The sequence below is a fragment of the Poeciliopsis prolifica genome, unplaced genomic scaffold (genome assembly GCF_027474105.1).
Source record: "Poeciliopsis prolifica strain line A6 unplaced genomic scaffold, Auburn_PproV2 SCAFFOLD185, whole genome shotgun sequence".
Taxonomy (NCBI): Eukaryota; Metazoa; Chordata; class Actinopteri; order Cyprinodontiformes; family Poeciliidae; genus Poeciliopsis; species Poeciliopsis prolifica.
In genome coordinates, this window is record NW_026562560.1 from 137,501 (window position 1) to 254,914 (window position 117,414).

Consider the following 117,414-nt stretch of genomic DNA (forward strand, 5'->3'; position numbering starts at 1 on the left):
ACTGCAAAAACATCAAATATTACCAAATATTTTGGTGCAAATGTCTCAGTACACTTGAAATGAAACAAAACTAATTTATAAATAACTTTTTTGCATGACATACGATCTTGTTTTGAGTCAATAATTAATTAATATTCATGAAAAAATTCTAGTTCAATTGGAAAATTATTTCACTTATAAGATGTGAAAAATGTCAGAATTTAATTTGGTTTATTTTCATTTTTCTCTGTTCTCTGATGGTTTTTTTTTAACAAGATCTTCACAGAAGGTGAATTCAAATGCATGCCACACTTTTCAGCTTTCTCTGTAGAAATATTTTAAAAATTGCATCCTTGTTCTTCCTCTGGTCTGCGCTACTTCACTGCAGGCTGCAGATCCTGCTCTTCTTCTCATCATAAATTACAGGATCACCTCCCGGTTTTCCTGGTGATAATGGGACATGGGATTCTTCAGCAGCTCATTACACTCTAAGAGGCTGTTGTCTTCAGCTGTGCTGCAGGAAGGGTTCAGGGTAATCATGTAGAAACCCTGAAGGGTCACACAGTCCTGGTGAAGTCAGAGAAACCGACTGAGAGCAGAGCGGCTCTCCGGTTCCGCTCCGTTTGCTCTGAAGACTGAAGATCGTGTCAAGATAGTCTGAGTCTTTATGGAGCAGGAGAAACAGAAGACAAGGGGATGAAAGGGAAGCTTGGGTTAAAGGATAATACACAAGATTAGAGTAAAATAAATGTCTGGGGACAAAAAAGAGCCGTTTACTTTGGGGAGAAGACTCAACAAAAGTGCTAAAAATAAGTTTCAAGACAGAAACTTGTAATCGTTCTCACTCATCAAGGATTTTCTTGAGAAAAGTTGCTGAAATTGCATGTTTTCTTTTGTCAATATGATGAAGGATGTCTGTAATTACGCCTTGTTGCTTCTGTGTCTGTGATGCCAACCCCCCAGAGAGATCCAAGGACCAGCCTGCCACCAGAGGGACGTCAGAGAGGAGGCAGAGTGTTTAAATGCCTGCAGCTGGAAGGACACCATGTCAGCGTTGTTCACCTGGGCCTGCCTGCTGCAGCTGCTGCAGCTGCTGCAGCTGCTGCAGCTGCTGCTTCTGCTGCTGTGGACCGGCTCGGCCGCGCAGGACAAAACCCCCGGTAAGACACACAGCGCCTCTTTGTCCCGCAGGCCGGGTCCGTCCGGCTGCAGGGAAACGTAAGGAAAAGCTTTCTGAGCAGAACCCGATACTCTGCAGAACAACAACAACACAACCATTCAGGTCTCCAGCCACACAGAAAAATCCCTTTTTAGTCGGGTCAAACTCTGGCACCGGGCTGGAAAAACGATCCCGGTGCTGCAGCCTGCGAATATTAATGTGGACAGAAATTTAAAACATGGGAGGAGAAACAGGACAATGTGAAGGAATCTCTGCTTATATCTTTATCTCAGATTTTGGTCGTAATTTATATAAAAAAACAAGATTTGAGGAGAAAATATATTCCTTCTGTCAAACCAAATACTTTTCAGTCGTTGCGTCCTGAAAAAACAAACTTTTATCATGTTTAACTAGATTTTCCTGGTTTCTAGTGCAAATACCTCAGTACACTTTAAATAAAATAAAATATAACTTTTCAGCAAGATATAGAAGCTTATTTTAAGTCAATAAGTATTATTTCAGATGGCAGATTGTTTCACTTATGACATGGAAATGTCTTATAGTGAAATAATCTGCCAAGTTTCATCACTAGGAAGGAATTATCGTCTCCATCTTGTGGAAAACTTCCCTGTAAGTTGGATGGATTTTGTGATGTTGTGCTTTTGCAGAGCAGTGAGGCTGGAAGTAACTCATTTCTGTGGCGTTTAAAGGATAAACGTGGCAGAAGTGTCTGGGTCGCGTTAGCTGGTTTCCACAGCTAACAGAACCAGGATGCTGACTCACCAACAGCTCACTGGGAAACATCCTGGAACTCAAACAAATCATCTCCTCAAATATTTCCCTCTCTAAATGCACACGATTTGGTTTTTCAGCTTTAATAAACCTGCTACGTGTTTTTCCTGGCAGCTGCTGCCTCTGGTCCTGGAAAATGAAGTAAAACTGTTCAGCTCCCGTCTTCATTCGAACCCAACGTACGTGCATAACAGCACGTCTGAACCACACCGGGACTGGCTCGCGTTTTAATTGTTCCTTTGCCAGTATCGTATACCAGCTTGTTTCTCCGTCCATAAAAACCAACAGCCACCTTGATCTCATACGTCTGCGGCGGGATCAGATGGCAGATCTTTGTTTCAGGCTTTCACTGCAGCAAAGCTGAAAGCTCAGGAGACTTTACAGAGCCGGTCAGTGTCTTCCTATTTCTGCACCGGATGCAAGAAGCAGATCGCAATAATTACAGAAACCGAGAGGAGTGCAACACATTACACTGCAGAAACATCAAGTCGTTTAAAGTATTTTGGTCTAATTTCTGGTCCAAATATCTTATCACTAACTTATGTGTAACTTTTCAGCACAAGATATTAAGAAACACTCCCACTGAAACTAGTACATTTAACATAAATATTAAGGAATTATTGACTTAAAACAAACTCATATGTCTTGCTGAAAAGTTACTTATAAGTTAGTTTTTTTATTTCAACTGTCTGAGATATTTGTACCAGAAACTAAACAAAGGTTCTTGATAATATTTTGAGTTTTTCAATGTAAAGAGAAAAATCAGAAGCTGTCATTATTATTTTAGTATTTTTTTATTAATTCAGAGTAAGTTGAACCTGTCCTGTGTAGATGAGGTTTAATAAACCCAACTTCTCTGAAACATCTGGAAGAAAACAGATCCCTGTTCTTCTGTGTCTAGGATTAAAAAGTTTCATTTTCGAATGTTAACCCTGTTAAATCGGCGGCGTTTCGGAGCCGTGTTTGGCTGCCAAACTCTTTTACGCCGATTTAAAGTTGAAGGCGTTTAACAGCGCCGCGTCACAGGTGGTGCTGACAGCTGCTCTGCAGGTCCAAATGAGCTGTGGGTCAGAAACGCTGGCAGCTGCAGCTGGGGAAGGCGGAGAACAGGAGAGGAGGGAAACGAGCCGCTCCTGTGTGAACACGCTCTGCAGCCAGGCTGGAGGAAAACCAGGATCTGCAGCTGAGGCCCAGATTTCAAATGAGTCTGCGCTACTGTGTGAACATACAGGAAATAAACATCAGAGCAGAGATTATTAAAAACCTGAAAGGCCTCTTATTCTGCATCTGACCTCATCTCTGTCTGACTCACAAAGTGAGTAGCACTAAAGATATGCTGGTGCAAAGATACCGTAGAGTTAAGAGAGTTTCAAAACGTTGCAGTTCTCCTGTCTTCATAACTTCAGATTATAAACCCAGCAGACACAACAGGGACAGATTATTTCTCTCTGAAGGAAAAACCAGGTGAGGAGTCAGAGAGGAATCAGGTTCAGGATGTTTATAAGTTTATTAGAGCTTTTTAGAGTTTGGAGCTTTTTAAAAATGTGTTTTTATTTTATTTTTGTTAAAACTGTCACAGTTTATGAGAGATAATCTGTGATCAGATCAATCTCTGCCTTCTAGTGATTTCACAGCAAAAACACAAAATGTACCCAGGATTTTAAAACTAGTTTCTAGTTCAATATCTAAATCAATAATTTCCTATATTGATAAAAAAGTATCAGTTACGAGGATATTATAAAGTATAATATAGGAACAGTGTTTTGTTTTGTTTCTGATGATATTTGCTGCAGAAACAGACAGAAATCCTCTGTAACACTTTGTGCTTGAACCACGCCTCCAGCCAAACTGGTCCGATGTGTCGCTTGTTTTCTTTTAAACTGAACTCAACCTGCACATGATCAAGAAATACTTAGCTTTATTAAATAAAGGATGCATTAAGTCAGACCCAAATCAGGCCAATTATTCAACTTTCCCTCAGAGAAAAGCCAACAACAAGTCTGTGGGTTTTTAATGAACCATTTAAGTCGTGTTTGCCTCAAACGCTCCACAGTGGTGGAAATTACCAAACCTGCAGACACAAGTTCAGACCAGTGAGCAACATGTTGATCCTTTAAACCTCACACATGCATCAAGGCCTGTCAGTTTAACGCTGTTTGAGGTTTGTCTTCAGATGCTAAATGCTGGGAGAGGAAGAGAAGCTTCCTGATGAGAGCCGTCCTGCTGCGGTTTCTCAATCTGCAGCCAGAGAGAGCTGGAGGGAAAGACATTCACTCCCTTCAGCTTCCACACTTCAAAACTAAACCTGTGTTTTAAATCTAGTGCCTGTACTGGACCTGTATCCTGCTAAACACGGCCCGGCTCATATTAAACTACAATAATTACAGTTAAAGGTCGTAACACATCTGGTTTGTCTTTAATTGATGAATTTGGGGATTTATTTGAATTGAAAGTTAAATTCATATCTGATAATTCAGTGTCAGTTTTTCATGGACTGTTAGTTTAAATTTCCAAGAATAAATGATTAAATCCCAGTTGTTTAGTAATAATGATTTTCATTGAGTCAGAAAGCTGGCAGTTTTAGCCGATGGAGACGATGTTCTTCCACCGTCTCCATGTTTTAGAGACTGTGTTGTTTTTGCTCAATAAAATGTGGTTCCATAAAGATATGGATGTTTCCTGAGAGGTTTGTTTGGTGCTGATATTCGTGGAATATGACATGATCAACATAACAAACCCACATTCCAACCGTTTCCAGGTAGACGAAGGTTGGACTGGTTTCCAGAAGGCAGAACTTCCTGATTCCTGGAAATCCCTCCTGAAGGATTTCAGATCCATGGATGGTTTCTGCTTCCTCATCAACTATTGGGCAATCATGTCAGTGTTGGCACCATTAGTTCTCCTTTTTTTGGTCATTATGAAACCAAATCCTTCTAGATCTATTTATTATAAATACTGAAAATATAGAGCCACAAAATCCAAAACTAGATCATCAGCTGAGTTTATGATCACATATGAAGAGCTGTTGATCCATAGGTCATAAATACTGTTTATAGCTGTGATGGCTCTAAATCACCATCTTTATCTGTCTGTAAACATTCAGAGACTTAAGAAACATTTCGGTTGTTTTCAGACCTGATAGTTCTGGAGACCCGGTTCCATTGGAGGCCAGAACTGGATCATTTGTTTCCAGGTTCTCTTCCTCTCTGCTCTGAGTCAGACCAGCCTGTTCCCCTCCGGGCCTGGGGGGCGCTGCATTAACAACCACTGAAGGAAACGACATAAAAACCTCTGAAGACACTGAAAGCAACTTCCTTCTTCTGACACAAACATAAACGTGGCATCAGATTTAGAGGCTGAGGATTTCTCTTTAGTCTTTGGTAAAAGACAACGAGCCATTTCTCCTGTTAGCATGAGGCTAGCTCATTTGTTTTGGTTGTATTTACCCAGAATGCCCTGTGCTATAGTCCACTTCCTGCTTCTGGAGCAGACTCTGGTCCGCTTGGCGTTCACATATACATTCGAACTGCACCAGAGTTTGTTTTATTAGTTTGATTAGCATTCACATCTCCCCACATGAACTGGACTTTCCAGATAAATGGGCTGAAGTTTGATTAAAGCGGATTAAGGTTTGGAGGAAAACCTGGCACTTTGGGAAGAAGGAACGTATGTGGAGTGATTTCTGCTCTCTGTTGCCTGTAATCTCACCTCAGAAGGATTAATATGCAGCTGCAGCAGCCAGGAGGCAGCGTCACGGTTGGATGATTGATTTGTCATCCCGACGTGAAGCAGAGCTTCTCAAGCCGGGAATATTTGACCGGACAGAAAGCGGCTCCGGTGGCTCTGCTGTGGTACGCAGAGCTCCGCCGGCTCGGCCCGGTCCACTTATTTCAGAGCAAAGTTTTTCTGAGTGATCTCATCCTGGAGGAAAAGGCCACGTGCCCAGGGGCATTCTGGGTAACCCACAGCAATAAAAACGACACATCAGGGGAAATCTTCATAAAAAACCTACAAATAACAACACAAACCAGTCTTTATATGGCAAGACATTACTGACAATAATTAACACAAAATAATTATGAGAAAAGAGATCAAAATCACAACAAATCATGAGAGGCGGAGTGATATTTTTAAAACGTTTCCATCACTGGGTTGAGTAAATGTTTACTTATGGCAAGCCCTTTTAACATATAATAGTAACAAAAAGTATATTTTTAAACTAAATATCAATGTATCAGTTCTTCCTGGTGTAAAAACTCCATATTTCAGAAATCCTGAATATAATTAATTTAAGGACCATTTAAAGATTTTGAGATTTTTTTTAATTTTATTTTTACATCTTCAGAATTAATGTCTTCTTCTTATAATTTGTTTCTCGTTTTGGTCGTTAACATTGACTATTTGAACTGAATTTAATTTGTGTTTGTTCTATTAAAAGCTGGTTCTGGATTAGAGTTTAGTGTTTATGTGGTCCAACGTTGCCATCTGGTGGCCGGAAGACTTAAAAACCAAAATGAAGATTTTTATTCTTTCTTCAAAGACAGCATTAGATCTGAAGCAGCCTGACTTCTGTCCTCATGTCAGTGGATTGCAGAAGTAAATCAGATTTTATAATGCGGCGCATTAAATCGTGTTGCATTGTCCTTTTAACGTGAAGTTACTTATCTTTACCATGTTGTGTTCCAGATGTTGCGGTGATCTGCTCTAACTCGGAGGACTGCGTGCTGCCTTGCTACTTCCAGCCCGGCCAGAACGAGATGGTGCAGTGGTTCCGACAGGGGGCGCTGGTCTACAGGTTCGACAGAAACGGCAGTAAGGAGGCGTTCACGCTGCCGGAGGTGGCCGATCGGGTCTTCGTCTCTGCGCAGCAGATTTCCAACGGGAACGCCACCCTGACCCTGAGGCGCAGCGCCCCGCAGGACAGAGGCCTGTACAGCTGCCAGGTCCAGACCTCAGGAGGTCAACACACCGCCAAGGTCATCGTCAAGGTCGAAGGTCAGCCACAGGAAGAAATGATAAGATATTTCTGCTGGGTGAATCCAGGATGCGGCTTGTTTGGGTCTAATTTTAATTAAACATGCTTTTAAGATGTTGATGACATTTTCTCTGCTCAGGATTTACTTTATATTTCTTAACATCGTGTTTAAAACCTCATAGTTCTCATCCAGGTTTCCCACAAAAACACAACATTATCAAGTTTTATTAAGTTCTAGTGCAAATATCTTACTGCACCTGAAATAAGACAAAAATAACTTAGAAGTAACTTTTTGCAGTGCAAACCCAATTTAAGTGATAATAAATCTTAATACCTAAATGTAAAGAAACAGATTATATAGAGAGTAAATAGTAACTGTGTATTTTGCCCTGATCATGGATCTATTTAGTCTATTCAGTCTGTTCCCCAGTCGGTGGTTTCAGGGCTGCAGAGCAACAATGTTCCAGTAACTTTAGAGTCTAAAGTTAGCTGGATGACAATGACAAACTATCAGACTATATCAGGCCCTGACCTTTAGCGCCTATCAGCTGAGCTCTGATGGCCGCCGTGTTTGTGCTGCAGCTCCGATCCGAGGCCTGTTCCTGGAGCATTCCCGGCTCAGCGGCTACGAGGAGATCAAATGCTCGGTGCCGGATGTTTTCCGGCTCCGCGCGTGACCTGGGCGACGGAACCGCCCACCTTCGAAGACCTGCGGCCCGTCACGCGCAAGCATGTCAAAGAGAACGGCTTGTTCTCTGTGGACAGCCGGCTGACGAAGCTGAAGGGCCGACCCGACCTCATCTACATCTGCAAAATGTCCACTTCCTACAGCCGGTCGACGTGGACCGCGTCGCTCCGGGAGAAAGGTACAGAGCATAAACAAGATATTTGCTCCATGTTCACATGAAAAGTACACAAAACACAAGTCAGTCTATCTAAACTCTGTTATTTAGTCATTTAAAATCAGGTTCTCCTCGTTCACCAGTTTGTTATGGTGTCCCACAAGGTTCTGTCCTCGGTCTGCTTTTCTTCTGTTTCTTTTTAAAAGTTTCAGGAAACATAACAGCCGGTATGATGTTATGCTGATGACACAAAGCTTTATTAAAGCTTTAGGCTAGAAAACTCTGATCTGTTTCTGACAGACTTTAAGTCGACAATCATATTATTTTTTTCAGCCAATCAGATCTTGGTTCCAAGAAGCCTCTGTATTCGGCCTGGTCGGGGAAAATGGCAGACCTGATACTTTGACTGAAACATTACCTTGTGTCTTACAGAAATAACAGGAACTGAGGGACGAGACCTGACCATTCGCTGCTTGGCTCCCACGTACCTGAAGAACCCGTCCCTTTACTGGACCTTCTCCAGAGGAGACAACTCCACCTCATCCTCAGCTACGACAGCCAGTCGGACCGCAAGGTCTCTGCGCCGTCCTGGGACGGCCACCTGGACCTGGACGTCTACAAAGCCAAGTTCGGAGACGGCTCTCTGCGTCTGATGGAGCCCAGACATCCGGAGCACAGCGGCAGCTACGCCTGCGAGCTCCGAGAAGTTCAGCGACACGTCGAACGCATCCGCGTCACCATCAGCGGCCCTCACGGTAAAACCGCTGCGTCCGATACAGACTAAGACATGAGTCCAGAACAAACTGTTAGGAACTTTGTGTTTATTTCAGATGGAAATATTCTTTTAAACATTTTAAATAACTCTTTTTTTTAACAATAATCTGAAATTTATCGTACCAGCAGGTTAGCTGCAAAAAATATGGACAGAAAAAAGTTTTAAACAATTAGAGAAAATAAGGCAAACCCTCTCAACATTAATATAAATCACATTAAAACTCGAATCAATGATCCATTTATTACTATAAACTGCTAATGTTGTTCATATCCCATGGTTAAGTAATGACCTCACCCTGACCCCAACCTGACAGTCAGAGAAACTAAAGCTGCTGTTCCAGGTGTGGATGGGGATCGAACCATGATCTGGTTAACGAGACCAACGCCGTACCGCTTGGCCACCGCACCCTGACTGCGATACGCAGATCAGGTTGTTCACTCATAAAGAAATGAAGAAAATGTAGAACTTTCACGGATAGAAATGCATCAACATTATCTAAAAGTTTCATTTTATGAATAAATATTTAAATAGTTTGATTCAGAATGTTGAGATGAGAGAAAACTATTTCTATTTAAATTATTTGTTCTCTGTCAGGAATCAGCTCTGAAAGTTTACTATAAAACTATTAAACTCTTTAGAGCTTAATAGTTGCTCTTAGCTGAAAGAAAAACCTGAAAAGTGTGGCCTGCTCGTGTATTTAGCCCCCATTAGTGAACATGTTGCCAGATTGGATGAAGAGCTTCTGAAAACAAAAATGATGCAGTTTACATCACATTCTATATTGGATTCATCTCTGGACTTTGACTAGGCCATTTTATCACACCCATATGCTTTAATATAAAGCATCCTGCTGTAGATTTGTATGTTTTGAGGGTTTTTTTAGAATAGAAATGATTCTGTGGACATTTTCCAGGATTCATCTCCATCATCTTCCCTCTCTTCTGGCCAGCGTTCCTGCTGCGCCGTTGCAGCTGTTTCCGTTTTAATTAATTGGGATGCTGCTGTCTGACCTTCTGAGCAGCTTTCTCCCTGACTGTCTGCTCTGATCCTGGATGGGCTGAAAATAAAAACCATGTATTGTACGGTTCTGTCCCAGCCGGGCTGTGCGTTGTGTTTCTGAGCGTTGCTGCTTCTGTTGCGTAGCAGCAGGCAGCGCGCCGCGGTGGAGAAGCCGTCCTACTGGTGGATCCTGGGTGTGGTGGCTGCTGGCCTGGTTCTGGTTCTGGTGGGATTACTGGCCTTCCTGAAGCTCAGAGGTGAGACGGCAAATTAACTGAAAAACTCCAGAATATTCGCACAGTTCTGAGGAAAAGCCAGTTTTGGTCTCGGCAGACCTGTAATTTCAGTAAAAGCAGCTTTTCTGTCTGGAAATGCAGGAAATGCGACGGCGACAGTTTCTGCAGAAATTCACTGCAAATATTCAGTTCTGCTCTGAAAACTTTCATTCATACAGAAATTAAAACGACTGAATGATGTAAACATACAGATAAAAAAATTAAAAGAAGATCATTTTATTTTATTTCTTCTTTTAAACTTTGATTTTCTTCATCAGTTGTATTTTAACTTTGGATTTTTTTATAAAACGTTTGTTTTTTAAATTCTTCACATTATTTCTAACTTGATTTTAGTTCAATTATTCAGATTTAACTGGATGTGTGTGTGTGTGTGTGTGTGCGTGTGTGTGTGTGTGTGTGTGTGTGTGTGTGTGTGTGTGTGTGTCCTTGACTTCCAGGAAGAGACAAGAAGCCCAGAGCTCATTCTGATGAAGAGACGGAGCTGAACAGGGTCAAAGGTCAGTATCCATAAACACAACTGAATGCGTATTTAAAAACCTCCACCAGGAGGCGCCAGAGGACACCTGCTGTAATCAGTCCCTGTTGCTCTCTGATATTTAATGGAGAATTATGGAGAAATTATGATTAAAATGTAGATTTTTATACTTTTATAAAATCTACATTCACATAATCTTATTTTCATGTCATCATTCATTTTAGAAAACAATTGTATTTTGATGCAAACATGAATAAATAGATTATTTTCAGTCATTGTTTTTTGATAAAGTCAGATTTAAACAGAATTATTTAGGTTTTATGAAAATATATAAACCAGGAATAAATATTTTGGTTTATAATATGTAATAAATACATTTATTATATAAAAAAATGCATTAATATATTAATGTTCTAAAATAAAGGCTTTAATCAGAATTTTATAAAGATTTCTTCTGCAAAACCACAAAATCTTATCAAGTATTTTTGGTTTGGTTTCTTATAAATAACTTTTCAGAAACAAATAGGAGTTTGTTTTAATCAATAAGTTCTGGTTCCACTGGCAGATTATTGCAGGTGTCTGAAGTTAAACAATATGTCAGAGGAACTAGTCTTTAATTTGATTTTTAAAAATGAATTATTAACTTAAATTGCTCCAGTGACTTGCTGAAAAGTTACTTCTAAATTAATTTTTTATCATTTTTAGTGTCTTAAGAAACTGAGAAACTGTTGTTCTTGAAAATGGAAAAAAACCCAAAAACCAATTGAAAACTGAAGTGATGTTTTTTAATGAGTTTGTTTTGTTTCAGACGGAGAATCGCCCCAGTGACCGGCTCATCGGACTGAACACTGAACTGAAACATTCGCCTTATTTTACACTTTTCTCTGGATTCAGAAGACGACGAGCTGCAGACGCTCAAACTGGACCATGAAGTCCCAAATAGCTGCTTTTTTTATCACACAGAATCTTTGAATGAACTTCCTGGATTTATTTTTCTCTGCTCTGCATCCAGAGTCTGAACGTTGCTGCAGGGAGTCCTGACGAACCAGGAGCGCGAAAAACGGCGTTTTGGAGCTTAAACTGGGGTTCTGTGGAGAAAAAATGAGTCGTCAGTATCATACACGCAAAAACACAAAATCTCATGAAGCCTTTTGGTTCAGTTTCTAGTGAAAGATGAAACCTCAGCATCACAGGCCCTCCGCCGTGCTGACAGGAGGCACAGGGAGCATCTGCTGATTAAAAAGTCATGAGTTGAAGTTTATCGATCATCCATTTGCTGCGGTTTTCTCATTTTGTCTCTGTACCTCATCCTCACTGCGCTGCAGCAGCAGAAACTCAGGTCCTGTTTGCTCTGGTTTTAAACTAACGATCCTCTGAAAGACGTTTCCTCAGAAATGCCTTTGTGTGTTTTTATTTTGATGCCTTTGGGGCAAAATGAGGTTAGAAATGCCCCTCAGCACTGATCTCCTGAAAAAACAATTAAATAAAATCACTTTGTTTGCATTGGTTTTCAGGAAAATAAATGGAAAATAATGGAGATTAAACTTTTATAGTTTTCTAAGGTGAAAACAAGAGAAGTTGTTTCCTGATTTATCATGTTTGACTGTAGGAGCAGTTTCTGAGCTCTGGATGAATATTGAGGACAGATCACTGGTTTTTACTGGTTTTCACTGGTTTTCACTGGTTTTCACTGGTTTTTACTGGTTTTCACTGGTTTTTACTGGTTTTTACTGGTTTTCACTGGTTTTTACTGGTTTTTACTGGTTTTCACTGGTTTTCACTGGTTTTTACTGGTTTTCACTGGTTTTCACTGGTTTTTACTGGTTTTCACTGGTTTTCACTGGTTTTTACTGGTTTTCACTGGTTTTTACTGGTTTTCACTGGTTTTCACTGGTTTTTACTGGTTTTCACAGGTTTTCACTGGTTTTTTAAATTTCATTTTTACTGTTTTTACATTTCTCTGCACCGCTGCTCCTGACATGTTCATAAAAACCCACTTCACTGCCTTTTGAATGTGTCATGAATAAGTTTCTATTAAAAAACAAACAGAATCAGTTTTATTGTGACTTCATTGGTTTTTATGATCAGATTCTTTAAATCTGGGCGTAAAATGAGTTCATAATGCAGAATCACCTGAGTTTCATTATTATCACTCCTGGTTTTATCATTTTGAGTCATATGGTCAAGATTCATGGTTTAATGATTTTCCAGTTTTATGGTTTTTCTTTGGACTGACAGTCATTGTCCGTCATTTGCTGCTAAATCTGCTGGTTTAATATTGACCTTTAACCTCCCTTCAATCTCTGTTGATTATTGTTTTATGAACTCCAGGCTGGTGAACTGTGCTATTATAGATGAAAGTTGTCATACAGAAAACTTTCACAAAAATGCAGAATAAATAGAAACAACTGATTTATTCACAAGATCTTCAACTGTCAGCTTAGAAAACAGCAAAATCTTGAGTTGGGCTGGTGACGTTCAACTGAAGTAAAGACAAAGAAACTAATAAGTTTAGAGGATTGTGAATCAGACCAGTAAAAGTGAACTCTGGTTCAGCAGCAGTGGAGTGTTTATGCTGAAGTCCTGCCTGCTCAGTTAATCTCTAGTTCAGACAGACGAGGTCACAGAGACGAAACAACATGTTTTCCTTCACTTTCTTTCTGATTTTTGGGCTTTTAAAATTGTGGACATTTGCATCAAAAGGTGAGCGTCACTTTTACTCGCTTTCATTTCTTAATATTATATTTTATCCTCATGTTGTTATGAAAGATTTCACCTTGAAAAGGAGGCAAAGCAAAGTAATAAGTAATTGGTTATTATTTATTAATAAACCAATAATAACAAAAACTAAATCTGTTTTTGTTCACCCCAAGGATGTTTAGACAAAATGCGTTTAGCCTTCAGATGAAACTGTAGAGAAGCAGAAAGTTATTTAAAAATAGCTTCAGAAGCTGGTGAGACCAGAAATATCCACGCATCTAATCTCTGTAAATGTATCACAGCTGCCAGGAACAAGGAGGTTAAAGAAAAACTAAAATGTTAAACTAGTTTTGTTGTATCAAAGATGGAGGTTCAGTTTCTGTTTTTGCTTGTCAAGCTGGATGAGTAACATTCTGATCTATGAACAAAAAATTCCTTTAAATCTGACGTCAATAGTCTGTCTGTCAATCTTTACTTTTGTTTTCCTGCATATTGACTCTGAATGTGTTCAATAACATCCATGAGACAAACCAATAACTTTTGCAGAAGGGATGCATCTTGAAGTTCAGGTTTGTGATTCTGTAAGTTTGAACTTTGGCACTGAGAGCACTGAGCTGGATGTCACAGCAGGAACCACAACAGGTTGTGAAAAGGTTCTCAGTGTTTCTCTAATACACTGAATGTCTAAATACCATTTGCAGAATCACAATGGAGAATTGTTCTACCAGTTCTGCACAGTTAGAGATTAAAACTTACAATGTTTCTTTACAAAATAACTGCAGTTCAGTCAGACTGAACAAAGTACATTTGGAAACATTTCAAGTATCAGCACACATAATTGATGTATCGAAACCAGAGGTCACAAGCTGCAGCCGGGGGCGTGCCGCGGTGGTGCAGTGGGTTAGCACGCCCTACGTTTGGAGGCCCCAGTCCTTGACGCGGACGTCGCGGGTTCGACTCCCGGTGACCTTTGCAGCATGTCTTCTGCCTACTGTGGAAAATACGAGCCATGACATCTTTATGTCATGTATAATGAATCTTTACCGAATCTTCTGCTCTAGTTTAGCATCTTTTCAGTTAAATATTGATGTTTCAGTCAAACCTTTGGGTGAACTAACTACATTTATCCGACTGTCTGATGTTGCTCAGCCTTAAAAAGGTTGATGTTTTAAGATCCACTGTTTTCTCCTTCGTGTCTTTCAGACACTGAGGTCTCCTGCCAGTTTGGAACCGATTGCATCCTGACTTGCTCGTTTTTAAGTGGCGATCAGGTTGTCATCCATTGGATCCTTAATCCTGGTAGCACCAAAGTACAAGTACACACCTACTACTACAACAAGGATCAGCTGGGAAATCAGGACCAGCGATTTAAAGGCCGGACTTCGCTGTACCCTGAGCAGTTCTCTAGGGGCAACGCCTCGCTGCGGCTGAGCGACGTGAACGTTCAGGACGAAGGCAGATATCAGTGCTACACCAGCACCATCAGCGGAATCAAGGAGACTTACATCCAGTTAAAGGTTTACGGTACGAAAACATTCAAACACTGGCTTCCCTCGAACACTCAGCTGCATTTAAACATCTTTCCTAATGCAGACTGGCTGATTCACAGTCTGAAGTCCTTCATCATGTTAATCTCTGACACACCTTAAAAGCTGCATGTCTACATTGCTGACATAGTCAGGAGGTGCAGTTTAAGACCTTTAAAGGTGATCTATTATACTTCCTTTAACAGTTTAAGGCAAGTTTGTGGCCAAGAAATGCACAACTCATTCTAAGATAATTAGAGTTTAGTTTGGTTCTGCTTTCAGAATGAGCTGTTTCAGGGCGTCTGTCTCTTAAATCCATCTTAACCTTTACAATCATGATGTAAAAATGGCCCCAAATAGATGCTCTATTACACAAATGTACATCTTTGAAAAGCAGAGGTGGAGCCTCCTGCACAACCAGCAAGAATGCAGCAAGTGGTATCTGGATGGCAAATCAACAACAAAACACTTGTTTGTCCAGCAGCCATTGTGCAGCGCAGACAGCAGAAGAACCAGCTGACCAAATGTGCTGTTTTGCCACTTGTGTTGCTTGGTAACGGGCTGGGTTCAGCTGGGGTTGCTAAGTAACGCTGCAGTGCCTACTGAATGTGACCTAATAATCTGGAGAGTTTTGAAAGGGCTCATTTTCCAGACACTAAGAAACATTAACTTATTGCTAAAGAAGAGCTGGGCTGTTTCAGAGGCAGTAGAGCCTCAATGGAATCATAAAAACATGCAAAATGTGATATTTTTTAATTATAGGTCCCATTTAAAATGAGACTGAAAAAGAAAAGAAAGGAGGCAGATGAAATTCAGAGTCCAGTAGAGCACTCATAAACTCTTTGAACCATCAGTACAAAGAAAAACTTTTAGCTATTATGTTTTTATAGAAACAGACAGGAGCATCTTAAAGGGTTTAGTTCAATGATTTTATTTTCCTTTAGGAGTCATAGTTACATTTCCAAGTAGGAAAAAACCCCAAAAGGTCAATTTTATGTCAGAAATTACAGAGAAAACATGGCGGTTTCTCACTAAGCTCTCATTCAAAATCCAACATGGCTGCTGCGTGTCTGAAACATAAACTGTTTGTTTCTCATTAAATCATCCAGATATTCCAACATGTCTGTAATTAAACATGTTTCTTTGCTTCATGTCTCTTAGAGTTGATACTGACATCAGAACATACAAGCATTATTTCAACACCTGTTCCTGTGAGTCGATTTAAAACTGCTGACGTTCAGAGCTTTGGCGTTTTTCTGTCAGAAACTGGTGAAGTTTGAAACTTTGTGTTTTGAAATCAGTTTGGATTTTAGATAAAACGTTTTTGTTCTCATGGTCGAGACGTCGGCCTGCACCTGGATGGATCCGCTGCCAGAAGAGGCTGATAAGGTTTTTGTTCAAGGCTGTGAACTTTAGAGCTGATACTGTGGAAAGTTACAACGTTAAATAAACTGTGAAGCTTTAATAAAGCAATGAGACTGGAATAATAAACCAAATAAAACACATTCATAATTCAGAATGAAAGCAGGAAACAACATGAAAAATTTTATCTGACGATTGAAACATGGAGAATGTAAAATTACAACTTTTTAATTTCGCAAAGTTAATTTTTAACATCAGACATCATTTGATTAATGAAGAAAATTCCTCCTGTATCAAATCCTTAGTTGCTAATAAACAAAAAAAAAAAAAAAAGAAAAGATTAAGCTTAAGTGGTTAAAATATATTTCAAGAATAAAACAGAAAGTAATTATTTCCTGAAACTATGACCAAAGTCCTCAGTAATGTCAGATCACCTGAAATATTTCAGAGATTCTTTCACTTCCAGTTTGGTGATGGTGTTCCTCAGGGCTCCATCTCAGGAAAACTACTTTGGATCTATAATGCTGACATTAAAGATAAAAAATAAAAACTGTAGTTATGTCTTTTTTTGTCAATTTGTTTAGTTTCTGGGTAAATAATTATAAATAATCTCCAGACAATAGAAAACATCAAAATAAGTCATAAACTGTCAGTAAATCAATATAAACCACAGAAAAGTATATTGGATGCAACTCAAACTGTCTCTTAATTGGTTCCCCTGGGAACCAAGTTTGGTCTAAATTAGATTTTTCCTTCCAGACGCCAAACTATTTATTTCCTCTGACTGGAAAACATGACTGGAAACATCCTGAGAGCCACGAGGAATCATACAGACTGGAAAACATTTATTTACAAACCAGGAACTAAAGACTGGAAAAGGAGCCATGATGAAATCATCAAACCAGAACACAGAAAATTTGAGTTCAACTCCATTAAATACAAGAACTGAATATGTTGATATCAATATCCAATAGAAACTAAATAATATCTGAAGCTGCATCACATCACAGGTTCATGTTTCTATGAATAGACCTGGAACGTTTTACTCAGGTTTAAATGTTTGGTTTCAGCTCCGATTCAGGAAGTCACCATCAGGAAGTTGGAGAATCATCTCCTCTGCCGTTCAGACGGGATCTACCCTGAACCCAAACTCACCTGGACCATCGGCTCCGAGTACAACCCACCGGAAAAACCCAGAATATCCAGAACCGAGTCTCAGCTTTACGACATCAGCAGCTCGATACCCTATGACCTGAACGCCCATCAAGATGCTGCGACCTGCAGCATCAGCATCACAGCGACAGGCCAGAAGAAGAAAGCCACTGTGATGCAGGAGGGTGGGTGGGAACGTTCCCCTCTGCTGTTCATGTTGCTGCTCAGTTTACGCCTCGAGTTGTTCAATCTTGTCTTCATTTACTTTCAGCTCAAAGAAACGTTTTAGCCTCAGAGTCAACAGTTGAGTGTCGAGGTCTGGACGCCGATCCGGATCGGGTCGTCTGGAGATTCAACCAGGACGATGTGATTGTGACATGGAGCCGCGGCAAAGCTTTTCAGGCTTCAGCGGACTGGCAGAGGCACGTGAAGCAGGTTTCACCACAAGGAGCCCTCACACTGACGGACCTCCTGCCCAAACATGAGGGAACTTACACCTGTGAGTCCAGAAACGCCCTGGAAATGGCCACAGCAACCACAGCGCTGCATTTAGTAGAAGGTAAGATCCAGAAACATCCAGATTACTGATCCTCATCTCTGGTTTATCATGAGAAATAACAAGAAGAAAAGATTTTAAATCCGTTTTCTGTGGTTTGTTCAGAGACCAGAAAACATCATTTGGTTCCTTTTATTATTTATTATTTGCTTTATTTAACCAGTTAAACCCCATGTGACATAAAAAGTCTCTGTATGATGAAAAATGATTGTAAAATTTGCAAATGTTTCTCTCTGTCATGTTTTTCTTCTCTATTGTAGATGGAAACACTTCAGTCATAGTTGGAGCAGTGATTGCAGTAATCATCATATCAATTATTGGAGCAGCTATTTATGCCTGGAAAAATAAGGTAGGATTATTTGTCATATTTTCTGTATCTATTATTGTTTATGTTTCTTATTTATGACATAAAATAGATTAAATTACATGTTAACTCGTTTGTTCTGACTTAGCATTTAACCAGACTTTGATGCAGATATTAAAGTCATTTATTATTCACTGTTCTCCAGTCAGGGGTTGCAGATTTGCAACAACTTAAACAGTCTTTTCAAGTAATTTGAGCCTGAGAGGGTTAAATGTTTTCTCCAAAAAGTTCATAAAGACTAACTGAGGAATTTTGTTTTGCTTCCAGAAGCTTTGCTTTAAGAAATACCTCCCTGCTTCCCAACATGATGACAAAGACCGGAGCCCGGATCCGTGACGAGTCTCTGAGAGAACAGGACCGGTTCTTCTGGTTTGGACTCAGAGTCGATCCAGAATGATTTTTCTGGCCTCATATTGAGAAACATTGAACAATCTCACCTCCACAGTATCAGACGTCAAGGCAGCAATAATGTTTTTAAAAGACAAACTGCAACTGAAGGTCTTGTGAAGTTTTTCTTTGGACTCTGGCTGCCGATGCAGAACATGACAGGCTGGCAGAACCTGGAAGAGACTCTGAGACGAAGCTCTGTGGTGCTGTGACTGGATTTAATACAGTTAGGGCCAGAAATATTTGGACAGTGACACAGGTTTTGTTATTTTAGCTGTTGACAAAAATATGTTCAGAAATAGAATTTATATATAGTATGGGCTGAAAGTGCACACTCCCAGCTGCAATATGAGAGTTTCCACATCCAAATCGGAGAAAGGGTTTAGGAATCATAGCTCTGTAATGCAGAGCCTCCTCTTTTCAAGGGACCAAAAGTAATTGGACAATGGACTCCAAAGGCTGCAAGTAACTCAAAAGGCCTTTCCCTCGTTAACCTGTAATCAAGTAAGTAGTTAAAAGGTCTGGGGTTGTTTCCAGGTGTGTGGTTTTGCATTTGGAAGCTGTTGCTGTGACCAGACAACATGCCGTCAAAGGAGCTCTCAATTGAGGTGAAGCAGAACATCCTGAGGCTGAAAAAAAGGAAAAAATCCATCAGAGAGATAGCAGACATGCTTGGAGTAGCAAAATCAACAGTCTGGTACATTCTGAGGAAAAAGGAATTGACTGGTGAGCTTGGGAACTCAAAAAGGCCTGGGCGTCCACGGAAGACAACAGTGGTGGATGATCGCCGCATACTTTCTTTGGTGAAGAAGGACCAGTTCACAACATCAACTGAGGTCCAGAACACTCTCAGGGAAGTAGGTGTATCTGTCTCTAAGTCAACAGTAAAGAGAAGACTCCATGAAAGCAAATACAAAGGGTTCACATGTAGATGCAAACCATTCATCAATTCCAAAAATAGACAGGCCAGAGTTAAATTTGCCCAAAAACACCTCAAGAAGCCAGCCCAGTTCTGGAAAAGTATTCTATGGACAGATGAGACAAAGATCAACCTGTACCAGAATGATGGGAAAAAAAAAGTTTGGAGAAGAAAGGGAACGGCACATGATCCAAGGCACACCACATCCTCTGTAAAACATGGTGGAGGCAACGTGACGGCATGGGCATGCATGGCTTTCAATGGCACTGGGTCACTTGTGTTTATTGATGACATAACAGCAGACAAGAGTAGCCGGATGAATTCTGAAGTGTACCGGGATATACTGTCAGCCCAGATTCAGCCAAATGCTGCAAAGTTGATCGGACGGCGCTTCACAGTACAGATGGATAATGACCCCAAGCATACAGCCAAAGCTACCCAGGAGTTCACGAGAGCAAAAAGGTGGAATATTCTGCAATGGCCAAGTCAATCACCAGATCTTAACCCAATTGAGCATGCATTTCACTTGCTCAAATCCAGACTTCAGACGGAAAGACCCACTAACAAGCAAGACCTGAAGGCTGCGGCTGTAAAGGCCTGGCAAAGCATTAAGAAGGAGGAAACCCAGCGTTTGGTGATGTCCATGGGTTCCAGACTTAAGGCAGTGATTGCCTCCAAAGGATTTGCAACAAAATATTGAGAAAAAACTTTTTTGTTTGGGTTATGTTTATATGTCCAATTACTTTTGAGCTCCTAAAATGTGGAGTGTTTGTAAACAAATGTGTACAATTCCTACATTTTCTATCACATATTTTTGTTCAACCCTTTAAATTAAACGTTACAATCTGCACTTGAATTCTGTTGTAGAGGTTTCATTTCAAATCCAATGCGGTGGCATGCAGAGCCCAACTCACAAATATTGTGTTACTGTCCAAATATTTCTGGCCCTAACTGTATGTTTAAATCACTTTTTGCACTGTAAATAATGAAGGATTGTGTTAAGTTATCTACCTCATTTTTAAAAACATGATGAAGAATAAACATTATTTTCTGTCTTTACACTGGGAGAACAAAATCCAAGAATGTATAAAGATATCAGTTTAAAAGCTGCAGTTGCTCTTTGTAAATCGACATAATTGGTCAGATTAGCTCTTTGTGAAGTTAAAAACGGATCCGTCTGATATGAAAGGATGAAAATATCTACAGCAGTTCAGCAGCTGTGATGCAATATTTACTACTTAACCAGAAACGTGCAATAATTTCATGTTTTACAGAAAAACTGATAATGAAGATAATTTGACTGACTGTTAAATGTTTTTGTCTCTGTATGTTTTATTATTTTATGTCTTTATACACTTTGAGTTTTTCTGTTTACTTTAAATCTCTGAATTGCTAAAAGTTTCAGCTTTAAAGTTTAATTCTGTTTTCCTTCTGCAGATATTTGATTTAGTTGCTTTTTAAATATTATTAATATTTCCGACGAGCCTCTGATCATGACCCTAATCTCTATGGATTCAGCTCCGGACTCCAGCTGGACCGCACCAGAACTTTAAGGGTCCGACCATCAAGGTGAACAGGTGGATCAAAGATTAGGATTAAGATTATCTCAATCCTAAATAATTTGGGGTTTACTTGCATGATGTTGCTTTAATTATAGAGTTTTAAATGATCTTCCGCATCACATGGCAATTTATTTATTTTATCTGGAAGCTGAAGGTTTTAAACAATAAATAATGAAAAGCTGCAGCTTGTTTTACCCAAAGTTACTTGGTTGTGCTATAAAAATCACCTGTAAAATATGTAACACTGCCCCTTTAAGAGCAGCTATAACCTGCTCTTAAAGGGGCAAGACATGGTCTTTTGCTTTAACTCTGTGGTTTAAATAAATACAGACATGGAAATGTTTCACTTCAGTATATTTTTGCACATATTACATTTCAATTTTAATTATATAATCACCTTATATTAATAATAACCACACCTTAAAACACTATTTAAAATCTTCATAAAATTCCAGCTTTATGGACTCTGCAAAGATCTGGAGCAACCAAAAACACTGCTGCCTGGAGAGGTCAAAGGTCACGCCTCAGTAATATTCTCATTGTCAAGTTAAATCAGTTAATCCAGAACTTTCCAGAAGTTTTTAATGTGTTTGAAAACTGATAAGTTCTAGTTTAAAAGTAAAGTTTTACATCTGTTGATATGCTGCTGATCAGATTCATCTGCAGAAAAGAAAAGATGAAGGAAAGAAAAAGAAAAGATGAAGGAAAGAAAAAGAAAAGATGAAGGAAAGAAAAAGAAAAGATGAAAGAAAGAAAAAGAAAAGATGAAGGAAAGAAAAAGAAAAGATGAAGAAAAGAAAAAAGAAAAGATGAAAGAAAGAAAAAGAAAAGATGAAGGAAAGAAAAAGAAAACATGTCACTGAGTTGTTGCGTCTCTGGAGGAACCCAGGAGATCTGGACACTCAGCCTCACACAGCCGTCAGATATCAGCTGACCTCTAAAAATACCCACAGCTGCTAGAGTCAGTCTAACGTGACTCTAAACTGACTCACCCTACATTCACACATCCAGACGACTGATCAAACTTTGTGGATCGTCACTCACTGCCTGACCTTAAATCAGACTAAACCTGCTCAGTTTTAGGTCCATTAAATTCAGAAAAAAATATTTCTGTTTCCTCAATTACAGAAAAATTAGAGATAATTTTCTACAGAAGTTGTAATCTATTGTATTTTATGAAAAGTGACAGAGGTGGGCGGAGCCTTTGACCCACAGGTCAGGAGGTCATGACCCGAAGGCCCAAATATTGACGCTCGGCTCACTGAGGTGTCAGAAGTGAGTTTTTTACAGGAAGGTGTGAATCCAACGTGTTGAAAAAGCAAAACATTTCAGAATATGCAGGTCAGAGTTCACACCGATTAGAGTGGTTGACCTTTGCCCCCACGAACAACAAGCTGCAACATTTGAGTGAAATGTTGGGCAAATATAAAAAAATGACAAAAATCTGACAAAGAAACTGAAGGTTGGACTTTCATGAACATCATGGATCTCAGAACTGCATTCAGTTCAACATTTAATGTTTGAACTGATTATGATTATTTTGGCTTTTCTCATATTTCCATAAATACACATTAAGTCTTGATTCAGTGAGCAACAGAAACAGATCAGTCCTGCTGCTTCCATTCAAAGCATAAAGCTGGAATCGTTTCTTTAGACAGTTTTAAACCAGCCTTCCTGATTTGGATCAAATGTTCTTCCTGCTGCTGCAGAGGCTGAAGCTGCTAACAGTTTTTTTTCTCTTGTTTGTTTCTGAACAACAACATGTCAGCCGGTTCCTGGTTCCAGTTTGGTGAGATGTTTTCAGACTCGTCACGCCTTTCCTTCGCCATCAGCTCAGCGTCGGCTGATATCCGGCCGGACGATGACGGAGCTGAAGGGTGTCGTGTTTTGGGGCGTTGTGTCGTTTTTCTGGACTTTCTGTAAAGGAGGTGAGAAAAATTTACAGATTATTCAGATTAACTTTAATCCAGTGTCACCTGGTTTTATTGGGATTTTGGATTCAAAGCAGAGCAGGAAACAGACAGAAAGCAGGAAACAGAGCAGCTCAAATAATTTTACTGATATTATAATCATTACCTCTGACTGTGAGACTCGTCGTAACGTCTAAGACAATTATTTTTAAATAAAATTGAAATGTATCACAAGTTAAACCTGAATAATATGCATGCTTGGTGTTATTTAACATAAATTAAAAATTTCTACTGTTACAAACTGAACCAACAAACTGAACCAATCTGAAAATATTCCTTCAAAATCCCAAACACAAAGGAATTAAAATGATCACAGTGCTTTGATAAAAAACCCAGATTAATATGGATTATGTCAAACTGGGCCCAAACAGCAGCTGGTTGTTGAGAAACAAATAAATAATAAAAGAATCAATTTGAGGATTATTACAGGAATGTTATTTTTATTTTCTTATAAAATTGTCAAAGTGGAAACAGCAGGAATGTTAAAACAAACAAACAAACAAAACAAAACCTGCAAAAGGAAATAAACCGGGTATGAAAACAGACGAGGTGCTGCCATCTAGTGTTTAATTATTGAATTACATTTGCCATTGCTGTTCTGCCTGGGAGGAAAAAACTGAAAACATAAAATCTGACCAAAATGTCAGGCTGTTTAGTTCCCGATACAAATATCTTGAACAAGACAAAATTAACTGACAGTAACTTGTTTTATGTCAGTAATTCTTTAACATTGATTTTTATAAAAAAAATATTTCACTACTAACTTTGTAAAAATGTTTTGTTACAAGAGGAACTAATAGTTTTTCATCAATATTAAGAATCTATTGACTTTTAAAAAAGGTTTTTTGTTAGTTTTGTTTTGTTTCAATAAGTTGTTTGCACTCAAAACGACCAAAATATTTGTTACGATTTTATATTCTTGCAGTGATAAATCACTTTTTCTTTTTACTTTCAGATACTGGTTGTACATTTTTCTGTATAAAACTAGAAAAGCAGGAAGTTCAGGATTTCATTGACATATAAAATGCATTTCCAGGGATGAACATGTTACTGTAAATGTTTTCTGCCTCTGTTCAGACAGAAGCGTCTCCTGTGTGTTCAGTGAGGTTTGCATCCTGCCATGCAGCTTCCAGCCGGCCGACGCTCTGGCGGTCCACTGGACTCAGCTGGCAGCAGCAGAATCCGTCGTTCATTCTTACTATGACGGCAGAGACCAAGTCCAGCACCAGAACCAGAACTTCAGAGGTCGGACGTCTCTGTTTGCAGACTGGGTCGCCTCAGGAAACGCCTCAGGAAACGCCTCAGGAAACGCCTCAGGAAACGCGTCTCTGCTGCTGAGCGCAGTGAAGGTCCAGGATCAGGGCCGATATGTGTGCAACTGCAGCAGCTCAGCAGGAACCAGGCTGCAGTTCATCAGAGTGTCTGTGGACGGTGGGAGGATTTCAGCATCTACATGGAAACATAAGAACCAGACGAAGATCGTCTCAGATCTTCATCTGAAGATCGTCTCAGATCTTCATCTGAAGATCGTCCCAGATCTTCATCTGAAGATCGTCTCAGATCTTCATCTGAAGATCGTCTCAGATCTTCATCTGAAGATCGTCTCAGATCTTCATCTGAAGATCGTCTCAGATCTTCATCTGAAGATCATCATCAGATCTTCATCTGGTCTAAAAACTTGGAATAAACGTGACTTTTCAGTAACATGAGTTTGATTAAAGTCAATAATTCCTTCAGATTGAGATTAAAGTCCTGGTTAGAGCTGGCAGATTATTTCACTTGTAACATGGAGAAAATGTCTCTTTATAAGTGGAATAATCCACCAGTGGAAACTGATTTTCACTCTTTTATTGACATAAAACAAACTCCCACATCTCGCTGTACTAAATTAGTTTTTCTGAAATTTTTGCTGTAGAAAATAAAAACATTCTTTGGTGTTTTTGGAACAAAATGTTTCTGCAGCTCCGGTGAAAACGGTCAACGTCCAACAAGCAGGGAACCGGATCATCTGCAGCTCGGACGGGATCTACCCAGAACCGGACCTCACCTGGTCCACCGAGCCGCCGTCCGAATTGGTCCTGCAGAGCTCGACTCTGCTGCAGCGGACCGAGCAGCAGCTGTTCAACATCAGCAGCTTCCTGCATGTTCCGGACAACGACACGGACCTGACCTACGTCTGCACCGTGGGAACCCGCAGGAACCGCCGGACCAGCAGGCTGGAGAACCCGGGAACAGCAGGTGATTCTTTTAAAGTGCTTGAAAAGCTGAAATGAAACCCAGACGTGTCGACGGGAACCTGCTGTGTGTTCAGGTCGGGTTCAGGGCGCCGGGATCGTAGCTGGAGTCATTTTGGTGTCCATTTCAACGATGGTGGTTCCGTTCTTTGTGGAAAAATGTATCAAGGTAAGCTGGACGTGAAGTGAATAAATACATCATTATAAACAATATTTATATGTTTAAATGTCTCTTGAGAGCAAATAAAGTCTTTTAGAAGTTAAATTATTCATTTGTCTGAACAAAGTAAAGCTGGTTCTGATGATGTTTCTGTTTCCCTTCAGTCCAGGAAGTCCAAACCGTCCCAGCAGCAGAATATTTCCATAGAAGAAGAACCAGAGAACCGACCAATCAGCAGCCAGCGGTAAACCAGCTGCACTGGGAACTGTGTGTGTTTCCCAGTACTTTGGTTCTGGACTGAAGGTTCTTGTTTCTCCTCTCAGGATCCTGGAGGAAACTCAGAGTCTCCACCCACAGGAAAACCAAACGGCTTCACTTCACCTGGGTGGAGCTGAAAACGAGCTGACCTCCCTGGGATCATGGACCCGAAGGTCTGAGCCAGAAGGACACACCCACCAGAACCAGAACCAGAACCAGAACCAGGACCAGAACCAGAACCAGAACCAGGACCAGAGTGGTCCATCTGAACCAGAACTCTGAGGCCTAAATGAACTTTCTGACCTGCTGCTATCAGAACCAGCAGAATTATGTTTATAATTTGCTGTAAAATCGTTGAACTGATGTAAAGATGAGGCACTTTATGCTGTTGCACTTATTTCTTCTGAATTTATGTATTTTAGGTTTTTAACATTAAATGTTAAAAATTCAGAAACAACCAGAAAAAACCTCATGAACTTCCTGGTTCATCGTGAAAAACCTTTCACTGCAGATCCAAAATGGATCAAAGATAAAAACCTGAAGTAATTTATTGTGATGAATAGATTTTATTTTTCTTGTATTAAATTCTGAGTCTGTTTTCTAAAAACAGACTCAGAAAAAGTGATGGTGATAATTACAGTAACTCTGAGCTGCAGTCAAATAAAAAGTGAAACTAATAACCAGGGTGGGAGGATCAGTTTCTCTAATCTGATCCGTTTCCATGAAGTCATAATCCCAGCAGGTTGGTGGAAGGCAGGCAGGCAGGTAGGCAGCATGAACTGGGACCAGTAGGGACCAGTAGCAGGGACCAGTAGCAGGGACCAGTAGGGACCAGTAGCTGGGACCAGTAGCAGGGACCAGTAGGGACCAGTAGCTGGGACCAGTAGGGACCAGTAGCAGGGACCAGTAGCAGGGACCAGTAGCAGGGACCAGTAGGGACCAGTAGCTGGGACCAGTAGGGACCAGTAGCAGGGACCAGCAGGGACCAGTAGGGACCAGTAGCAGGGACCAGTAGGGACCAGTAGCAGGGACCAGTAGCAGGGACCAGCAGGGACCAGTAGGGACCAGTAGCAGGGACCAGTAGGGACCAGTAGCAGGGACCAGTAGGGACCAGTAGCAGGGACCAGTAGGGACCAGTAGCTGGGACCAGTAGGGACCAGTAGCTGGGACCAGTAGGGACCAGTAGCAGGGACCAGTAGGGACCAGTAGCAGGGACCAGTAGCAGGGACCAGTAGCAGGGACCAGTAGGGACCAGTAGCTGGGACCAGTAGGGACCAGTAGCAGGGACCAGTAGCAGGGACCAGTAGGGACCAGTAGCTGGGACCAGTAGGGACCAGTAGGGACCAGCAGGGACCAGTAGGGACCAGTAGCAGGGACCAGTAGGGACCAGTAGCTGGGACCAGTAGGGACCAGTAGCAGGGACCAGTAGCAGGGACCAGTAGCAGGGACCAGTAGGGACCAGTAGCTGGGACCAGTAGGGACCAGTAGCAGGGACCAGTAGCAGGGACCAGTAGCTGGGACCAGTAGCTGGGACCAGTAGCAGGGACCAGTAGCAGGGACCAGTAGCTGGGACCAGTAGCAGGGACCAGTAGCTGGGACCAGTAGGGACCAGTAGGGACCAGTAGCAGGACCAGTAGCAGGGACCAGTAGGGACCAGTAGCTGGGACCAGTAGGGACCAGTAGGGACCAGTAGCAGGGACCAGTAGCTGGGACCAGTAGCTGGGACCAGTAGCAGGGACCAGTAGCAGGGACCAGTAGCAGGGACCAGTAGCAGGGACCAGTAGCAGGGACCAGTAGGGACCAGTAGCAGGGACCAGTAGGGACCAGTAGCAGGGACCAGTAGGGACCAGTAGCTGGGACCAGTAGCAGGGACCAGTAGCAGGGACCAGTAGCAGGGACCAGTAGGGACCAGTAGCAGGGACCAGTAGCAGGGACCAGTAGCAGGGACCAGTAGGGACCAGTAGCAGGGACCAGTAGCAGGGACCAGTAGCAGGGACCAGTAGGGACCAGTAGCTGGGACCAGTAGCTGCCCAGTTGGGCCATGGGCAGCATCAGGAGCTTCCTGGTTCTGCTGGTTCTGAGCGGCCAGTGGATCTGTTCAAAAGCAGGTGAGGAAACATCGTCATGTTTTTTCAAACTGCAGCTTCAGTCTGGAAACTTCAACTCATCTGACATTTTAAGTTTTCAGACAAATTATGAATTTCAGACATTTTTCAGTTTAATGTTTATAAACAATATTTATCTTCAAACTGTCAGTTTTCTGATGAGAAAGCCATGATAAAAAATAATCTACTGGTTTCTAATCATTTTTATAAAAAAAACAAAACACTGAACATACAGAGTGGAAAATCTGTGAATTTATTTTTGTCATGTAAAGGAAATAAAAACATGATATCAACCAGCAGCTGTTCAGTCGTTTCACTTTGACTTACAGGTTAGTTTCTCTTTTGTTTTTCTAAAATCTGAAGAGCAAAACAACAAACATGTATTTAGAAAATAAATGATTAAAGGACAGAAGGATAGATCCAAGTTATAGCAAATAATAATTAAACAGATAATCAATCCGTCAATAATTATATCTGATTATAAACCAAACTGCAAACTAACAAACAATTCATAAAACTAAAGAATTGGTGTTTATCAACAATGAGCTCAGATTTATTATTTAACAGCCACATTTTTCCAGATGAGCAAACAGCGGCGGCGGCTCCAGCGGCGGCGGCTCCAGCGGCGGCGGCTCTGATGTCATCATCACCTGGAGCCGCCTGACCCCCGGAGACGACGCCGTCCACTGTTACTATGACAATCAGGACCAACTGGGCCACCAGAACCAGAACTTCAGAGGCAGAACGTCTCTGTTCCTGGATCAGATCTCCAGAGGAAACGCCTCCCTGCTGCTGAGAGGGGTCAAAGTTCAGGACGAGGGAACCTACAGGTGCAACACCAGCAAAACCAGTGGAAATAAACTGTTTTTTATTCACCTGAGAGTAGAAGGTGGGATTTAAAACAATTTAATTATTATGTTGATATTTTGGATGTTCTGAAGAGATCGGTGTTCTGCTGCAGCTCCAGGTTCTGACATCAGAATCCAACAGGATGGAAACAGAACCACCTGCAGCTCAGAGGGGATCTACCCTCAACCTGAACTCACCTGGTCCACTGAGCCTCCATCCAACACGGCTCTGCAGAGCAGAACCACAGTCCATCAGACTGAGGAGAAGCTTTATGACATCAGCAGCTCTCTGATTGATCCAGACGGTTCTGATCGGATCTACAGCTGCACCATCAGAACCAGGAGCAACCAGAGGAGAGCAACACTTCATAAACTCAGTAAGAACCAGAACCAGAACCAGATGGTTCTGTTCAGTTCTAAATGTCTCATCCATCAGTCTGATCCAGATGAACCTCAACATAAAATGATCAGCAAACGATTCTGCTGGCTTTTTATTTAGAGGCAATTTTATTATTATTATTATTATTATTATTATTACTACTACTACTACAACTACTACTACTACTACTAATAATAATAATAATAATAATAATAATAATAATAAAGTTGGTTGATTTTTCAGGAAATCCTCCGTTTGCTGAGCAGATCTGGCAGATTATGGAGATAATCCTGATGGCTGTGATTGGATTATCACCTGTAATCTGCACAGTGATAGAAGGTAAAATAATATTCACGTTTTAATTAATTATGCTGAATGATATTGGACAATGTGAGACAATGTAAACAACATAATGGTAACAGATTAATAAAGAGTTCTTTGTGTAAATATTTATTTGACAGTATTAATATTTTCCTCCTGTGAGATTAAATAAAGACATCAGGTTATGATTCAGTCGTCTGTTTATACTGGAGGGAAATTAAATTCATCTGAATATAATTTCATTGTTTTCAGCAGAGATGAAGCTGCAGCTTCTTGATGATGTCAGCAGAATTTCCTAAAACATTTTCAGCCGCATTAATAAAACATCTGCTGCAACATTTCTGACATAGAAAGAAAGAAAATTACTGAAAATAATCTGTATTCTAATGAAATATTAGCTGCACTCAGCAATACAGGAATAAAGTCAAACATTTTGTTAATGTCATTATCTAAGAACATTTTTCCTGTTTTCTAGAAATTATGAGTCGCCGTTGGAAGAATAAATCAAACTAATGGTGAGTCGATTCCTTTTCAAGTAAAATGCAACTTATTGACATTTTTATCATCATAAAGTGATAAATTATGAGCAGCAGGAGGATTAATTATTTAATGGAGATCCTGCAGCTGTTTACATTTTAAAACTTCATTTTGTTAAAAACACTGAATGGTTTCTATGTCTGAACTCAAACTCAGATATTAATCATTAAGTTATGAGCTCATTTCCTGTCTAGTAAAATGCTGATTCATGGTTTATAAACACTGACTTGCAAAATAATTACTGCTCATATAAAAGTGCATTAATAGTAGCTTCATTTATCAGGCTAACATTTAGCTTTTAAATAATTGTTATTTTTTTTAACTCTTTCTTTTCTTTGCGCTGCAGGAGAATCAGAGGAACTTCAGGACAAACCAGTTCAGGTTCCCAGTGTCCCAGTCCAGACCAGCAGGATGGTGGACTTTTTTTACTTTAAATATTTGATGTCAAATTATAAAAAAGGAAAAAGAAAAAATCAGGGATTTGGAAGAATCTGAAAAATCTTAAGATGAATCTCAGAAATAGAAAATTTTTCAGGAAAAATTATTTTATTATTATTTCCTTGAAAATCTTTATTCAGCTCAACTTTACTTTTTACAAGCTGAACAAATTTCTTTCTCAAAAGAATCACCTAAAAGTGAAAAATCTTTTGTATGTGACGTAATTAATGTGTCAAAATAATTTTCTTAATCTGCTGGTCGATTTAGTTTTTCTCTTAATTTAAACCAGTTTTCATTTTTGCCTAAATATTTCATTTCTTGTCAAAGCTTCTTTAAAATAAGCTGGAAGTATAAATTGTAAGATATATTTTTTCCACATAAAATAGTATTTCAATAAAAAATTAAAACAATGTTTTACTGTTAAATTATATATGATTCCAGGTGAATGAACTTTTATTTTATTAAACATAATAAAACCAAAACAAGCGTTTGTCCCTTTATTCTGATCCGGAAGCTTCAGGAATGTTTTTGGGGTTTTTTTTGTTAATTATATGGTTTCAGTATTTTGTGCCACTAAATTCATTTTTGCTGCTTTGATGAGATGAAAACATTTTTTAATTTCTGTAAAATAAATTGTTTTCTTTCTGATTCTTGTATAAATGCAGAATTTCAGTGATCAATTTATTCATACTTTTTTGATTTCTTTTAAATTGTTGTCTGCACAATAATTAATTATCTATTTTTTCTTGTGTTTCAGTTCAGTATTTTATTATTCATCTCTTTAAGACCAACAATAAAACTTTTCTATGTAAATCCAAAAACTGTCATTTTTTTGCAAACTGATGAATAAAACTCAATTTAAGCTGCTGCAAATAATTTCTGTGATGCTTTTGTTACTATTTTTTGTGACATGTCAAACTTCACACTTGACAAAAAGAAAAAAAAAGTATTTACTTTCTTCATAACTGTGAAATATTTATACCAGGGGTCCAAACTTTTTCAGTCCCTGGAATAATTTTGTGGCCCCAGTTCATGACTGCAAATAGATTAATGGATAAATTTATATTTTCTTAAATGGAAAATATTCCTTAATTAAAAAAAACAAAAGTAGATAGGACTGCAAAGATCCAATGACCTTTGACTCCTTTAAATAATTTCTGCTAACTGACTAATATATAGCTTTCATCAGTCTCTCCTCAGTTGCTACTAGTGACTAAACTACCTGCATCAACCCACAGCTTCATCTCGTTTTTATTTTGAAAACCAACATATAAAATGAAGTGATAACTTGTCCAGTGTAATAATGAGAGACTTTATTAAGTGAGGTGACAGAAACACCAACAGCTCAAAGACAATTTAATCTGCATCATAGCATCACCTGATTTTGGTCTCTGTCTCTTTAAGAAGCTTGTAGCTTTTCCAATGCTGCACTGTCAGCACATCGTTTAGCATGTAATTATTCTGAAATTGAAAATATTCAGTTCACTTCACATAATGTGCCAGTTATCCATGAAGTCAGTTTCCATCTGCAGTTTCTTAATGTACAACAAATATAAATATGATACAGAAAAATAACAAACTTCTTTCATAACAACAGATAACAAATAATAAAAAGTGCATATTTAATTATCTTTGAAATATTATGATAATATTACAATATACATTACTGTGCTCTATTATTTACTGAAGTACAAGGCTGTCAGTTTCAGTTTGAACAGCAGGTGTCACTAGTGAGGAACAAACAAAGCCAAATGAACCTGTGAACAAAACAATAAACTTCATTTCTTCATGAACTTCATTTGTCAGCAAGAGGAAAAACATGAAACTGCTGTGAGGAAATGAAACATGGTGAACTCAGAGGGTCAGCTGTACAGAGAGGATCAATGAAAGTGATCAGCTGATTGGCCGTGGGGAAACCTGGGCTGCACAGAACCGCATCACAGAACCGCCCAGGTACCAGAAAGGAGTTTACCTCTCCCACTTATAAACCAGCCAGGCTGGTTGGTGTTCAGCAGTGGAAAGAGTGAAACAGAAAATATGCGACTCTTGACTTAAGCAGGATCATTTTTGGTATATTGTTTTTGTAATCACCTGCGTTATGGTTGAGATTTTGATCTTTCTGGTTTTTTCTGATCCAAACATTAATTTGTACAAACGAAGGTAAGTCAAATATTTCCTGCATTCTCAGTTTGATTTGATCGTTTCCTCAACAACAGTTTTAGGTTTTTAATAGCAAACATAGAACATAAAAATATTATATTTAAGGTTTGAGGTGTGTAATAATTATTTAGTTAAGTTTATTTACACAAACAATTTGACTTTGCTCTCTTGTTCTGATGTTAAATATAATAATTTATTGGGGGGAGTTTGAGTTTTATTTACTAAAGTGTTTATTTGAAAAGTTAGAAATTGATTAGCTTTTCATAGTTTACAGAATAAAATGTGTAAATGATGCCTGAGTTTTATTAAAACTAAAATTATTCTAAAGGTTGTGAATGCAGCTTCACTCTTCAGTTGTTTCTGTTGGCAGTTCTAGTGTCTCCAAGATCATCCAAAAACATTAAGGGTAAAACATTAAAGGTAAAACATTAAGGGTAAAACATTAAAGGTAAAACATTAAAGGTAAAACATTAAAGGTAAAACATTAAGGGTAAATACATCATTTACAAGAGTTATGTGAGAAATTAAACAAGAACAAGCATCAGATAAAATCTGCAAGAATTTCCAAACCACTTCAAGAACAGAAAGACGTTTTAAAACCTGTGAAGGACGAACAGTTCTTTGTTTTTGTGCTGATAATGTCTCAGCGTTAAAATGAAAGAACAGCTTTGTTCTGTCTGCAGTGAAAGAGAAACCAAAACCTGGAACAGCTCATATAGCCATGTTAACATATTTAAATGTCTTTCACATTTCCTTGTTTTGAATGCAAATGTACAACATTTGTATAAACATGTATAAATATCTGGTTTCATTCTGTTTCTTCCTCAGATCCCACAGTGACCTGTGTTTTCAGACAGAGCGGCATTTTTACCTTGTAATGTTGATCCCAGTTCTGATACTGTCATCCACTGGAATTACATAACATCAGGACATAATGTCCATTCCTACTATGATGGTCAGGACCAGTTGGGTCGCCAGGACCAGCAGTTCAAAGGTCGGACGTCTCTGTTTCATGATCGGATCTCCAGAGGAAACGGTTCCTTAAAACTGACAGGAGTGAAGATCCAGGATGAAGGAAGATTCTGCTACAGCAGCACAGAGAGAGGAAGCAAGAAAATATTCATTCAACTAAAGGTTGAAGGTAGACCTGCTTTACTGTGGTCATTTTAAATTAATGTCATTTCTTTACTGTTCTTGATGTGTTATTTGCTTGCTTTGCAGCTTTAATAACAGAAGTTATTAAGAGCCGAAAGAAAACGGGATCATCTGCAGCTCAGAGGGGATCTACCCTCAACCTGAACTCACCTGGTCCACTGAGCCTCCATCTGAACTGGATCTTCATAACACAACCACAATCAATCAGACTGAAGATCAGCTTTACAACATCAGCAGCTCTCTGTTGGTCTCTGACAGTCATTATGATCAGACGTACAGCTGCACCGGCGCTCAGAAGCTTTATGACATCAGCAGCTCTCTGATGGACCACGACCCTAATTTGACCTACTACTGCACCGTTAAAACTCAAACGAACCAAAAGACAGGTGTGGTCAAACCTGGTAAGAACAAGTTAAATTAAAAAAAAGAGACTTCTCCATTTTGGACTTATGCTTAATAAAATTGCTAAAGTTAAATATTTCCCTGTAATTCTTGAATACATAACAAATAGTTAAATGTTTTCCTCACCTACCTGCATCTCTTGACAAACTCTGCTTCTTCCTTCACAGATATTTCAACAAAGATCTCTAGAACGGTGATTGGGTTCCACTAGCATTAATGATCACAGTGGTGGTTGTGGCAGTTTTAACAATAAAAGGTAAATGACTTTTGTGATTTTCTTCATGTCAATTTCCTGATTTTTATTTTTTTTTTAATGTTTTCAAACTTTTCTTAGGCTGCAAAAAAACCAACACAAAGACACCAAACAAGCCTGAAACTCATGGGTCAGTACAGAATATAGACTAAATGTATGTAAATAGTTTCTGCACTCTATGATTATAACTATACTATAATAAGCATAAAAATTATTGCATCGTTTCCAGTTTTGTTTTATATTTTGTTCAAGAGAATAATAACATAGATTATTGCTCTAATTTGAAATGATTTTGATTTCTGTTGCAGGAACTCCTTGACATCTGAGGACTGTCTGAAAGAATCAAACTCTGCTGCTATAGAAGAAAAGAATCAAGATTCTGTGACGTCCACTGCACAACTTTTATCTCTTTGACTTTCCCAAAACGTCTTTCATACCAGGCAAGTTTCCACGAGGACAACAATGTCCTCAAGAAGTTACTATCTTAAGATGTTAAAATACTTTTCCAAAGCCTATTTCTTCCATTAAATTGATAATAATTATATATGAGCAGGGAAACTAATAGAAAGAAAACACTTTTTCAACAAAGCACATCTCTAAATTATAGCTGTTTAAATAAGATCACAGTCTGAGTTATTAAGTTAACAAGTTACATTCACTAAAATTGCATTATTTTGTTTTTCTGTTTATACAAAAAGAAGAGTTGACAAGTTTACATGTATTTTTACAGCAGGAAGAACTAATTAGGTTTTACAGTGGAGATGAGCTATGTGTATTATTATGTCATTCCAACTTGCTCAAATGCATTGACTTAGCTGAGTTCTGTAAACTTAAAATGAACTAAATTGCACATATTTGCTTACATTTTTTTCTTATTAAGTTCTTTTTGTATTTTCATAACATATTGTCTGTACAGGAAATGTCTCACAGCTGCTGCCTCTGCAGCTACGTTCCGGGCGAGAGGCGGGGTTTACCCTGGACAGGTCACCGATCTGTCGCAGGGCAACACAGAGACAGACAACACACACACACACACACACACACACACACACACACACCAAGGGAGAATTTAGAGAAACCAATTAACAGTCATGTTTTTGGACTGATGGCGGAAGCTGGAGTACCTGGAGAAAATTCACTCATGCACAGGGAGAACATGAAAGAGCCGGGCCGGGAATCGAACCCAGAACCTGCAAGGCAGCAGTGCTGCCAACTGTGCCACTGTGCGTATAAATATAAATGTATATTAGTTTATAATATAATAAATGGCAATGTGTCATTTAGAATAGAATATGACACACTTTATTGATCCCCAAAGGGAAATGATATATAAATGAGAGCAGAGAAAATTAGATTTAAGTTACTCAGACTTGGGCTTTGTACATCCTAATGGCTACAGACAGAAATGATGTCTTTATTGATCTGTTATCAGTATGAAGGGTGTTTTAAAAATAAACTTGTTTATTGATTGATTTTCTGTGGGTCTCTGGCTGAAGGTGTTCTGGTTCTGACGGCCAGAATGTCATGAAGTTGAGACTCATTGTCCTCTTTTAGGTCACTGAATGACTTCCTATGAGGAATATAAACCTCATTAAAAGCCTCATTCTTGATCAGCTGACTACATGGATGAAGCTCTGAAATCTTTCACCTTAAACATCTTAAATCTGATTTTCATGACAATTAAAAAAGTGGTTTAATTAGTTGCTGCTGCAGGGAGGACAGTGCAAATATTGTCCTAAAGAATAAAATGCATAAAAACTGAAGTTATGTTGTTTGATTTAAGTATTGCAAACCTAAAATAACTTGATCAATTTTGCTTAGCTGCACCAACACTGAACTGCCACCTTAAGTAACTTCTAGCTCAAAATTGCTTTTACTTCCAGTCACTGCTGGTCTACTGGTGTCAGAAAACTGATGGCTTATGGGTAATATTTGGTGTTTTAAAATATCCAGTGAAACACAGAAAAGACAACAAGAATGTTTTTTGTTGGATGGACAAACTTACAGATGCTATGTGAAAATGGATCTTCTGGAAAAAAAAATCTTGTATCTTGAACAAAAGTTTAACCTCATTACTAAATAAATATTTGTAAAGATACTAACTTGAATTTTTTTGTTGATTTCACAGATTCAAAATCTTTTTTCCAGTGTTGCTCATAATCAGCAGACATCTTGCTCATTAATCTTAACGATTATTTCTGTCGTTTCTCACTGGCTACATGAAGAAGTAAAGATGATTTTTCTCTATACTATTCTGAACTTACAGAGGTTTGAACGCCTGAACTCTGGAGGATAAATTCACTTTTTATGATTAGAAATCAGTTCATCAAGCAAGTTTAAAAAGTGCTTTAAAATCACCTTTCATTTTATTTAAGAGCCTCATCTTTACTGTATTTTGTACAGAGGGAATTATAAGTGTTGCCTTATCAACAAGGCAACACTTATGATTAAATCATCTTAATCCCCTTTAAGATGATTTAATTCAAAGTATAAACATTATAAATTAAACACTTAAGAAAGGGATTGTTTTGTTCATATATACATTTATTTACCTCAATAGACATATTTATATGATGTCATAATGTATATCATGTACACTCTAAAAAGAAATTAGTTGAACCAACTTAACTTAATTGATTTTTTGGTAACAAGTAATTCAATTAAGTTTATCCAACTCAATTTATTAAGTTTTTAAACGGAATTTATTAAATTGGTTTATCTTGACAAATGTAAGTCAGTCAGAGTAGACATGGTCCGTGTTTCAAGACGGGTCGGGTGGGTAGCCGACATCGCCACAGACGGACGGAAGGATTGACGGACGGAGCAAAGGTCATAAAGCTGGAATCTCCAGAAACCAAAGGCTAAGTCTCCAACCTGCTTTCACAGGTTGCAGTTCTGAGTCCAAAGCATTAAATACAAGCAGAGTCAAATTAGCAGCATAGCTAATTTTATTTATTTTATTATAGAGATCAAAACTCAGATTCCAGCAGTGGATCACTAACATTTGCACTTTTATTTTATCTGTTTGCAGTTCAACAGGAAAAGCACATGAGCATCACATTCACATGGACAGGAATGATTCCATTATTAACTTGTGACTGTAGATCATTGATTTAGGGTTAATCATTGTAAATTCATTGATCAGATAATACACATTGAGTCCAGATTATATGAAGCTACAATATGGATGTTTCCTCTGTGCCTTTACTTTCCTTTAACAACGTCCATATCTTTTCCTTCTTCACCAGTTTAACAATCAGGCTTTAAATTGGAACAGAATATGGAGAGTTTCAGTCTCTTGATGACAAAGATATTGTTGGTACAACAGTCATAATGGCTCTCAATGACAAATGTTGGCCTTTATGGTTGACCTGCACCAACAGAAATGCTTTCAGTTCTGGGAAAGAAAATCTGCTCTGACTGGTTTTTGTTCAAACTTTCTGTTCACCATAAATAGAAAGACATCCTGCTGTCTCCTGTTTCTCTCTAGTTCTGGTTCAGGTTCTGATTCCAGTTCTGGTCCTGGTTCTGGTTATGGCAGCTGCACCATCAGAACCGCAGCAACAAATCCACCAAGTTCCTGATATAAATTATTTTCGTCAGAACTCAGTATTTATCTGTCGTGTTTGGATCAGGTGGATGTTTCCTTGTTTCTCAGTCTCTGTTTCTGTTTCAGGGAACGAAAGTGAAGGAACCATCATGTTGGTTTTGTTCTGTTCTGCGTTTCGCTCAAGAAATACTGAAAATAATGATACGACCCACTGGATGTGAAGTTGTGATCATTTTTCATTCTGAAGAAAATTCAATAAAAACTAAAGATCTGTGTAGAGACAGCAGCAAGGATAACTAGTTCCCTCTTTCTCCTCAGGACAAAAAAAGTGCCTTTCTGAAATCTTTTAATATTTTTCTCAGTTTTTACTCTGTTTAGTGAATGGCTCATTGTAGCATTTCTGAATTTAAAACCTGCAGTAACTGAACTTCAGATTATTATTTCCTGCTTTAACATGTTTAAAATGTAACTTTTAGAAAAAATGAGAAAAATATCATTTAAAACTTCACAGCTGTAGTTGCCATATTTGATATAATGGTCTTTTATTTTAATTTCAAGACAAGTTACCTCTATGTATTAAACATTTCATTTAATAAAGATGGGAAACATCTGAGGTTTTGATCCTACAGGCAGCAGAAAGGCATTTTTACACATGACAGGATTTTTGCTCTCATTTGAATAACTATGTTACATCTTTAGCCTTAAACCAGACTATAGTGACTATAAACATGAAATAATTCATTAAAATCTAACTGAACTGATTATTGACCAAGTTTATTTGTCCTAATCCATAATAATCTCAAAACATGGATTATATTGGGACTCCAACGCTGCCATCTAGTGGCCATTGTGGTGACATGATTGTGTTTTACAGGGTTTGCTTTGAAAATACTTTTATGTCACATTTTTATTGGTTGTTTCCATGGAGACTGTGCCTACAGTCTAACACATGGTGGTGGCAGAATCATGCTGAGGTGGATGTTTTCCTCAGCAGCAACAGCGAAGCTGTTCAGACTTGATGGACAGATGGATGGAGACACATGAGGAGGAAGAAAGTGCAGAAGGTTTGATCATCAGAGAAAAACCCTAACATGGCGTCCATCTGTCCATTTCTTCCACCGTTAAACATCGGGGTCAAGAGGGCAGCTGGAGCCAACCGCCTGCTGCCAACGGGCGAGAGGCAGGGGTCACCAGGACAGGTCAACCAGGACAGGTCAACCAGGAGAGGTCAACCAGGACAGGTCAACCAGGACAGGTCAACCAGGACAGGTCAACCTGGACAGGTCATATTGGACAGGTGAACCTGGACAGGTTGTACTGGACGGTTCATACTGGACAGGTCATACTGGACAGGTCATACTGGACAGGTCAACCTGGACAGGTCATATTGGACAGGTCATACTGGACAGGTGAACCTGGACAGGTGAACCTGGACAGGTCATATTGGACAGGTGAACCTGGACAGGTTATACTGGACGGGTCATACTGGACAGGTCAACCTGGACAGGTTATACTGGACAGGTGAACCTGGACAGGTCATATTGGACAGGTCAACCTGGACAGGTTATACTGGACGGGTCATACTGGACAGGTCATACTGGACAGGTGAACCTGGACAGGTCATCTGTCCATTGCAAACCTAAACATTTCAGCAAAACATCAACATGATGCAGAAATAAAACTCTTCCTCCACAGTGACATGGTGGTGGCAGCATCATGCTCTGGGATGTTTGTTCACCATGAAAGCTGCTCAAAATAAAAATGGAGCCAAATGATAAAAGATGTGAAGAGATGGTGAAGCAGCCAGTGGTTCTGTCTGCTGGTTGGATAAACATCAAGGTAAGTAGTTCTGCTGGTTCTGTTCAGAGGGAAACAGCTGAACAAATAAACACAGAACCAAATATTTCAGCTCCTGACACAGGAAGTGAAACTATTAGCAGCTGCTGACGCCGTCAGAAAAGAATGAAACCCAACCAGCTTTTTAGGTGGGGCTGTTTCTATAGAAACATAAAACAGAAACAGTCTCAACCAAGGCATAAATGGAGAGTAGTAGGAGAAAATAGCAGAAACATAAAAATGGCCTCTGCATCTATCTAACATCATTCATAAATATAAGTTTCCTTTAGGCGTCATTGAGATTCCTCTCGGCTCCACAACATCATAATGATGTCATTTAATCTTCAGTTCTGGATTTTATGTTCATAGTTAATATTTTACATGTTAATCTAGTTTTTTATAAACTTTTCGGACTTTGAACAAACAATAAAACATTTTCTGTCTTTGTCAAAATGTTTCTTTTCTCTTGGACATCAAGAAGAAACAAACAGAAAGTTTTATCATGATAATGAAGAGCTGCAGGTAAATTTTTAGGACGTTCAGCAAAACTGGAATGTAACTGGAATGTAACCTGTCAGGTTGTGATCCTACAACATTCAGCCACTGTTACACCCACTTCAGATCAGATCATCAGATCAGTAAGCAACTGATCATCAACAACATGGCCGAGACGTTTTACGTTAAATTATTCCAGTTTATATTTTTCTTCTGTCTGTTTCTGGATCAGGTGAGATAAACTTTTACTTTTCTTTGTTCCTCTCATGTCAACATGGAGACGGTTTGTTGCGATTTTCTTCTGGTTTTCAATCTAACGACTGAACAGAAACCAGGAAATAAATACTGATGATATTTCACAACATAAATATCATTTTTTAGGTGACCGAAAATATTACCGTGACATAATGAGATTACCGAAGGATCAATTTCTCACCATCACTTTCCATATTCAGACTGTAGATATTCAAAAAAGAAAATATTTGCTTTATAAAATAAACCTGATTTATTCCAGAATCGACTAAATTAATACACAGTTTCATTAGCTGGAAAATCAGACCCTTTTATTGGGTCTGTCTTCATTTAGCTGCTCATATTAAGGGTAAATGAATTTCTAGCATTTTCTGCTCTGCAGTTTCAATTAAACTATGTATTAAAAATATAAAAAACTGACAAAACCTTCACACTGCATAGAATCAGAATAAAAATCTTCACTTCCTGTAAACTCAGGTGTGACCATTTAATTTTTTCACTTTTTACTAAATTCAGTTTTTTTCTTTTGACTTCCTATATTTTTAATTAACACTGAAATGTGATGTTTTATTCACAGTTATTTATATCTAATTTTATAACCGGATAAAGTCGAAAACATTCATACATTAAAACATTTAAACTGACAGATGGATCATTTTCTCTATACTTTCACTTTAAACACAAAAAGGCCAAATATATTTATTTTGCCTTAAAGTCCTGAAGTGAAAACTCTGCAGATTCAGGAAGATCCACTAGGAAATGTGGCGTTAACTAATTCAGATCGTCAAAATAAAAGCTTAAAGTCGGAGCTCTTGAGTGAAATCTGACCAACATGATTGAAGGTATTTTTTTCTGTCTAAGGAGCTGAAGCTCCATCCTGCTAAACTCATCGCTCTACAAGGAGAACGTAGTTTAATGTTTTACCTTTAAAATTAAATTCTGTGATTTGATTATTTAAATCTTTTGAAATTATTCCAGTTTGTAGTTTTTGAAATTATTTCTCTGAATTAATGTTTCTTTATAATTCACAATATGGTGGATTGATGATTTGTTTTGTTCATTTTTTGCCTCAAATTCAATGCAAGTTTTTTTTATTGAACAAATATAAAACAATTCAATGTATTTCATGTGTGGAGGCTAAATCTTATATTTCATCTTCCTGATTTTTCTGGAAATCTTTGGTTTTCATTTGGACTCAAATCACAAGTGATTCACTTTCTTCACATTGTCCTGCATTTAGACCAAAGCAAATCAACAAAACTCAAAACCATAAATCAGTTCACCTCTTAGCAACACCCAACAGAATCACCTTTGACCTTTGGTAACCCATCCCACTTCCGACAAACGCCCCCTAGAGGAGAAAACAGGAAGACCAGATAAATGGTTCCTGCTTGTTTCTTTTAAATAAGAATAAAACAGATTAATGTTCACAAACAATATGCATTATGTTTAACTTTTCAACAGTTTTACTTTTTAAACAAATGAACCAATTATGTTCCATCCTTTCTGAAATAAACTAATTATCTTTCTTATCACAAAACACAACTGTGTATTTTTTATACCTGCTTTCTCTGGTATCAGACAGGAAGCACAGTCTGCCCAAAACACGAAGAAGAAACAAGCCGCTCTTCAAAATAAAAGCCCTAATGACCACAAGGTGTCACTATTGGACCAGAACCACCAGGAGCATTTTAACCCTTTAGTAGCCATTTACAGTATGAACAGCCTGAGAATCTGGACTGACTGAACGAGAAGAATCTCAGTTATTTCATGTTTATGAAGCTGATTTAATCTAAACCTGACATCTGAACCAAAGTTAAAATAATTCCTTCCTGTTGCAGATCCAGAGGTTTCCTGTGTTTTCAGGCAGAGCTGCATGTTACCCTGCAGGATCCAGCTTGGTTCTGATCCACTCATCCACTGGTACCAAGTGTCAGCTGGAGATCTTCTGGTTCACTCCTACTATAATGGCAGAGATCAGCTGGGTCACCAGAACCAGAACTTTCAGAACCGGACCTCCCTGTTCCTGGATCAGATCTCTGGAGGAAACGCCTCCCTGCTGCTGAAGGAGGTGAAGATTCAGGATGAGGGGAGATATAAATGTTACACCAGCACCACCAGCACAGGTTATAAAGAATCATTTATAAACCTGAAGGCTGAAGGTAAAACTGAATTAATATCCATTTGTTTCCAGCTGCTTTTCTCTGCTGTTGCAGGTTTTGATGCATTTTCTTCGATTTTCAGCTCCAGGTTCTGACATCAGAATCCATCAGGATGGAAACAGAATCACCTGCAGCTCAGAGGGATCTACCCTCAACCTGAACTCACCTGGTCCACTGAGCCTCCATCCAACACGACTCTGCAGAACAGAACCACAGTCCATCAGACTGAGGAGAAGCTTTATGACATCAGCAGCTCTCTGATTGATCCAGACGGTTCTGATCGGATCTACAGCTGCACCATCAGAACCAGGAGCAACCAGAGGAGAGCAACTTATAAAAAAACAGGTGAGAAAACTGTGGAGAACTGATAATGTTTATTTTATTATCAATATTTTCAGAAGATTAAGTCTTTATTATTCAAAACCACTTTTTCATATGCAAAAGTGAAGACTTTACTTTACTTGTTATATAATAAATATCATTATTTATTAATCTGTGAAACAGTTTAATAACCTCATTGTGCTGCTGCAGTATAACTAAATCACACAGGAACATTAAACTTTTCCATTTGTTTTTATGCAGGAACTTTACATCAAGAAGAACAAGAAGAAATACGCTGGTGGCTGATTGGTCTGATTGCAGCAGTGGCAGGACTAATCATAGGAGGGATTGTCGGGTTTGTGCATAAAAGGTAAAACTACATGTTTATCTATGTTCTCTTTTAAATTTGAATGTTTGTCACTTTACTGACAGAGAAACCAGGATTTTCATCAACATTACTGATTTTGCCATCGAGTGAAAATCATATTTTTATCAAGTTTTATTCATTTTCTCCCCAAAATTTTCTGCAACAACAAGAAAAGTTTTATTTTCTGTTGTAACAAAACCAGGAGAAAAAAAACTAACATAATTTAACCTCCTTTAAATTCACAAAGCAAATAAAATGTAAAAACAAATATTTAATTTGTCTTTTAGAAATATGACTTTGTTCTACAGAAAACAAGTGAATATAAACTAAACTGAATCTGATGGTGAATTTTGTTGCAGGGAGACGGAGATGGATCATTTAAACAGTAACACAAATGGACCTGCCAGTGAACAAGAATCTAGAAAACAGGAAAATAAAAAAGATTCTGACTCTAATGAACCCAAAGAGATGGAGCCATTGAAAAAACAGGACTGAGTCCAGATGTGCTGCAGCTGTGATGGGGAGGAGCCTAACGGAAGAAAAGCAGAGAAAAATGACTGGAAACCAGAAAACAAGACAAACAGGAGGCAGAAAAACCAGAAAACAAGAAAATGATCCAAAACATAAAGAATCAACTGAACTGAAAATGACAGAACTGAAGATCAAGCAGAGAGTTAATAAAACTTTCATTAAGATTTTCATTTACTTTGAAGGAAAAGAGACAAAAGCTGCAGGTTAAGATCATTATTTCATGTTGAGGTGCTTCATGTTTTTCTGCCTTCAATATGAATTAGTTGAAGTGTTAAACTGCTTCAATAACTCAGAAGTTTTTTACTTGCACAGTATATTTATAACTTTAGTTGTCTTTTAAAATGGGAATTATGACACATAAATAGGATTAAAAAGAAACAAAAAGGTTAAATGTTAAATGTTTTTGATGAAGGAAATGTTTGATAAAATGTGGTTTGCTGCATAAAGATGATGCTGAACTGGATTATGGGAAACCTTTTTTCTGAACATTTATTGGAGCTAAACATAATAATAGATTCTTATTATTATGCTACTTCTGGTTTATGGTGTTTTTCTAATTTACACGTTGCTTTGAAATTAAATGAGCCACAAAGACGAAGTTATAATTTGAAATTACATTTGTAAATATGCAACTGTTGTTTCATTATGAATGAATTTATGTTGATTTATTGTTGCACTTTTACATCCATCTGTTAAATTTCCTGTTTTTTAAACATATTGTTGTTTAATGTGTTAGATTTAATAAATAAATTCACATTGAATTGAATATATCTGAGATAATAACGTTTTATTGGCATTAATGACGTGTGAACAGGCTGGACGGCAGCCTGTGAGGACCAAAACTGTCCTTCATTTATCTTTGGTAGTTTTAAATGTGTCCACTAGGGGCCGCTGTCTTCACCTCCAACTGTAAATTTATATTTCAGTTTTTTCTTGTTGGTTTGATCGCTGATTGCCATGGAAACGGAGTCAGATTGTAAATCAGCTGAAAAACCAACAACTTTATAAAATCTGTGGGAAACAGGATCAGATGAAAATTAACCAAACATTCATCAAATAGTTCAAAACATTAAATTCATCTAGAAATTATTAAACATGTCCGACTTTATTAACTCGACTTCCTGCTTTAACTACAACATGCAACTTTCATCTAAAAAATAAATATGAAAAAAGTCTTTTAGATATTTGTTAAATCTGTCAGTATGAAACAGATAATCTGCCTCATTTATGAAACTCCAGGATGTTTTATTCCAGATTAGATTATAATTTTTCACCTGATATTTAATTCCTGAATGTTCTTCGTCTCTTTAGACAGGATCTCAGCTCCTAAAGGGTTTAATGTTTAAATGTTTGATGATGGGATGAAATTCTCCAAACATGCAGCCAGAACCTCTGATCCGGATCAAACGGGTTCTGGAGGCTGACAGATTATAATCCTCCTCTAGGAGAATCAGCTAACCTCCACATGACATGATCTGTCATTTAATCTGTCAAACTTTCCCCCGATCCGTCAGTTTGAATTAATCTCCAGATGCTAATCGGATCAGGACAAGGCGACCCATTTGGTTCACCAGAACTCCTCAGTTATCAGGTTTTCAGTTCTGAGCAGAACATTTGAGATTCATATGATCCATGTGATCAATGTGATCCATGTGATCCATATGATCCATGTGATCCATATGATCCATATGATCCATATGATCCATGTGATCCATATGATCCATATGATCCATATGATCAATATGATCCATGTGATACATGTGATCCATATGATCCATGTGATCCATGTGATCCATGTGATTCATATGATCCATGTGATCCATATGATCCATGTGATCCATATGATCCATATGATCCATGTGATCCATGTGATCCATATGATCCATGTGATCCATGTGATCCATATGATCCATATGATCCATATGATCCATGTGATCCATGTGATCCATATGATCCATGTGATCCATGTGATCCATATGATCCATATGATCCATATGATCCATGTGATCCATGTGATCCATGTGATCCATGTGATCCATGTGATCCATATGATCCATATGATCCATGTGATCCATGTGATCCATGTGATCCATATGATCCATGTGATCCATGTGATCCATGTGATCCATGTGATCCATGTGATCCATGTGATCCATGTGATCCATGTGATCCATATGATCCATGTGATCCATGTGATCCATGTGATCCATGTGATCCATATGATCCATGTGATCCATGTGATCCATGTGATCATGTGATCCATGTGATCCATGTGATCCATGTGATCCATGTGATCCATGTGATCCATATGATCCATATGATCCATATGATCCATGTGATCCATGTGATCTATATGATCCATCATATGGATCATATGATTAACTCGTGTTTAGTTGTTCAAGTTCGTTGATTCTTTGACTGACGATCTGAACTTCCTGTTGGCTTGAGGGCGAATTGCAGGGAATTCATACAATGTGGCGCCTCCACATTCTGCATGTGGGTTAATTAATGCATTAAGCTCCTCTGAGGAACTCCTGATCAGTGAACGGCTGAACGACGACATGGCGGAGACGTCTCTCCTCCTGGTTCTGGTTTCTCTGCTCTGTGTTTCTGCAGCAGGTGAGTCGAAATGTTCAGCTTCCTGTTCAACATGAAGACGGTTTGTTGTGTTTTTATTAGCAAACAGCAGGAAACTTAAACACTGACTGAGGAAACAACCCAGAGTTTAAAACGTCTCTGCCTGGAAACTCTGCATAAATTTTGAACTAAATTACTGTTATTTATTTATAATTGTCAAATGAATATTTTAGAAGATGAAGTTGTTTTGTTGGTTTTGTTAGCTGAGCTTTAATCTGATTCCTTCAGCCCGATGGAGAGAAAAGGTTTAAAGCTGTTCTGATGCGCTCGCTGTTTACTCTGATTTATTTGTTCTTTGCCTCAAGTTGATATTAAAACGTTGAACTTCAGGATTTTTTTCTTTAGAGGAGTGGCCTAGTTAAAGCAACCACTGATTGAAGGACTCTGTGGCTCCGCAGTGTTCATTTTTGTTCAATGATTTGATGAAAGTTTAACTTACTAATGTAATGAAGTTGAAAAAGTTTCTGACCTAAAGTTTCTGTTTCCTGTTGCAGATCTGGACGTTTCCTGTGTGTTCAGACAGAGCTGCCTGCTGCCCTGTCACTTCCTGTTCGACTCTGATCTGGTGATCCACTGGTCCACCGCGTCATCAGCTGGAGACTCTGTGCTTCACTCCTACTATGACGGCCAGGACCAGCTGGGTCAGCAGAACCAGAACTTTAAGGGCCGGACGTCGCTGTTCCCGGGATCTCCAGAGGAAACGCTTCGCTGCTGCTGAAGGAGGTGAAGATTCAGGATGAGGGAGATATGAATGCAACACCAGCACCAGCGCAGGAAACACTGGAACATTTATAAACCTGGAAATAGACGGTAGAAATACTTTATTAAATACATTTCATGTTTTCCAGCTGCTTTTCTCTGGAGTTTTTCTGTTTTTGATGCATTTTCTTCTATTTGCAGCTCCAGTTTCTGACATCAGAATCCATCAGGATGGAACCAGAACCACCTGCAGCTCAGAGGGGATCTACCCTCAACCTGAACTCACCTGGTCCACTGAGCCTCCATCCAACACGGCTCTGCAGAACAGAACCACAGTCCATCAGACTGAGGAGAAGCTTTATGACATCAGCAGCTCTCTGACGGGTCCAGACGGTTCTGATTGGATCTACAGCTGCACCATCAGAACCAGGAGCAACAACAGGATGGAAACTCTGAAAAAAGAAGGTGATGAAACCGTGGAAAATAACTAAATAGAAACTATTTATCTATGTAGCAACTAGTTAAAAAAGCAGTTTTATCTTCTATTACTGCAGATCAAGAAACAACCCAAAAGATAAAAGTTTTATTTCAGATTCATTAATCACGTTTCGTCCTGATCAGTGAAACTAACATCATTTCTCTGAGCTGCTGCAGAACGGCTGTGAAGTTCAAACTGCTGGAAGCTTTTTTTGTTCTTTATGAATTAAAGTGAGTTATAAATGATGCAGACACTCAGTGCTTCTCCTCTTCCTCTGCAGAATCAGCAGGTTTAACCTGGAAGGTGATTCTCGGTCTGCTTGCACCAGCAGGAGCAGCGGCGGTCGCTTTTCTGAAGAAAAAGTAAAACTATTCACTTCTGTTGATGCTTCTTCATATTGTTTTCTATAAGAAACAATTCATGCATTAATTTCCTGTCCTTGTGTCATTGTTGCAGGTGCAACAAGAAGAAAGACAAAAAGAAGGAAGAGGAAAAGGACAAAGAGAAGAAGGAGAAGGACTCAGAAAAAGGAGAATCAGAATCGTTTGGAGATTTTAGAGAAGAGAGAAAGTAAGTAAAGCCTCAAAAACTCAAACAGCAGATTCAACATTTTCTTTAGATGCTTAAACTGAATGTTTTATTATCACTTAAATTAAGAAAGTAAGATGAGAAAAAAGATTGTAGTTTTATTTGATTTTGGAATAATAACTTTTTTCTAAAACTAAACTGTCTCTGATGGATTTCTAGAGAAATAGAGAACATGAAGAAAGAAATGAAAGGAGAAATTGATAACATAAAGATGAGCCTGACCTCACAGCACCCAGAGAGTCTACATAGAAAAACTGCAGCCATTTCAGATGAGCTGCAGCTGTGAGGGGGCGGAGCCTAAAGATGAGCTGCAGCTGAGAGGGGGCGGAGCCTAAAGATGAGCTGCAGCTGCGAGGGGGCGGAGCCTAAAGATGAGCTGCAGCTGCGAGGGGGCGGAGCCTAAAGATGAGCTGCAGCTGAGAGGGGGCGGAGCCTAAAGATGAGCTGCAGCTGCGAGGGGGCGGAGCCTAAAGATGAGCTGCAGCTGAGAGGGGGCGGAGCCTAAAGATGAGCTGCAGCTGCGAGGGGGCGGAGCCTAAAGATGAGCTGCAGCTGCGAGGGGGCGGAGCCTAAAGGAAGCGGAAATGACAAATCCACAGAAAACCCAACAACGATCCAGAACATAAAGAATCCATTATTATATGTTAAAGTGCTTTATTTGTTCTTATTAAACTCGCTAATTACTTTAGAGGAATTATTTTTAGTTGCATATTTAGAAACTTTTTTATAATTAATCCTTGCAGATCAGCTATAAATCTGGAATCATGCTAATATTGATCAGAGATAGAAAGATTATTTTATGTTTAAGAGAATAAAATGAAACATTAATCTCAGTTTTGTCTCTGTCAGACAACAGTTTGATGATTTCTTTATGAACCAAATACTTTTTATTTCATGTTCCTTTATTTTATGCAAAGAAACTAAAATTATTTGTTTTACTCAACAACTTTCTAGATGTAGACATTGTGCAGTAGTAATTGTCAACATTTATGTCAAATATTTTACTTTTCTTCAATCAGTTTATGAATTTAATTTGCACAAATAAAAGAAGTTGTTTTGAAATAAAATGATGACATTATAATGTGTAAATATTCTCCTTGTGTTTCACTGAGCAGATGTTTGTGTGGATTTATTATTGCTGAGTCTAAATCCATGTCTGAGGGAAAAATGTCTTATTTCTGGGGAGATGAAGTGTGAACATGCGGAGCAGGACGGAGCCTGAAAGGTCCAAACGGTTCCCTGTCTGTTCCCTCAGCTTCTAACAAACACATCTACTGCATGTAGCTCTGCACCCCAAACAGATCCTTCAGTTTTGTTTGGATGAACCTGAAATGTAAATGTTGCTTCTCGTCTGGTTGCCCTAAAATAATTGATATCTGGTCTCATTCTGTCACAACATAGTGACAGTTTTAAACAATTATGTAAGAATAAACAAACAAAGAAACTCCTGACAGATCCAGGAAAATAAAACTTCAGACTCTCTACAGGTTTTCCTTCAGGTTTGAACTTGATGCTGTGAGTCGTGTTCAGGCTTGTAGATTTGATCTGCTCTGAAGAAATATTTCAGGATCTGCAGGAACTTTTTCTTTTCTTTTCTTCTTTGTTCACTTGAAACCGTCGGTTCAGTTCCACGTGTTGCTGCTCAGTCCGGTAAAATGAAGATGATAAAAATAATGCAGTCTCTAACTCTCCTGGTTTTCATGAGTTTCTGGAAAATAGGTGAGTTTTTTGTAGCTTTTCTCTGTGTTTTCTTCTTTTTTAATATATTAGCACCTTTGTGTTATTAGGCTTTAATAAAATGAGATGTTGATTTCTACCGCCAGTTCCTGCCATTTTACAGCAGCAGCTCTGCGTCGCTCTGAACCGGTTAATGAGACCAACATTAATAAGACCATCTGATTTGGTCCAAAGCTAAACTGCTATCTGCATGCAGCCATTATTTTTCTCCAAATTGTCTTTTCTTCTGTTTAAAGTCAAAGTTCATTAGTTTTCTGTGAACAGTTCAGTTGTAGCAGATCATCAGATCTGGTACAACCGTTCAGTGCATGAGCTGATATGTTTGTAGGCAGCCAAAGGTTTCACCCAGGAAATCATGAATCGCTTTCATAAGCTCAGCTTTCCACTTGTAATGAGGATAATTAAAGGTGCATTAACACTTCCTCTACAAACTAGTAAATGGTTTATAGAGGGAATCTGTCACAACAGATCTGATGAAACAATAATAAATAACAATAAATGATGAATAATGAACATTCCTGAATATAACTTTGTTCTGTGTAGGAGTTTCTGAGGCTTTTGATATTCAGCTGTTCATTTCTGCTAAATGTGTGAAAATAAAAGCCTCCACTGCAGTTAAGCACACGTCACATTTAGTTTAACACATCATAAAAAGTCATGGAGCTGAAATTTGGGACATTTTGCCTTCAAATGAGCTTGGAAACAAAATGGGGGAGGATGGGTTTGAACACGTTACTGTGAGGACAGAGCATCAAACCGGCTGGTTGAACAGCAACATGTGAGCACAGAAATAAAACTACGACCGTTTTTGAACCGCAGGAAAGTATAATATTTAATTACAGTTAATTAAATGTCCACCGCATTGTTGTTCAACTCATGCTGATCATTACACCAACTTGCATGGATTAATTTCTCTGCTCTGACCCTGGATCTGTTTCTGTGCAGGTCTACTGACAGATGCAGAGGTTTCCTGTGTCGTCAAGCAGAGCTGCGTCTTCCCCTGCAGCTTCCAGAGCGACAGTGAACCCGTCATCCACTGGACTCAGCTGCAATCCTCAGAGCTCACAGTTCACTCTTATTATAGCAACCAGGACCAGCTAGACCTCCAGAACCAGAACTTCAGAGGCAGAACGTCTCTGTTTCAGGATCATATCTCCAGAGGAAACGCTTCCCTGCTGCTGAGAGAGGTCAAAGTTCAGGATCAGGGAAGATACAACTGCTTCATCAGCACCATTAAAGGACATCAAGATTCAATAATAAGACTGAGTGTGGACGGTAAGAGCAACGGATCAATAAATAAAATAGAAACCTTGGAGGTTTGTTCATGTGCTGAACTTCTCCGATTATCTTTCCACAGCTTCAGGTTCTGACATCAGAATCCATCAGGAAGGAAACAGAACCACCTGCAGCTCAGAGGGGATCTACCCTCAACCTGAACTCACCTGGTCCACTGAGCCTCCATCCAACACGGCTCTGCAGAACAGAACCACAGTCCATCAGACTGAGGAGAAGCTTTATGACATCAGCAGCTCTCTGACGGGTCCAGACGGTTCTGATCGGATCTACAGCTGCACCATCAGAACCAGGAGCAACCAGAGGAGAGCAACGTTCAGGAAACTATGTGAGTATTTGGTTCCACTGAGACTTTCCTCTGCTTCATGTTGGTTTTTTCTTTCTTTTCACTGGAGAAGCCAGAAGTTTGAGTCACAGAATCTGGGATCATTTTTCTGTTTCCTTTTTCATCATCAGAGCTGAACAGTGGAAACAAACCCTGAGCTGGGAGCAGAAACTTCAACATGTTTTTACTCAAGAACAAGTTCAACTCAGCCAAGAAATGAGTCTTACTGAATAAAAGCAGTTAATTCCCATCTGTGGTTTTCAGCATCAGTTACGGTGACGACAGATGAAACGACGCTTCCCTGCTTGGGCCTGAACGGTTCAGTCTGTAGTTTGGAGATTCGACCATCAGATGGTTCTGAATCAGACGGGAAGGAACCGGTCCGTGTCAGAGGTGGAGGAAACATGTGAGGGACGTTTCAGAGCTTGGAGACCTCAGTCTGCAGGGACTCGATCCCGATCTGGAGGGAAAGTACAGCTGTGAGACCAGCGACGGACATGACCCCACGGTAACCCAGATCACTGTGAAGAGAGACGGTAAGAGGAACATCAAAAATACACAAATATGAGGAAACTAAAATATATCCAGGCAGAGTTTCATTCTCATGAGTTTTTTCCTTTCAGATAAATCATCCTGGATAATTTGGTTGGTGATTGGAATCATTTTTGTGATAGTGATGTTTCTGTTGTGTTTCTACTGGAAAAGAAGAAAAAGTAAAACTCAGTCAGCAACAAATAATGAGTGATTATTGTACTGATGGTTTCCTCCAAACACATTTCAGCGCTGCTGTAATTCAAAACCAGAAGGATTTTTCTCATAAAGGCCAAACTATCAGCTTGATTTGGTTATTTTTATTTATGTTTATTTTATTTCAGACAGTCACTGTTGGCCTCATCAGTCTGATAGAGAAACAGATTTATAATTAGAATCTGTTTTATTAAAAATAATCTTTACCTATAAATACATTCATGTGAAAAATTAGGACATCATCTTAAATATTTAGTCTCTCCAAAGATAAAAACATCTTTTATTTTAAAATATGTTTAACCATTTTATTGTTTTACTGCGTCTCAACAACAAACAAATGACATTTGTGTAATTTGTTTAAATATACGGTCAATTAAATAGTATTTGTCACCAGTCAATCTTTCATAGATATAAAAGATGTTCAGCTGGTGCATCATTCAGTATAAAATCCCAAAAGACAAAAATCACTGACTGAATTTTTCCTTCTTACATTTTATTTATTCTTCTTTAGTTAAACATCTTGTCCACATATTTTAACTTTGTTCCATTAAATCATTTTTGGGGTTTTTGGAGGTTAAAGTGTGATTGAACTGGAAACATTTCAAAACTAATTTCAACATTTCACTCCCAATGACTGCAAATATTTATTTTATTTAACTTTAAATATGTTTGTACATAAATGTACAGTTGAATAGAGTCTAATATGTAAGGATGAAGCCAATAATTGCAACATTATGACTCCCTTAAAATGCAGTGATGAAGGAAACTGATCAAAATAAATGTCACCATCTTATTTTCAGTGGATTAAAGTGAAACCATTAAATCCCAACAGCTGAGTTTACTGCAGCTCAGTGAAGATAAATAATCCCTTAATGTAAAATCTAATGAAGACAAACTGACTGATGAGGCCATTAGTGTTTTAATGTTTACATGTATAACCTGAATGTTTGCAGCACTTTAAGTCATGATGTTGTGTTTTCTGCAGTTTAATGTTTCTGATCTAATCTGTTGTTGCTACATGACTTGAATAAAAATGTTTATCTTCTGTTTTTGCTGTTGCCTTTAACCTCATTTATTCATCTGATGAATCCTCCTGACATGTAAATATCTGTAGCAAAATATTCCCCAATGTAACAAGTTTTATCACTTCATTCTAAACAGAAACACAAATCATCCTCATGTATTTTGGTGATCAATGTTACGCTGTTGGAAAAATAAAGGAGGCATTTAAAATGAATGTTTCTTTATTTAAAAAACAAAGTATTTATACAATAACAAATGATTATGTAGAAATCTTTCAACAGAAATGAACATCATGCATTAATAAAGATCTGAGAAAGTTTAGCTGGAAGGATATAAATGATATGTTTAGCTGCGCCCCCTGCTGGGCAGATGTTACACACACAGTAAAATCTTAGGAAAAAATCTGAAATATATGCAAATGTGACAAATAATTAAAAGACATGAACATAAATTAACAAATATGAGAAACAACAAAAGAACACGAAGAAATAATCATTTTGCTAAACTACATCAAAGCTCACAAATCATCTATTTATGTAATAAAATTCATTTTCTATAGAAATAAACATTTTATTGGTTAATTTCTGAGAAACTGGTAGAATATAAAGAACATGTTTAGCTGCGCCCCCTGCTGGGCAGAAGATGCAACCAGAGTAAAATCTTCACATTTAGATTAAACAGAAATATGTACAAATGTGAGGAAAAACTAAATATAGAGAACTAATAATGTAAAACTACATAAAGCTTGTAAATCATAAAAGCTCATAAATCATCAATAGATGTAATAAAAAACTAATTTTCTATAGAAATAAACATTTTATTGATAAAGATCTGAGAAAGTTTAGCTGGAAGAATATAAAGAATATGTTTAGCTGCGCCCCCTGCTGGGCAGAAGATGAAATCATCCTAAAAATAAAAACAGAAATATCTCCAAATATGAGAATCATCTCAAGAACATGAAGCTGATCATTTAGTGGAACCATCACAGCTCATCAATCATCTTGAGGGTAAAATGGGAGAATGGCATTAAAACAAAACCACTCTCTGAATGTGAATGAAAGCTTTAAAGCTGCAGAGCTTCACTTTCCTCCATCTTCTTCTTGTAGAACATTATGAATCCAGCTGCTGCTGCTGCAATCACAACACAAACCACCGTCCGTCTGATGAGTTCAGGAACCACCAGATTCTCTGGAACCAAAGAAGTTCAGGAGTTTAGCTTAAAGACTCATTTATAGTTTACAATGTCAGATTGTGAGCATCTAATGAAGCTGAAATCCTGAGTCCTGTTACCTCCAGTCCTCCTCAGATAGAGCTGAGTTATCATCGTCTCCTCATCATCACTGAGCTCACAGCTGTAAACTCCCTCCTGATCTGAGGTCACATTCTGTAAGGTGAGGCTGCCGGACGCTGAAACATCCCTCACATGTTTCCTCCACTCCTCTGAGATGTTGTAGATGTTTCTGTCAGTCTTGGTCAGGATGATCTGACGCTGGTTGAACCTCCAGACCAAACTGGACGCAGAAATGTTGAAGGAAGTGCAGCTGATTGGAACCTCAGCACCTGAGAAAGCAAAGTTTATGAGTTCAGTTTCAGCAACAAGCAGTTCAAACTGCTTCACATTATGAAACAGTAACCAGTGATGAAATAAGCAATAACATTTAGTCAGAAGGCATCACAATCATCAATGATATTGAAATATACTGATCAATGTTCCAGTTATTGCTTTAAATATTAATGAACAATCTGATGTGTAACGACTGAAGATGTTTCTCATTGTGTTTCTTTTGGGTCTTTATGATGTGAAGCACTTTGAAAAGCCTTGTTGCTGAAGCTGCTATACAAATAAACTTTGACTGGTTGATTTAAAGGAACTCCGTGTTTTTGGCTCTTTTACACTTTTCTGGAAGTTTCTTCCAGATTTGTGGAGCATAGAAGCTGAATGCTGCTTTTCCTGGTTCGGATGCAGAACCAGAACCAGAACCAGAACCAGAACCTGAGACGTCTGGAAGGTTGATGCAACACGATCAATTTCCTGATTGATATTTAGTCACTGCTGCAGTGATCAATAAGACTAAACACAAGGATGAGAAGGAAGATTTGAAATATATCAATATATGGAATAAAAGACGATATTTAGAGTTAAGCTTCTAAATATACTCGGCCTGTTAGATGTTGTATTTTAATAAGAATTTGTAAATGTTGATGAAATAAATCAGCTAATGAACAAAGAAAGAATAATTCTTTAACATCAAATATTCTGCAGGAAACTCAGAAATAAAAGTTTCTGCAAAGCAAAAAGACTGGAAATATTAATACAATTATGATATAAATCAGCTGCATTTTATTAATAAGGTTTGATTCTGTCTTTAAATTATATTGAAATGTTTTTAATGTGTTTAAAAAGTGATTTAATAAAATAAATCAATCAGCTGCATTTTGCAGACATTCAGTTTGTGATGCACTTGATGTAAAGCTTCACTCTATGGAAACTATCATGGCATAAAGAAGCTTTTTAGAGAAAATTAGTTATTTGCATTTTTCATTATGAAGATTCAAGTAAAAGTCAAATTAAATGTAAAAAGAAACAAAAACAGCAAAGATTTTAAATATCTGAACTTTCTCTTCATCTGCTGACCTGGTTCAGCTAAAGTTGCTCTCCTCTGGTTGCTCCTGGTTCTGATGGTGCAGCTGTAGATCCAATCAGAAACCGTCTGGATCAATCAGAGAGCTGCTGATGTCATAAAGCTTCTCCTCAGTCTCATGGACTGTGGTTCTGTTCTGCAGAGCCGTGTTGGATGGAGGCTCAGTGGACCAGGTGAGTTCAGGTTGAGGGTAGATCCCCTCTGAGCTGCAGGTGGTTCTGTTTCCATCCTGATGGATTCTGATGTCAGAACCTGGAGCTGCAGCAGAAACATGAAATAAATGAACAATTTGTCAGAAGAACAAAATATAAATGTAACTTTTATAATCTTATTTCTATAAAGTTTTTATTTTAAATAAAGTGACCTACCTTCTACTGCAAGGAAAACAAAATGTTTATGATAGACACCATTAATCACTGCAGTGCACACATATGTTCCCTCATCATCAACCTTCACTCCTCTCAGCAGCAGGTCGCCGTTTCCTCTGGAGATCTGATCCTCAAACAGAGACGCTCTGGATCTGAAGCTCTCAGAGTAACTGGAGCCATGATGGTCATAGGAGACAATCAGAGATGATGTTTCATCTAGAGACCATTCCATCTTGGTGGTCCCGTTCTCAAACCGACATGGTAAAATACAGTCCTGGTTGATAACACAGGACATTCTGGTTCCAATCCCTGCAATAAATAAATAAAAGCAGAAGAAAGTTGAGTGTAAAGGTGTTGAGGAGGAAACCCAGATCCCTCTGAAGGATCATAGAAAACCTGCCTGGAAACAAGATCTCAGCAAATAGTCTCCATGATCCAGATGATGTTCAGTGAACCAAAAGTTCTGGTTCTGATAGGAAACAGGGAGGAATCGCTCTGATGCAGAACCTTTGAGCAGAATTTTGTTTGCTGGTATTTTGATTATTTATCTTTAGTGATGAGATTCAAACTTTTATATCTTTTTCTGCAAATCAATGAAGAAACAAATTATTGCTTAACAGTTTAAACTCTGAACTAAATGTAAATCCTGAACCTGAGTTTTGTTCATTCAATTCATTCCTAATATCTATAACTGATCTATAATCAGAATATTTATTAATCTAGAGCTTCATTTGCCTGCAGTGAAGCAACTTTTGATTGACTTTATATTTTACTAATATGTTTTCCGTTTTCATTTATTTAAATCATTTTAATTTGTGCTGCCTGTTGCTTTACTGATTCGTTTCTGTAGCGTTTATTTGTTTGAGGCTGGAAGCGCCCCCTGGTGGCTCCGCTGGTTCCCCATCAGTTGCCAACATTTTTATGAATAAATGTTAATAATTATAAACTTTAAGCATCTGGTTTCTGATGCTCAACCTGGAGATTGTTTCCATTTTATTCCTAGTTTAACTGTGTGGATAATAATAATAAATAATAATAATAATAATAATAATAATAATAATAATAATAATAATAATAATAATAATAATAATAATAATAATAATAATAATAGCACAGCTAGCATGTAGCATTTTCTTTCTTTATTTCTGCATCTTCATAGGAATAAAACTTATAAACCTGCTTTGATCTTTTCCATTATTCTTGACAAACGTTTCCACAAAGTCAGCCTTAAAGTGACCAGATCATTGTCCAGAATGTCAAAGTGTTTTTCCTCACAATACGTTTCACTGTTTACCATCAGTTATAATGTTGGAACAAATACTTTTCATTTACAGGTGGATGCATTTTAAATTAGGCTTCCTCTCATTTTGTCCTGCTGATGGTAAAATGGGGTTTAGAAAGGCATTAAAATAAAATCCCTCTGAATGTGAATCAAACCTCATGAAACCTCTGGATGTTTCATGAGGTTTCAAGAAAAAGTCAAATCAAATGTAAGGAAGAAACTAAAAAACCAGCTTATTAAATGATATCAGAACTTTCTGTACATCTGCTGACCTGGATCAATTAGAACTGCTATCCTCTGGCTCTTCCTGGTTCTGATGTCGCAGGAGTAAAACAGATCTACATCTTCATCTGGACCCGTCAGAGAGCTGCTGATGTCATAAAGCTTCTCCTCAGTCTGATGGACTGTGGTTCTGTTCTGCAGAGTCATGATGGACCAGGTGAGTTCAGGTTGAGGGTAGATTCCCTCTGAGCTGCAGGTGATTCTGTTTCCTTCCTGATAGATTCTGATTGAAGAGACTGGAGCTGAAAATAAGAGAATAAAAAATGAACAATTTCACATCAGAAACATCCCACAACAACAAAATACAAACTATCCAAATCTTCTTTGAATGAAAGGTTTTCAAATGAAGATGTCCTACCTTCTATCTCAAGGACAACAGAACGTCTATAATAGATGCCAGTTGTAAAAACATGACACTCATATGTTCCCTCATCATCAACCTTCACTCCTCTCAGCAGCAGGTCGCCGTTTCCTCTGGAGATCTGATCCTCAAACAGAGACGCTCTGGATCTGAAGCTCTCAGAGGTTCTGATGTTACCCTGGTCATAACTTACAATCCCTGATTTTGGTATTTCACGCTCCCATGTCATGTTGGCAACCCGATTCCTGAACCGACATGGTAAAATGCAGTCCTGGTTGATAACACAGGACATGCTGGTTCCAGACTCTGCAACAATAAAAGCAGAAGAAAGTTGAGTGTAAAGGTGTTGAGGAGGAAACCCAGATCCCTCTGAAGGATCACAGAAAACCTGCCTGGAAACAAGATCTCAGCAAATAGTCTCCATGATCCAGATGATGTTCAGTGAACCAAAAGTTCTGGTTCTGATAGGAAACATGGAGGCATTGTGTAGCAATGTGGCCATTTTCAGTTATTGTCCTGGTTTCTACATTTGCTGATATATTTATTTTGGGTTTATGTTGAGTTGCATGTGTGCTGATTCCTTTTGCGGCTGCTGTCTCTGGAGACGTCCACTTCACTTCACACAGCTGTTGCCCCTCAGCTGCAATGGGGGCAACCCAGAAATGGGGCAATAAAAGGAGCAGCTGAGCGAGAGGCCGGGTAGAATGAGAGACGCAGCAGCAGCTTACAGAGCAGCAGGTCTGGCAGAACGCAAAGCAGGGAGAGAAACACGCATCCGATCCGAGGGACGTGGAGCCGGAACCAGTGGATCACAAACAGCTGGATCCAGAAACCTCTGGATGTTTCATTTTCTAATCTGCATTACAGTAATACTGTAATGATTACAGTAATACTGTAATGTTTACAGTAATACTGTAGTGCTTACAGTAATACTGTAATGTTTACAGTAATACTGTAATGCTTACAGTAATACTGTAATGTTTACAGTATTACTGTAATGCTTACAGTAATACTGTAGTGCTTACAGTAATACTGTAATGTTTACAGTAAAACTGTAATGGTTACAGTAATACTGTAAACATTACAGTATTACTGTAAGCATTACAGTAATAATGTAAACATTAAAGTAATACTGTAATGCTTACAGTATTACTGTAATGTTTACAGTATTACTGTAATGCTTACAGTAATACTGTAATGTTTACAGTAATACTGTAGTGCTTACAGTAATACTGTAATGCTTACAGTAATACTGTAGTGCTTACAGTATTACTGTAAACATTACAGTAATACTGTAATGTTTACAGTAATACTGTAATGCTTACAGTAATACTGTAGTGCTTACAGTAATACTGTAAATATTACAGTTATACTGTAATGTTTACAGTAATTTTACAGTATTACTGTAATGCTTACAGTAATACTGTAGCTTACAGTAATACTGTAATGCTTACAGTAATACTGTAATGCTTACAGTAATACTGTAATGTTACAGTAATACTGTAATGTTTACAGTAATACTGTAATGCTACAGTATTACTGTAATGTTTACAGTATTACTGTAATGCTTACAGTAATACTGTAATTACAGTAATACTGTAATGCTTACAGTATTACTGTAATGTTTACAGTATTACTGTAATGCTTACAGTAATACTGTAATGTTTACAGTAATTACTGTAATGCTTACAGTTACTGTAATTTTACAGTATTACTGTAATGCTTACAGTAATACTGTAATGTTTACAGTAACTGTACTTACAGTAATACTGTAATTACAGTATACTGTAATGTCTTACAGTATACTGTAATGTACAGTAATTACTGTAATGTTTACATACAGTACAGTATACTACAGTATTACTGTAATGCTTACAGTAATACTGTAGTGCTTACAGTAATACTGTAATGTTTACAGTAAAACTGTAATGTTTACAGTATTACTGTAATGCTTACAGTATTACTGTAATGTTTACAGTATTACTGTAATGCTTACAGTAATACTGTAATGTTTACAGTAATACTGTAGTGCTTACAGTAATACTGTAATGCTTACAGTATTACTGTAAGCATTACAGTAATACTGTAATGTTTACAGTAATACTGTAATGCTTACAGTAATACTGTAGTGCTTACAGTAATACTGTAATGTTTACAGTAATACTGTAATGTTTACAGTAGTACTGTAAACATTACAGTAAAGTCAAATTAAATGTAAACAAAAAACTGTTTATTAAATGATATCAGAACTTTCTGTCCATCTGCTGACCTGCTCTTGTTAAACTTGTTTTCCACCAGTTCCTGCTGGTTCTGATGGTGCAGCTGTAGATCCAATCAGAACCGTCTGGACCCGTCAGAGAGCTGCTGATGTCATAAAGCTTCTCCTCAGTCTGATGGACTGTGGTTCTGTTCTGCAGAGCCGTGTTGGATGGAGGCTCAGTGGACCAGGTGAGTTCAGGTTGAGGGTAGATCCCCTCTGAGCTGCAGGTGGTTCTGTTTCCATCCTGATGGATTCTGATGTCAGAAACTGGAGCTGCAGCAGAAACATGAGAAAATAAAGAACTATTAAGCAGATAAATGTCCTGGAACCAAAATATAAAAACTCAAAATATGAATCAATAAAATGTTTTCAGGTTAAAGTGTTTTACCTTCTATGGTAAAGTCAACATAATGTCTATAATAGATGTCATTTATTTCTGCTTCGCACAAATATCGTCCCTCATCATCAACCTTCACTCCTCTCAGCAGCAGGTCGCCGTTTCCTCTGGAGATCTGATCCTCAAACAGAGACGCTCTGGATCTGAGGCTCTCAGAGTAACTGGAGCCACGATGGTTTAGGAGACAATCAGAGATGATGTTTGATATAGATACCATTCCATGTAGTTGATCCTTTTCTCAAACCGACATGGTAAAATACAGTCCTGGTTGATAACACAGGACATGCTGGTTTCAGACTCTGCAACATTAAAAGCAGAAGAAAGTTGAGTGTAAAGGTGTTGAGGAGGAAACCCAGATCCCTCTGAAGGATCATAGAAAACCTGCCTGGAAACAAGATCTCAGCAAATAGTCTCCATGATCCAGATGATGTTCACTGAACCAAAAGTTCTGGTTCTGATAGGAAACATGGAGGAATCGCTCTGATGCAGCAGGAGAATCATTAAAAATATTCCTGGTTTATTTATGTTCCTGCTTAATAATAACATGTTAAAACTTTATAACATTTCCAAAGATTAATGAAAACATATTTCTTGACATTCCATCAATAAATCTGTTATCATTGATCAGCTTTCTGTTTGCTGCTATTGATTATTTATCTTTAATAAAATCCAAACCTTAGAGGCTCTTTGCTGTTACGGCCACAAAGGGCTCAACATATATGAGAAATATTTAACATATTTAAGGCAAAATGTGGATTAAAAACATCATTTTATGTCAAAACTCTCTTGACTGATTCTTTTGTTTCAGCTTCTTTTGGTTTTCTGTGGAGGAACAGAGAGAATTAAATCCTCAGTTCCTCAAAGAAAATCCCAAAGTATGAACAGAAAGCTGGACCCGGTGAGCCGAAAAAAGAACCAAACGGTCCAGCAGGGGGCCGACCCGATGCAGGCCGTGGAAGCCCTGCTCTACCCGGAATAAGGATCCACTGCAAAGAAAAGTATTGAAAACAGGACAATCGGTCCCACCAGGCCAAAATCACAACAGACAAAAAACAGCAAACAAACAAAGAGCTGATAAAAACAAGCGCATGTCAGGCTGGAGATGTGGCATCCATCAGAACGGGGCTGTTTGGTGGTGCTGGACTTTACCTGGTCCAACCTATTCACAGGCTGACCAACAGCCACCGATTAACAAGACCAGATTACAAAAGAGGAGTTATCCAAACTCCAAAGTTTATTAAACAGAAAGTCATTCAACTAAAGTCAATACAAAACAATCCAGAAAAAATAACAATAATTATAATGTGCCTGAGGGACATAACATCTGCCATCCCCTAATCTTTAGCTCCTTCCTTCATTTATCAGCTTCAGGTTTGGACTATTGCTGCTCTGCTATAAAATATAAATATTACTGTGAGATAGAAAAAACCTGTTTTGCAGAAATAAAATATTAGTTTTAACCTGAAACTCCTGTTAGTAATTCTGGATTCATCTGTGAAATAAAAAATAACATTTATTCAATACGGCAAAGAAAAAACATTCAAATGTTTTCTGTGTTTTAATTTTCTAAATTTTCTCACAAACATCAAAATCTGAATTGTGAAATTATTAGTCAGAGGGAGACATGTTGGTGAGTAAATGATCAGAAAAATATGAGACCAGAAATAACAGAGTTACTGCTCTAACTTTGAATCATGTTTCAATATTTATTATTAATATTTTCACTGCATTTCCTGTTTCATCCTCACTTTGAAAGCAATAATCTGTTCTAATCTGAATGATAATAAAATAAAGGAAGTAATAAATGTTTTACTTACCCATTATAATACCAGCCCACACAAACGGTAAAAATATTAAAAACAAGAATCTCCTGGTTCTGATCATTTTACTCCTAATTTTCACCATTTGCTGCAAAACTATGAAGAAGCAAATTATTGTTGAAACACTGAACTATATAGATCCTGCAGCTCAGTCTGATTAAAATGTTAATAATTCTTAGAAAATGTCTGTAATCCAGATTAACTCTGATGACATGCAGCTTCATTTATCTCAGAGTTTTCTTCTGGTTGGAAGGAGGAAGTTTGTTCTGCTAAATGTTCTGATCAGCTTTCATGATAAAACTCTGGAGGAGGAAACATAGATTTAGATTAATTAGAGATGATGATGAGTTTTCAACTGTCAGATTAATTCAGTAAATATTAATGAATAATCTGCATTATTTATCCTTCTGCACTGACTTAATCCACTGATATATTGATAAATAATCACTCTGATTTTATCTATTAACTCTAAATTAAAACAAAATGAAGAGTTAATATTTTTCTCTATTACTCATAAATAAGACTCAGGAACATTAATCTGCTAATCCCACAAATTTACCATAAAATATATTTGAAAACTAGGAAACATTGTTTAGTTTCCTGCAGGGTCTGTAATTAGTTTATCATATTTTAATTGAAAACCAGATATTGACAACATTTCCCATTCAAAAATCCTTTTTCCTGCTAAATCCTGAATAAACATTAGAACTCAAAAATAAAATATTTATATTTTTAATTTGTTTTTCAGGTTTTTAACCAACAGATCAGATCAAAGTTTTATTCCATCCATTCATCTTTCCAGATTTCAGGAACTTTTTTAGAAATGTGGACTGTGGATGCTAACATTAGCATTAGCTGCTACAGTTTTAGCATTGAGATGATTGGCTAACTCCTTTTAGCACAACTTGAACACAATGAGAGTTTTTCCAACCACCAATCAGATCATTTCAGGAGCAGACATGAACCCAGTGGACCGAGAGAAGAGCCGCTGTCCTCCATCGCTGTTAGCACTGGAGGCTTGTGCGTCACATTTACGGCCGTACCAGAAACCAGGAACACAAAGCAAAGTTCCTGAATAAACAAAATGCAGCTCATAGTTATTAGAGGAAAATATGAAACGTTCATAAGCACAGAGATCACATGTTGAGTTTTTAGCTCATTCTGATTCTCAGAATAGTCAGATTGTATTATTTCTCTGATTTGAACAGTAATCCTAACCCTAACCCTAACCCTAATCCTAACCCTAACCCTAATCCTAATCCTAACCCTAATCCTAATCCTAAACTGATTTATAATTATTTTAGAATAACTGCAACTTTATCTATTTATGTCATTTAAAAACTGGTGTGTAATTTATAACCTGCACTTCAAAACAAGCTGAAAGTGACTCAGAGAGTTTGACATTTCCTGAAACTAACATGTTAAAACATCTCTAGATGTAATAAATGAGCAGCGCCTGATCCTGATCCACACAATGACACTTTAACAGACAAATTGTGTTATGTGCTAAATGTTAGCAAGCCAGAAAAATATCACATCTCAGCCACTTTTCCTCCAGACAAAAACATGGAGGCTTTGTTTGTTCTCCACTTTTCCACGTCTGATTCCTCTTCTCTGCTGTTTATTGGCAGCTGGCAAACAAAGTGGTGAGTTAAAGATTATTGAGACGTTTCTGAATATGTGGTGGATAAATATTTATTTATTATTACAGCAGTTTACACCTTTCTATAGTCGGTAAGCAGCTCTATCTTTGCATGTTTTCTCTTGTTAAAGATAAATTTGAACAACCTGCAGCTGCAGCTCTGACTTCCTCCTGAAACCTCAAAGTTTTACAGATTCTGATCAGAGGAGTTTGGACCGCCTCTAAGGACGCTGGTTCTGCTGATAATGGATCAACATCCATCCATCCATTTTCTAACACCTTGTCCCTGGTGGGTCAGGAGGTGCTGGTGCCTCTGCAGCTACGTTCTGGGCGAGAGGCGGGGTCACCTGGACAGGTCACTAGTCTGAGCACAGAGACACACACACACACACACACACACACACACACACACACACACACACACACACACACACCCACACACACACACCTTAACTTAGAGAGACCAATTAACCTGACAGTCTTGTTTTTGGACAGTGGGAGGAAGAACCCACCAAGCACAGGGAGAACATGCAGACTCTGTGCAGAAGGACCCGGGCCGGGAATCAAACCCAAAACCTTCTTGCTGCAAGGCGACAGAGCTACCAACTGCACCACTGTGCAGCCATCAATGTCCTAACCCACATTCAACAGATTAAAAGGAGCTTTTAGCTTCATGTGAATTTGGTTGATATCTTAGAATGTAAAACTTTCTGGTAAAATAAATAAAGTTTCTGTTTTCTGACATTTTGTTGGTTCATGTTTTCAGCAGCAGATAAAATCTGACATGAAGTTCTGTGTGTTTCTGACCGATCTGTGGGATCCGTCTGATGGAACTGATAAAAACTTTCACTGCATTTTCTGTTTCTTTGCTCAGTTTATTTCTATCTGCTGTTTTCATCAGTTTATAATGTTTTAGTCACACTTTAAAGAAAATGTTGTTGAAAAGTTTTTCCCTCATGTATTTGTTACATTTTGTTTTAGTTTCATCCAAGAAGTTTGATGTTAAGTTACGAACCAAATCTTGCTGCATTTTGCAGGATTTCATGTTTTTACAGGATGAATTTCATTTAAACTGGATCTCAGTAAAACACAAATATTTAACTTGATCAGCAACACATAAAATAAAAATGTTGTGAAGATTTAAAAAAGATAGAAATGTCTTTCACCTGATGCTGCCTGGTTGAAGATGGAGAGCGGCATGTTACCGTGTCAGTTCCTGATTTTAATCTTTTGTTTAAACGCAAACGAAACTGAATAACATCTGTCCTCAGGCAATAACACACACACAAAAATATCTAAAAATAAAAAAGATGTGAAAAGGTGAATCATAAATTCCTTGGTTTTTGTCACATGAAGATGTACCTGCAGTGGTTTCAGTCGTGTGAAAGCGTCTTTCTAAATAGAAATCATCTCCATTCTGTAAATGTGCAAATTTATGCACATGATTCCTCTGTTTAGAATAAACCTCCACATTCTCCACTCGCCGTTGAGCAGGGTGCTCAAACTTTTTGAGACCAAGATCTACTTTTTCTCTCACCAGCCGGCTGAGATCTACCTCATGACATGAAGACATACAAATTATAAATTAAACCCTATTGACTAATTTTCTATGCAAATATACATCAGATATATCAGAAATGATAAAGTGATAGAAAACCTAATGCAGTTTCTTCCTCAGTGAGATTCTGACACTGGGAGCAAGTTACTGGTTTCTCAGTCAGAAGCTGGTTGCAAACCTGAGGCCAGCAGGTGTTATGGTATATATAAAATTTAGTTTGATGACGTCACAATGTGAAACTGCAGACTGATAGGAGGAACCAAAGAGCTCTGCAGAGGTAAAGGCAAATCTTCTGAATTTGGGATATAATTAATGTAATTTGACACAATTATTGTGGTAGAAGCCATTTGTTTGTTAAAACTTAATCAAATATATGTGTCCTATTTGATGTTGGTTGTGACGTTTACTGCAAACGAACGAGGTCATTAGTCCAAGTTTGTCATTTAGTGAACGTTCAGAAACTCCAGCGGCTGTGATGAACCACAGCAAAGGTAAACAAAGGTCAAATAACCCAAACAGGTGATCAACTCAGAACCACTCGCACCTTTTTACTCTCTTTCTCTCTTTATGGTTAAGCACACCCGTTGCCGTGGCAACCGCCTGCGCCCCCGCAAGCCGAGCAAAGTCCGTTACGATATCAGGTTTCCAGGCTTTTTATTATTTAATGAAGCTACAAACGTTTTGGATCTTAGTGAATATTTTTGATAAGCCTGTCAGAGGAGGAAGTGCTGCTCTCAGCGTCCTGGAGGCCTTCAGTTTGTCACCTGCTGCCGATATCGACTCAAAACCTGTCCGCGATCAACAAGTAGATCGCGATCGACCGGTAGATCGCGATGACCGGTAGATCGCGATCGACCGGTGGATCGCGATCGACCGGTAGATCGCGATCGATGTTTTGAGCAACCCTGCCGTAGAGGATCTGGTTCTTTCTTTAAATCCGACTGTGAAGTCAAATTGAAAAACAAAAAATGCGCTCGCTGTGTTCCACACGGACTTAAATGAGGGACGGACAACGTGGAAAAGAAAGCCAGACAAAGAAGTCTGGAGTTTGTGGACTCTTTCAACCAAAGATCCTGGTCGAGTTGCAGATCTGGATGAATTTGTAGACGAGCAGAGAGACAGCCGGTAAGACTCCAGCTTTATTGTTGATGAGATCGGACTGCAAAGCTACTCACGATCTCCTGTCGGACTTCCAGCTTTACCTGCATTAACACCATCAACTACAACACGCCTGAACTGAAGCAGAATTGATTGATTAATTTTATGAATGAACTGATTGTTCTATTGTTGGAAAATGAATTTAGATGTTAAGCTTAGCTACTTATTAATTTAGCATTTATATTTATGAACTTAATATTTATGACTAATATTGAAAAGTGATGTTTGTATAGTTAAATAAATGTAGGGAGCCCGGGTATGGTTGTAACACTTTTTGCTCCAGCACCTTTAACTCACAGAATTTTTGAGCTAGAGTTTTCAAACTTTTATACAAAATACCCACATTTGTCTACTACAAATGGCACTAATTCAAACCTCTGCAAGAATATCACAGACCTCATGAGTTCATGTCAAATACATGGTGTTCCTTTGTTACAACCTACCCCACCACCGGGGTAGGTTGTAACACCTGCTGGGGTAAGTTGTAACAATTAGACAAAAGAAGCAAAAACAGAGGCAACACCATGTGATATGCTTCAAAAAGAGGTTTACTGAATTAAAAGAACAATACAAGAACAATGTCTCTCTCTCTCTGTGACTGACCATAACTCAAATATACTCTGTTTGTGTGTGTGCATGTATGTAAATTATTCTACTAGAACAAACTTTCTTAATATGTATGCTTAATGAACAATACAAAAATGTAGGTCTAACAAAAACCAATGTCAATGTGTGTGTGTGTCTGTGTATCCTTAATCAGAGTCACAGTGGTGACAAATAAATGATGGTAGCCCAGGAGTACAGGCTTCGTGGGCCCAGAGACTGCATAGGGCACATTTGACCCACATTTCCTGTGGCTTTGAGTTGCCAAATGGCTCCATACGGACAACACAAAATATTCATCGTCTGAGGTCAGAATCCTCAGCATTGGCTTTTAACATTTTCTTGGCAGGCTTTCTCTTCTTCCTCTTTTGCTTGCCTTGCGGGTGTTTGATGTTCTATGTTACGGCCAGTTGATATGCAAACTTTCTGACCTAAAAGAAAGAGAAATAGAAAATCAGAGTACATAGACACAAAAAGTTTTTCAATTTGTCTAGCACCTACACTAGTATTCAATTATTCACTTATCTCCAGTGACTGATGTGAAGAGGTTTTATTCGTATTAAATGATGTTCCTTTATGTATCATATAAATGTAATGCTTTTTGAATCACAGTCAAGGTGTTTTTCTGTGCAGCTGCAAACGGTGTACAAACTAATGAACCAAGATGTGTCTACTGCAGTAAGTTTCCAGGGTTGCTGAACTTTCCCAGACAGTTATTTGGGAACTTGCTGTTTTTCCCGCGGCCTTCCCTGCATGGAGACAGAGTGTTTAGTTTTCACATCCCATAGACATTACAGTGAATGAGCATACAAGGTTTCGTATGTTTTCCTTTGTTTCTTTTGTTTGGTCTTGGAAGATTGAGTCTCTGCCTCGGTAGTAAAGAGATGAATAAAGTAACTATGCAGCTCTGGGTTCCTCAGAGCGGATCCTAATTTGTGCCTAATGCAGTGGATTTCTTGCTCTCCGTCTGCAGATGTATTAAAGATTGTTTTTGCTCCCTGACTTTTGTCTGGACCTCAGTCTCTGAATTGTGCACTTCACACTAACCTGTCATATGCTTACCTCACATGGAGTCAGTCCATAATACAGGTCTGCTGCCTGAATCAAATAGTCAGCCAACACTTCCTCCTGCACCTCAGAGAAGACTTTGTTGCTGCTCCAATAACCTACACTGGGAAGATCACTGGACCCCTGTCCTCTCAGCTTGCGCAGTGATTTGCAGTATCTGCTCAGTGTTACATGGCAGATCCCATGCGCCTTCGCAACTGATCTGACTGACTTGTTCTTCTTTGTGACCTCATCAGATGCCTTTTTTAAAACATCTGCAGGCACACCTCTATCAGTCTTCCGTATCCAATGTCTAGGCATTCTGTAAAATTCTTAAAATCAAAAATGTTCTTAGTTGTATGTAAGGGGATGGTTGTAACACTTTCTAAAGATGTGTTACAACCCACCCCAACCCTGTCAGCCATGTTTAACTAGCTGTAGTAGCATAGCGGTTTGAAATTAGCACGGGAAAATACATCATATTTTGCCTGAGACATTACACTTTCATCTAATGTAAGTCATATGGTTTTATCTGCAACAGCATAAGTACTAAACAAAAAATAGTCATGATCAAAAAATTTACTTTCTTACCTCAAAATCAGTTTTTCCTCCTTAGTATCTTCACGTGCCTGTTTCCAGCCTTGACAATCACAATATGGAATTGGGGAGGAAGCGGGAAGACACTGAAAGGATCATGTGACTCCTATCTTATCCCTGATTGGTGGAACTGGTGGTGTTACAACTCTCCCCATGTTTCAACCATACCCGGTCTCCCTAAATATGTTATTGAAAAGATGAATTTGAAATGTATTTTAAAGTTAAGGAACTTAAGTTTAGTTACTTGTTCATTTAACTTTAGTTATTTTGTGGGTTTGATTCTCAGTGGGTTGCTGTCACAGCTGCCGCTGAGCTGTGACCACTCGCACCTGATCGGCATCCGCCTGATCCTCAGCTGCTGCCATATTAGGACGGAGCTCCTCCTGCACGGCGTCAGATTGTTGTGAAACCCTCAGCGGTAACACCTTCAGCCTGCTGTAGTAACTGGAGCTAACTGCACAGTATCTAACCTGTCTGTCTCTACCTAGATTCCTCTCCTGTCCCCGATCCCTGACTCTCCCCGCTGGATAAGGACCTCCTGGCTTCGACCCCCTGTCTGTCTGACCCTGAGACTGCCTGATCCCGATTTGGATTCCCGGTCTGACCCTGGCCTGTCTGACCAAGAATAAGCAATTTCCCAATAAACGTCTGGTTTGGTATTCACTGTTCAGTCCCCTGTGTCCATCCGTGCCTCGGCGTGACAGTTGCTTAGTATTGTTTATATGGTTTGTTTTGTTTGTAGTTTGATTGAAATTAATTTGTGTAAATTTACAAACAGTTAAGAAATTATTTATCTTTGTTTTTCTTTTGGGTTTGTTCAAAGGTTTTTACCTGCTTGGACTAAATGTGGAATATCCTGACATGCACTAAATAAATGAAGGATAAAAATGAAGAAAACCGCTTGGTCCTTTGAGTAAAATCCTGTTTTTAAAAAGTCTGCATCCAATCATCCATCCCTTCTCAAGTGGGGAAGCTGCACAACTGAGAAAAGAACTTGACACCGACTGAACTCTGCTGCTCAAACAAGCATTTAAACTCAATCTTAGTTAATCTGTAAAATGAGACGACTTCTCATTTTACAGACTAAAATGAGAAGTTGCCTTTATTGCTAAAACTTGAAGCCACAGAATAAATCATTTTAGATAAATGATGAAAATAAACACATATTCAATGGAAATAATTATTAAAAAATAAGGACCTTAATGAAATCAGCAGCATCATATTTACTGTCACCCCTAAAAAATACATTTAGCTGGAATATTTTTCACTTAAATTTTACTTTAATGAGCTAATTCAGTGCTTCTCAAATAGTGGGCGGGCCCCCTTTGGGGGGCGCGGTGCGATACCTGGGGGGGCGCGTGTGATCCTGGGGAACAGGCTTTTATTTGGCCGAGCTAGTATAAAGTGTAATTGCGCACAGTAGGCGGCAGTGGCGCTCTCATTGTTACTTCTGTCACGTTTGCGACAGTGCAACATTTTACGACTTACAAGACAACAGGTTTGCCTTGGTTAGCAGTGTTAAGTCAACAAAAAGCTCCGACTGCGTTCTGTCTATGGCCTCCGTTATTCAACAACCCCCAACATGAAAAAGTTTTTCACAGGGATGAAAAGAAAAGCGGAGAGAGACAAAGATAATGAGACAACAGAAAGTCAACCGAAAGCTAAGAAGAGGAAATACGACGAAGCGTATTTAGCGCTTGGCTTCACTGTGACTACAGTTGGAGAAGAGGAAAGACCGGTGTGTTTGCTGTGTCTAAAAATGCTCGCAGCGGACAGCATGAAGCCAAATAAATTAGCGCGTCACTTAAATACGTTACATCCCAATCACGCCGATAAGCCGCTAGTTTTTTCAGCGAAAAAAATGTTAATAAGGAAAAAATGTTATGCAGAGATGGATAGTCACGGTGGGGAGTGGGGGGCGCGAATAGTTTTCTTCTTGCTAGGGGGGGCGTAACGGAAAATAATTGAGAAGCACTGAGCTAATTAAACGTCTATTAAAGGTCAAAGGTTAATTGTTGAATTGTTTGCTACAGAGAAACAACACAGTGTTATTGTAATAACTGACCAGAACTCGGTTTATATCGTCACCAATAAATCTTATCAACATCAGTGAAAATAATAAAGAACCTGCTAATATTTCTAACGATACATACATTTAGGAAATGTTAGTTTTAGTCATTTTTGTTATAGAATAATTCTGTTGAATTTCCACAACAGAACTAATAACAGTAACATGTTTTCATGTAAAGTTTTTATTAAAAAAAACTATTTTAACATTTATTTCTCATAATATCCACAAAATCCCCTTGGAGAAAATGAATCCTTCCTGCTTTTGCAAAGGTTTTATGCTTTAAACCTCCACAATTGGAATTAAATGATTCTTCTTTAAGAAGTCAACATTTCATGCTCTATGCTGATCAAAATGATAAGTTGTCTTTTTTTCAGCAGCTTATGTAACAGTAATGGCTCTAAAAAATGTTATTTTGCTGGACTGAAGGCAACAATGACTTTAACGGTTGTCTAGTATATAAAACGTACAGTTAGCAGTTGCAACAGTGAAAATTAGGAAATGAGTCAAGTTGAGACTCCTGAGCCTCCAAACATGAATTAGTTCACAAAAACATTAAAAAACTTCAGTCAAAGAAACAACAAATGAGGGAAATATATCAGAGAAAGACCTGAAACCTTTAATTAACCATTTCATACATGAATTATGATCCTTGGTGTCAGGATTATTTCCAGTTGTTTATTTTCTTAAGGTATAAAAAGGTAGGAAAACATTCTGGAAAGAAAAAAAATTATTTTCATGTTTAAGATAAACATAAATCTTTTAATTTTATTTTTATTTCTCAGAGTGAGACGTGTTGGTGATTAAATTATCACTAAAATAGGAGACCAGAGACAATATAGTTATTATTTTAACTTTTAATTATTTTTCAAAGATTGTTTATTATTAATATTTTCACTTCATTTTCTATTTCATCCTCACTTTGAAACCATTAATTTACTTTTTACATAATAATAATAATAATAATAATAATGATCCTAATAAAGTTTTCAATAAATGTTTTACTCATTTAGTTTGTTAGTTTCATCCAAGAAGTTTAATGTTTATAAAAATGAGACATTCTAATATTTATTTGGTTTATTGAAGAACAAAATATTTATGCAACAAAAATAATAACGGAACAATGTTTAGAGAAAAAACATTTTATTGATCAATTTCTGAGAAACTGGTAGAATATAAAAAAACATGATCAGCTGCGCCCCCTGCAGGGCAGAAGATGCAACTATAAAATCATCATATTTAGGAAAAAAAACATGAAATATTAACAAATATGAGAAACAACAAAAGAACATGAAGAAATAATCATTTTGTTAAACTACATCAAAGCTCATAAATCATCTATTTATGTAATAAATTCATTTTCTATAGAAATAAACATTTTATTGTTACATTTCTGAAAAACTGGCAGAATATAAAGAACATGTTTAGCTGCGCCCCCTGCTGGACAGAAGATGCAACAAGAGTAAAATCTTCACATTTAGATTAAACAGGAATATGTACAAATGTGAGGAAAAACTAAATATAAAGAACTAATAATGTAAAACTAAATAAAGCTTGTAAATCATAAAAGCTCATAAATCATCATTAGATGTAATAAAAACTAATTTCTATAGAAATAAACATTTTATTGATAAAGTTCTGAGAAAGTTTAGCTGGAAGAATATAAAGAATATATTTAGCTGCGCCCCCTGCTGGGCAGAAGATGAAATCATCCTAAAAATAAAAACAGAAATATCTCCAAATATGAGAATCATCTCAAGAACATGAAGCTGATCATTTAGTGAAACCATCACAGCTCATCAATCATCTTGAGGGTAAAATGGGAGAATGGCATTAAAACAAAACCACTCTCTGAATGTGAATGAAAGCTTTAAAGCTGCAGAGCTTCACTTTCCTCCATCTTCTTCTTGTAGAACATTATGAATCCAGCTGCTGCTGCTGCAATCACAACACAAACCACCGTCCGTCTGATGAGTTCAGGAACCACCAGATTCTCTGGAACCAAAGAAGTTCAGGAGTTTAGCTTAAAGACTCATTTATAGTTTACAATGTCAGATTGTGAGCATCTAATGAAGCTGAAATCCTGAATCCTGTTACCTCCAGTCCTCCTCAGATAGAGCTGAGTTATCATCGTCTCCTCATCATCACTGAGCTCACAGCTGTAAACTCCCTCCTGATCTGAGGTCACATTCTGTAAGGTGAGGCTGCCGGACGCTGAAACATCCCTCACATGTTTCCTCCACTCCTCTGAGATGTTGTAGATGTTTCTGTCAGTCTTGGTCAGGATGATCTGACGCTGGTTGAACCTCCAGACCAAACTGGACACAGAAATGTTGAAGGAAGTGCAGCTGATTGGAACCTCAGCACCTGAGAAAGCAAAGTTTATGAGTTCAGTTCAGCAACAAGCAGTTCAAACTGCTTCACATTATGAAACAGTAACCAGTGATGAAATAAGCAATAACATTTAGTCAGAAGGCATCACAATCATCAATGATATTGAAATATACTGATCAATGTTCCAGTTATTGCTTTAAATATTAATGAACAATCTGATGTGTAACGACTGAAGTGTTTCTCATTGTGTTTCTTTTGGGTCTTTATGATGTGAAGCACTTTGAAAAGCCTTGTTGCTGAAGCTGCTATACAAATAAACTTTGACTGGTTGATTTAAAGGAACTCCGTGTTTTTGGCTCTTTTACACTTTTCTGGAAGTTTCTTCCAGATTTGTGGAGCATAGAAGCTGAATGCTGCTTTTTCCTGGTTCGGATGCAGAATCAGAACCAGAACCAGAACCAGAACCTGAGACGTCTGGAAGGTTGATGCAACACGATCAATTTCCTGATTGATATTTAGTCACTGCTGCAGTGATCAATAAGACTAAACACAAGGATGAGAAGGAAGATTTGAAATATATCAATATATGGAATAAAAGACGATATTTAGAGTTCAGCTTCTAAATATACTCGGCCTGTTAGATGTTGTATTTAATAAGAATTTGTAAATGTTGATGAAATAAATCAGCTAATGAACAAAGAAAGAATAATTCTTTAACATCAAATATTCTGCAGGAAACTCAGAAATAAAAGTTCTGCAAAGCAAAAAGACTGGAAATATTAATACAATTATGATATAAATCAGCTGCATTTTATTAATAAGGTTTGATTCTGTCTTTAAATTATATTGAAATGTTTTTAATGTGTTTAAAAAGTGATTTAATAAAATAAATCAATCAGCTGCATTTTGCAGACTTTCAGTTTGTGATGCACTTGATGTAAAGCTTCACTCTATGGAAACTATCATGGCATAAAGAAGCTTTTTAGAGAAAATTAGTTATTTGCATTTTTCATTATGAAGATTCAAGTAAAAGTCAAATTAAATGTAAAAAGAAACAAAAACAGCAAGATTTTAAATATCTGAACTTTCTCTTCATCTGCTGACCTGGTTCAGCTAAAGTTGCTCTCCTCTGGTTGCTCCTGGTTCTGATGGTGCAGCTGTAGATCCAATCAGAACCGTCTGGACCCGTCAGAGAGCTGCTGATGTCATAAAGCTTCTCCTCAGTCTCATGGACTGTGGTTCTGTTCTGCAGAGTCGTGTTGGATGGAGGCTCAGTGGACCAGGTGAGTTCAGGTTGAGGGTAGATCCCCTCTGAGCTGCAGGTGGTTCTGGTTCCATCCTGATGGATTCTGATGTCAGAACCTGGAGCTGCAGCAGAAACATGAAATAATGAACAATTTGTCAGAAGAACAAAATATAAATGTAACTTTTATAATCTTATTTCTATAAAGTTTTTATTTTAAATAAAGTGACCTACCTTCTACTGCAAGGAAAACAAAATGTTTATGATAGAAGCCATTAATCACTGCAGTGCACTCATATCCTCCCTCATCATCAACCTTCACTCCTCTCAGCAGCAGGTCGCCGTTTCCTCTGGAGATCTGATCCTCAAACAGAGACGCTCTGGATCTGAAGCTCTCAGAGTAACTGGAGCCACGATGGTCATAGGAGACAATCAGAGAGGTTCCATGTTTCCATTCCATGTTGTTGATCCCGTTCTTGACCCGACATGGTAAAATGCAGTCCTGGTTGATAACACAGGACATTCTGGTTCCAATCCCTGCAATAAATAAATAAAAGCAGAAGAAAGTTGAGTGTAAAGGTGTTGAGGAGGAAACCCAGATCCCTCTGAAGGATCATAGAAAACCTGCCTGGAAACAAGATCTCAGCAAATAGTCTCCATGATCCAGATGATGTTCAGTGAACCAAAAGTTCTGGTTCTGATAGGAAACAGGGAGGAATCGCTCTGATGCAGAACCTTTGAGCAGCTTTTTGTTTGCTGGTATTTTGATTATTTATCTTTATTGATGAGATTCAAACTTTTATACCTTTTTCTGTAAATCTATGAAAGAAACAAATTATTGCTTAACAGTTAAAACTCTGAACTAAATGTAAATCCTGAACCTGAGTTTTGTTCATTCAATTCGTTCCTAATATCTATAACTGATCTATAATCAGAATAATTATTAATCTAGAGCTTCATTTGCCTCAGAGTCTGCAGTGAAGCAACTTTTGATTGACTTTTATTTTACTAATATGTTTTCAGGTTGGGCTGCACAGTGGCCCTGCAGCAAGAAGGTCCTGGGTTCGATTCCGGCCCGGGTCTTTCTGCACAGAGTTTGCATGTTCTCCCTGTGCATGCGGGTTCTCTGACTTCCTCCCACAGTCCAAAAACATGAATGTCGGGTTTATTGGTCTTTCCAAATTCTCCCAAGTTGTGAGTGTGTGTGTGCATGGTTGTTTGTCCTGTTTGTCTCTGTGTTGCCCTGCGACAGACTGGAGACCTGTCCAGGGTGACTCTTGCCTGCTGGTTCTGATGGTGCAGCTGTAGATCCGATCAGAACCGTCTGGACCCGTCAGAGAGCTGCTGATGTCATAAAGCTTCTCCTCAGTCTGATGGACTGTGGTTCTGTTCTGCAGAGCCGTGTTGGATGGAGGCTCAGTGGACCAGTGAGTTCAGGTTGAGGGTAGATCCCCTCTAAGCTGCAGGTGGTTCTGTTTCCATCCTGATGGATTCTGATGTCAGAACCTGAAGCTGCAGCAGAAACATGCAGCACCACCCGACCCGTTGGGGAGAAAGGTGACCAGAAAATGGATGGATGGTTTTCCGTTTTCATTTATTTAAATCATTTTAATTTGTGCTGCCTGTTGCTTTACTGATTCGTTTCTGTAGCGTTTATTTGTGTGAGGCTGGAAGCGCCCTGGTGGCTCCGCTGGTTCCCCATCAGCTGCCAACATTTTTATGAATAAATGTTAATAATTATAAACTTTAAGCATCTGGTTTCTGATGCTCAACCTGGAGATTGTTTCCATTTTATTCCTAGAATAACTGTGTGGATAATAAATAATAATAATAATAATAATAATAAATAATAATAATAATAATAATAATAATAATAATAATAATAATAATAATAATAATAATAATAATAGCACAGCTAGCATGTAGCATTTTCTTTCTTTATTTCTGCATCTTCATAGGAATAAAACTTTTAAACCTGCTTTGATCTTTTCCATTTTTCTTGACAAACGTTTCCACAAAGTCAGCCTTAAGTGACCAGATCATTGTCCAGAATGTCAAAGTGTTTTTCCTCACAATACGTTTCACTGTTTACCATCAGTTATAATGTTGGAACAAATACTTTTCATTTACAGGTGGATACATTTTAAATTAGGCTTCCTCTCATTTTGTCCTGCTGACGGTAAAATGGGGTTTAGAAAGGCATTAAAATAAAATCCCTCTGAATGTGAATCAAACCTCATGAAACCTCTGGATGTTTCATGAGGTTTCAAGAAAAAGTCAAATCAAATGTAAGGAAGAAAGTAGAAAATTCCTGAAGAAATTTAACTGGGGCCTACCAAGTGTGCCCGTCGGTAACTGTGTTACCGACGGGTTACTGACTTGCCCGTTCGCAAGTCAGTAACTGCTCTCCTTATGCATTGCTATGGGCAGGCCCCAATAAAGAGACATTCTATTGGGTGTAGATTAATAGGTGCCTGCCATGCAATGCATGGAGGCAGTGACTGACTTGCTTTGCAAGTCAGTCACTGCTCTCCTTATGCATTGCTAGGCAGGCCCCAACTAAAATACCAGCTTATTAAATGATATCAGAACTTTCTGTACATCTGCTGACCTGGATAATTTAGAACTGCTATCCTTGGCTCTTCCTGGTTCTGATGTCGCAGGAGTAAAACAGATCTACATCATCATCTGTAACCATCAGAGAGCTGCTGATGTCATAAAGCTTCTCCTCAGTCTGATGGACTGTGGTTCTGTCCTGCAGAGTCATGATGGGTGGAAGCTGAGTGTACCAGGTGAGTTCAGGTTGAGGGTAGATCCCCTCTGAGCTGCAGGTGATTCTGTTTCCTTCCTGATAGATTCTGACTGAAGAGACTGGAGCTGAAAATAAGAGAATAAAAAATGAACAATTTCACATCAGAAACATCCCACAACAACAAAATACAAACCATCCAAATCTTCTTTGAATGAAAGGTTTTCAAATGAAGATGTCCTACCTTCTATCTCAAGGACAACAGAACGTCTATAATAGATGCCAGTTGTAAAAACATGACAACTCATATGTTCCCTCATCATCAACCTTCACTCCTCTCAGCAGCAGGTCGCCGTTTCCTCTGGAGATCTGATCCTCAAACAGAGACGCTCTGGATCTGAAGCTCTCAGAGGTTCTGATGTTACCCTGGTCATAACTTACAATCCCTGATTTTGGTATTTCACGCTCCCATGTCATGTTGGCAACCCGATTCCTGAACCGACATGGTAAAATGCAGTCCTGGTTGATAACACTAGGACATGCTGGTTCCAGACTCTGCAACATAAAAGCAGAAGAAAGTTGAGGTAAAGGTGTTGAGGAACACCCAGATCCCTCTGAAGGATCATAGAAAACCTGCCTGGAAACAAGATCTCAGCAAATAGTCTCCATGATCCTGATGATGTTCACTGAACCAAAAGTTCTGGTTCTGATAGGAAACATGGAGGCATTGTGTAGCAATGTGGCCATTTTCAGTTATTTCCCTGGTTTCTACATTTGCTGATATATTTATTTTGGGTTTATGTTGAGTTGCATGTGTGCTGATTCCTTTTGCGGCTGCTGTCTCTGGAGACGTCCACTTCACTTCACACAGCTGTTGCCCCTCAGCTGCAATGGGGGCAACCCAGAAATGGGGCAATAAAAGGAGCAGCTGAGCGAGAGGGGGTAGAATGAGAGACGCAGCAGCAGCAGCTTACAGAGCAGCAGGTCTGGCAGAACGCAAAGCAGGGAGAGAAACACGCATCCGATCCGAGGGACGTGGAGCCGGAACCAGTGGATCACACACAGCTGGATCCAGAAACCTCTGGATGTTTCATTTTCTAATCTGCATCACAGTAATACTGTAATGCTTACACTAATACTGTAATGCTTACAGTAATACTGTAGTGCTTACAGTATTACTGTAGTGCTTACAGTAATACTGTAATGCTTACAGTAAAGTCAAATTAAATGTAAACAAAAAACTGTTTATTAAATGATATCAGAACTTTGTGTCCATCTGCTGACCTGCTCTGGTTAAACTTGTTTTCCACCAGTTCCTCCTGGTTCTGATGGTGCAGCTGTAGATCCGATCAGAACCGTCTGGACCCATCAGAAAGCTGCTGATGTCTTAAAGCTTCTCCTCAGTCTGATGGACTGTGGTTCTCCTCTGCAGAGCCGTGTTGGATGGAGGCTCAGTGGACCAGGTGAGTTCAGGTTGAGGGTAGATCCCCTCTGAGCTGCAGGTGGTTCTGTTTCCATCCTGATGGATTTCTGATGTCAGAAACTGGAGCTGAAGCAGAAACATGAGAAAATAAAGAACTATTAAGCAGATAAATGTCCTGGAACCAAAACATAAAAACTCAAAATATGAATCAATAAAATGTTAAAGTGTTTTACCTTCTATGGTAAAGTCAACAGAATTTCTATAATAGATGCCATTTACTTCTGCAGCGCACACATATCGTCCCTCATCATCAACCTTCACTCCTCTCAGCAGCAGGTCGCCGTTTCCTCTGGAGATCTGATCCTCAAACAGAGACGCTCTGGATCTGAATCTCTCAGAGGTTCTGGAGCCACGATGGTCATAGGAGACAATCATAGATGATGTTTGATATAGAGACCATTCCATGTAGTTGATCCTTTTCTCAAACCGACATGGTAAAATACAGTCCTGGTTGATAACACAGGACATGCTGGTTTCAGACTCTGCAACAATAAAAGCAGAAGAAAGTTGAGTGTAAAGGTGTTAAGGAGGAAACCCAGATCCCTCTGAAGGATCATAGAAAACCTGCCTGGAAACAAGATCTCAGCAAATAGTCTCCATGATCCAGATGATGTTCACTGAACCAAAAGTTCTGGTTCTGATAGGAAACATGGAGGAATCGCTCTGATGCAGCAGGAGAATCATTAAAATATTCCTGGTTTATTTATGTTTCTGCTTAATAATAACATGTTAAAATACTTTATAACATTTCCAATGATTAATGAAAACATATTTCTTGACATTCCATCAATAAATCTGTTATCATTGATCAGCTTTCTGTTTGCTGCTATTGATTATTATCTTTAATACATCCAAACCTTAGAGGCTCTTTGCTGTTACGGCCACAAAGGGCTCAACATATATGAGAAATATTTAACATATTTAAGGCAAAATGAGGATTAAAAACATCATTTTATGTCAAACTCTCTTGACTGATTCTTTTGTTTCAGCTTCTTTTTGTTTTCTGTGGAGGAACAGAGAGAATTAAATCCTCAGTTCCTCAAAGAAAAATCCCAAAGTATGAACAGAAAGTTGGACCCGGTGAGCCGACCAAAAAGAACAAACGGTCCAGCAGGGGGCCGACCCGATGCAGGCCGTGGAAGCCCTGCTGCACCGGAATAAGGATCCACTGCAAAGAAAGTATTGAAAACAGGACAATCGGTTCCCACCAGGCCAAAATCACAACGGACAAAAAACAGCAAACAAACAAAGAGCTGATAAAAACAAGCGCATGTCAGGCTGGAGACGTGGCATCCATCAGAACGGGGCTGTTTGGTGGTGCTGGACTTTACCTGGTCCAACCTATTCACAGGCTGACCAACAGCCACCGATTAACAAGACCAGATTACAAAAGAGGAATTATCCAAACTCCAAAGTTATTAAACAGAAAGTCATTCAACTAAAGTCAATACAAAAACAATCCAGAAAAAATAACAATAATTATAATGTGCCTGAGGGACATAACATCTGCCATCCCCTAATCTTTAGCTCCTTCCTTCATTTATCAGCTTCAGGTTTGGACTATTGCTGCTCTGCTATAAAATAAAATATTACTGTGAGATAGAAAAAACCTGTTTGCAGAAATAAAATATTAGTTTTAACCTGAAACTCCTGTTAGTAATTCTGGATTCATCTGTGAAATAATAAAATAACATTTATTCAATACGGCAAAGAAAAAACATTAAAATGTTTTCTGTGTTTAATTTTCTAAATTTTCTCACAAACAACAAAATCTGAATTGTGAGATTATTAGTCAGAGGGAGACATGTTGGTGAGTAAATGATCAGAAAAATATGAGACCAGAAATAACAGAGTTACTGAATCATGTTTCAATATTTATTATTAATATTTTCACTGCATTTCCTGTTTCATCCTCACTTTGAAAGCAATAATCTGTTCAAATCTGAATGATAATAAAATAAAGGAAGCAATAAAAATTTTACTCACTTTCTTCTCTATCAGCCCACACAAACGGTAAAAATATTAAAAACAAGAATCTCCTGGTTCTGATCATTTTACTCCTAATTTTCACCATTTGCTGCAAAACTATGAAGAAGCAAATTATTGTTGAAACACTGAACTTTATAGATCCTGCAGCTCAGTCTGATTAAAATGTTAATAATTCTTAGAAAATGTCTGTAATCCAGATTAACTCTGATGACATGCAGCTTCATTTATCTCAGAGTTTCTTCTGGTTGGAAGGAGGAAGTTTGTTCTGCTAAATGTTCTGATCAGCTTTCATGATAAAACTGGAGGAGGAAACATAGATTTAGATTAATTAGAGATGATGATGAGTTTTCAACTGTCAGATTAATTCAGTAAATATTAATGAATAATCTGCATTATTTATCCTTCTGCACTGACTTAATCCACTGATATATTGATAAATAATCACTCTGATTTCATCTATTAACTCTAAATTAAAACAAAATGAAGAGTTAATATTTTCTCTATTACTCTTATAAATAAGACTCAGGAACATTAATCTGCTAATCCCACAAATTTACCATAAAATATATTTGAAAACTAGGAAACATTGTTCAGTTTCCTGCAGGGTCTGTAATTAGTTTATCATATTTTAATTGAAAACTAGATATTGACAACATTTTCCATTCAAAATTCCTTTTTCCTGCTAAATCCTGAATAAACATTAGAACTCAAAAATAAAATATTTATAGTTTTTAATTTGTTTTTCAGGTTTTTAACCAACAGATCAGATCAAAGTTTTATTCCATCCATTCATCTTTCCAGATTTCAGGAACTTTTTTAGAAATGTGGACTGTGGATGCTAACATTAGCATTAGCTGCTACAGTTTTAGCATTGAGATGATTGGCTAACTCCTTTTAGCACAACTTGAACACAGTGAGAGTTTTTCCAACCACCAATCAGATCATTTCAGGAGCAGACATGAACCCAGTGGACCGAGAGAAGAGCCGCTGTCCTCCATCGCTGTTAGCACTGGAGGCTTGTGCGTCACATTTACGGCCGTACCAGAAACCAGGAACACAAAGCAAAGTTCCTGAATAAACAAAATGCAGCTCATAGTTATTAGAGGAAAATATGAAACGTTCATAAGCACAGAGATCACATGTTGTGTTTTTAGCTCATTCTGATTCTCAGAATAGTCAGATTGTATTATTTCTCTGATTTGAACAGTAATCCTAACCCTAACCCTAATCCTAATCCTAACCCTAATCCTAACCCTAATCCTAATCCTAAACTGATTTTATAATAATTTTAGAATAACTGCAACTTTATCTATTTATGTCATTTAAAAACTGGTGTGTAATTTATAACCTGCACTTCAAAACAAGCTGAAAGTGACTCAGAGAGTTTGACATTTCCTGAAACTAACATGTTAAAAATCTCTAGATGTAATAAATGAGCAGCGCCTGATCCTGATCCACACAATGACACTTTAACAGACAAACTGTGTTATGTGCTAAATGTTAGCAAGCCAGAAAAATATCACATCTCAGCCACTTTTCCTCCAGACAAAAACACATGGAGGCTTTGTTTGTTCTCCACTTTTCCACGTCTGATTCCTCTTCTCTGCTGTTTATTGGCAGCTGGCAAACAAAGTGGTGAGTTAAAGATTATTGAGACGTTTCTGAATATGTGGTGGATAAATATTTATTTATTACAGCAGTTTACACCTTTCTATAGTCGGTAAGCAGCTCTATCTTTGCATGTTTTCTCTTGTTGAAGATAAATTTGAACAACCTGCAGCTGCAGCTCTGACTTCCTCCTGAAACCTCAAAGTTTTACAGATTCTGATCAGAGGAGTTTGGACCGCCTCTAAGGACGCTGGTTCTGCTGATAATGGATCAACATCCATCCATCCATTTTCTAACACCTTGTCCCTGGTGGGTCAGGAGGTGCTGGTGCCTCTGCAGCTACGTTCTGGGCGAGAGGCGGGGTCACCTGGACAGGTCACTAGTCTGAGCACAGAGACACACACACACACACACACACACACACACACACACACACACACACACCTTAACTTAGAGAGACCAATTAACCTGACAGTCTTGTTTTTGGACAGTGGGAGGAAGAACCCACCAAGCACAGGGAGAACATGCAGACTCTGTGCAGAAGGACCCGGGCCGGGAATCAAACCCAAAACCTTCTTGCTGCAAGGCGACAGAGCTACCAACTGCACCACTGTGCAGCCATCAATGTCCTAACCCACATTCAACAGATTAAAAGCAGCTTTTAGCTTCATGTGAATTTGGTTGATATCTTAGAATGTAAAACTTTCTGGTAAAATAAATAAAGTTTCTGTTTTCTGACATTTTGTTGGTTCATGTTTTCAGCAGCAGATAAAATCTGACATGAAGTTCTGTGTGTTTCTGACCGATCTGTGGGATCCGTCTGATGGAGCTGATAAAAACTTTCACTACATTTTCTGTTTCTTTGCTCAGAGTTTATTTCTATCTGTTGTTTTTATCAGTTTATAATGTTTTATTCACACGGTAAAGAAAATGTTGTTGAAAAGTTTTTCCCTCATGTATTTGTTACATTTTGTTTTAGTTTCATCCAAGAAGTTTGATGTTAAGTTACAAACCAAATCTTGCTGCATTTTGCAGGATTTCATGTTTTTACAGGATGAATTTCATTTAAACTGGATCTCAGTAAAAACACAAACATTTAACTTGATCAGCAACACATAAAATAAAAATGTGAACATTTAAAAAGTCTTTAATGTGATGCTGTCATGTTGCAGACAGAGAGTCTGCTGTGTTTCCAGAGAGCTGCAGGTTTCTCTCACTTCCTGTTTCAGCTGGAAACTCTGAGCTTCTCTCTGGGAGAAAATATTTATGTAACAAAAGAAAGAATGGAAAAATCTGAAGAGAAAAACATTTTATTGATTAATTTCTGAGAAACTGGAAGAATATAAAGAACATGTTTAGAAACATACTTTAGCTGGATGGATGATGTTTGTGGTTATAATCTCACCTTGATAACAGAACGGAGGGAGAAGCTGCATGTCGGCCTTCATGTTCTGTGATTTACTAAATGCAACAACCTCCTCAGTTTAAACCTGCCTCTGTTTTAGTTTTGTATTATTTTAATCATTAAAAATACCCATTATTTTTAGTTAATCTCCCCATTGATCAGTGAGGAGCTTCATACTGAAGTCCAGCTGCACAGAGTCACAGTAATATAACAAAACAATGATCGCTTTTATTTCATCTTTCCATTCACAAACTAAGAGTTAATTTGGGAATTAACTATTAATTTGAGATAAATTTGTTATCCAATAAGTGTTTTGAAATTTAATTATGTTGTTTTGTTACTTCTGTAAAAAACAATAACAAAAAATGGCAAAAGTTGTTTAGCAAGACCATAAACGTAAATGATAGATGGAAATTTGACACCATCTCCAGTAGAAGCGGCTGCTGAGGTCACGACCTCTTCCTGAAACCGTTGAGCCCAGAGGAGCCGCTAGAGACCAGATCTCTGCACTGACAAACAAACAAACAGTTTCTGCTGGAGGCCAGGAGTTAAAGTTTGATCTGATCTGACCTCTGACCCTTCCTGTTGCTGCAATCAGGAGATGTTTCCTTATAGCTGCATTTAGAGTTTCACACACCTTGGATTTTGTTCTTTTAAATTTCTACAATAAAAATCTGATGTATTGAACGAATCCACTGGATGATTCGCCTGCTGACATGCAGCTGCAGCGCTGCATTTATCATCTGTATTCGTCGCATTAAAGTGTCTTTCCTGCTAAAACGTGTTTGGATTCAGAACAACAGCAGAAGCTGGAGCCGTTCCTGGACCAGTTGAGACAAGAACCATTTAAATCACGGTGAAAATCTACTTCCATCTCGCTTTAACGTCCTGGACGAGTTACAGGACATGACATCACAGCAGGAGGGGTCAACACCTGCTTATTTTGATCATTTTGATCATTTTGATTGTTGCAGTAATAATCTTACAGATGAAATATTGTAAAAACGGTAAAATGACAAATTGATTTCTGTATTTCAATAATCTTACTTTGATTATTGATTATTTTCCATCTCCACAGCAGGAGGAGCTCAAGCTGATCAGTTTAAGATTTTACACATTTATGACCAAATGATCTCATCCTAAAATGTTTTAATACAATGATAATCTGTACAGTTATAAACATGTTTATGAATATATTCCTCTCAACTAATATGAAGAAACATCAGCTCCAAAATAAGAAAAGCTGATATTGATCAGATTTTTATGTTTTAATGAACTTCAGACTCCTGAAAGGATGAAGACTCTGCAGTCCTGCATTTTAATAAGAAACATTTTAAAACCATTTTAAAACAGCTGATCAGTCTAAATGTCTGCAAACATCTGAATCAAAAGCCTAAAAGTTTTCAAACTGAAAATGTTGAAATGTTTCATTTGTTTTGTTTTCCTGCAGGTGAAATCTGATCTGTTTCTGATTTTCTCATCATTTGATTTGTGTTTTCTGTTCTGAATAAAGAACAAAAGATCTTTTGTTGACCTGAAGGTCAAACATGTAGCTTCAAGGACAAATGTTAAAATATAAAAATGACCCTTCTTTTAAATACAGAGTGACTTTTTATTTTTTTACAAAGTAAAGCCAGACTTCCTGCTGGGACTTGATCCTGTGGTTTTAATCCATTCATGTCTCAACATGCAGGAGGAGCAGAAGTTTCAGGAAGAGACTTTCCTCGTCTCTAACATGAAATGGAGCAGGAACATTCTGCAGAGAAAATCTTGGTGATTCTTGTGATCACAAACTTTCTTTGCTCGACTTTCTCCTCACCAGGTGAGTGTTTTCAGTTCTTCTTCCAGGTTTAGATGAGTTTGATCCTCAGTGAAGGATTAAAGTGTTTCGGTGGCTGATATCTTCCTGCACGGCGCCATCTGGCTGCAGCTGCACAGAGAAAGTATCTGGAGCTTCCCTACATGTGGCAACACATTTTATTTAAATGTTTGTTCATGCAGATTTATTCTATTTATTTGGAGTTATTTTAGCTGCTTTTAGAGACTTAAGAGGGAAACTAAACCCACATTTAGCACCAACAGCAGATTTTATCCATGATCTGATTCATTTCAGTCAAAATGAATAAATCATGATTTACTTCTTTACTGTATTTTGCAGATTCTGAAGTTTCCTGTCTCTTCATGCAGAGCTGCATCCTCCCTTGTAGTTTAACAAATGGACATGATTTAGTCCTTCACTGGTCTTATATTGAAGGACAGCTTCATGTTCACTCTTTCTACCATAACCAAGACCAGCTGGGCCATCAGAACCAGCGCTTTAGAAACAGAACCTTCCTATTCAAAGACCAGATTCCCAGAAATAACCTCTCACTTCTGCTGACGGGAGTGAAGCTTCAGGATGAAGGCAGATATAAATGTTTCAAGAGCTCCACCAGCGGATCCAAGGAAACATTTATCAACCTCAAAGTTGATGGTGAGTCAAATATTAATGCATCTGTTTCTGTTTCTAATGAATTTAAATATACGGTCAATTAAATAGTATTTGTCACCAGTCAATCTTTCATAGATATAAAAGATGTTCAGCTGGTGCATCATTCAGTATGAAATCCCCCAAAAGAGAAAAATCACTCACTGAATTTTTCCTTCTTAGGTTTATTTATTCTTCTTTAGTTAAACATCTTGTCCACATATTTTAACTTTGTTCCATTAAATCATTTTCGGGGTTTTTGGAGGTTAAAGTGTGATTGAACTGGAAACATTTCAAAACTAATTTCAACATTTCACTCCCAATGACTGCAAATATTTATTTTATTTAACTTTAAATATGTTTGTACATAAATGTACAGTTGAATAGAGTCTAATATGTAAGGATGAAGCCAATAATTGCAACATTATGACTCCCTTAATATGCAGTGATGAAGGAAACTGATCAAAATAAATGTCACCATCTTATTTTCAGTGGATTAAAGTGAAACCATTAAATCCCAACAGCTGAGTTTACTGCAGCTCAGTGAAGATAAATAATCCCTTAATGTAAAATCTAATGAAGACAAACTGACTGATGAGGCCATTAGTGTTTTAATGTTTACATGTATAACCTGAATGTTTGCAGCACTTTAAGTCATGATGTTGTGTTTTCTGCAGTTTAATGTTTCTGATCTAATCTGTTGTTGCTACATGACTTGAATAAAATGTTTATCTTCTGTTTTTGCTGCTGCCTTTAACCTCATTTATTCATCTGATGAATCCTCCTGACATGTAAATATCTGTAGCAAAATATTCCCCAATGTAACAAGTTTTATCACTTCATTCTAAACAGAAACACAAATCATCCTCATGTATTTTGGTGATCAATGTTACGCTGTTGAAAAAATAAAGGAGGCATTTAAAATTAATGTTTCTTTATTTAAAAAACAAAGTATTTATACAATAACAAATGATTATGTAGAAATCTTTCAACAGAAATGAACATCATGGCATTAATAAAGATCTGAGAAAGTTTAGCTGGAAGGATATAAATGATATGTTTAGCTGCGCCCCCTGCTGGGCAGATGTTACACACACAGTAAAATCTTAGGAAAAAATCTGAAATATATGCAAATGTGACAAATAATTAAAAGACATCAACATAAATGAACAAATATGAGAAACAACAAAAGAACATGAAGAAATAATCATTTTGCTAAACTACATCAAAGCTCACAAATCATCTATTTATGTAATAAAATTCATTTTCTATAGAAATAAACATTTTATTGGTTAATTTCTGAGAAACTGGCAGAATATAAAGAACATGTTTAGCTGCGCCCCTGCTGGGCAGAAGATGCAACTATAAAATCATCATATTTTGAAAAAAAATCAAATATTAACAAATATGAGAAACAACAAAAGAACATGAAGAAATAATAATTTTGTTAAACTACATCAAAGCTCATAAATCATCTGTTTATGAAAAAAAAAATCATTTTCTACAGAAATAAACATTTTATTGATGCACTTCTGAGAAACTGGTAGAATATAAAAACCATGTTTAGCTGCGCCCCCTGCTGGGCAGAAGATGAAATCATCCTAAAAATAAAAACAGAAATATCTCCAAATATGAGAATCATCTCAAGAACATGAAGCTGATCATTTAGTGAAACCATCACAGCTCATCAATCATCTTGAGGGTAAAATGGGAGAATGGCATTAAAACAAAACCACTCTCTGAATGTGAATGAAAGCTTTAAAGCTGCAGAGCTTCACTTTCCTCCATTTTCTTCTTGTAGAACATTATGAATCCAGCTGCTGCTGCTGCAATCACAACACAAACCACCGTCCGTCTGATGAGTTCAGGAACCACCAGATTCTCTGGAACCAAAGAAGTTCAGGAGTTTAGCTTAAAGACTCATTTATAGTTTACAATGTCAGATTGTGAGCATCTAATGAAGCTGAAATCCTGAATCCTGTTACCTCCAGTCCTCCTCAGATAGAGCTGAGTTATCATCGTCTCCTCATCATCACTGAGCTCACAGCTGTAAACTCCCTCCTGATCTGAGGTCACATTCTGTAAGGTGAGGCTGCCGGACGCTGAAACATCCCTCACATGTTTCCTCCACTCCTCTGAGATGTTGTAGATGTTTCTGTCAGTCTTGGTCAGGATGATCTGACGCTGGTTGAACCTCCAGACCAAACTGGACACAGAAATGTTGAAGGAAGTGCAGCTGATTGGAACCTCAGCACCTGAGAAAGCAAAGTTTATGAGTTCAGTTTCAGCAACAAGCAGTTCAAACTGCTTCACATTATGAAACAGTAACCAGTGATGAAATAAGCAATAACATTTAGTCAGAAGGCATCACAATCATCAATGATAGTGAAATATACTGATCAATGTTCCAGTTATTGCTTTAAATATTAATGAACAATCTGATGTGTAACGACTGAAGATGTTTCTCATTGTGTTTCTTTTGGGTCTTTATGATGTGAAGCACTTTGAAAAGCCTTGTTGCTGAAGCTGCTATACAAATAAACTTTGACTGGTTGATTTAAAGGAACTCCGTGTTTTTGGCTCTTTTACACTTTTCTGGAAGTTTCTTCCAGATTTGTGGAGCATAGAAGCTGAATGCTGCTTTTCCTGGTTCGGATGCAGAACCAGAACCAGAACCAGAACCAGAACCTGAGACGTCTGAAGATTCAAGTAAAAGTCAAATTAAATGTAAAAAGAAACAAAAACAGCAAAGATTTTAAATATCAGAACTTTCTGTTTATCTGCTGACCTGGTTCAGCTAAAGTTGCTCTCCTCTGGTTGCTCCTGGTTCTGATGGTGCAGCTGTAGATCCGATCAGAACCGTCTGGATCAATCAGAGAGCTGCTGATGTCATAAAGCTTCTCCTCAGTCTGATGGACTGTGGTTCTGTTCTGCAGAGTCGTGTTGGATGGAGGCTCAGTGGACCAGGTGAGTTCAGGTTGAGGGTAGATCCCCTCTGAGCTGCAGGTGGTTCTGTTTCCATCCTGATGGATTCTGATGTCAGAACCTGGAGCTGCAGCAGAAACATGAAATAAATGAACAATTTGTCAGAAGAACAAAATATAAATGTAACTTTTATAATCTTATTTCTATAAAGTTTTTATTTTAAATAAAGTGACCTACCTTCTACTGCAAGGAAAACAAAATGTTTATGATAGAAGCCATTAATCACTGCAGTGCACACATATCCTCCCTCATCATCAACCTTCACTCCTCTCAGCAGCAGGTCGCCGTTTCCTCTGGAGATCTGATCCTCAAACAGAGACGCTCTGGATCTGAAGCTCTCAGAGTAACTGGAGCCACGATGGTCATAGGAGACAATCAGAGAGGTTCCATGTTTCCATTCCATCTTGTTGACCCCGTTCTTGACCCGACATGGTAAAATGCAGTCCTGGTTGATAACACAGGACATTCTGGTTCCAATCCCTGCAATAAATAAATAAAAGCAGAAGAAAGTTGAGTGTAAAGGTGTTGAGGAGGAAACCCAGATCCCTCTGAAGGATCATAGAAAACCTGCCTGGAAACAAGATCTCAGCAAATAGTCTCCATGATCCAGATGATGTTCACTGAACCAAAAGTTCTGGTTCTGATAGGAAACAGGGAGGAATCGCTCTGATGCAGAACCTTTGAGCAGCTTTTTGTTTGCTGGTATTTTGATTATTTATCTTTATTGATGAGATTCAAACTTTTATACCTTTTTCTGTAAATCTATGATGAAACAAATTATTGCTTAACAGTTAAAACTCTGAACTAAATGTAAATCCTGAACCTGAGTTTTGTTCATTCAATTCGTTCCTAATATCTATAACTGATCTATAATCAGAATAATTATTATTCTAGAGCTTCATTTGCCTCAGAGTCTGCAGTGAAGCAACTTTTGATTGACTTTATATTTTACTAATATGTTTTCAGGTTTGGGGCTGCACAGTGGCCCTGCAGCAAGAAGGTCCTGGGTTCGATTCCCGGCCCGGGTCTTTCTGCACAGAGTTTGCATGTTCTCCCTGTGCATGCGTGGGTTCTCTCTGACTTCCTCCCCAGTCCAAAAACATGAATGTCGGGTTTATTGGTCTTTCCAAATTCTCCCAAGTTGTGAGTGTGTGTGTGCATGGTTGTTTGTCCTGTTTGTCTCTGTGTTGCCCTGCGACAGACTGGAGACCTGTCCAGGGTGACTCTTGCCTGCTGGTTCTGATGGTGCAGCTGTAGATCCGATCAGAACCGTCTGGACCCGTCAGAGAGCTGCTGATGTCATAAAGCTTCTCCTCAGTCTGATGGACTGTGGTTCTGTTCTGCAGAGCCGTGTTGGATGGAGGCTCAGTGGACCAGGTGAGTTCAGGTTGAGGGTAGATGCCCTCTGAGCTGCAGGTGGTTCTGTTTCCATCCTGATGGATTCTGATGTCAGAACCTGAAGCTGCAGCAGAAACATGCAGCACCACCCGACCCCGTTGGGGAGAAAGGTGACCAGAAAATGGATGGATGGTTTTCCGTTTTCATTTATTTAAATCATTTTAATTTGTGCTGCCTGTTGCTTTACTGATTCGTTTCTGTAGCGTTTATTTGTGTGAGGCTGGAAGCGCCCCCTGGTGGCTCCGCTGGTTCCCCATCAGCTGCCAACATTTTTATGAATAAATGTTAATAATTATAAACTTTAAGCATCTGGTTTCTGATGCTCAACCTGGAGATTGTTTCCATTTTATTCCTAGTTTAACTGTGTGGATAATAATAATAATAATAATAATAATAATAATAATAATAATAATAATAATAATAATAATAATAATAATAATAATAATAATAATAATAATAATAATAATAATAATGATAATAATAATAATAATAATAATAATAATAATAATAATAATAATAATAATGATAATAATAATAATAATAGCACAGCTAGCATGTAGCATTTTCTTTCTTTATTTCTGCATCTTCATAGGAATAAAACTTTTAAACCTGCTTTGATCTTTTCCATTATTCTTGACAAACGTTTCGACAAAGTCATCCTTAAAGTGACCAGATCATTGTCCAGAATGTCAAAGTGTTTTTCCTCACAATACGTTTCACTGTTTACCATCAGTTATAATGTTGGAACAAATACTTTTCATTTACAGGTGGATGCATTTTAAATTAGGCTTCCTCTCATTTTGTCCTGCTGATGGTAAAATGGGGTTTAGAAAGGCATTAAAATAAAATCCCTCTGAATGTGAATCAAACCTCATGAAACCTCTGGATGTTTCATGAGGTTTCAAGAAAAAGTCAAATCAAATGTAAGGAAACTAAAATACCAGCTTATTAAATGATATCAAAACTTTCTGTACATCTGCTGACCTGGCTCATTTAGTGCTGCTATCCTCCAGCTCTTCCTGGTTCTGATGGTGCAGGAGTAAAACAGACCTACATCTTCATCTGTAACCGTCAGAGAGCTGCTGATGTCATAAAGCTTCTCCTCAGTCTGATGGATTGTGGTTCTGTTCTGCAGAGTCATGATGGACCAGGTGAGTTCAGGTTGAGGGTAGATTCCCTCTGAGCTGCAGGTGATTCTGTTTCCTTCATGATAGATTCTGACTGAAGAGACTGGAGCTGAAAATAAGAGAATAAAAAATGAACAATTTCACATCAGAAACATCCACAACAACAAAATACAAACCATCCAAATCTTCTTTGAATGAAAGGTTTTCAAATGAAGATGTCCTACCTTCTATCTCAAGGACAACAGAACGTCTATAATAGATGCCAGTTGTAAAAACATGACACTCATATGTTCCCTCATCATCAACCTTCACTCCTCTCAGCAGCAGGTCGCCGTTTCCTCTGGAGATCTGATCCTCAAACAGAGACGCTCTGGATCTGAAGCTCTCAGAGGTTCTGATGTTACCCTGGTCATAACTTACAATCCCTGATTTTGGTATTTCACGCTCCCATGTCATGTTGGCAACCCGATTCCTGAACCGACATGGTAAAATGCAGTCCTGGTTGATAACACAGGACATGCTGGTTCCAGACTCTGCAACAATAAAAGCAGAAGAAAGTTGAGTGTAAAGGTGTTGAGGAGGAAACCCAGATCCCTCTGAAGGATCATAGAAAACCTGCCTGGAAACAAGATCTCAGCAAATAGTCTCCATGATCCAGATGATGTTCACTGAACCAAAAGTTCTGGTTCTGATAGGAAACATGGAGGCATTGTGTAGCAATGTGGCCATTTTCAGTTATTTCCCTGGTTTCTACATTTGCTGATATATTTATTTTGGGTTTATGTTGAGTTGCATGTGTGCTGATTCCTTTTGCGGCTGCTGTCTCTGGAGACGTCCACTTCACTTCACACAGCTGTTGCCCCTCAGCTGCAATGGGGGCAACCCAGAAATGGGGCAATAAAAGGAGCAGCTGAGCGAGAGGCCGGGTAGAATGAGAGACGCAGCAGCAGCTTACAGAGCAGCAGGTCTGGCAGAACGCAAAGCAGGGAGAGAAACACGCATCCGATCCGAGGGACGTGGAGCCGGAACCAGTGGATCACAAACAGCTGGATCCAGAAACCTCTGGATGTTTCATTTTCTAATCTGCATCACAGTAATACTGTAGTGCTTACAGTATTACTGTAGTGCTTACAGTAATACTGTAATGCTTACAGTAATACTGTAAACATTACAGTAATACTGTAATGCTTACAGTAAAGTCAAATTAAATGTAAACAAAAAACTGTTTATTAAATGATATCAGAACTTTCTGTCCATCTGCTGACCTGCTCTGGTTAAACTTGTTTTCCACCAGTTCCTCCTGGTTCTGATGGTGCAGCTGAAGATCCGATCAGAACCGTCTGGACCCGTCAGAGAGCTGCTGATGTCATAAAGCTTCTCCTCAGTCTGATGGACTGTGGTTCTGTTCTGCAGAGCCGTGTTGGATGGAGGCTCAGTGGACCAGGTGAGTTCAGGTTGAGGGTAGATCCCCTCTGAGCTGCAGGTGGTTCTGTTTCCATCCTGATGGATTCTGATGTCAGAACCTGGAGCTGCAAACATGAGAAAATAAAGAACTATTAAGCAGATAAATGTCCTGGAACCAAAACATAAAAACTCAAAATATGAATCAATAAAATGTTTTCAGGTTAAAGTGTTTTACCTTCTATGGTAAAGTCAACAGAATTTCTATAATAGATGTCATTAATCACTGCATTGCACACATATTCTCCCTCATCATTAACCTTCACTCCTCTCAGCAGCAGGTCGCCGTTTCCTCTGGAGATCTGATCCTCAAACAGAGACGCTCTGGATCTGAAGCTCTCAGAGGTTCTGGAGCCACGATGGTCATAGGAGACAATCAGAGATGATGTTTCATATAGAGACCATTCCATGTTGTTGACCCCGTTCTCAAACCGACATGGTAAAATACAGTCCTGGATGATAACACAGGACATGCTGGTTCCAGACTCTGCAACAATAAAAGCAGAAGAAAGTTGAGTGTAAAGGTGTTGAGGAGGAAACCCAGATCCCTCTGAAGGATCATAGAAAACCTGCCTGGAAACAAGATCTCAGCAAATAGTCTCCATGATCCAGATGATGTTCACTGAACCAAAAGTTCTGGTTCTGATAGGAAACATGGAGGAATCCCTCTGATGCAGCAGGAGAATCATTAAAAATATTCCTGGTTTATTTATGTTTCTGCTTAATAATAACATGTTAAAATACTTTATAACATTTCCAATGATTAATAAAAACATATTTCTTGACATTCCATCAATAAATCTGTTATCATTGATCAGCTTTCTGTTTGCTTCTATTGATTATTTATCTTTAATAAAATCCAAACCTTAGAGGCTCTTTGCTCTTACGGCCACAAAGGGCTCAACATATATGAGAAATATTTAATATATTTAAGGCAAAATGAGGATTAAAAACATCATTTTATGTCAAAACTCTCTTGACTGATTCTTTTGTTTCAGCTTCTTTTGATGTTCTGTGGAGGAACAGAGAGAATTAAATCCTCAGTTCCTCAAAGAAAATCCCAAAGTATGAACAGAAAGTTGGACCCGGTGAGCCGACCAAAAAGAACAAACGGTCCAGCAGGGGGCCGACCCGATGCAGGCCGTGGAAGCCCTGCTGCACCCGGAATAAGGATCCACTGCAAAGAAAAGTATTGAAAACAGGACAATCGGTCCCACCAGGCCAAAATCACACGGACAAAAAACAGCAAAACAAACAAAGAGCTGATAAAAACAAGCGCATGTCAGGCTGGAGACGTGGCATCCATCAGAACGGGGCTGTTTGTGGTGCTGGGACTTTACCTGGTCCAACCTATTCACAGGCTGACCAACAGCCACCGATTACAAGACCAGATTACAAAAGAGGAATTATCCAAACTCCAAAGTTTATTAAACAGAAAGTCATTCAACTAAAGTCAATACAAAACAATCCAGAAAAAATAACAATAATTATAATGTGCCTGAGGGACATAACATCTGCCATCACCCTAATCTTTAGCTCCTTCCTTCATTTATCAGCTTCAGGTTTGGACTATTGCTGCTCTGCTATAAAATATAAATATTACTGTGAGATAGAAAAAACCTGTTTGCAGAAATAAAAATATTAGTTTTTAACCTGAAACTCCTGTTAGTAATTCTGGATTCATCTGTGAAATAATAAATAACATTTATTCAATACGGCAAAGAAAAACATTCAAATGTTTTGTTTTTTAATTTTCTAAATGTTCTCACAAACATCAAATCTGAATTGTGAGATTATTAGTCAGAGGGAGACATGTTGGTGAGTAAATGATCAGAAAAATATGAGACAGAAATAACAGAGTTACTGAATCATGTTTCAATATTTATTATTAATATTTTCACTGCATTTCCTGTTTCATCCTCACTTTGAAAGCAATAATCTGTTCAAATCTGAATGATAATAAAATAAAGGAAGTAATAAATGTTTTACTTACCCATTATAATACCAGCCCACACAAACGGTAAAAATATTAAAAACAAGAATCTCCTGGTTCTGATCATTTTACTCCTAATTTTCACCATTTGCTGCAAAACTATGAAGAAGCAAATTATTGTTGAAACACTGAACTATATAGATCCTGCAGCTCAGTCTGATTAAAATGTTAATAATTCTTAGAAAATGTCTGTAATCCAGATTAACTCTGATGACATGCAGCTTCATTTATCTCAGAGTTTCTTCTGGTTGGAAGGAGGAAGTTTGTTCTGCTAAATGTTCTGATCAGCTTTCATGATAAAACTCTGGAGGAGGAAACATAGATTTAGATTAATTAGAGATGATGATGAGTTTTCAACTGTCAGATTAATTCAGTAAATATTAATGAATAATCTGCATTATTTATCCTTCTGCCTGACTTAATCCACTGATATTGATAAATAATCACTCTGATTTTATCTATTAACTCCAAATTAAAACAAAATGAAGAGTTAATATTTTTCTCTATTACTCTTATAAATAAAACTCAGGAACATTAATTTGCTAATCCCACAAATTTACCATAAAATATATTTGAAAACTAGGAAACATTGTTCAGTTTCCTGCAGGGTCTGTAATTAGTTTATCAAATTTTAATTGAAAACCAGATATTGACAACATTTTCCATTCAAAAATCCGTTTTTCCTGCTAAATCCTGAATAAACATTAGAACTCAAAAATAAAATATTTATAGTTTTTAATCTGTTTTCAGGTTTTAACCAACAGATCAGATCAAAGTTTTATTCCATCCATTCATCTTTCCAGATTTCAGGAACTTTTTTAGAAATGTGGACTGTGGATGCTAACATTAGCATTAGCTGCTACAGTTTTAGCATTGAGATGATTGGCTAACTCCTTTTAGCACAACTTGAACACAATGAGAGTTTTTCCAACCACCAATCAGATCATTTCAGGAGCAGACATGAACCCAGTGGACCGAGAGAAGAGCCGCTGTCCTCCATCGCTGTTAGCACTGGAGGCTTGTGCGTCACATTTACGGCCGTACCAGAAACCAGGAACACAAAGCAAAGTTCCTGAATAAACAAAATGCAGCTCATAGTTATTAGAGGAAAATATGAAACGTTCATAAGCACAGAGATCACATGTTGTGTTTTTAGCTCATTCTGATTCTCAGAATAGTCAGATTGTATTATCTCTCTGATTTGAACAGTAATCCTAACCCTAACCCTAATCCTAATCCTAACCCTAATCCTAATCCTAACCCTAATCCTAAACTGATTTTATAATTATTTTAGAATAACTGCAACTTTATCTATTTATGTCATTTAAAAACTGGTGTGTAATTTATAACCTGCACTTCAAAACAAGCTGAAAGTGACTCAGAGAGTTTGACATTTCCTGAAACTAACATGTTAAAACATCTCTAGATGTAATAAATGAGCAGCGCCTGATCCTGATCCACACAATGACACTTTAACAGACAAACTGTGTTATGTGCTAAATGTTAGCAAGCCAGAAAAATATCACATCTCAGCCACTTTTCCTCCAGACAAAAACATGGAGGCTTTGTTTGTTCTCCACTTTTCCACGTCTGATTCCTCTTCTCTGCTGTTTATTGGCAGCTGGCAAACAAAGTGGTGAGTTAAAGATTATTGAGACGTTTCTGAATATGTGGTGGATAAATATTTATTTATTATTACAGCAGTTTACACCTTTCTATAGTCGGTAAGCAGCTCTATCTTTGCATGTTTTCTCTTGTTGAAGATAAATTTGAACAACCTGCAGCTGCAGCTCTGACTTCCTCCTGAAACCTCAAAGTTTTACAGATTCTGATCAGAGGAGTTTGGACCGCCTCTAAGGACGCTGGTTCTGCTGATAATGGATCAACGTCCATCCATCCATTTTCTAACACCTTGTCCCTGGTGGGTCAGGAGGTGCTGGTGCCTCTGCAGCTACGTTCTGGGCAAGAGGCGGGATCACCTGGACAGGTCACTAGTCTGAGCACACACACACACACACACACACACACACACACACCACACACACACCCCCACACACACACACACACACACACACACACACAACTTAACTTAGAGAGACCACTTAACCTGACAGTCTTGTTTTTGGACAGTGGGAGGAAGAACCACCAAGCACAGGGAGAACATGCAGACTCTGTGCAGAAGGACCCGGGCCGGGAATCAAACCAAAACCTTCTTGCTGCAAGGCGACAGAGCTACCAACTGCATCGCTGTGCAGCCATCAATGTCCTAACCCACATTCAACAGATTAAAGGGAGCTTTTAGCTTCATGTGAATTTGGTTGATATCTTAGAATGTAAAACTTTCTGGTAAAAGAAATAAAGTTTCTGTTTCCTGACATTTTGTTGGTTCATGTTTTCAGCAGCAGATAAAATCTGACATGAAGTTCTGTGTGTTTCTGACCGATCTGTGGGATCCGTCTGATGGAGCTGATAAAAACTCCATCAGACGGATTCTGTTTCTTTTCTCAGAGTTTATTTCTATCTGTTGTTTTCATCAGTTTATAATGTTTTAGTCACACTTTAAAGAAAATGTTGTTGAAAAGTTTTTCCCTCATGTATTTGTTACATTTTGTTTTAGTTTCATCCAAGAAGTTTGATGTTAAGTTACAAACCAAATCTTGCTGCATTTTGCAGGATTTCATGTTTTTACAGGATGAATTTTATTTACTGGATCTCAGTAAAACACAAATATTTAACTTGATCAGCAACACATAAAATAAAAATGTTGTGAAGATTTAAAAAAGATAGAAATGTCTTTCACCTGATGCTGCCTGGTTGAAGATGGAGAGCTGCATGTTACCGTGTCAGTTCCTGATTTTAATCTTTTGTTTAAACGCAAACGAAACTGAATAACATCTGTCCTCAGGCAATAACACACACACAAAAATAACTAAAAATAAAAAAGATGTGAAAAGGTGAATCATAAATTCCTTGGTTTTTGTCACATGAAGATGTACCTGCAGTGGTTTCAGTCGTGTGAGAGCGTCTTTCTAAATAGAAATCATCTCCATTCTGTAAATGTGCAAATTTATGCACATGATTCCTCTGTTTAGAATAAACCTCCACATTCTCCACTCGCCGTTGAGCAGGGTGCTCAAACTTTTTGAGACCAAGACCTACTTTTTCTCTCACCAGCCGGCTTAGATCTACCTCATGACATGAAGACATACAAATTATAAATTAAACCCTATTGACTAATTTTCTATGCAAATATACATCAGATATATCAGAAATGATAAAGTGATAGAAAACCTAATGCAGTCTCTTCCTCAGTGAGATTCTGACACTGGGAGCAGGTTACTGGTTTCTCAGTCAGAAGCTGGTTGCAAACCTGAGGCCAGCAGGTGTTATGGTATATATAAAATTTAGTTTGATGACGTCACAATGTGAAACTGCAGACTGATAGGAGGAACCAAAGAGCTCTGCAGAGGTAAAGGCAAATCTTCTGAATTTGGGATAATTAATGTAATTTGACACAATTATTGTGGTAGAAGCCATTTGTTTGTTAAAACTTAATCAAATATATGTGTCCTATTTGATGTTGGTTGTGACGACTGCAAACGAACGAGGTCATTAGTCCAAGTTTGTCGTTTAACGTTCAGAAACTCCAGCGGCTGTGATGAACCACAGCAAAGGTAAACAAAGGTCAAATAACCCAAAACAGGTGATCAACTCAGAACCACTCGCACCTTTTTACTCTCTTTCTCTCTTTATGGTTAAGCACACCCGTTGCCGTGGCAACCGCCTGCGCCCCCGCAAGCCGAGCAAAGTCCGTTACGATATCAGGTTTCCAGGCTTTATTATTATTTAATGAAGCTACAAACGTTTTGGATCTTAGTGAATATTTTTGATAAGCCTGTCAGAGGAGGAAGTGCTGCTCTCAGCGTCCTGGAGGCCTTCAGTTTGTCACCTGCTGCCGATATCGACTCAAAACCTGTCCGCGATCAACCGGTAGATCGCGATCGACCGGTAGATCGCGATCGACCGGTGGATCGCGATCGACCGGTGGATCGCGATCGACCGGTAGATCGCGATCGATGTATTGAGCAACCCTGCCGTAGAGGATCTGGTTCTTTCTTTAAATCCGACTGTGAAGTCAAATTGAAAAACAAAAAATGCGCTCGCTGTGTTCCACACGGACTTAAATGAGGGACGGACAACGTGGAAAAGAAAGCCAGACAAAGAAGTCTGGAGTTTGTGGACTCTTTCAACCAAAGATCCTGGTCGAGTTGCAGATCTGGATGAATTTGTAGACGAGCAGAGAGACAGCCGGTAAGACTCCAGCTTTATTGTTGATGAGATCGGACTGCAAAGCTACTCACGATCTCCTGTCGGACTTCCAGCTTTACCTGCATTAACACCATCAACTACAACACGCCTGAACTGAAGCAGAATTGATTGATTAATTTTATGAATGAACTGATTGTTCTATTGTTGGAAAATGAATTTAGATGTTAAGCTTAGCTATTTATTAATTTAGCATTTATATTTATGAACTTAATATTTATGACTAATATTGAAAAGTGATGTTTGTATAGTTAAATAAATGTAGGGAGACCGGGTATGGTTGTAACACTTTTTGCTCCAGCACCTTTAACTCACAGAATTTTTGAGCTAGAGTTTTCAAACTTTTATACAAAATACCCACATTTGTCTACTACAAATGGCACTAATTCAAACCTCTGCAAGAATATCACAGACCTCATGAGTTCATGTCAAATACATGGTGTTCCTTTGTTACAACCTACCCACCACCGGGGTAGGTTGTAACACCTGCTGGGTAAGTTGTAACAATTAGACAAAAGAAGCAAAAACAGAGGCAACACCATGTGATATGCTTCAAAAAGAGGTTTACTGAATTAAAAGAACAATACAAGAACAATGTCTCTCTCTCTCTGTGACTGACCATACTCAAATATACTCTGTTTGTGTGTGTGCATGTATGTAAATTATTCTACTAGAACAAACTTTCTTAATATGTATGCTTAATGAACAATACAAAAAATGTAGGTCTAACAAAAACCAATGTCAATGTGTGTGTGTGTCTGTGTATCCTTAATCAGAGTCACAGTGGTGACAAATAAATGATGGTAGCCCAGGAGTACAGGCTTCGTGGGCCCAGAGACTGCATAGGGCACATTTGACCCACATTTCCTGTGGCTTTGAGTTGCCAAATGGCTCCATACGGACAACACAAAAATATTCATCGTCTGAGGTCAGAATCCTCAGCATTGGCTTTAAACATTTTCTTGGCAGGCTTTCTCTTCTTCCTCTTTTGCTTGCCTTGCGGGTGTTTGATGTTCTATGTTACGGCCAGTTGATATGCAAACTTTCTGACCTAAAGGAAAGAGAAATAGAAAATCAGAGTACATAGACACAAAAAGTTTTTCAATTTGTCTAGCACCTACACTAGTATTCAATTATTCACTTATCTCTAGTGACTGATGTGAAGAGGTTTTATTCGTATTAAATGATGTTCCTTTATGTATCATATAAATGTAATGTTTTTTGAATCATAGTCAAGGTGTTTTTCTGTGCAGCTGCAAACGGTGTACAAACTAATGAACCAAGATGTGTCTACTGCAGTAAGTTTTCCAGGGTTGCTGAACTTTCCCAGACAGTTATTTGGGAACTCGCTGTTTTTCCCGCGGCCTTCCCTGCATGGAGACAGAGTGTTTAGTTTTCACCTCCCATAGACATTACAGTGAATGAGCATACAAGGTTTGTATGTTTTCCTTTGTTTCTTTTGTTTGGTCTTGGAAGATTGAGTCTCTGCCTCGGTAGTAAAGAGAGATGAATAAAGTAACTATGCAGCTCTGGGTTCCTCAGAGCGGATCCTAATTTGTGCCTAATGCAGTGGATTTCTTGCTCTCCGTCTGCAGATGTATTAAAGATTGTTTTTGCTCCCTGACTTTTGTCTGGACCTCAGTCTCTGAATTGTGCACTTCACACTAACCTGTCATATGCTTACCTCACATGGAGTCAGTCCATAATACAGGTCTGCTGCCTGAATCAAATAGTCAGCCAAACTTCCTCCTGCACCTCAGAGAGAAGACTTTGTTGCTGCTCCAATAACCTACACTGGGAAGATCACTGGACCCCTGTCCTCTCAGCTTGCGCAGTGATTTGCAGTATCTGCTCAGTGTTACATGGCAGATCCCATGCGCCTTCGCAACTGATCTGACTGACTTTTCTTCTTTGTGACCTCATCAGATGCCTTTTTTAAAACATCTGCAGGCACACCTCTATCAGTCTTCCGTATCCAATGTCTAGGCATTCTGTAAAATTCTTAAAATCAAAAAATGTTCTTAGTTGTATGTAAGGGGATGGTTGTAACACTTTCTAAAGATGTGTTACAACCCACCCCAACCCTGTCAGCCATGTTTAACTAGCTGTAGTAGCATAGCGGTTTGAAATTAGCACGGGAAAATACATCATATTTTGCCTGAGACATTACACTTTCATCTAATGTAAGTCATATGGTTTTATCTGCAACAGCATAAGTACTAAACAAAAAATAGTCATGATCAAAAAATTTACTTTCTTACCTCAAAATCAGTTTTTCCTCCTTAGTATCTTCACGTGCCTGTTTCCAGCCTTGACAATCACAATATGGAATTGGGGAGGAAGCGGGAAGACACTGAAAGGATCATGTGACTCCTATCTTATCCCTGATTGGTGGAAACTGGTGGTGTTACAACTCTCCCCATGTTTCAACCATACCCGGTCTCCCTAAATATGTTATTGAAAAGATGAATTTGAAATGTATTTTAAAGTTAAGGAACTTAAGTTTAGTTACTTGTTCATTTAACTTTAGTTATTTTGTGGGTTTGATTCTCAGTGGGTTGCTGTCACAGCTGCCGCTGAGCTGTGACCACTCGCACCTGATCGGCATCCGCCTGATCCTCAGCTGCTGCCATATTGGACGGAGCTCCTCCTGCACGGCGTCAGATTGTTGTGAAACCCTCAGCGGTAACACCTTCAGGCCCTGCTGTAGTAACTGGAGCTAACTGCACAGTATCTAACCTGTCTGTCTCTACTAGATTCCTCTCCTGTCCCCGATCCTGACTCTCCCCGCTGGATAAGGACCTCCTGGCTTCGACCCCTGTCTGTCTGACCTGAGACTGCCTGATCCCGATTTGGATTCCCGGTTCTGACCCTGGCCTGTCTGACCAAGAATAAGCAATTCCCAATAAACGTCTGGTTTGGTATTCACTGTTCAGTCCCTGTGTCCATCCGTGGCCTCGGCGTGACAGTTGCTTAGTATTGTTTATATGGTTTGTTTTGTTTGTAGTTTGATTGAAATTAATTTGTGTAAATTTACAAACAGTTAAGAAATTATTATCTTTTTTTCTTTTGGGTTTGTTCAAAGGTTTTTACCTGCTCTGGATAAATGTGGAATATCCTGACATGCACTGAAGGATAAAAATGAAGAAAACCGCTTGGTCCTTTGAGTAAAATCCTGTTTTTAAAAAGTCTGCATCCAATCATCCATCCCTTCTCAAGTGGGGAAGCTGCACAACTGAGAAAGACTTGACACCGACTGAACTCTGCTGCTCAAACAAGCATTTAAACTCAATCTTAGTTAATCTGTAAAATGAGACGACTTCTCATTTTACAGACTAAAATGAGAAGTTGCCTTTATTGCTAAAAACTTGAAGCCACAGAATAAATCATTTTAGATAAATGATGAAATAAACACATATTCAATGGAAATAATTATTAAAAAAATAAGGACCTTAATGAAATCAGCAGCATCATATTTACTGTCACCCCTAAAAAATACATTTAGCTGGAATATTTTTCACTTAAATTTTACTTTAATGAGCTAATTCAGTGCTTCTCAAATAGTGGGGCGGGCCCCCTTTGGGGGGCGCGGTGCGATACCTGGGGGGGCGCGTGTGATCCTGGGGAACAGGCTTTTATTTGGCCGAGCTAGTATAAAGTAATTGCGCACAGTAGGCGGCAGTGGCGCTCTCATTGTTACTTCTGTCACGTTTGCGACAGTGCAACATTTTACGACTTACAAGACAACAGGTTTGCCTTGGTTAGCAGTGTTAAGTCAACAAAAAGCTCCGACTGCGTTCTGTCTATGGCCTCCGTTATTCAACAACCCCCAACATGAAAAAGTTTTTCACAGGGATGAAAAGAAAAGCGGAGAGAGACAAAGATAATGAGACAACAGAAAGTCAACCGAAAGCTAAGAAGAGGAAATACGACGAAGCGTATTTAGCGCTTGGCTTCACTGTGACTACAGTTGGAGAAGAGGAAAGACCGGTGTGTTTGCTGTGTCTAAAAATGCTCGCAGCGGACAGCATGAAGCCAAATAAATTAGCGCGTCACTTAAATACGTTACATCCCAATCACGCCGATAAGCCGCTAGTTTTTTCAGCGAAAAAAATGTTAATAAGGAAAAAATGTTATGCAGAGATGGATAGTCACGGTGGGGAGTGGGGGGCGCGAATAGTTTTCTTCTTGCTAGGGGGGGCGTAACGGAAAATAATTGAGAAGCACTGAGCTAATTAAACGTCTATTAAAGGTCAAAGGTTAATTGTTGAATTGTTTGCTACAGAGAAACAACACAGTGTTATTGTAATAACTGACCAGAACTCGGTTTATATCGTCACCAATAAATCTTATCAACATCAGTGAAAATAATAAAGAACCTGCTAATATTTCTAACGATACATACATTTAGGAAATGTTAGTTTTAGTCATTTTTGTTATAGAATAATTCTGTTGAATTTCCACAACAGAACTAATAACAGTAACATGTTTTCATGTAAAGTTTTTATTAAAAAAAACTATTTTAACATTTATTTCTCATAATATCCACAAAATCCCCTTGGAGAAAATGAATCCTTCCTGCTTTTGCAAAGGTTTTATGCTTTAAACCTCCACAATTGGAATTAAATGATTCTTCTTTAAGAAGTCAACATTTCATGCTCTATGTTGATCAAAATGATAAGTTGTCTTTTTTTCAGCAGCTTATGTAACAGTAATGGCTCTAAAAAATGTTATTTTGCTGGACTGAAGGCAACAATGACTTTAACGGTGTGTCTAGTATATAAAACGTACAGTTAGCAGTTGCAACAGTGAAAATTAGGAAATGAGTCAAGTTGAGACTCCTGAGCCTCCAAACATGAATTAGTTCACAAAAACATTAAAAAACTTCAGTCAAAGAAACAACAAATGAGGGAAATATATCAGAGAAAGACCTGAAACCTTTAATTAACCATTTCATACATGAATTATGATCCTTGGTGTCAGGATTATTTCCAGTTGTTTATTTTCTTAAGGTATAAAAAGGTAGGAAAACATTCTGGAAAGAAAAAAATTATTTTCATGTTTAAGATAAACATAAATCTTTTAATTTTATTTTTATTTCTCAGAGTGAGACGTGTTGGTGATTAAATTATCACTAAAATAGGAGACCAGAGACAAATAGTTATTATTTTAACTTTTCATTATTTTTCAAAGATTGTTTATTATTAATATTTTCACTTCATTTTCTATTTCATCCTCACTTTGAAACCATTAATTTACTTTTTACATAATAATAATAATAATAATAATAATGATCCTAATAAAGTTTTCAATAAATGTTTTACTCATTTAGTTTGTTAGTTTCATCCAAGAAGTTTAATGTTTATAAAAATGAGACATTCTAATATTTATTTGGTTTATTGAAGAACAAAATATTTATGCAACAAAAATAATAACGGAACAATGTTTAGAGAAAAAACATTTTATTGATCAATTTCTGAGAAACTGGTAGAATATAAAAAAAAACATGATCAGCTGCGCCCCCTGCAGGGCAGAAGATGCAACTATAAAATCATCATATTTAGGAAAAAACATGAAATATTAACAAATATGAGAAACAACAAAAGAACATGAAGAAATAATCATTTTGTTAAACTACATCAAAGCTCATAAATCATCTATTTATGTAATAAAATTCATTTTCTATAGAAATAAACATTTTATTGTTACATTTCTGAGAAACTGGCAGACTATAAAGAACATGTTTAGCTGCGCCCCCTGCTGGGCAGAAGATGCAACAAGAGTAAAATCTTCACATTTAGATTAAACAGGAATATGTACAAATGTGAGGAAAAACTAAATATAAAGAACTAATAATGTAAAACTAAATAAAGCTTGTAAATCATAAAAGCTCATAAATCATTAATAGATGTAATAAAAAACTAATTTTCTATAGAAATAAACATTTTATTGATGCACTTCTGAGAAAACTGGTAGAATATAAAAACCATGTTTAGCTGCGCCCCCTGCTGGGCAGAAGATGAAATCCTAAAATTAAAAACAGAAATATCTCCAAATATGAGAATCATCTCAAGAACATGAAGCTGATCATTTAGTGGAACCATCACAGCTCATCAATCATCTTGAGGGTAAAATGGGAGAATGGCATTAAAACAAAACCACTCTCTGAATGTGAATGAAAGCTTTAAAGCTGCAGAGCTTCACTTTCCTCCATTTTCTTCTTGTAGAACATTATGAATCCAGCTGCTGCTGCTGCAATCACAACACAAACCACCGTCCGTCTGATGAGTTCAGGAACCACCAGATTCTCTGGAACCAAAGAAGTTCAGGAGTTTAGCTTAAAGACTCATTTATAGTTTACAATGTCAGATTGTGAGCATCTAATGAAGCTGAAATCCTGATCCTGTTACCTCCAGTCCTCCTCAGATAGAGCTGAGTTATCATCGTCTCCTCATCATCACTGAGCTCACAGCTGTAAACTCCCTCCTGATCTGAGGTCACATTCTGTAAGGTGAGGCTGCCGGACGCTGAAACATCCCTCACATGTTTCCTCCCACTCCTCTGAGATGTTGTAGATGTTTCTGTCAGTCTTGGTCAGGATGATCTGACGCTGGTTGAACCTCCAGACCAAACTGGACGCAGAAATGTTGAAGGAAGTGCAGCTGATTGGAACCTCAGCACCTGAGAAAGCAAAGTTTATGAGTTCAGTTTCAGCAACAAGCAGTTCAAACTGCTTCACATTATGAAACAGTAACCAGTGATGAAATAAGCAATAACATTTAGTCAGAAGGCATCACAATCATCAATGATAGTGAAATATACTGATCAATGTTCCAGTTATTGCTTTAAATATTAATGAACAATCTGATGTGTAACGACTGAAGATGTTTCTCATTGTGTTTCTTTTGGGTCTTTATGATGTGAAGCACTTTGAAAAGCCTTGTTGCTGAGCTGCTATACAAATAAACTTTGACTGGTTGATTTAAAGGAACTCCGTGTTTTTGGCTCTTTTACACTTTTCTGGAAGTTTCTTCCAGATTTGTGGAGCATAGAAGCTGAATGCTGCTTTTCCTGGTTCGGATGCAGAATCAGAACCAGAACCAGAACCAGAACCTGAGACGTCTGAAGATTCAAGTAAAAGTCAAATTAAATGTAAAAAGAAACAAAAACAGCAAAGATTTTAAATATCAGAACTTTCTGTTCATCTGCTGACCTGGTTCAGCTAAAGTTGCTCTCCTCTGGTTGCTCCTGGTTCTGATGGTGCAGCTGTAGATCCGATCAGAACCGTCTGGACCCGTCAGAGAGCTGCTGATGTCATAAGGCTTCTCCTCAGTCTCATGGACTGTGGTTCTGCTCTGCAGAGCCGTGTTGGATGGAGGCTCAGTGGACCAGGTGAGTTCAGGTTGAGGGTAGATCCCCTCTGAGCTGCAGGTGGTTCTGTTTCCTTCCTGATGGATTCTGATGTCAGAACCTGGAGCTGCAGCAGAAACATGAAATAAATGAACAATTTGTCAGAAGAACAAAATATAAATGTAACTTTTATAATCTTATTTCTATAAAGTTTTTATTTTAAATAAAGTGACCTACCTTCTACTGCAAGGAAAACAAAATGTTTATGATAGAAGCCATTAATCACTGCAGTGCACTCATATCCTCCCTCATCATCAACCTTCACTCCTCTCAGCAGCAGGTCGCCGTTTCCTCTGGAGATCTGATCCTCAAACAGAGACACTCTGGATCTGAAGCTCTCAGAGTAACTGGAGCCACGATGGTCATAGGAGACAATCAGAGTGGTTCCATGTTTCCATTCCATGTTGTTGGTCCCGTTCTTGACCGACATGGTAAAATGAAGTCCTGGTTGATAACACAGGACATTCTGGTTCCAATCCCTGCAATAAATAAATAAAAGCAGAAGAAAGTTGAGTGTAAAGGTGTTGAGGAGGAAACCCAGATCCCTCTGAAGGATCATAGAAAACCTGCCTGGAAACAAGATCTCAGCAAATAGTCTCCATGATCCAGATGATGTTCAGTGAACCAAAAGTTCTGGTTCTGATAGGAAACAGGGAGGAATCGCTCTGATGCAGAACCTTTGAGCAGCTTTTTGTTTGCTGGTATTTTGATTATTTATCTTTATTGATGAGATTCAAACTTTTATACCTTTTTCTGTAAATCTATGAAGAAACAAATTATTGCTTAACAGTTAAAACTCTGAACTAAATGTAAATCCTGAACCTGAGTTTTGTTCATTCAATTCGTTCCTAATATCTATAACTGATCTATAATCAGAATAATTATTATTCTAGAGCTTCATTTGCCTCACAGTCTGCAGTGAAGCAACTTTTGATTGACTTTATATTTTACTAATATGTTTTCAGGTTTGGGCTGCACAGTGGCCCTGCAGCAAGAAGGTCCTGGGTTCGATTCCCGGCCCGGGTCTTTCTGCACAGAGTTTGCATGTTCTCCCTGTGCATGCGTGGGTTCTCTCTGACTTCCTCCCACAGTCCAAAAACATGAATGTCGGGTTTATTGGTCTTTCCAAATTCTCCCAAGTTGTGAGTGTGTGTGTGCATGGTTGTTTGTCCTGTTTGTCTCTGTGTTGCCCTGCGACAGACTGGAGACCTGTCCAGGGTGACTCTTGCCTGCTGGTTCTGATGGTGCAGCTGTAGATCCGATCAGAACCGTCTGGACCCGTCAGAGAGCTGCTGATGTCATAAAGCCTCTCCTCAGTCTGATGGACTGTGGTTCTGTTCTGCAGAGTCGTGTTGGATGGAGGCTCAGTGGACCAGGTGAGTTCAGGTTGAGGGTAGATCCCCTCTGAGCTGCAGGTGATTCTGTTTCCATCCTGATGGATTCTGATGTCAGAACCTGAAGCTGCAGCAGAAACATGCAGCACCACCCGACCCCGTTGGGGAGAAAGGTCACCAGAAAATGGATGGATGGTTTTCCGTTTTCATTTATTTAAATCATTTTAATTTGTGCTGCCTGTTGCTTTACTGATTCGTTTCTGTAGCGTTTATTTGTGTGAGGCTGGAAGCGCCCCTGGTGGCTCCGCTGGTTTCATCAGCTGCCAACATTTTTATGAATAAATGTTAATAATTATAAACTTTAAGCATCTGGTTTCTGATGCTCAACCTGGAGATTGTTTCCATTTTATTCCTAGTTTAACTATAATAATAATAATAATAATAATAATAATAATAATAATAATAATAATAATAATAATAATAATAATAATAATAATAATAATAATAATAATAATAATAATAATAATAGCACAGCTAGCATGTAGCATTTTCTTTCTTTATTTCTGCATCTTCATAGGAATAAAACTTTTAAACCTGCTTTGATCTTTTCCATTTTTCTTGACAAACGTTTCCACAAAGTCAGCCTTAAAGTGACCAGATCATTGTCCAGAATGTCAAAGTGTTTTTCCTCACAATACGTTTCACTGTTTACCATCAGTTATAATGTTGGAACAAATACTTTTCATTTACAGGTGGATGCATTTTAAATTAGGCTTCCTCTCATTGTCCTGCTGACGGTAAAATGGGGTTTAGAAAGGCATTAAAATAAAATCCCTCTGAATGTGAATCAAACCTCATGAAACCTCTGGATGTTTCATGAGGTTTCAAGAAAAAGTCAAATCAAATGTAAGGAAGAAACTAAAAAAACAGCTTATTAAATGATATCAGAACTTTCTGTACATCTGCTGACCTGGAAAATTTAGAACTGCTATCCTCCAGCTCTTCCTGGTTCTGATGGCGCAGGAGTAAAACAGATCTACATCATCATCTGTAACCATCAGAGAGCTTCTGATGTCATAAAGCTTCTCCTCAGTCTGATGGACTGTGGTTCTGTCCTGCAGAGTCATGTTGGATGGAGGCTCAGGGGACCAGGTGAGTTCAGGTTGAGGGTAGATCCCCTCTGAGCTGCAGGTGATTCTGTTTCCTTCCTGATAGATTCTGACTGAAGAGACTGGAGCTGAAAATAAGAGAATAAAAAATGAACAATTTCACATCAGAAACATCCCACAACAACAAAATACAAACTATCCAAATCTTCTTTGAATGAAAGGTTTTCAAATGAAGATGTCCTACCTTCTATCTCAAGGACAACAGAACGTCTATAATAGATGCCAGTTGTAAAAACATGACACTCATATGTTCCCTCATCATCAACCTTCACTCCTCTCAGCAGCAGGTCGCCGTTTCCTCTGGAGATCTGATCCTCAAACAGAGACGCTCTGGATCTGAAGCTCTCAGAGATTCTGATGTTACCCTGGTCATAACTTACAATCCCTGATTTTGGTATTTCACGCTCCCATGTCATGTTGGCAACCCGATTCCTGAACCGACATGGTAAAATACAGTCCTGGTTGATAACACAGGACATGCTGGTTCCAGACTCTGCAACAATAAAAGCAGAAGAAAGTTGAGTGTAAAGGTGTTGAGGAGGAAACCCAGATCCCTCTGAAGGATCATAGAAAACCTGCCTGGAAACAAGATCTCAGCAAATAGTCTCCATGATCCAGATGATGTTCACTGAACCAAAAGTTCTGGTTCTGATAGGAAACATGGAGGCATTGTGTAGCAATGTGGCCATTTTCAGTTATTTCCCTGGTTTCTACATTTGCTGATATATTTATTTTGGGTTTATGTTGAGTTGCATGTGTGCTGATTCCTTTTGCGGCTGCTGTCTCTGGAGACGTCCACTTCACTTCACACAGCTGTTGCCCCTCAGCTGCAATGGGGGCAACCCAGAAATGGGGCAATAAAAGGAGCAGCTGAGCGAGAGGCCGGGTAGAATGAGAGACGCAGCAGCTTACAGAGCAGCAGGTCTGGCAGAACGCAAAGCAGGGAGAGAAACACGCATCCGATCCGAGGGACGTGGAGCCGGAAGCAGTGGATCACACACAGCTGGATCCAGAAACCTCTGGATGTTTCATTTTCTAATCTGCATCACAGTAATACTGTAATGTTTACAGTAATACTGTAGTGCTTACAGTAATACTGTAATGTTTACAGTAATACTGTAATGTTTACAGTAGTACTGTAAACATTACAGTAAAGTCAAATTAAATGTAAACAAAAAACTGTTTATTAAATGATATCAGAACTTTCTGTCCATCTGCTGACCTGCTCTGGTTAAACTTGTTTTCCACCAGTTCCTCCTGGTTCTGATGGTGCAGCTGTAGATCCGATCAGAACCGTCTGGACCCATCAGAAAGCTGCTGATGTCATAAAGCTTCTCCTCAGTCTGATGGACTGTGGTTCTCCTCTGCAGAGCCGTGTTGGATGGAGGCTCAGTGGACCAGGTGAGTTCAGGTTGAGGGTAGATCCCCTCTGAGCTGCAGGTGGTTCTGTTTCCATCCTGATGGATTCTGATGTCAGAACCTGGAGCTGCAGCAGAAACATGAGAAAATAAAGAACTATTAAGCAGATAAATGTCCTGGAACCAAAACATAAAAACTCAAAATATGAATCAATAAAATGTTTTCAGGTTAAAGTGTTTTACCTTCTATGGTAAAGTCAACAGAATTTCTATAATAGATGTCATTAATCACTGCATTGCACACATATCGTCCCTCATCATCAACCTTCACTCCTCTCAGCAGCAGGTCGCCGTTTCCTCTGGAGATCTGATCCTCAAACAGAGACGCTCTGGATCTGAAGCTCTCAGAGGTTCTGGAGCCACGATGGTCATAGGAGACAATCATAGATGATGTTTGATATAGATACCATTCCATGTAGTTGATCCTTTTCTCAAACCGACATGGTAAAATACAGTCCTGGTTGATAACACAGGACATGCTGGTTTCAGAGTCTGCAACAATAAAAGCAGAAGAAAGTTGAGTGTAAAGGTGTTGAGGAGGAAACCCAGATCCCTCTGAAGGATCATAGAAAACCTGCCTGGAAACAAGATCTCAGCAAATAGTCTCCATGATCCAGATGATGTTCACTGAACCAAAAGTTCTGGTTCTGATAGGAAACATGGAGGAATCGCTCTGATGCAGCAGGAGAATCATTAAAAATATTCCTGGTTTATTTATGTTTCTGCTTAATAATAACATGTTAAAATACTTTATAACATTTCCAATGATTAATGAAAACATATTTCTTGACATTCCATCAATAAATCTGTTATCATTGATCAGCTTTCTGTTTGCTGCTATTGATTATTTATCTTTAATACAATCCAAACCTTAGAGGCTCTTTGCTGTTACGGCCACAAAGGGCTCAACATATATGAGAAATATTTAACATATTTAAGGCAAAATGAGGATTAAAAACATCATTTTATGTCAAAACTCTCTTGACTGATTCTTTTGTTTCAGCTTCTTTTTGTTTTCTGTGGAGGAACAGAGAGAATTAAATCCTCAGTTCCTCAAAGAAAATCCCAAAGTATGAACAGAAAGTTGGACCCGGTGAGCCGACCAAAAAGAACCAAACGGTCCAGCAGGGGGCCGACCCGATGCAGGCCGTGGAAGCCCTGCTGCACCCGGAATAAGGATCCACTGCAAAGAAAAGTATTGAAAACAGGACAATCGGTCCCACCAGGCCAAAATCACAACGGACAAAAAACAGCAAACAAACAAAGAGCTGATAAAAACAAGCGCATGTCAGGCTGGAGACGTGGCATCCATCAGAACGGGGCTGTTTGGTGGTGCTGGACTTTACCTGGTCCAACCTATTCACAGGCTGACCATCAGCCACCGATTAACAAGACCAGATTACAAAAGAGGAGTTATCCAAACTCCAAAGTTTATTAAACAGAAAGTCATTCAACTAAAGTCAATACAAAACAATCCAGAAAAAATAACAATAATTATAATGTGCCTGAGGGACATAACATCTGCCATCCCCCTAATCTTTAGCTCCTTCCTTCATTTATCAGCTTCAGGTTTGGACTATTGCTGCTGCTATAAAATATAAATATTACTGTGAGATAGAAAAAACCTGTTTGCAGAAATAAAATATTAGTTTTAACCTGAAACTCCTGTTAGTAATTCTGGATTCATCTGTGAAATAATAAAATAACATTTATTCAATACGGCAAAGAAAAAAACATTAAAATGTTTTCTGTGTTTTAATTTTCTAAATTTTCTCACAAACAACAAAATCTGAATTGTGAGATTATTAGTCAGAGGGAGACATGTTGGTGAGTAAATGATCAGAAAAATATGAGACCAGAAATAACAGAGTTACTGAATCATGTTTCAATATTTATTATTAATATTTTCACTGCATTTCCTGTTTCATCCTCACTTTGAAAGCAATAATCTGCTCAAATCTGAATGATAATAAAATAAAGGAAGCAATAAAAATTTTACTCACTTTCTTCTCTATCAGCCCACACAAACGGTAAAAATATTAAAAACAAGAATCTCCTGGTTCTGATCATTTTACTCCTAATTTTCACCATTTGCTGCAAAACTATGAAGAAGCAAATTATTGTTGAAACACTGAACTTTATAGATCCTGCAGCTCAGTCTGATTAAAATGTTAATAATTCTTAGAAAATGTCTGTAATCCAGATTAACTCTGATGACATGCAGCTTCATTTATCTCAGAGTTTCTTCTGGTTGGAAGGAGGAAGTTTGTTCTGCTAAATGTTCTGATCAGCTTTCATGATAAAACTCTGGAGGAGGAAACATAGATTTAGATTAATTAGAGATGATGATGAGTTTTCAACTGTCAGATTAATTCAGTAAATATTAATGAATAATCTGCATTATTTATCCTTCTGCACTGACTTAATCCACTGATATATTGATAAATAATCACTCTGATTTCATCTATTAACTCTAAATTAAAACAAAATGAAGAGTTAATATTTTCTCTATTACTCTTATAAATAAGACTCAGGAACATTAATCTGCTAATCCCACAAATTTACCATAAAATATATTTGAAAACTAGGAAACATTGTTCAGTTTCCTGCAGGGTCTGTAATTAGTTTATCATATTTTAATTGAAAACTAGATATTGACAACATTTTCCATTCAAAATTCCTTTTTCCTGCTAAATCCTGAATAAACATTAGAACTCAAAAATAAAATATTTATAGTTTTTAATTGTTTTTCAGGTTTTTAACCAACAGATCAGATCAAAGTTTTATTCCATCCATTCATCTTTCCAGATTTCAGGAACTTTTTTAGAAATGTGGACTGTGGATGCTAACATTAGCATTAGCTGCTACAGTTTTAGCATTGAGATGATTGGCTAACTCCTTTAGCACAACTTGAACACAGTGAGAGTTTTTCCAACCACCAATCAGATCATTTCAGGAGCAGACATTAACCCAGTGGACGAGAGAAGAGCCGCTGTCCTCATCGCTGTTAGCACTGGAGGCTTGTGCGTCACATTTACGGCCGTACCAGAAACCAGGAACACAAAGCAAAGTTCCTGAATAAACAAAATGCAGCTCATAGTTATTAGAGGAAAATATGAAACGTTCATAAGCACAGAGATCACATGTTGTGTTTTTAGCTCATTCTGACACTCAGAATAGTCAGATTGTATTATTTCTCTGATTTGAACAGTAATCCTAACCCTAACCCTAATCCTAATCCTAACCCTAATCCTAACCCTAATCCTAATCCTAAACTGATTTTATAATAATTTTAGAATAACTGCAACTTTATCTATTTATGTCATTTAAAAACTGGTGTGTAATTTATAACCTGCACTTCAAAACAAGCTGAAAGTGACTCAGAGAATTTGACATTTCCTGAAACTAACATGTTAAAACATCTCTAGATGTAATAAATGAGCAGCGCCTGATCCTGATCCACACAATGACACTTTAACAGACAAACTGTGTTATGTGCTAAATGTTAGCAAGCCAGAAAAATATCACATCTCAGCCACTTTTCCTCCAGACAAAAACATGGAGGCTTTGTTTGTTCTCCACTTTTCCACGTCTGATTCCTCTTCTCTGCTGTTTATTGGCAGCTGGCAAACAAAGTGGTGAGTTAAAGATTATTGAGACGTTTCTGAATATGTGGATAAATATTTATTTATTACAGCAGTTTACACCTTTCTATAGTCGGTAAGCAGCTCTATCTTTGCATGTTTTCTCTTGTTGAAGATAAATTTGAACAACCTGCAGCTGCAGCTCTGACTTCCTCCTGAAACCTCAAAGTTTTACAGATTCTGATCAGAGGAGTTTGGACCGCCTCTAAGGACGCTGGTTCTGCTGATAATGGATCAACGTCCTCCATCCATTTCTAACACCTTGTCCCTGGTGGGTCAGGAGGTGCTGGTGCCTCTGCAGCTACGTTCTGGGCGAGAGGCGGGGTCACCTGGACAGGTCACTAGTCTGAGCACAGAGACACACACACACACACACACACACACACACACACACACACACACACACACACCCACACACACACACACACACACACACACACCTTAACTTAGAGAGACCAATTAACCTGACAGTCTTGTTTTTGGACAGTGGGAGGAAGAACCCACCAAGCACAGGGAGAACATGCAGACTCTGTGCAGAAGGACCCGGGCCGGGAATCAACCCAAAACCTTCTTGCTGCAAGGCGACAGAGCTACCAACTGCACCACTGTGCAGCCATCAATGTCCTAACCCACATTCAACAGATTAAAAGCAGCTTTTAGCTTCATGTGAATTTGGTTGATATCTTAGAATGTAAAACTTTCTGGTAAAATAAATAAAGTTTCTGTTTTCTGACATTTGTTGGTTCATGTTTTCAGCAGCAGATAAAATCTGACATGAAGTTCTGTGTGTTTCTGACCGATCTGTGGGATCGTCTGATGGAGCTGATAAAAACTTTCACTGCATTTTCTGTTTCTTTGCTCAGAGTTTATTTCTATCTGTTGTTTTTATCAGTTATAATGTTTTATTCACACGGTAAAGAAAATGTTGTTGAAAGTTTTTCCCTCATGTATTTGTTACATTTTGTTTTAGTTTCATCCAAGAAGTTTGATGTTAAGTTACAAACCAAATCTTGCTGCATTTTGCAGGATTTCATGTTTTTACAAGATGAATTTCATTTAAACTGGATCTCAGTAAAAACACAAACATTTAACTTGATCAGCAAACACATAAAATAAAATGTGAACATTTAAAAGTCTTTAATGTGATGCTGTCATGTTGCAGACAGAGAGTCTGCTGTGTTTCCAGAGAGCTGCAGGTTTCTCTCACTTCCTGTTTCAGCTGGAAACTCTGAGCTTCTCTCTGGGAGAAAATATTTATGTAACAAAAGAAAGAATGGAAAAATCTGATGAGAAAACATTTTATTGATTAATTTCTGAGAAACTGGTAGAATATAAAGAACATGTTTAGAAACATACTTTAGCTGGATGGATGATGTTTGTGGTTATAATCTCACCTTGATAACAGAACGGAGGGAGAAGCTGCATGTCGGCCTTCATGTTCTGTGATTTACTACATGCAACAACCTCCTCAGTTTAAACCTGCCTCTGTTTTAGTTTTGTATTATTATAATCATTAAAAATACCCATTATTTTTTAGTTAATCTCCCCATTGATCAGTGAGGAGCTTCATACTGAAGTCCAGCTGCACAGAGTCACAGTTATATAACAAAACAATGATCGCTTTTATTTCATCTTTCCATTCACAAACTAAGAGTTAATTTGGGAATTAACTATTAATTTGAGATAAATTTGTTATCCAATAAGTTTTTGAAATTTAATTATGTTGTTTTGTTACTTCTGTAAAAAACAATAACAAAAAATGGCAAAAGTTGTTTAGCAAGACCATAAACGTAAATGATAGATGGAAATTTGACACCATCTCCAGTAGAAGCGGCTGCTGAGGTCACGACCTCTTCCTGAAACCGTTGAGCCCAGAGGAGCCGCTAGAGACCAGATCTCTGCACTGACAAACAAACAAACAGTTTCTGCTGGAGGCCAGGAGTTAAGTTTGATCTGATCTGACCTCTGACCCTTCCTGTTGCTGCAATCAGGAGATGTTTCCTTATAGCTGCATTTAGAGTTTCACACCTTGGATTTTGTTCTTTTAAATTTCTACAATAAAAATCTGATGTATTGAATGAATCCACTGGATGATTCGCCTGCTGACATGCAGCTGCAGCGCTGCATTTATCATCTGTATTCGTCGCATTAAAGCGTCTTTCCTGCTAAAACGTGTTTGGATTCAGAACAACAGCAGAAGCTGGAGCCGTTCCTGGACCAGTTGAGACAAGAACCATTTAAATCACGGTGAAAATCTACTTCCATCTCGCTTTAAACGTCCTGGACGAGTTACAGGACATGACATCACAGCAGGAGGGGTCAACACCTGCTTATTTTGATCATTTTGATCATTTTGATAGTTTTGATCATTTTGATTGTTGCAGTAATAATCTTACAGATGAAATATTGTAAAAACGGTAAAATGACAAATTGATTTCTGTATTTCAATAATCTTACTTTGATTATTGATTATTTTCCATCTCCACAGCAGGAGGAGCTCAAGCTGATCAGTTTAAGATTTTACACATTTATGACCAAATGATCTCATCCTAAAATGTTTTAATACAATGATAATCTGTACAGTTATAAACATGTTTATGAATATATTCCTCTCAACTAATATGAAGAAACATCAGCTCCAAAATAAGAAAAGCTGATATTGATCAGATTTTTATGTTTTAATGAACTTCAGACTCCTGAAAGGA

General features: G+C 38.2%; 2 protein-coding genes, 3 long non-coding RNA genes and 5 pseudogenes across 5 annotated transcripts; 6 read left to right on the top strand and 4 right to left on the bottom strand.

The window, feature by feature from the left end:
* The first annotated feature begins 9,670 nt into the window (after positions 1 to 9,670).
* On the top strand, positions 9,671 to 11,238 carry LOC129356679 (uncharacterized). The gene is made up of 3 exons (XR_008605442.1): positions 9,671 to 9,778; positions 10,255 to 10,314; positions 11,101 to 11,238. It is a non-coding gene; the product is annotated as an uncharacterized LOC129356679 (long non-coding RNA).
* Positions 11,239 to 22,658: 11,420 nt separating this feature from the next.
* Positions 22,659 to 26,058, top strand: LOC129356675 (V-set domain containing T-cell activation inhibitor 1-like). The gene is made up of 6 exons (XM_055026245.1): positions 22,659 to 22,748; positions 23,868 to 24,221; positions 24,753 to 25,028; positions 25,102 to 25,193; positions 25,349 to 25,428; positions 25,508 to 26,058. The coding sequence occupies exons 1-6, from the start codon at positions 22,682 to 22,684 to the stop codon at positions 25,722 to 25,724; spliced, it is 1,086 nt and encodes a 361-aa protein (XP_054882220.1). The 5' UTR covers positions 22,659 to 22,681; the 3' UTR covers positions 25,725 to 26,058.
* Positions 26,059 to 33,988: 7,930 nt separating this feature from the next.
* On the top strand, positions 33,989 to 34,475 carry LOC129356691 (uncharacterized). Its single transcript, XR_008605443.1, has 3 exons — positions 33,989 to 34,043; positions 34,122 to 34,170; positions 34,349 to 34,475. It is a non-coding gene; the product is annotated as an uncharacterized LOC129356691 (long non-coding RNA).
* A 4,206-nt stretch (positions 34,476 to 38,681) lies between these two features.
* LOC129356683 (CD276 antigen-like) lies at positions 38,682 to 42,703 on the top strand (annotated as a pseudogene).
* A 1,650-nt stretch (positions 42,704 to 44,353) lies between these two features.
* On the top strand, positions 44,354 to 45,964 carry LOC129356684 (uncharacterized; annotated as a pseudogene).
* A 5,106-nt stretch (positions 45,965 to 51,070) lies between these two features.
* LOC129356692 (uncharacterized) lies at positions 51,071 to 53,291 on the top strand. Its single transcript, XR_008605444.1, has 3 exons — positions 51,071 to 51,314; positions 51,576 to 51,847; positions 51,935 to 53,291. It is a non-coding gene; the product is annotated as an uncharacterized LOC129356692 (long non-coding RNA).
* A 400-nt stretch (positions 53,292 to 53,691) lies between these two features.
* LOC129356686 (butyrophilin-like protein 2) lies at positions 53,692 to 60,958 on the bottom strand (annotated as a pseudogene).
* Positions 60,959 to 72,810: 11,852 nt separating this feature from the next.
* On the bottom strand, positions 72,811 to 79,350 carry LOC129356687 (butyrophilin-like protein 2; annotated as a pseudogene).
* An 8,670-nt stretch (positions 79,351 to 88,020) lies between these two features.
* LOC129356677 (butyrophilin-like protein 2) lies at positions 88,021 to 93,468 on the bottom strand. The gene is made up of 7 exons (XM_055026247.1): positions 93,220 to 93,468; positions 92,179 to 92,487; positions 91,812 to 92,063; positions 89,607 to 89,909; positions 89,233 to 89,496; positions 88,430 to 88,699; positions 88,021 to 88,327 (listed from the first exon to the last, which is right to left on the bottom strand). Exons 2-7 carry the CDS (start codon positions 92,471 to 92,473, stop codon positions 88,203 to 88,205), a joined length of 1,509 nt encoding a protein of 502 aa, XP_054882222.1. The 5' UTR covers positions 92,474 to 92,487; positions 93,220 to 93,468; the 3' UTR covers positions 88,021 to 88,202.
* Positions 93,469 to 105,799: 12,331 nt separating this feature from the next.
* LOC129356680 (butyrophilin-like protein 2) lies at positions 105,800 to 110,063 on the bottom strand (annotated as a pseudogene).
* Between the last annotated feature and the right edge of the window lie 7,351 nt (positions 110,064 to 117,414).

Bases quoted from the DNA above. Each gene is read 5' to 3' on its own strand.
- LOC129356677 (XM_055026247.1), bottom strand. From the start codon at position 92,473: ATGTCCTGTGTTATCAACCAGGACTGCATTTTACCATGTCGGTTCAGG. The intron at 92,064-92,178 runs GTAGGACATCTT...TCTTATTTTCAG, and splicing joins TGTTGTCCTTGAGATAGAAG to CTCCAGTCTCTTCAGTCAGA. The intron at 88,700-89,232 runs GTCAGCAGATAA...TTGCTTTCTCAG, and splicing joins AGCAACTTTAGCTGAACCAG to GTGCTGAGGTTCCAATCAGC.
- LOC129356675 (XM_055026245.1), top strand. From the start codon at position 22,682: ATGACGGAGCTGAAGGGTGTCGTGTTTTGGGGCGTTGTGTCGTTTTTC. The intron at 25,029-25,101 runs GTGATTCTTTTA...CTGTGTGTTCAG, and splicing joins GGAGAACCCGGGAACAGCAG to GTCGGGTTCAGGGCGCCGGG. The intron at 25,429-25,507 runs GTAAACCAGCTG...TTCTCCTCTCAG, and splicing joins CGACCAATCAGCAGCCAGCG to GATCCTGGAGGAAACTCAGA.